The sequence below is a fragment of the Dryobates pubescens genome, chromosome 5 (genome assembly GCF_014839835.1).
Source record: "Dryobates pubescens isolate bDryPub1 chromosome 5, bDryPub1.pri, whole genome shotgun sequence".
NCBI lineage: Eukaryota > Metazoa > Chordata > Aves > Piciformes > Picidae > Dryobates > Dryobates pubescens.
In genome coordinates, this window is record NC_071616.1 from 15249925 (window position 1) to 15390028 (window position 140104).

At 48.0% G+C, this 140104-nt stretch overlaps 5 protein-coding genes across 5 annotated transcripts; 3 read left to right on the forward strand and 2 right to left on the reverse strand.

Moving 5' to 3' along the window:
• Positions 1 to 514: 514 nt before the first annotated feature.
• Positions 515 to 44622, reverse strand: TXNDC16 (thioredoxin domain containing 16). The gene is made up of 20 exons (XM_054161658.1): positions 44591 to 44622; positions 43603 to 43806; positions 42255 to 42337; positions 40497 to 40570; positions 39390 to 39464; positions 38920 to 39041; positions 37501 to 37591; positions 35673 to 35823; positions 34047 to 34213; positions 32445 to 32505; positions 30797 to 30941; positions 29527 to 29673; positions 28454 to 28513; positions 21121 to 21289; positions 19993 to 20129; positions 14110 to 14194; positions 7621 to 7759; positions 6310 to 6470; positions 3562 to 3752; positions 515 to 2218 (listed from the first exon to the last, which is right to left on the reverse strand). Exons 2-20 carry the CDS (start codon positions 43769 to 43771, stop codon positions 1941 to 1943), a joined length of 2505 nt encoding a protein of 834 aa, XP_054017633.1. The 5' UTR covers positions 43772 to 43806; positions 44591 to 44622; the 3' UTR covers positions 515 to 1940.
• Positions 44623 to 48168: 3546 nt separating this feature from the next.
• Positions 48169 to 64994, forward strand: GPR137C (G protein-coupled receptor 137C). Its single transcript, XM_009899540.2, has 7 exons — positions 48169 to 48622; positions 56638 to 56681; positions 57398 to 57626; positions 61319 to 61468; positions 61997 to 62119; positions 62225 to 62340; positions 63729 to 64994. The coding sequence occupies exons 1-7, from the start codon at positions 48257 to 48259 to the stop codon at positions 63898 to 63900; spliced, it is 1200 nt and encodes a 399-aa protein (XP_009897842.2). The 5' UTR covers positions 48169 to 48256; the 3' UTR covers positions 63901 to 64994.
• Positions 64995 to 68022: 3028 nt separating this feature from the next.
• Positions 68023 to 92520, reverse strand: ERO1A (endoplasmic reticulum oxidoreductase 1 alpha). The gene is made up of 16 exons (XM_009899541.2): positions 92193 to 92520; positions 83487 to 83606; positions 82419 to 82502; positions 79474 to 79512; positions 78760 to 78836; positions 78597 to 78670; positions 77326 to 77446; positions 75941 to 75978; positions 74750 to 74761; positions 73729 to 73755; positions 73479 to 73571; positions 72547 to 72793; positions 71989 to 72058; positions 71210 to 71296; positions 70182 to 70315; positions 68023 to 68275 (listed from the first exon to the last, which is right to left on the reverse strand). Exons 1-16 carry the CDS (start codon positions 92301 to 92303, stop codon positions 68215 to 68217), a joined length of 1395 nt encoding a protein of 464 aa, XP_009897843.2. The 5' UTR covers positions 92304 to 92520; the 3' UTR covers positions 68023 to 68214.
• A 1639-nt stretch (positions 92521 to 94159) lies between these two features.
• Positions 94160 to 106091, forward strand: PSMC6 (proteasome 26S subunit, ATPase 6). Its single transcript, XM_009899542.2, has 14 exons — positions 94160 to 94290; positions 95005 to 95084; positions 95389 to 95428; positions 95623 to 95675; positions 98492 to 98559; positions 99036 to 99150; positions 100050 to 100137; positions 100287 to 100348; positions 100436 to 100559; positions 101335 to 101396; positions 102471 to 102591; positions 102682 to 102762; positions 104600 to 104671; positions 105631 to 106091. Exons 1-14 carry the CDS (start codon positions 94164 to 94166, stop codon positions 105747 to 105749), a joined length of 1212 nt encoding a protein of 403 aa, XP_009897844.2. The 5' UTR covers positions 94160 to 94163; the 3' UTR covers positions 105750 to 106091.
• Positions 106092 to 110168: 4077 nt separating this feature from the next.
• On the forward strand, positions 110169 to 136039 carry STYX (serine/threonine/tyrosine interacting protein). Its single transcript, XM_009899518.2, has 11 exons — positions 110169 to 110455; positions 125493 to 125525; positions 126327 to 126380; positions 129543 to 129640; positions 131030 to 131090; positions 132332 to 132368; positions 132889 to 132928; positions 133022 to 133072; positions 133697 to 133769; positions 135137 to 135230; positions 135895 to 136039. The coding sequence occupies exons 1-11, from the start codon at positions 110399 to 110401 to the stop codon at positions 135966 to 135968; spliced, it is 672 nt and encodes a 223-aa protein (XP_009897820.2). The 5' UTR covers positions 110169 to 110398; the 3' UTR covers positions 135969 to 136039.
• Positions 136040 to 140104: the final 4065 nt, after the last annotated feature.

Genomic DNA, 140104 nt, shown 5'->3' on the forward strand with positions numbered 1-140104 from the left:
TCCCAGCACCATCCCCAGCTCAGTAGGCACCAACCTGGCTGCTGTCACTGAAGGCAGAGAAAAAATGAGGCTGCAAATAACCCCCTGGGCTTGTAACCAAGAAAATGCCAGCACTGAGCAAAGCCATCTCCTAACCTGCCTGCCCTTGGGATTTGCTGGCAGGATTCTAGTCCCAGCTATTCATGGCTGCTGTGATGACTTGAGCTCTGGATTCACAATAGAATGGCTTTAACCACACACTTCTCTTACCCCTGCAACAGTACAGGTGAGGGGTTGACCTCCTGAAAACCAGCTCCATGGGGAGGGACCTGGGAGTCCTGGTGGACAACAAGTTCACCATGAGCCAGCAATGTGACCTGATGGCCAAGAAGGCCAGTGGTCTCCTGGGGTGCATTAAACAGTGTGGCAAGCAGGTCAAGGGAGGTTCTTCTCTACCTCTGCTCTGCCCTAGGAAGGCCATATCTGGAGTACTGAGCCCAGAATTGGGCTGCCCAGGTCAAAAGAGACAGGGAACTACTGGAGAGAGTCCAGTGGAAGCTCCAAAGATGCTGAGGGGCTTGGAGCATCTCTGTGACGAGGACAGGCTGAGAGACCTGGAGCTGTTTAGCCTGGGGAAGAGCAGCCTGAGAGGCAATCTGATCAATGCTCAGCAAGAGCTAAAGGATAGGAGGGCAAGAGATTGGGGTGAGACTCTTTCCAGTGGTGGCCTGTGACAGAACAAGGGTCAGTGGGCACAAACTGGAACCCAGAAGGTTCCATCTGAAGATGAGGAGAACTTTCTTTGATGTGAGGTGCTGGACCCTGGAGCAGGCTGCCCAGAGGGGTTGTGGAGTCCTCTTCTGTGGAAAGATTCCAAACCTCCCTAAACATTGTGATCCTGTGCAACCTGCTGGGGATAACCCTGCTTCAGCAGGGGGGTTGGACTGGATGATCTCCAACCCCTATCATGCTGGGATTCTGTAAGCACAAATGGGTGCCAGTTTAAGCAGCCCTGGTGTAGAGGCCACACTTGCCCTGCCAGCTACACAATGCAGGTGCCGTGGCTTTTGGAGAGCAGTGTCTGCTGACACGCCATGGTAGAGTTGCTGCTGCACCCATGGAGGGAGAGAAATGTGTTTTCTCTCCTGACATCACTCACCCCTTCCTGCTTGGGGGCCAACCAAAGCGCCTATGTGAGACAAACAGAAACTAGAGGCCCAGGCTGTGCTGATTTGACTCTTCCAGCGCAGCTTGTGGTGTGGCTGAGCCTCTGGTGCGTGCTGAGCTCTCTCCAGCTCTGGGCTGCACTGGGCTCCTTCCAGCAGCAGATCTGCTCTCACACACATGAGCAACAAATGTGCTCTTGTGGCCAAGAAGGCCAGTGGTCCCCTGGGTTGCATTAAAAGGTCTGGCCAGAAGGTCAAGGGGGGTGGTTCTCAACCACATCTACTCTGCCTTAGTGAGGCCACCTCTGGACAGCAGCTGGGAGGCCCAAGGTGTGGGGTGTATGAACACATTTGTGTCATCAGAAATTACAGCTGCTGCAGAACAACCAAGGCACTGCAGCAGGGAACTCACAGGGAGACTTAGGGGCTGCTTTATCTCTTTTCTGTGAATTTACAGCTATGAGGACTTCTCTCCTTGGTGTAAAGGCTCATGGAGAGATGAGAAAGGGAGAGGGTTTCCACCCCTGAACATGGTTTAATGGCCACGGTGGTGGTTAGGTTGATGGTTGGACTCAATGACCCTAGAGATTTTGTCCAACCCAAACAATTCTATGAGTCTATGATTCCAAGCCAGGTTGTTTGGGGCTCTGAGCAACCTCCTCTAGTTGCAGATGTCCCTGCCGACTGCAGAGAAGCTGGACTGGATGACCTTGAAAGGTCCCTTCCAACCCAACCCATCCTGTGATTCTAGGGTCCCTCATCTTTCCTTGCCCCAGGCAGGAGGATGCCCAGCTCTCAGAGCTCACTGTGCCTCTTGCCCTGCTTCTCCCTTGCTGCCAGTCTTGGGGCTGTTCCCCGCAGGTCCCTCCCGGGGGATCCAACTTTCTCTGCCTTGGTCTCCTGGGATGGCTCCTCCTGGATGGTGCTGTCCCCTCTCAGGCTTTCTGGCGAGCTCTGTGATGGTGTGTCTCCATGCTGGTGGGAGTTGTGGAGGGAAGGCTCAGCTGTATCCATCATCTGAAGGAAGTCATAAGCAGGGAGAGGTGGCTTCCAGTCTTCTTCAGACAAGGTACCTGAGAAGCAGATACAGCCCCATGTTAATGAGGTATGCAGCCCCACTGCAGGGACAGTTTCCTTGCAAAAGAATTAAGGCTTTTTTCTGCCCTTCCAGTGCATACAAAGATCATTCACTTAAAGATCACCTTCTTTCCTCTCAAACTAACCACCACCCAAATTAAACCACCCAGGAGTCCATGAGCATTTACTGGAGCTGGCCAAGGCTGTGTGGGTCCCTGTGTCTTCAGACATTCCCACTGGTGAAGCTCACACTCCCCCCTGTCTGCCAGGGGGTGGATGTTTCACTGGGGTCCCAAATAACTGCTAATGACAATGCATTGCTGAGATGCTGTAAGGAGTGAGGGGAGGAGGAAGTGATCCCATTTCCTGAAGATGCTCTTTAATTCCTCCTTTTAAGACTGGTCACAGAGTCTGTAGCACTTCAAAGCATGAGGAAGGAGGTTGTGATGGCTGGCACAGCCTTTGGCCATGCTCAACCACCAGCTCATCCCTCTGACACCCCTGAAAACTAAGGTCCCTACTAAGGACCTACATGCCAGCCAGATGCCTTCAGCAGTGGTGAGGGAAAGAGGTGTGGAAGAATGGCAGTCTCAGAGGGTTCTCCCAGTGATGATTGTGTCAGAAATGGTGTCTTCAGCTCTGGTGAGAGCTTACATATCCTACCTCACCATGCTTTTGGAAACACTTCCTTTGAAAGGCTTTTTAAAATTCAGAAGGATCAAGTGGTGTCACCTCATGGCATTTCCAGAGCCTGGATGAGGCTGGCAACCATCAGTTCCCAAGATCCCTGTAGCACCCCGTGGCTAAGATGGATAACTTACATAAGACTCAGGGAAGGAACATCTGTGCACCCTTCTCCCAAAGTGCAGCAGCCGATGAAGGCAGAAGGGATGCCGTGAGAAATGTCATGGTACAAGCGAACCCTCATGTCTCAAAGATCACAGCAAAGCACCAGCTTCCTCTCCCATCCAAGAAAATGCTGGAAGGTGCCTCAAGAGAAGTTCTTCCTTATGCTAACAGCTGGGAGGCTGAAGATGATTTACGAGCAAGCTGTGCTCCAGAAGGTCCAGAGAACACAGCCAGCCATCAGGAGAAGAGATGTCGATACAGAACTATTCAATGCTTGGCTCTGAACATCAAACAGCCCTGAAGCAAACTCACGAGCATGGTTATTCTCTTCTGGCTGGACTATTTGTACTTCTCTAGCTCAAACTTGCAGAGCTACTTTTTCCATCATTAAGTTCCAGGGCAGACAATTTATTGCACGTTGCATCTTCTCATAAACAGAGCAGAGCTAACAGTGTGTGCTTAGGAACATTACAAACCCACATCCACTTACTGCTGGGAATCTCCAGTCCTGCTTTTAGTTTCTCCAGCCAAGATAAGATGTTCATTTCAGTGATGGACTGCTCTGGTGGGAACTTGAATACCTGACCTCCAGCATGAAGGTTGACCCAGATGAGGACAGGCAGAGTAGGTATGGTGGCAAAGTAGGCCTTCAGGATCCCGCGTCCCACTGGAGTTTTCTTCCTGTGGGGAAGAGCAGATTCAACTTGTTCACCAATGGTTTGGCAACACAACAGGACTGAGAGCCAAGCAAGCACCAAGGCCTGGGGGGCACATCCAGCAAAGCACATGGTTTGGTCTATGGCACAGCTGTAGAAGCTCACCACATTATTTATATGCTCAAACATTACTTATAAGCTCATCCCGTCACTACAAGAAGGACACTGAGATTCTGGAGCATGTCCAAAGAAGGGCAACTGAAGCTAGTGAGGAGTCTAGAGAACAAGTCTTATGAAGAGCAGCTGAGGGAACTGGGGTTGTTCCATCTGGAGAAAAAGAGACTGAGAGCAGACCTTCTGGCTCCCCACAACTCCCTGAAAGGAGGCTGAAGCCTTCTCGCAAGGAACAAGTGATAGGACAAGAGGAAATGGCCTCAAGTTGCACCAAGGGAGGTTTAGGTTGGATGTTAAGGACAATTTCTTTCCCCAAAGGGTTGGCAAGCCCTGAAACAGGCTGGCCAGGGCAGTGGTGGAATCTCCATCCCTGAAGGGGTTTCAAATCCTTGTAGGTGTGTTGCTGAGGGACCATGGTTTAGTGATGGACCTGGCAGTTGTGGGTTAATGGTTGGACTCCATGACCTTAAAGTTCTCCTCCAACCAAAATGATTCTACGACTCAATGCCTTAAGCAAGGCTTTAAGGTCCAATGGAGAGGGATTGGACAACAGATTAGATATGTAAAGAAATCCTTGAGCAGAAGGAGCTGGGGCACAATTTGTAGGAGGGTGTGAAATGTTCTTTTTAAGAACAGGTGAAAGAGGAGTTGGACAGGTCCTGCGGCTCCTCATGGTTAGCCCCTCCTTGAAGGGAGTGCCACCTGCTCACTCCAGCTCCAAGGCTGCACCAAGTCCACAGGAGGTGAACAGGCAGGTGCTGGTGCAGAGGGCTGTGCTCAGGTGGCCCAGCCTCTGGGCAGCTGCTGAGTGCTTTCCCACAGCCTGAGGAGACGGGAGGGCAACTTCCCCAAGTGACATGGAGAGAGTCAAGAGGACACTGAGATGGAGGAATAGCAAGCCCATGAAGATGCAGAGTCTTTCCAGCACTATTTTCAGGCTGAGAGTGATGCTTGAGATCCAAGCTGCCTCTCACAATGAGAATGAAGTTCTCCTTTTAGCACAATGTTACTTGCTGCCCAGGGCAGTAGTGGAGCCCCCATCCCTGGAGGGATGTGTGTATGTGCTGCTGAGGGACATGGTTTAGTGGTGGACTTGGCAGAGCTGGGCTAATGGGCAGATGTGATGACCTTAAGGGTCTTTTCAAACCAAAACCATTCTGTGATTCTTTCTGAGCCATATTCTTCTCTCCTTTGTGACAAAGTCCTTTTGCTCTGCCAAAGGTCAGCTCTTTCCTTCCGAGGAAAGGAGAGCACAGGCTGATGTGTAGGTGGGGAAGTTCCAGGGGCTCTTGTTCCTGGCAAGCAGATGTGCACTCCCCCTCAGCTCAACTCCAGCGTATGCTGCATGGTGCTTCCCAGACTTCAGTCAGTGAGGTATCCCTGGCCTTGGGCAAAACAAACAGAGGCCAAAAATTGAAAACACAGTTTGGGAGGAGTTAAAGCCAAAATTTCTTAGCTCCTGGATTTGTTTCTTGACTATTTTTCAAGCCTGCCTTAAGGGTCCAGCTCTGGTGTCCCCATCCTAAGAAGGACATAGAACTGTTGAAGCAAGTCCAGAGGAGGGCCACAAAGAAGATCCAGGGGCTGGAGCATGAGGACAGACTGAGGGAGCCTGGAGAAGTGAAGACTCCAGGGGAACCTTACAGCTGCCTTCCAATTCCTGAAGGGAGCCTACAGGAAATCTGTAGAGGGACTTTCCATAAGGGTTGTCTAGCAACAGGATAAGAGGGGGTTGATTTTAACCTGAGGGAGAGTAGGTTCAGACTGGATCTTAGGAGAAGTTCTTCAGTACAAGAGTGATGTGACTCTGGAATAGGTTGCCCAGAGAGGTTGTGGATGCCCCCTTCCTGGAGGTATTTAAGGCCAGACTGCATGAGGCCTTGAGCAACAAAGTCTACTTGAGAGGCATCCCTGCCCATGGCAGGGAGGTTGGAGTAGATGATCTCTAAAGTCCCTTCCAACCTAAAACATTCTATGATTCTATTGCTAATTCTTCTGGCTTCTCAGAATGTTCTCCCAGACAACAATCAGTAGTTTTCCTGCTGAAAAAAAATCACTTCCAGGAGGGCAAATGTTTCCTCCCACACGTGGCAAAAGTGAAAATAACATCAAAGGCAGGGTCAAGCCACCATTTGATATCTTTGAGAACATTTTACTCCACTGATAAATCTTTCTGCCATTAATTAAGCATTTCCTAATTTCAACTTTGCTGTGCAGTTTTGCAGCTGCCCAGAAAAAAACTCTGAATCACTGCTAAATGATTTGACCTCTCAACTCATGATGACTCCAGAGCAAGCAGTCCCATTACCAGCTAGACAGCAATTGCAGAAGCAGGTTGGTTTTTTTCCTTGCCCTGAAACGCTAAAAGCCAGCTAATGGAAAGAAGAAAAAGGTTTTCACACACTCACAAGCTCAACCAGCAAGCCACAAATGCTTGCTGGGCTCTGCCTTTTGCCAGCTTCAGCATTTCCTCACTTTCCATTTGATCGATGCCACCGTCGCTGAACAGGATGAGGAAGGGCTTCCTGAGTTGCAAGTAGTGGGGTAGATTCTGCACGGTGATTTCTGGCTGCAGAACAGCAAAACACGAAGTTGGGGGTTTGAGGGAGGAGAAAGCAGGATGAAATTAGGCTTTCTGTTCTTACATGAGGCGTTCAGAGGCTAAGCAAGGCTGTAGGGTCCACATCAAATGCAAGCATGTCAAAAACACAGCATGAGTGCTGGGATCTTGGTGCATGCTGGAGATGTCTACACCCAACCATGTCCTGGGCTGATCCCCAGCAGCGTGGGCAGCAGGTGGAGGGAGGGGATTTTGCCCCTCTGCTCTGCTGAGATACCACCTGCAGTGCTGGGGCCAGCTCTGGAGTCCTCAGCACAGCAGAGAAATGGACCTGTTGGAGCAGGGCCAGAGGAGGCCACAGCAATGACACAAGGGCTGGAAGCCCTCTGCTGTGAGGACAGGCTGGAGAGTTGGGGTTGTTCAGTCTGGAGAAGTGAAGGTTACCTCCTGGTGACCTTTCAGTGGTTAAAGGGGCTGATCAGAAAGCTGGGGACAGACTTTTGAGCAGGGCCTGTTGTGACTGAACAAGGGGTGATGGGGTTAAACTAAAAGAGGGTGATTCAGACTACAGGAAAGAAAGACATTTTTGATGCTGAAGGTGGTGACACCCTGGCCCAGGTTGCCCAGAGAGGTGGTAGAAGTATTCCAGGGCTCTATTCTTGCTCTTGTTGAAATGTCCCTGCTGACTGCAGGGAGGGGTTGGACTAAATGACATTTAAAGGTCCCTTCCAACCCAAACCATTCTATGAACCTATCACATCATAAACCAAGTCTGCAGGAGCACCAGTGTGCTGTGAAGGCAGAAGCATGGCTAGCTCAGACTGGTTCAGCACAGCCCCACGTCTTACTGCTCTACCCAGGCTCTGACAGGCATATGCAAGAGGCAGGGAAAAGACACTGCAAGAAGCTAAGCCACCTCAGCAGCAGTGAGCACAAGCCAGGCAGAAGCCAAGGACTCCCAGGGTCTCCTCCCATGGGACCACACAAGGAAGAGCAGATTTCTGTCCAGACTGCCTGATCCAAGCCATAAAATTTAAAGCCAAGTGTAACTCAGCATGAGAAAAATAACAAATAAACATCTTCACTCTGTGCAGCTCCAAACTACCATCAGCGCCTCTGCAAACAAACACAGTGGAAAAAGCCAACTTTGCTTACTTACAAAAGCATCCAGCAATTCATATCTGATCATCTGCACCATCTCCTGCGTCTTCTCTTTGGCCAAAGCGATGCCTTCCACGCTCTGACCTCCACTCCTGGCAAGGAGGATGGCTGGCGGGGACACTGCGTACTTGTGGGATCTGGAAAAGAGAGCCAGTAACCAGGACTGGTCAAGAGACTTGACACAGCCCAAGTCTGCTGCTTCCAGAGCTGGCAGCTCCGTGGTGAAACAGTGAGGACCAGCACGTGGCAGCACCTGCAACAGGAATAGGCCATGCTCCCCGTCACCAATGCTCCAGCCCCTGCACAGTCCTGGTTTGATGGGAAGAGATGGCTCCCTCATCCTCTTCTGAAACAAGCGTGCACCCAGCTTGCACCAGACCCTAAATATATACCTATACACCCAGAAGGGTCTTCTCCACTGAGACATCAGCAGCTAAACAATGGGAAAAGCCCCCAACCCTACCATCCAAACTATTTCATTCTCATACCTAACGTTAGGTGGAGCAAATCCCATCCAGTGTTTTCTTCTTGGTGCAAATACCCACCCAGTGCTTTCCTCTGCCTCCCATGGCAAACAGAAAGCCTTTGACTCCATCTGAGCAACACCAACCTACACAAAATAAGCTTCAGGAGATGTGAATTTTGGCTTGGTGAACATGGGTAATGTCAGTAAAGTCCAGCCCTGTGTTAGAGCTGCACACACAGCCTGCACATGCATATTTTTGGTGGAGAAACCAGCCCATCTTTTGTTCCCCAGTGTTGTTCTGTCTAAGAATCATAGAATGGTTTGGGCTGGAAGGGACCTTAAAGATCATCCCTTTCCAACTTCCCTGTCATAGGCAGGGACACCTTCCACTAGATCAGTTTGCTCAAGGCCTCATCCAACCTGGCCTTGAACAATTCCACAGATGGGGCATCCATACTTTCTCTGGGCAACCTGTTCCAGTGTCTCACCACCCTCATGGTGAAGAATTTCTTCCTAACATCTAGTCTAAACCTCTCCTCTTCCAGTTTGAAGCCATTATCCAATGTCTTATTTCTACATGCCCTTGTAAAAAGGCCACCCCTGTATTTCCTGTAGGCCCCCTTTAAGTATTGGAGTTCAAGGGTATCTAAACAAAAGCTGAGAAGGTGGAAAGACCAAAAATAGGAGAAGTCTGAGCAATGAAAGGGCAGTACCCCACACCAAGACAAGAGAGCAATTTTCTGGAAGTCTGAGGAACTTCAGCCCTGAAGGTTCCAGATGTCAGTGGCCAGAGGAAGGGTGTGAGAGAGAAAGTCAGCTGCCTCACCACTTTTTTGAGGGGGGAGTGGGGGGTGGTCAGGGGTGGTGTCAGGAGTTTATTTTTCAAGGGCTGCTGGTAATTTTTCAAAGGCTGTGACACCAGGACTGCTGGGGAAGTGAGCAAGGGGCATCCATATTTTGAGGTGGGGAGGTGGACAGCCTTTGATTTCCTTCTCAAAAGCAATCTGGTCCATCTTTTTGTTGTTCTCCATATGAGAAGGAATCAACATGGACTCAGCCCATGGCAAAGGCAGCTCCTGGAAAAATCACATTGCAATCACTTGCACTTCCCTCCATGGTTTGCCCAGGCAAATTCAGTTCTGAATGGGATAGAGCTTTGTTCACATGGGCTTTGAACATTTCAGGGTTTGGTGGTTTAGGTCACCACTGACAAAGCAAGCAGAGAGAACTGCAGTTCAGCTCAGATGTAGGCCTTTCACTTCTTCTATCACAGCACTTAACTGCCTGGAAATAACACACCCACTGCACACGTCTAAGGGGCACCCCAGATCTGCACAGATGCCTTGATAGAGAGTAATGAATGGCCATGGACTTTCCCTGAGGCCTTCAAATGTTGTGAATCTGTGGCTAAACCATTCGTAGATTTATCTGAGCCTTTTCAGTTCCATTTTGCAGTATGCCCTGCTTCATTTTCATTTATCTTCATAGACCCAGCCCTGACCTCATCTTTCCCCTTTCTGTCCACATTCCTGAGTGACACCAGTCATGGAAGGTTGAGTTTTGTACTCCTGGTCATGACTGGGAATCCTCTGATCTGTCAGGAAGGTCCTTAACTTGCTGCTGTTGTTCAAACTACCCTGCATTTGCCATTGGTTAAGAATGGTAAAACCCTAGAAAATGCTTAAATTCAGGGATTTTTAACTTCTCAAACTTTCACAGCTCTGAGAAAGACTTCTCACAGCAGGTAAGGACCCTTGCTCCCCATGGCTAAATACATCAACTTAGACACTGATTTTGTCCTTCCTCCTCCACTTCCCCAGGCCCCAAAAAAGTAAGATTCAGAGATCAAATATGCACCAGCAAGGATGCACTTAAGAGATTTGCTCTATGTTAGGCAAATCAATGGATAAAAAGCACAAATACCAGAGAAGCACCCAAAAATGGGGTGATGCAAGGCAGCAGCAGAACAGAATCTTACAAAAATTACATGAGCTGTAGCTTTATGTTCTTAAAGTCCTCAGGTTCTTAAATCTTTCTTTAATCAGTCTTGAAAACTCACAAAACACCAAAAGCTTGATTTATTTACTTCAAGATCTTCACATGTGCCCAGTTAGTAGAGTCTTAAAGAGTAATGCAATGTTTCTTCACAGAAAAAGTTTCTTCACAGCAAGGGCTCTCAGGCATTGGAACAGGTTGCCCAGGGAGGTGGTGGAGTCACCATCCCTGGAGTGACTTAAAAGACATGGATGTGGTGCTGAGGGACATGGTTTAGTTGTAGTAGCTTAGCAGTAGTGGTGGTATTGTGAGTTCTAGGTGAGTGGTTGGACTTGATGAACAAAAAGGTCTCTTCCAGCATTTCTATGATTCTATGACTGTGAGGATGCTGAGACACTGGAGCACATTGGCCAGAGAAGTTGCAGACACCCCATCCCTGTTCAAGGTCAGGCTGGACAGGGCTTTGAGCAAACTGATCTGGTTGAAGATGTCCCAGTTGGAACTGGATATCTTTAAGGTCTTTTCCTTAAGTAGGTCTCTTCCTTAAGAAAGGGAATGGAACACTTATGAGGAAAGGCTGAGGGGAGATCTTATTAATGTTTGCAAATATCTAAATGTGAGTATCAGGAAGATGGGGCCAGACTCTTCTCAGTGGTCCCCAGTGACAGGACAAGAGGCAATGGGCATAAACTCAAATATAGGAAGTTCCATCTAAACATCTCTGAAGAGATGTTTACCCGTTTGGATGTTGTGATCCTGGGCAACATGCTGTGGATGACCCTGCTTCATCAGGAGGGTTGGATTCAGACGGCCTCCAGGAGTCCCTTCCAACCCCCAAACCCAACCCCCCACCATTCTGTAATTCATGTGATCAGCAGCTTTTGATAAGGAAGTTTCTCAACCAGTGCCAGAAGATGACCCAATTCCCCATCTAATAGCTGGAATCTGCCATGAAATCACCTCTTATCTTACTTTGACCCAGTGCATTGCTGCTAATGACAGCTTTCTGTTTGTCCAGCAACTGGGTAATCTGAGACGTGCATTCGAATCAAAACCATCTGCAAACAAATACTTGGCAGCAATCTGTGGCATCTGAGTGTGTCAGAAATAAAGAATGGCTCCATTCTAAGCCTTTCTTCCTGAACACTTCTGTTTCTTTGCATTAGTGACCAACCAAGCAGGTGCCTGCTGAGCAAACAGTTCTGCTGACAACCTCCTTTGTGTATCCTGAACAACTTCTTCTTTAAGAAGAGGGGATCTGGCATTTAGCAGCCCAGGAGCCACAAACAGTTCCTCCTCGAGGGCTGTGCAGAAGAATAGCTTTTCTTTGCTTAAGAAGGGAAGTGAGCCTGGCTCTTGCATCAGGGATTCCTGTAAGTGTTTACTTTTACTTTCTCAACTTACAGTTGAGAAGATGACCAGCTACAGTAGCTTCACTCACAAATCACAGCCAAAATCCAAACTTGGCAGAACCAGTATCAATATAAACTGTATTAACTACCCCAACTCAGCTGGATCATGCTGCAGACCGTGCAGGAGCAGCAGGATGGAGGTGTGCTCTGGCATGTGTCACTGCTGAGGGAACAACAGGCTGCTTCTGCTGGTACCTTGTTTTCTATGCTCACCATGCTCTTTATTTTTTTTTGCCTTCTGTGAACTGCTAAGTTCTTTGGGGGGAGAAAAGTCTTCTAGCTTAGGTGGGGTCAGGTTTTTCATCCTGAGGCTGCTGGTTGTGACTTCTGTACCAGTGGTCTCCCACCCCAACACTGGCCAAGCCTGGCACTGCCTCATTTCTGTGACCCATCCATGGCTGGTGCTTTGAATCATAGAATCACTAAGGTTGGAAAAGACCTCTGAGATCATCAAGTCCAAAGTCCAACCACAACTGGGTTAAAAGAGATGTGCTACCAAGAGATTTGCATTTTTATTCCCCATGCATAATACAAAAACACCCACACAGTATCATAAAAATCACAGAATGTTCTGAATGGGAAGGGACCTTTAAAGAGCATCTAGTCCAACACCCCTGCGGCCACAGCAGGGACATCTGCAACGAGAGCAGGTTGCACGGAGCCCAAAACAATAATCTGGAATGATTACAGGGATGGGGCATCTCTAGGAAACCTGGAACAGGGTCTCACCACCTTCAGCATCAAAAATGTCTTCCTTCTCTCCAGTCTGAATCTCCCTCTTCTATTTTAAGCCATTACTCCTTGTCCTGTCACCACAGGGCCTGCTCAAAAGGCTGTGCCCAGCTTTCTGATCAGCCCCTTTAAGCACTGAAAGACCATAAGATGATCTCCCTGAAGCCTTCTCTTCTCCAGGCTGAACAACCCCAGCTCTCTCAGCCTGGCCGCACAGCAGTGGGCTTCCAGCCCTTGGATCACTGTTGTGGCCTCTATATCTCAGCAGACACTGTATAGATGTGTCACCTCTCTAAGGAACTGATGATGATAATTGACTGTTGCATTACTGGTCATTAAACCCATACCCAGATAACAGGCCAAGGACCTTGTGGGATTTTGAACCCTGCCTTAATAGCTAATTCCTGATAGAAATGAGATGTGAGGACAAGCTGAAGGTTCACCCTGGGTCTAGCTGCATGTACAGGCACTGAAACATCTCCCACAGTCTATCCCAAAGCAATCTGCCCATTTCTGGAGTGAGTCATAATGACAGGGTTAAGTGCCTGGACTGACACATGCTCAGATCCCATTAGCTCCCATTACTGTCCTTGGAGACACCAAGGAACTCGCCAAAAAGGCCTTGGCTTTGCCTTCACCATGTGTGCAGGAGGATGGCTACTATATTTTTCTAGAACTCTTCCTCCATTATCATGGAACCATTTAGGTTGGAACAGACCTTTAAGATCATTGAATCCAACCATTAACTCATCACTGCCAAGGCAGGGGATGCACCTCTCCAAAAGTCTGGAGATGATGGCTCTTGCCAAGGGGAGGAAAATGGGTGGACACATCTTTCCAGAAGAAAAGATCCACAGTAAGATTAACCATTGAAAAGATGGAATTAGGGTTTTTTTCCCCATCCTTGTCAGTTGAAAGCATCTCACAGCCAGATGTGAGTGCTCAAGCTGGATGAGACCAAAGTGGTTTAACACCTTTCCCAGTGCTGCAGGAAGCCCATCTGCTGCACACCAAGGTAGCTCCATGGAAAGACAGCATGTGTCAAAAGAAAGCCTGCAAGCAGTCACAAGCAGCCTCTCTTTTGGCTGCTCTTGGCCAGCTGGAAGCAACCATTAGAGAAAGACTCACATTTATAGCCCTGGCTGTGCAGTAATCCCCTTGTGCTATCCTACCCCATCCCCACCTCAGCAGGGACTTTCCCAGCATCATGGCAGGGAAGAGGAGACAAAAAGGTGAAGGGACTGTGGAAAGAGGAAGACCATCACTTCCTGATAGAAAGAGAAGGGTAGAAGTGTTTTTTTCTTCCCCACACACTGATCCTAGCTGGAGGGCATCATTTTTCCAGCCTGGTTTTTTACCTTCATAAAAAGCTTGGACTTTTTTGTATGAGGAACTCAAAGGATGGGAGGAGGACTGAAAATATCCAGAGTGAACTTCAACAGCAGGAATGAAATTCTTTACAGTAAGGGTGGTGAGACACTGGAACAGGTTGCCCAAGGAAGTCATGGATGCCCCCTTCCTGGAGGGGAGGGGGCAGGTTAGATAAGGCTTTGAGCAACCTGATCTAGTGGAAGGTGTCCCTGCCCATAGCAGGGGAATTTGAAACCCTTTCCAACCCAACCCAATCTGTGAATCTGTGAAAAGAGATGACTGTTCGTTTCAGTAGGGCTAAATGAGTTGCCCATGGACAGGTTGTACAGCAGCAGTAGAACAAGGACTATATATCCCTTTGGCTTGAGTCCTGCCTGGACTAAGACATTTGTAGCTCCTCAGAGCTGCTGCTAAACCCTCAGCAGGGCCAGTGAAGCTTCCTCTAGGCATCTGATTTCACAATACATAGATCATCTTGAGCTCTCTTCAAAGAACAAGAGAAACGACTCACAAAGCCAAGGCATCATCTTCTAAATACATCCCCATCGTTACGTGGCCACTTAGGATGTTTCCTGCCTCTTCAAAAGCTTCCCTGGCTGTAAGGCAAAAAAAAAAAAGGAAAAAAACAGAGGTTAAAATAAACAGTAGAAAGAGAAGCATCAGCTTCCTCCTGGAAACCACTGTCAGCACACACAACACCCTCCTACAGTGAACTGTCAGCTGAGAGCAGAGCTACCAGGAGAAGCTCATAAGAACTGGATGTGTCTCCTGGCCACAGGGAGGAGGAGTTGGCAGCAGCCAAGAGGATCAGAGGGAAAGTTCCTATTATGAGAACTGTAGCTGCTCTTCAGCCACCAGCGTGGAGCTTCCAGGAGGGGCATGACAAAGGCACTGATGGAAAATAAAATGTCTGTAAGGACTTAAGAGCCCATAAGTGTACTTAGAAAGAGGAGACCAAATGTAAGTCTAAACAGAAACCTTGTAAATCCCAGTGACCTTTTGGAAATGATTGATGATGACTTATGTGGAGTGGTGCTAAGTGCCCAGTAGATAAACCAACCTCTCCCCCTAGTGCCTTTGGGTTTTACTTAGCTTCTCACAGCAGGCAGAGTCTGAGGAGCATCCAGCTAGGACAGCAGAGGTCAAAAACCTAAATGCATTGCAGACCCAGTGCTCCACCACTTTGTACAGCTGCAAAGAGAGGGCAGCACCTCCATCAGCACAACTCAGCTCCAGCCCCGAACCTGGAAGTGATCAAGGCCAGGTTGGATGAGGCCTTGAGCAGACTGGTCTAGTGGAAGGTGTCCCTGCCCATGACAGGGGGGTCGGAACTAAATGATCTTTAAGGTTCCTTCCAACACAAACCATTCTATGATTCTATGAAATCCACATGCAGCAGCTGCTGGGGTCTACCACTCACCTTATGGAGATGGCCACCTTATGGAGATGACAAGATCAGGTAGAGAGGATAGGCAGGAAAGAACTAGGCTGGGGATTTCTTGAATCTACCCATGCTCACAGGTTGAGAGCAAAGCCCCCAAATGAAACTGATTCCAGAACTAGTTTCTGACATGATGAAACCCTCACTTTGAGGCAGCTGGATCCATGGGAGGAACAAGCTTTGTGAGAACATGCAAGCCACAGTGCATGAACTTGTAGAATACAGTAATAGATCAGAGATCAAAACCACTGCTGCCAAAGGTGGGGTGGTAACAGGACAGATTTCAACACCGCTACCCCTCCTCCTCTGTATTGAGCAACTGAAAGCAACAAAAAAGGCACTTCCCACAACACAGGAGGCTTCACTTGAATTTAAGGAGAAACTCATTTACTTTGAGGGTGCCAGAGCACTGGAATAGGCTGCCCAGAGAAGTTGTTTCTCTCCCTGCCTGGAGACTTTCAAAACCTGCCTGGATGCGCTGCTGTGTGCCCTGCCCTAGGTGACCCTGCTTTGGCAGGGGGGTGTGGACTCGATGACCTCCTGAGGTCCCTTCCAACCCCCACCATTCTATTATTCTATGGCTTAAGGAGAGTGAAAAATCACACTTCTTGGAGAAAGTCAGGTTCTTCCAAGAATTAAGGTTTCATCTCAGATACAGCCATGATAGATGAGGCTTAAGAACTTTAATAAGAGCTCATCCAGATACTTTTCAGTGTTCCTCATAACATTCACCAACATATCGCAACTGACCAACCCAAGCTCCTGGGACTGGTGACACAGACTTCAACAGACTGAGGCTGGCTCACAGTTGGTCACTTTGTGGTTCTTTGCCTCCTTTTTTTTTCAGCTAAACTCAAAGCAGATTTCCCCCATCAAGCAATGCTGGGACCGCAGGGACCAGAAACTTCCCTTTACACTATTTTCCTTTCCAAATGGAAGTGTAGATCACAGAGGGTTCAGAAATTGAAGGGAACAACACACAGACAACAAAAGGGATGACAAAGTTTGGCCTGTTTATCTTGTGGCACAGAAAAACCACCACTGGAAGATGTTGGTTTCAAGCATCTTGGTCTTTGGTCAACTGACTTAATCAATACTGAGAGAAGAGCAACCCATTGGACCAGCTGAGAAGGACCACTGAGATCTTCACCAGCAAACCATCTGTGAACTTGTCTGTGTCCTAGCAACTGGAGAAGATCAGGAATTCTGTCCTGTATCAGGACAACCTTCAGCGGAGCGCAGGCTTCCTCCTTTCATCAGGGTCATTCCTGAGGAGATCTTTCCTCCCGACCCAATTTTTTCCATGTTTTGGGGATTGTGTCAGACTCATTTGCCTTCCATGAGAGCTGCCATAGATCACACATGCCCAGCTTCACTGCTGGATTTGGGAACAAAATCCATCAGATGAAAAAGGGTCTGTGGCTCCTGTCATTTTTGGACCAGGATTTGAGCATCACCCCTTATCCCTCTAGCAGAAGATGTTGTGTGAAACCATGGTCTCCAGCAGCAGCAGAGCCCTGCAGAGCACAAGGGTATTTTTAAACACTTGCTGCAGAGTCTTACTTCCAAGTATGCTTCCAGTTTTTCTCCTCTAAGTACTCCAGGTTTCCAGGAAAATGCTTGGTCATTGTCCTTGTGATACTGTTTAGAAATGTTAATTATGATTTTTCTGATGAGCCTTTTTTAGCTCAGACCCACTGCAGGGCTTATGGAATGACAGAATCACAGAATGGTTTGGGTTGGAAGGTACCTTCAAAGGTCATCTAGTCCAACCCCCCTGCAGTTAACAGAACATCTGCAACTAGAGCAGGTTGCTCAGATTCCAAAAAGAGCCTGACCTGGAATGGTTCCATAGATGGGGCACTTACCACCTCTCTGGGCAACTTGGGCCAGTGTCTCATCATCCTCAGCATCAAAAATGTCTTTCTTCTCTCCAGTCTGAATCCTCCTCTTTCAGTTTAAAACCATCACCCCTTGGCCTGTCACAACAGGCTCTGCACAAAGGTCGCTCCAGCTTTCTTCTAGGCCCCTTTAAGCACTGAGAAGCCACCAGATCTCCCTGGAGCCTTCTCTTCTCCAGGCTGAAGAACCCCAACTCTCTCAGCCTGTCCCCACAGCAGAGGGCTTCCAGCCCTTGGATCATTGCTGTGGCCTCTTCTGGCCCTGCTCCAACAGGTCCATGTCTCTGCTGTGCTGAGGACTCCAGAGCTGGCCCCAGCACTGCAGGTGGGGTCTCAGCAGAGAGAAGCAGAGGGGCAGAATCCCCTCCCTCCACCTGCTGCCCATGCTGCTGGGGATCTAGCCCTGGACATGGCTGGCTCTGAGCTGCGAGTGCACAGTGCCAGCTCATGTATGGCCTTTCACCCATGAATAAACTGAGATAGTTCTGATGCTAAGCACTGAATAAAATCCAGGATTTGATTTATTTGACATCTGGTTGCTCTGTTCACCAGAACTGGCCATGACGCAGCACGCTGGTTCAGGATGGAGCAGGAATTGTTGCTGCAAGAAAGTCACTGCAAATTCCAGCTAAGTCTGCAGGCTGATAAGAGCAGCAGTGTGGTTGCCCTGACTCTGGCCTGGGTTTGGTGCCAGAAGAGCTGGCTCCAGTTTTCTGCTCCCTCAGGCCATTCTGCATGACGTTAGAACAGCCCACAGGTCACAGGTGGTGAAAGCATCACAGATTTAATCTTCCCTGGCATCTGTGGCTGAGCCATCCCAGACTGCAGATGCCATTCCAGACTGCAGACTCTGTGTGCCCCAAGGGAAGAGGCAATCTTGTGGCCTCCACAGAGAACCGTCAGGAAACCCCCAAAATTCTTGTTTGCACAGAAGGAAACCAACAGCTTCTAGACAGGAATGAGTCTGAGCTCAGGCATCCTTCCACACCCCAGCAGGTTCCTTCCATGAACCCCTCTAACCATCCCATTGTTCACCAAGAGCTAGCAACATGCCCTCATGGCCAAGAAGATCAACAGCCTCCTGGGGTCCATTAAGAAGGCTGTGGCAAGCAGGTCGAGGAAGGTTCTCCTCCCTCTCTGCACTGCCCTAGGGAGGCCACAGATGGAGTTGAGAGTCCCAGTTCAAGAGACATAGGGAACTACTGGAGAGAGTCCAGTGGAAGCTCCAAAGATGCTGAGGGGCCTGGAGCACCTCTGTGAAGAGGAAAGGCTAAGAGACCTGGGGCTGTTGAGCCTGGCAAAGAGCAGACACAGAGGGAATCTTAGCAATGCTCAGCAAGATCTAAAGGATGGGAGGACAAGAGGTTGGGGCCAGACTGTTTTAAGTGGTGTCATGTGACAGGACAAGGGACAATGAGCACAAACTGAAACCCAGGAGGTTCCATCTGAGGATGCATCTTTGCTGTGAGGGTGCTGGAGCCCTGAAGCAGGCTAATCAGAGAGGTTGTGGAGTCTCCTTCTCTGGAGAGATTCCAAACCCACATGAACATTTGAGATCCTGTGCAACCTGCTGTGGGTGACCCTGCTGTAGGAGGGGGATTGGACTGGATGATCTCCAGAGGTCCCTTCCAACTCCTACCAGTCTGGGATTCTGCAATATACAATTCTCACACAAAAAAATCACCATAGCTCTCAGGTCCATTTCCTTGTCTTTCAGGAAGGCTGTGAAAACCCAATGGATCCTGGACCAAAGCCATGGCATGATACAAATTCTCCTGGAATTTGCTGGAGCAGCATCCTACAAAGCAGGCAGGGGTAGGAGAACACAACTGCTCCAAGGTCCACCCACTGACCAGGACTACACTGACCAAGACTACAAAGTGAGACAAATTCAGACAAGTTCAGAACACTCCTTCCAGCAACTTTGATTGACATTTCCAGATGACGTCCACCATTCTGGGGTTGTGCCTACCTCTTGCAAAGTCCACAAGTTGAATTATTGACATTTCACTCTATTTGATGGAAGAAATTCCTATTTTATCCTATTGCTGCTTTATTTTTTAAAACAAAGGGTTTGGATTGTGTGTTGGTTGCAGGGCCTGGGACTAGCACATTTGCAGAAGGAATAGTCATCAAGATGACCATCAATCCAATAGTGGAAAGGGCTTTCTTGAAGAAAGAATATGCTGTGACATGTTGTCCATGGACTACATGAAGAGGGTGATCATAGAATCATGGAACAGTTTGGGACAGAAGGGATATTGAAAGGTGGATCTGGGCTTGTTCAGAATCTGAGGGGATTTAATTGCATCCCACAGCTACTGTGAAGGGGACTCATAAAGAGACCAGCAAACTCCTCACGGTAAGGGGCTGGAGATACAACAGGCACAAGCTATGGCTTGGTAAGTTCAGGTCACCTCCAAAATTCTCCTTGCTGAGAAAGGTCACTAAAGGCAGTGCTGTTTTGTACTGCACCAAGCATCCTGTCTGGATCCTTGTCAGGGTTGGTAGGTCCCACCACACTGGGTGTAATAAACAAGCCTGACAGCTGAATGTCCTCTGAGCCAGGGTATGGACCTTAAGTGCCACAACTGGAATCACCTGCTATCTTCTTCTGGCAAAAACAAAAAAAAGGGTGGTGCCAGGCAGGCTGAGGTGTGAGGAAACACATGTAGAGAGAATGATGCATGGAAGAACTTCCAAGCACCTAGAATCATCTCTCACCCTTCAGTTATGAAGCTGAGCAACAGGACAAGAGGAAATCACAGAAATGTAGAACTGATTCTATGATTGGCCTAAGTTGGCCCAGGGGAGGCATAAGTTGGACATGAGGAACAATCTCTTCCCCAAAAGGGTTGTAAAGCCCTGAACCAGACTGCCCAGGGAAGAGGAGTCACTGTCCCTGGAAGGATTTAAAAGCCACGTAGATGTGTGCTGAGGGACATGGATTAGTGGTGACCTGGCAGTCCTGGGTTAATGGCTGGAGTTCACAACCTTAAAGGTATCTTCCAAGCAAAACCAGTCTATGATTCTATATAAATAGCACACTAACCTTCACTCGTGGCTGTGCTAAATACTCCTAGAATGGAAGTGTGGTGATAGGATGACAGCTCAGAGGGAAATTCTCCTCTTAAATATCTTTCTGCTTCATCAATCGTGGCCAGCTTCAAAGGGCAGGAAACTTGGCTCCTATGGAAAAGCAGAGAAACAGAATGGGCTGTCACCTTCTTCACTTTTGATAGCAAGAGAAAAAAGTGTAACCTCAGTCTAACAATGTCCCAACCCAATGTCACAACTAGAGACAAAAAACAGTTTCCTGGTAAGAAAGGACAACACATAGTCATAGAAAGGTACTAGAGCTGGTGACTACAGAATCACAGGAGGAATTGATAGGGATCTCTGGGGATTATCCAGTCCAATTCCCCTCCTAAAGCAGAGGCACCCACAGCATGTTGCACTGCATCACAATGTTCAAGTGGGTTTGGACCTCTCCAGAGAAGGATACTCCACAGCCTCTCTGGGCAGCCTGCTCCAGGGCTCCAGCATCCTCATAGCAAAGATGATTTTCCTCATCCTCAGATGGAACCTCCTGGGTTTCAGTTTGTGCTCATTGTCCCTTGGGGCACCACTGAAAAGAGTCTGGCCCCATTCCCTTTCCCCCCACACACACACACTAGCTCTTGCTGAGCATTGCAAGATTCCCTCTGTGTCTGCTCTTCCCCAGGCTCAACAGCCCCAGGTCTCTCAGCCTTTCCTCTTCACAGAGATGTTCCAGGCCCCTCAGCATCTTTGGAGCTTCCACTGGACTCTGTCCAGTAGTTCCACATGTCTTGAACTGGGGAGCCCAGAACTGGACTCTGGACTCCAGCTGTGGCCTCCCTAGGGCAGAGCAGAGAGGGAGGAGAAACACCCCTATCATCCTGGCCACACCCTTCTTAATGCATCCATTATGTTACGAGGAAGAGAGAACAGCCCTGAGCCAAAACGGTTGCTCTGAGATCCTTGGGAATCCAGAGAAGGAATTCCAGCAAAGAGACAACAGATGGATGCCCTGTCCAAGAAAGGATGTTCCCTGACACTGAGAAGCACAAAAACATCTCTGAGTTCCCTTCCAAGCCAAACCATTCTATACATCTACGTGCCAGTCTCACTGGGTGGGGACTCACTACCAGGCACTTACAGCATGATGAAGCTGGTCAACTGTTCAGTCCCCCACATGCCATTGTACACCACTGACCGCTCTCCCTTCTCATAGATCTTGATGGTAGGAAACTGTGTGACGTTCTCCATCCTGCAAACACCAGGCCAGTCCCAGCAGTTGACTGCAGAGAGCAAAAGCCCCTCAGTTCCTAGAGAGGAAAACAAGTAAGTCTAAAAATAAGGCAAAAATAACAGAGAAAGGGTTGAACAAGAGCTTTTTTGTGAAATTATCACATACATTTGCTGCCAGGTCTCCTATTTGCTTTGGCATGCATCCTAACAGAGCATTCAGAATGAGCCCAGCTGGGCTACCACCGAGAAGCTGCTGGGCCATTCCTATCGTCAGATGTTGCTTTGTATGAGCAGGATGTCCAAATCCAGCCCTGAATACACAATTCCTTTGAGTTTTCTCCTGAAATCATGGACATTCACATACCTTTCAGCACAACAGTCACTATCTCCAGCCTGAAAATGGATTGAGTGCTCCAGCAGGGCTGGACCGATCCAAACGGCAGTCCATGGAGAGACAAAAATACTCAGAGAAGTGATAAGTTGCACTTCTCAGATGGAAATACCAAGAGACATTCAGAACTGGCTGGTTACACAAAATGACACCATGAAACCCTGAGGCAACTGTCCAGGAGCAGAAAAAATAGTAAGGAAAGGTACTGGAAATACCTTAGGAATCAAGCCAAGACAAAGAAACAGTGCAGACACTGACTTACAGTAAAGACAGAAGATAAAGTTTGGCATGAAGGAGGCTGATGCATCCAAGGCTTCTTCATTTATTATGGTGCCAAGTGTTGAAAAGTGTCTGTTCTACCTAAATTATGGAGCCCAGTATGCAAGCTGAAGGTCCCATAAATTTGATAGATGTAATAGAGGCTGGCAATCACCCAAGCTGCTCCATCACAAAGCCTCTAACAGGCACCATTAGGACCTGTGAACCTGGGGTCTCACAGGTAAGGGAGAGAGAAAAGCAGAATACTTGGGACTTAGTCCAACTTAGGTTCCTGATACCAAAAATGCTTTTTATGGGTCTCACCAAAACTCAAGGGATTCATAAGCAGCGTAACAAATGCAGGTTGGTTCCCTGCACGGTCTCCATGACACAGTGCCTGCAGCTCCAGCATGTCCTTACCAGTCTTCCTTCCATCTGCACATTGGGTGATGAGCAGCATGTTGCTTGCTTGTCCACAGCTAAGCCTGTGCTAACCATCTGGCAGGTGAACCACCACCAGGGGTAGTGATCCCTTCGTTGCCAGCCTCACCTAAGCTGCCTCCTATCTACTTAAGAGTCATAGAATTGTTTCACAGACTCGCAGACTGCATTGGGTCAGAAATGACCCTCAAAGGTCATATTGTCCAATCCCCCTGCAGTAAGCAGGGACACTTCTGACTAGATCAGGCTGCCCAGGGCCACATCAAGTCTGATCTTGAGTGTCTCCAGGGATGAGGCATCTACCACATCCCTGAGCAGCCTGTTCCAGTGTTTCACCACTCTCACTGTAAAGAATTTACTCACGATGTCCAACCTAAATCTACCCTGCTATTGTTTCAAACCATTGCCTCTCATCCTATCAGTACAAGCCCTTCTAATCAATCCCTCCCCAGCCTTCCTGTAGGTCCCTCTCAGATACTGAAATATAGCTATAACATCTCCCCAGAGCCTTCTCTTCTCTAGGCTGAACAGCCCAAGCTCCCTCTTTCAGCTGGAAAAGACCTCTAAAATCATCAAGTCCAACCACCAACCTAAGACCACCATGGCCGTTATACCAGGTCAACATGCAGGCTTGTCCAAGGACAGCACGGCTGCTTACAGTCCCCAAGCCATATGCTGTCCATGCCCACTGCAGGAATGCCACATCTCAGGAATCTTCAGGCCACCCCTACATTTGTTTGAACAGGAGTCAAGGGAAAGATGGGATGAAACCTAGAGACAAGTACACACATGGAGGCAGACCATTACAAAGTGTCCTTCAGAAACCAGGGTTAGGGCAGGTGATGAGGATTTCTCAAGAGCGTGGCACACCAAAACAGCCAAGCTTTCTTCTCTGTCTGGCCTGGGTTTGATTCTGATCACTATTTTCATTAAAGGTCTGGTGGAATAAACCAGACACATGCAACCTGCAAATGATCCCAAGCCCAGAGGGGCAGAAACCAATTTGAAGGGCAAAGTCTAACAACAGCAGCATTCCATAAGGAGAAGGAGGATGCAGATATCATCAGTGCTGCAGAAAAGGGCAAAGCTCATTCTGGGATGAACTCTCAACATCATCTGCAAGATATGGGAGGAAAATTATGCTCTCTGTGCTGGTGAGACCACTGCAGAGCCCAGCAAGTTAGGCTGGGAAAAGCTTTTAGAAAAGCTTTTTAGAAAAGCTTAGAGCAGATGAGAATGAATCTGGAGAAGTTTGGATGATGTGCCTCCTGAGGAAAAACCCAAAGAATTGTAGGGCTTGGGGACTGAAAATTGCTTGGAAGAACAACACAGTAAAATCTAACAATCTCTAAAGTCTGCTCTGGAGACAACAGTGAGGTCACCCAAGAACAAGTGACAACCCATTCCCAGGGAGGGAGGTTTGACCAGATATTAAACCAATTTGAGAAGCAAGCACAGCTGAGTTAAGCTGAGCTTAAGTGAGAAATTTTTGATGCTGAGAGCACTGAAACCCCAGCCCAGGTTGCTCAGATTGGTAGTAGATGCCCCATCCCTGGAACTGTTCCAGGTCAGGTTGTCTGGAGCTCTGAGCTATCTGTTGTAGTTGCAGATGTCTCTGCTGGGGGGTTGGACTAGATGACCTTGAAAGGACCCTTCCAAGTGAAAGCACTCTGTGATTCTGTGATTCTTTTTGACAGAGAAGCTGTGGAAGAGTTTTAGTCACAGGTTAGAAAGGTAAAGGCAGAGGAGACCTTAGCCTGTATTCCTGTCTTCTATCCCTAATATCTTTGGCATCCCACTAGACCATTTTCTGCAAACCCGTTTTTAGGTTCTGCTTTGCAGCTCCCATGAGCAGTTTGCTGCTGTTCTGCCTTGTGTCAAATTCAGCTACAGAAGCAGCCAGTGGCAGCATGAAGCTAAGGGTCTGCAATTCCACTCAGTCAGGAAATGCCAAAACATCCCACGAGAGCAGAAATGGTTTGTGTCCTTCTCCAGGCTCTTGAAATACCATCTCACATTAAAAGCTTGCCCCTGGATTTATTTCACACCTCTGATCCTGCAGAGCTGGTTCTCATCATCTCTTACCACATCATTCTGTGTCTTGCCCAACCCTGAAACATACAGACATGGAAACAGGGCTTTGATGTCTTGGTAAAATGGAACTGCAAAGCTACTCTGAGGTACCTCAAATATGAGTTTTGATATTTGGATACTACCTTGGGGGATTTTGAACCCAAAGTGCTCTTCTGAGGTCTTGAACAACCTGGTCTAGTGGGAGGTACCCCTGCCCATGGCAGGGGGGTTGGAACTAGATGATCTTTAAGGTCCCTTCCAACCCAAACCATTCTATGATTTGGTGATTTCCTGTCTGGCCTGAGAAACACCTTGTAGAGGCTGGTCACACCATTTTCAGCAGTTTGAGGAGTTCAGTCAGCAGCAGCTCCTTCAGCCCTATGCTCACTGCTGAGCTGCTGAATGTGAAGAAAGGTGAAAGAGGAAGACAAGATCTTCCTCTTCTTCTATTTTAGGTGCTACTAAAACAAGTAACAGTGAGAACCTCTGTCCTAGGGGGCTTATAAAACCAGGACAAGACAAATCAGCAATGAACAGGGAACAAAAGAAAATAATATCCTTTAAACTTCTAATCCTTTGGAGGACAGGACTGGCATTAGAAAGATGACTTGAAGAGCTGTCCAAATGCTACAACATGAAAGAGCAGCTCTGTATGAAGTGCTGCACTTCAAGAGGAGGAACCCAGCATGGAACCAAAATGACCACCTGGACAGTATCATATAATGGACTCCTCCATCCTTACTTCAGATTTAAATTCCATGAATATAGATTGCTAACCTACACAAGCTATTTTCACACCCTTGAAATGCAACTTCAGATCTCCATCAGTGGGAGTCATTAGACAAAAAGACTCCACGAGCACAGAAGAAAGAATCACAGAACCATGGAATGCTTTGGATTGGAAGGGACCCTTAGGGGTCATCTAGTCCAAACCCCTACAGTCAGCAGGGACATCTGCAACTAGAGCTCATAGCCCCACACAACTGACCTGGAATGGTTCCAGGGATGGAGCATCTCTGGGCAACCTGGGACAGTGTCTCACCAACTTCAACATAACACACTTCTTTCTCTCTAGTCTGAATCTTCTTTTTTTTCAGTTTAACACCATCACCCCTTGTTCTGTCACAACAGGCTCTGCTAAAAATTATGTCCCCATCTTTATTATGGGCCCCTAAGTACTGAAAGGCCATCAGAAGGTCTCCCTTCTGAGCCTTCTCTTCTCCAGGCTGAACAACCCCAACTCCCTCATCCTGTCCTCACAGCAGAGGGGTTCCAGTCCTCTGACAGAACTGTTCCCATCACAGTACATTGCTCTTCTTAGACACTGTTTCCTCTCCTCTTTGCCAAAAAAGGCCAGTGATGCACCCAAGAAATGCTCTGCACCCACATCCTCTTCTCCCGCCCCTGAGGTGCTACTTCCAGAAGCCCACACCTTGCAAAGGCAGACAAGAGCTGCAGGAGTTAGCCCCAGCAGCACTCTGTGCTGCAAGAGCAGAAAACGTGCTCAGCTCAGCAAGACAGCAATGCTTCTCCTCATCTCTTCCTGGATTCTTAGAATCATTAAGGTTGAAAAAGACCTCTGAGATCAACAGGTCCAACCCCAACACAACCATGGCCACTAAACCATGTCCCATGTGCCATGTCTATGTGTTGTTGAACATCTCTAGGGATGATGACTCCACCACCTCCCTGGGGAGCCTGTTCCAGGGCTTGACCACTCTTTCAGTAAGTAAATTTTTCCTAATGTTTAACCTGAAACTCCCCTGGTGCAACTTGAGGCCATTTCCTCTCATTGTCTCATCAACTGGATCTCTCAACAAGGGGAAAACATTTGGGGGGCCATAAACTTCATGTTGTAAACATCTGTTACTGGATGATCCACAGCCTCCAACCCCCACCATTCCTTTGGCATCAAAAGTAGCACCTTGTTCTGCAGCTCAAAATGTGCCTCTAGAGTAGGTGATTCATGCCTCCACAGCTGGCCTGGGCTTCTCAGCCCTTAGAAGAAAGCTCCACTCCAGAGAGCAGACAGGAATACTAGGGTTTCTGGGGGAGCTGAGAGAGTGCCCCAAAGCCATACCCTGGATTTCAGCCTCCATACTGCAAAACACAGTATCTTCTTCCTGGTCCAGGTTTTTCACCCTTGCACTGCTGTGTTCTCACTCATCCTGGCCATAACTGAGAGGCCAGGGACTTCCATCCTTTTAGGTCTAGGTCCTCGGGTAGCCCACCTGTGACCAAAGCTCCCTCAGCAGCAGACAAAGGTTCTCCAGATCCACTAATGTAGCTGTTCTCTGACCTCTCTGAGGTTGCAGCAGGGGAAGCAGACTGGAGTCATTCCACAAGTTCCATCAGGCTGGAGATTCTCACAGATCACAAAGGAAAGGCTTTGGCCCAAGCCAGTTGATAATGTTCTGAGATAGTTATCAAATGATTCAAAAAACACACAGTGAAGGCCTGACAGAAAGCAACACAGAAGCAGCCAAGGCTTGGCCACCAGCTCAGGAAGGGGCAGGGTTGCACCCACTAACTCTCCCAGCTTGCTCCTTCAGCTTGGGGAGTCTAAAAGAAACCCCAAACCATCAACAACCATAACATCTGCATCAACAACAACCCTCCCTGAGCTTTCCTGTTTATTCCTGGGATTGCAGTCCAGATCAAAGCTGCTGGTGACTTTCCCTTCGTGCAGACTCTGACTGCAGAACAGCTTTCAGCCAAACCACAGCCCTGGGCCACAGTGTTCCCAGGAGGGCTTCTTGTAAGCAACACCCACTGCATCTGCTTCCCAGAAAGCTGCCTTGGTCTTCTGCAGATGCTGTATGTGTCCTCAGCACCGAGAACTCAGCCTGAATCCTGCTTGCACGCCACAAGACATGGTGGCCAGACACAGGGAAGGGTCATCACTAGAAGAAATGGGTCTTGATGAAGAAGAAAAAACAAGAGAAAGCATTATCCAGCTTCAGGGGTGACCAAACAGCTCTGGCCCAGACCACAGAATCATAGAATCACAGATGGTAGAGGTTGGAAGGGACCTCCAGGGATCAATTCCAACCACCCTGCCAAAGCAAGGTCACCTACGCAAGTCACACAGGAATGCATCCAGATGGGTCTTGAAAGTCTCCAGAGAAGACTCCACAACCTCTCTGGGCAGCCTGCTTCAGGGCTCTGCCACCCTTACAGTAAAGAAGTTTTCCCAGGTCCACGTGACTTCTCCACTGTGCTGTGATGATTTGGGGATGAAGACACCTGAGTGTCCCCTGCAGCCAGGGGGAGAAAGAGGCATCTCTGGAAGAGCTTCAGCACATGTAGTGATGGATGTGCAGAAGAACCCACCTCTCTCTGCTAACCACAGAGAGGGATGGGGTTGAAGACCTGAATGAAGCTCACACTGCTCAGGAACTGCTCAGGCCCTCTTGAAGGATCAGTCTCCTACCCTTACTACCTGATGTGTGCTGTCTTGAAGTGTTGCTGATTCTTCACCATCACTTGTTATTTACGGAGCTCTGTGGCTGCCTGTCAGCCTTCCCACGTAATTTAACCACTCTCCAGGCCCCGAAGGCACCATCATTGTAAATTCTTCCTCTGACACCATCCTCCTCCAGTGGATCTGGGCCTGCCTACACCTGTCTGTCACACTTTCCACCAAAGCCAGGGCCAATTACAGCTCCTTCAGATCAAGTACTGTCTAAGGCAGGAGGTCTGATGTATCACCCAGCAGAACAATTTGCTGTGCATCTCCTTGGTATGTGCAGGACTTAGCACTGAGGGCCACACAGAAGAACTCTTTTCACAATGTACACTACAGTACTTCCTGATTGCTCCTCTTCAAAGCCTGCCCTGTGTCATCCACAGCCACTAGTGCTCTACCCTGGCCTTCTTCATGCTCTTGGGCATTCATCACATGGTCACTGTGCCCAGCAACATAACTATTGTCAGACAGGTGAGGGAAGAGGGGTGGAAGTGTTGTCACCTATGTCAAGAAAGGGATGGAGTGAGAAGAATTCTGCCAGTCTTCTGGTTCCCACTGCTAGGGCAGGTATCTGCTAGCTGTAGAGCCCTCAGCCCCATGGTCCCTTACCTTTCAGGTGATCAGCCACCTCAGTGTAAGACTGCAGCACTGCCAGGGACACTGCCTCCCCTGAAACACAGCAGAGACACAAGCCCTGAGGTGATGGACAGGCCAGCCCTTGCTCCTTGACAATGTCACATAATGATTCTCTGCATCCTAAGGTGCTTCAAGCTCTGAAAGACTTGAAGGAATTAAGGAAAAGTACTGGGTTTCTGTGCAGCAGACAGCAATGGTGTCGTTCATCCTATCCCATAGAATCATAGGATGGTTTGGGTTGGAAAGGACTTTTAAAGGTCATCTAGTCTAACCCATGAGCCCATGCTACCACAATTTCCCCTCTTGTCCTATACCTAGTCCCTGTAAGATGAAGATTAAAACCCTATGAATGTTGGTATCTTCTACACTGAGAAATGAGGTCTTCACACAATTCCAATCAGTGAGAAGAACTGATTGCCAGAGGTCCATGGGGCCATGTATTTATCATGGAATCATAGAATGGTAGGGGTTGGAAGGAACCTCCAGAGATCATAAAGTCCAAGCCCCCTACCAAAGCAGGATCATATAGGGCAGGTCACACAGGAACACATCCAGATGGGTCTTGAAAGCCTCCAGAGAAGGAGACTCCACAACCACTCTGGGCAGCCTGCCCCAGGGCTCCAGCACCCTTACAATAAAGAAGTTTTCCCTCATGTCAAGATGGAACTTCCTGTGTTCCGGTTTGTGTCTGTTGCCCCTTGTCCTATCACAGGACACCACTGAAAAGAGACTGGCCCCTTCTTCTTGACACCCATCTTACAGATGTTTACAAGCATTAACAAGATCCCCTCTCAGTCTTTGCTTCTCCAGGCTAAACAGCCCCAGGTCTCTCACCCTTTCCTCATCAGAGAAATGTTCCACTCCCTTCATTGTCCTCACAGCCTCCACTGGACTCTCTCCAAGGTACTTCTCCATGGAGCTGCTATTTATCATTTAAACTTATCTGCAGGACCACTGTATTATGGAAAGTGTGGCGAGTAGCACCATGCTGATGCTTATCAAGGAAAGCTCAAAGAAGGGGCAGCCAGGCCACATGTCATACTCACAGCTGGCATAAAACAGGACAACAGTCCGGGTGGTCTCCAGGAGGGCAGAGCTGAAGTTCTCCTCTGTCAGGACTTGGATCTTCTCCAGAGGCAGCTCTCGCTTCTTGTCCCTGGAAACTGCTTCCACCACCTGATCATCTTGGATGTCTGCAAGGGACCCACAGCTGTGCATGAGTACAGAGCAGTGGCAACCGCAGCACCCCCAAGCCACCCCAACAGCACATTTCTGGAAGCCAGCACCCCTGATCTAAGACCCAGTGACTGTCGGCAGGGAGTAACTGCCTTGAATGGGGGAGTAGAGGTACAGACACAAACTCATCAACAGGGCTCCAACCCTGGGAAGTGTTCAAAGCCACATTAGATGGAACCTTGAGCAATGTAGGCTAGTAGGAGGTGTCCCTGCCCATAGCAAGGGGGGGGAACATGATGGTCTTCAAGGTCCTGTTCAACCCAGACCATTCAGTGATTCTATGAAATGCTCTTGACCAGCTGTGCCCTTGGATGTGAACATCATTTTTCAAGCACAATGGCTCCTCTGGAATCTTGCACCAATTTGTTTTGAAAACAAACCAAACTTTGCATGGAAAACAAATGCACCTTCAGCAGGGACCTCTGCTTTCTCCCTGTGGAAGTTTGGAACAGCTCCTGCAAAAACATCTCAAACCCTCCCAGAACGACTGACAATTCTAAGGCTCGTCATCTGATGCTTGGAGAAGAGACAGCATTGGGTGAACTTTAAACCTCTCATGCCCTTGAATCACAGAATGGTTCAGGTTGGAAGGGACCTTAAATATCATCCAGTTCCAACCTCCCAGTCATGGCCAAGGATACCTTCCAGCTTGCTCAAAGCCCCATCCAACTTGGCTTTGAACATTTCCAGGGATGGGGCATCCACAACTCTGGGTAACCTGAAGCTGGATGCATTCAAGCAGCACTTGTGTCTCATGAGCACCTCTGCATCTGTTCCTCTAACAGCTCCTCCTTTTCTTCTTCTGTCTCCTCCAAAAATCATGCCTGTGTGTCACTGAACTCCAGTGATCTGCAGAGAATAAGTGAGCTACTCTGCACAGCCATGATATGACTGATGGGTGGCTTCAGATTTGCAAAATACCAGGTTGGAAGGGCCCTCAAGGACCATCTGCTTCAACCTTCTTTGGGAAAAGCACACAAGTGTCCTCTAATGCTTTAGTGACAACCTGCATGTCTCTAGCAGATGCTGATGGCATGCTCCATCTGATAACAGTCAGCTTTTCACTGCTGAGTTGCACACCTTGATTGCTACTCTCTTTAATATCCTCCTCCTCCTCTTCTTCCTCCTCCTCCTCCTCCTGGATTTGCTCAATTTTGTTCGTATCTTCAACCAGGGTTATAACTTCATCAGTGTCTTCCAAGACTAGGTATTTGATAGGCACTCCCTAAAGAGAACAGAACAAAGCAGAGGGAGCAAAACATCACCCTGTGTCCATTTTGTTCACCAACTGAACTCAAGGCTGAAGGGGCACCTTTGCCCAAATCCTTACTTTGGATTATGTCAACAGATTCCTCAAGCTGCCAAATAGGAGAGCATCTTTTGGTCAGGCATTGGAACTGGCTGCCAAGGGACGTGGTGGAGTTACTGCCCCTGGAGGTGTTCAAGAAACAGACCTGGCACTGTGGGACCAGGTTTAATGGTCATGGTGGTCTTTGGTTGAAGGTTGGACTTGGTGATCTTAGAGCTGAAACAACTCTCTGATTCTATGATCTGGGGTGTGGCTTTTGTCCCAATTTCATCTGCACATGAATTTTTCTCACTCTAGAATGACTTTTCCTTGTGGGGAAGTAATTGTGGGATCCTGTGCCTGGAGTGCTGAAAGTGAACACCTGTTCCACCTCCCAGCATCTTCACTTCGATCTGCCACTGCAAGGAAAAGCTCCGTGGCCAAACAGCGAAGGAGACTGGGGAGATAAAAGGTCCATTCATTTGTCTTATCACCTAATATGTTCTGGCTGGGTCTGGGTAGCCCACCACAGCCTGGGAAACTGGCATATAAAATCCTTTATCTCATGGAGCTCAACCAAGAAGAGTTTTCCCAAGCGTGCAGGGGCTGCCAACCCATGGAAAGAGCAAAATGGATTTCTCAGAAATGGCAACTTGTGGACTTAAAACCAGTTCTGGCACCACCCCAGCAAAAGGCACTTCAGAGAAAACAAATTTTATAAGCAACTGAGAGAAATGACAAATTGCTGGCACCTCCCCTTGGCTCTAGGAGGAGAAATACAACATGCACGTCTCTCAGCAGGGCATGGGAAGCCCTCAGGGGACGCTCAGGTTCAGGCCTGATCCTGTAGCTTTGCATTCACAAGTGTGGAAGTTCAGGTAATCTGGGGCAAGGTGTGCTGCCTGCCTTGGTCGGCACCAAATTCCATCTTGCCTCACAAGCTAGGTCAGGTCCCTCCAGAGTTTAGCTCATCTCCACCCTACCCTCTTCCCAGACCGCTGCCAGAGAGGGTTGCTTACATCAGTTCAGCACAGACCTGTGGCTGTTTGCTCTTAGTCTGACACTCACTTCTTCCTCTCCTATCTTCTGAATGTCTTTCCTAACAGGCAAAGGCCGACAGAAATCCGACCCTTGGGGGAATTCACACTTAAGACTGTCACAACCTTGTGTTGCCTGGAGGTGTACTGGGGATGTCACCCTACATATTGAATCCCAAACAAACTCACTGCTTTGTCTTTACCAGCAGGCACAACTGCTCTGCAGAACCAAACTCAGGCAGTTCCAAACAGAATGGCGCGTCTAGGGGAAAGTACTTCCCCTTCAGCTTCTGGGAAGGCTGTCAAACAACAACAGAGCCAAGCAACACTCCAGCACTTCTAAAGAGCACCATGCCCAGAGAGCAAAATAAGAGTTGTGCAATAAAGAAATCCAGCATCTAACCTCCTCTGGTGTCTTGAGAGCGACTTTGGACCGGAGCAGAATGTTCAAATCTAGGAGGTCCCTTCCGAAATAGAAAGTGAACATTAGATGTTGAGATGTGCAAAATCAGGTCCTCTACTCAGCCTGCCTAGCTGGCAAGTCCACCTTTCCTCATGCACCATGTCCTCACAGAGTCATGCTTTAGAACCCCACAGAACTTGCAGGAGCTCAGAATCAATGCCAGCGGCAGATAAATAGGGCCCAAGCGACCTCCTGGTGGGACTGCATTGCATAACATGCCTCTTTCACAGAGGGCCTGGATTTCCTTTCTGTGATTTCAGCCCTGGGGTCCTCAGTGTAAGAAGGACATGGATCTGTTGGAGTGGGTCCAGAGGAGGCCACAACAATGATGGGGGGGCTGGAAGCCCTCTGCTGTGAGGCCAAGCTGAGAGAGTTGGGGTTGTTCAGCCTGGAGAAGGCTCCAGGGAGACCTTCTGGTGGTCTTTCAGTGCTTAAAAGAAAGATGGGGAGGGAGTTTTTACAAGGGCTTGTACTGATAGGTCAAGGGGTGATGGTTTTAAACTGAAAGAGGGGAGATTTAGACTGAATATTAGGAAGAAATATTTTACAGTGAGGTGAGACACTGGAACAGGTTGCTCAAAGAGTTTGTGGATGCTCCATCCCTTGAAGTGTTCAAGGCCAGGTTGGATGGAGCTTCGGGCAGCCTTTTCTAGAGGAAAGTGTCCCTGTCCATGGCAGGGGAGTTGGAACTCGATGATCTTTAAGGTCTCTTCCAACCCAAACCATTCTGTGATTCTTTATGATTCAGGTCTTTGCTCATGCACTGGTAGCCACAGCCTAGTGCAGCTGCTCTGCTGGTGAACTCCAGCTCCTGAGCAAATGTAGCCACATAGTGCCTCCATAGTGGGTGGCACCACTGTGACAGAAAGCTGAGGACAGCCCACACCCATCTTTCCTCCATCTCCTCCCAATTGCACAGCTGCCAGCCAGACATCCCCAAAGGCCCTGAAGCCAAGCCTACACCTTCTTTAGCAAGTCACCATGGAAGTGTTTGCAAACAGAAGTCACTGTTGTACACAAGGCTGCTCCTGAGCCTGTGAAGCAGAGATAAGTAACTGGTGGTCAACAGCCAAAGAAGAAGCCAAACCTCCATATCACAAGAGTATCTCCTTTCTTCCTGGGGAACATGTGCTGGTCTAACTCAGAGAGCTCTACTCACTGACCAAGGAAGCATCACTTACTGAGTGGAGACCTCCACGATTGCAGTGGTTGCAGGACTCAGCAACCGCTGTCCACCTCCTTGACTTCTGTCCTAAATTTGATGGCAACCTTCCAGCTGTGAAAAGTTTCCCTCCCAAAAGCTCTCAGTCTGACTGGTTCTCCACTTCTAAGTCAACAAGAGACTCACAGGTTTCTACAGTTCCAGCCAATCTGAAACCAAATGAATGTGATCCTGGACAAGTCCTCAAATGGGACATCTTCTTGTGTACTGCCTTTCACCCAGGTGTGAGTAACCCCATGGGCTGTCATGCTGGTGGCGGGACCATCAAGCTCAGAAACACCACAAAAAGCAAGAATCCCAAACCACCTGAAAGCAAATACCTGGACAAAAGGGCAACTCCTGCTTTCCCCAGGAGCCTCCAGGCCACAAATTCTGCTGTCCTCCTGTCAGCCTCATAAGTCTCTTTCTGGCTGAGGATGAAGACGAGTGGTAGTCCAAGCTGTAAGTGAACGGTGGAAACCTTCTCTGGGTCCTCAGCCACCTCTGTCTGAAGAAAAGACACAGTTATATTGCAGCACTTCTCCACACCACTGAAGGGACATCAGCTCTTCTGCACAGCCCAAGCCATCACATGCTCCCCAGCCACAGGAAAAAGGAGACCCTTGAGAAAAAGCCTCCAACCCTCATTCTAAAGCATCCATCAAAGTAGAACCCACACAACCCTGGTTAAATTGTTCCAACCTGTCATGACTCTCCCTGGTTAAAACCTGGGTTTTATTGTGCATGTTCTTTGTGACTTAGCAACTCCACAAGTCAAATCCCCATTCAGTTTTATTTATCTGGTATCCATTCCCCAGGGCAGTTTGAAAACCCTGGTTCCAACATGCAAGAGTTGGCATCTTCTCCCTTTCTGCCTTGGACATGCTGCTTCATGACAACATGGAGCAGCTTAACAAAGGCCTCCATGGACCTAACCCAGGAGGCTGGCTGAACAAGGCCCTTCCCAGCTCAGCTACCCATCCTTTCAGCTGGGCAGAGATGATGGACTGCTGGACTAGATAATATTTGTAAGTATCTTCCAAATGAAATAGTTCTCTCCTCTTCCACTGAAGTCCAAGGGGCATCTCCACCCTCTTTCTACTCATGGTGCTTACACCAGTGGAAACTGGAAGCCTGCTGATGTTCACTGCTGTGTGGGACAAGGACATAGGAGGAAGCCTCCTGCCCCTTGTGCTCAACAAGGCATGAACGGCAGATGCTGGCATTCCCCAGGCTGCTAAGCCTTCTGTGGGGAGGCCAGTGGAGCAGCTAACTTTGGGGTTATCTGGTTTGGAGAAAAGGAGGATGAGGAGTGACCTCATTGATCTTCACAGCTCCCTGAGAAGGGGACATGGAAAGGGAGGTGCTGAGCTCTTCTCCCTGGTATCCAGGTATAGGATGTGTGGGAATTGTTCAAAGCTGCACCAGGGGAGGTTTAGACTGGACATTAGGAAGCATTTATTTACTGAGAGGGTGGTCAAACACTACAACTGGTTTCCTAGAGAGGTGGTTGATGTCCTAAGCCTGTCAGTGCTTAAGAAGCATTTGGCCAATGCCCTTAATAACATGCTTTAACTTTTGGTCAGCCCTGAAGTGGTCAGGCAGTTGGACTAGATGACCCTTGTAGGTCCCTCCCAAATGAAATAGTTCTCTCTCTTCTCCCATGTTCCAGTGAAGTCCAAGGGTAATCTCATGATGCTTACAGATAACTAGAGGAGCACACACTGGTGCCAGGGCTCCATGGAAAGGTCCAGGCAAGCTAAGCAGCACAATGGAGTATCACTCTCACCCAGCCCCATGCCTCTTCCTTGCTTGGACCCAGCCTGGGATCTTTGCCATAAAGTTCATAGGGAAGAGGCAGATTGCCATGCCCAGTCTTGCCCTCTGCTCATACTTCCCTCATGCTCCCATCCACCCCAGCTGCCCTCACGGTCTCAGCCCATACAGCTCCTTGTCCCCAGTCCTACCACCAGAGGAGCCCCCATGAGCTTGAGGTGCCTGTGGATGTTGAGCAATGTCAGAGTCTGCTCCATGGGTGTCCTCCTGCAGGGCTCTGACAGGTCTGTGACCAGCTGGCAGTGGCAGAACAACATCTTGGCAGATGACACATCATCATTTCTAGGAGAGAGAAAACAAACCCCATGCTGAGCTGAGCATCCACCACAGGGGTTTAAAATGCCCCAACAGATTGATCATGTTTGCTGACATGCCTTATAGGGCTGATGATATTAAGTTCAGGGTTTGGTAGGCTTTTGGGACCTCTTCAAGAGCCCTACTGCTAACAGGTACAATTGTGTCCAGCTGCTTTTCAGAATTGTGCTGAACATCTAATGAAGACCCTGGCTCAGCAGGTGTAAATTACTCCAATCCCAGAACAGCTGGCCCAGCTCAAGAAAGACACAAATTAAGCCTTTCTCAGTGGGACCAGTCATGCCCCTGAGGTGAACACCTTGGCAGGAGGAAGGCTGAAGTCTACAGCTTTGCTCATGTCATTTACTTCACTGATGACATCTCACAGACTATAAAAGGAGTATTCCACCGTTTGAGCAGCAGTGGGTTTGGCTGTGCCAAAGGAATCAGTGAGATCAAGTTCTCTAGACGGTTCCCTAGGTGATCATTCCTGCTTTCATGCCATCACTGGTGTTGGCTTGTGGGTTAACTTCGGGATTGTCAGGTTCCTTTTCCTACACATCTCACTTCTAAAACAGGGATCATCGTCTTTGTAAAAGGTTTATGATCTCTCTGTGGGAGAGTAGACCTCAGAGCTGCTGCCCAAGTTGAGTCACGTTGGCGGAGCTACCACCATTTCATCAGCTAGGGAGGCTGATGTCCTCTCGGCTTTAAACAGAACGAAGCAAATTCCTGTCCAAATGGCAATGGTGCCATCTAGTGGCAGCCACTGGGATCCCTCATCGTGATCCTGGAAGGATGGGATGGCACCCAGGGGAACTTCCACTTTAGTGTCTGCCCTAGTGTCACCTGTGAAAGCAGGCAAATACTTATGCAAATGCTTTGCCGAAGATACAACATGCTGTGGGATATTCCCACTTTCTCTCTATTTCTGGGCTGCAGTAGGTCACATCAACAGCTGCATTGAAGGATCTGCTTTTCTAACACATCTCCTCCAGGATGGGAAGGGTATGGCTTGAGCTGGCCAGCTCCAGTGAAACCATCAGGTGAGAAAAGGCAAACAGAACCATAGAATGGTTTGGGTTGGAATGTACCTTAAAGATCATCTAGATTCAACCCACCTGCTATGACCAAGAGAAGCCTTCCACTAGATTAGGTTGCTCAATGCCCCATCCAATTTGACATTTCCACAAATGGAGCATCCACAACTTCTCTGGGCAACATATTCCAGTACCTCACCTCCCTAACAGTGAGGAACTTCATGTCCAATCTAAATCTACCCTCTTTCAGTTTAAAACCATTGCCACTCACCCAATTACTAGATGCCCTTGTAAAAAGGGATGAGTATTCTAAGAATATTGGTGCTATCAGTGCTCCTGAAAACCCATGGCTCAGGTTTGCTCAGTCAGTGGTGGAAAGGAGACAGAAGGCTCTTCTGTAAATTCCCATTCACTGAAGAGTCACAAATGTCATGGCTAGTCCAAGTCCAGGAACACAGCACCAACCAGTTTTGGAAAAGAAACCAGATCTGACTGTCCACTCTTGACTTAACATCCTAACACAATCACAGATTCAACCTGGGCATCTGAGGAACCAAGAGCAGACACAAGAGTCCAGGGAAGCAGCTCTGCTTGATGGGTGGGTGGGCTGGCTTTGGACACATACCCAGAGTCCTTCAACAGCATTGCCTCAGTTGTCAGAACAAACTGGTGGACAGTCCCATAGACAAAAGCTGCCTCCATCACAGCTCTGTGCTCTGGAAAGAGAAAGATAAGATGAACTCATCTCAGCAACCTCCAGATCACCATCCTCATCCTTTCCAGTTGGAAATACCACAGACTCATAGAATGGTTTGAGTTGGAAGGGACCTTAAAGATCATCTAGTTCCAACCCCCCTGCCATGGGCAGGGACACCTTCCACTAGACCAGGCTGCTCAAGGCCTCATCCAATCTGGCCTTGAACACCTCCAGGGAGGGGGCATCCACAACCTCCCTGGGCAACCTGTTCCAGTGTCTCACCACCCTCACTGGAAAGAATTTCTTCCTAATCTCCAGTCTAAATCTGCCCTCTGCCAGCTTCAATCCAATCCCTCTCATCCTATCACTACAAGCCCTTGTAAAAAGTCCCTCCCCAGCTTTCCTGTAGCCCACATCAGATACTGGAAGGCCACTCTAAGGTCTCCCTGGAACCTTTTCTTCTGCAAGCTGAACAGCCCCAGCTCTCTCAGTCTGTCCCCACAGTGGAGGTGCTCCAGCCCTCTGATCATCTTCATGGCCTCCTCTGGACCCACTCCAGCAGTCTGATGCCCAGGCTTTCAGGAATTCTCAGTAACAAGCCACAGCTGGGTGAAGACACACTATGAAGGTGAGCTGGACCCAGCTGCTGATCCCCAGTAAACTGCAGAACCACAGATCTACCTATGATTTTACTTTTCAAGACAGCAACCACTGAAGTGGTTTTCCCTCTCAAAGTCCATCTCTGAGAGTTTATGCTCCCAGCAAAACCTTTCAGGTGTAACTGATCCCATTGGAAACACAGCAAGACATACAGAGGAGAACATGTATCACAGAGTCACAGACTGGTGGTGGTTGGAAGGGACCTCTAGAGGTCATCTCCTCGAGCCCCCTGCTAAAGCAGAGTCACCCACAGCAGATTGCCAGGATCACAACGTCCAGAGAAGGAGACTCCATAACCTCTCTGGGCAGCCTGCTCCAGAGCTGCAGTACCCTCACAGCAAAGAAATTTTTACTCCTGTTCAGATGGAACCTCCTGGGTTCCAGTTTGTGCCTATTGCCCTTTGTCCTGACACCGGGCACCACTGAGAAGAGTGTGCCACTACCCTCTTGGCCCCACACTTTAGATATTGAGGAGATTTCCCCCTGCCTGCTCTTCTCCAGGCTAAATGGCCCCAGGTCTGTTAGCCTTTCCTCCTCACAGAGAGGCTCCAGTTGTATCTGGGTGGCCCTTTCAGGTTTCCTTGTCCCTCCATTTGCAGGATTTGAAGTCAGAAATGCATCTCCCTTTGCCCCTTAGTAGGAAAGGCTCTGGGAGAAGAGCAAAGATGAAGCTCTGAGCACTGATACCTGCTGTCCCAGTTGCTGGTACGTAGGTGAAGACCATGTTTGACTTTCCCTTCAGTGTGTTCTCAATGTTCTGAAGATCTGCCAGGGTTTCAACGTATTTCACTTCATTAAAGAGCAGGGCACTGGAAAGACAGAAAGAAAGTAGTTAACAACTTTTAAGAGGGAATTTGCAGCCACATAACCATGATGGGAAAACCAAGGTGGCATTCCAGCTTCTTGAGTGCAGGTTGAAGATTCACAGCCAAATACAGCTGCCCTGATGCCATCTCAAGGGCATAGACGTAATGTCTCAAGCTGTACATCATCCCAAGGGTCAAACCATACCCAAGAACCTTCTGCTTGGCTGAGAGCAGTCTCTGGAATATGGAGGAGGGAAGGGGCAGGGGGACATTTATTGATGCAAAACTTTCTCTCAACAAGTGAAAATGGAAATAAAGGACTTCAGCAAGGTGCACCTGGTCTGTACTTACAAGAGGACGTTAGCAACGATGGAGTTCACGTCAAACAAAGCATCAGTAGGGAACTCTCTGATCAGCACATTAGCTCTAGGGAGGGAAGAAATAGTATCACCAAAGAGACCATGGAAGATCAGCTACACCTACACACTGAACTGTCACTCTGCTGATTACTCCCAACTGTCTGCTGGCAGGGATGGTTGGAAGGAATATGTCAGGAGTGAAGTTTGGGATTTTGTAGCACCATTGTCCAGGTAATGCTGTTTGAGTGGTCATCTCTGTCATTGCTCTTCACTCAGCTTCTAGCACAGACTGACAGAGGGTCTCTAAGTACACAGCATTGCCTTGTAGACCTTCACTGCCTGGGGAAATGTACAATGGTCATTGAGAACTGAGCTGATACATGGAGAACCTTCCAGCTGACAACCCACGGAGAGACCAAGAGCTAGACCTTTGTGTGCAGATGACCTGACTATGCCAACAGGAATAAAATCATAGAACCACAGAATCATAGAATCACAAAATGGTTTGGGATGGAAGGGACCTTAAAGATCACCTAGTTCAAACTCCCATGCCATAGGCAGGGACACCTTCCAGTAGGCCAGGCTGCTCAAAGCCCTGTCCAACCTGCCTCTGAACACTTCCAGAGACAGGGCATCCACAGCTTCTCTGGGCAACCTGCTTCAGTGTCTTACCACCCTTACAGTGAACAACTTCTTTCTAGTATCTAATTTAAATCCCCCCTGCTGTAGTCTGAAGAGCACTAGTGTTTCTTTCTAGGACTAAGCCCAAAACCTCCTGGTCTAAGTCTCAAGGACCTGGTGGTGGGAGGCAACAAGGACAGAGCAACGCTGATGGAGGATTCCTCTCATGGTTTCACATCACAGCACAACCCTCTGCAGCTCAAAGGAACATGGGGCAGGAGAGGAGGTTTCACATTAAGGACAAAGCACCTACTTTGCCTCTGTGGGTCCTTTTGTGGAATCTTCTCACTAAACTCTGTCTGTCACTGCTGTCCTTGTGGCTCTTCCTCCACAGACATCCCCAATCACGGATAGTGATTCCTTCAAACACTTGCACTGGAAGGCAACCACAATGTGGTGCCTAGCAAGGCCTCCTCACCTGAACAGGTAGGCTTTTCTTAATGCATTTTCTTTTCCACAGTATCTTGAGGCATCCTCTTTGGGACAATGAACCTAGACATTGAAAGCATCTCATTAGACATTCAGCTCCATGAACAACTACAAACACCCAGCACTGATGGTTTATTTCCATCCAAGAGGTGTAAACACAGCCTTTCCAGACCTGCTGGGAGAGAAATACAATAAAATGGAATCCAAAGGTAGGGACTGGTGTTTGTACTTCAGCTCTCCAGCTCACTCTGCCTTGATTTGAGTCAGAATTGACTGAGTTTGGATCAAAAGATCTAATGATCTGCCCAGCATAGTCAGTGGTGGGTCTCAGAATCAACATTGCTGCTTGCTGATTAAATTCAGCCTGTGTCTGGAGGAAACTACATGCACACACCCCAATATCATCAGCACTTCTTGTAATCTACTGACACTTGCCTGAATTTCTAACTGCCCCACCTAAACCTGTGTGAAGTTTCAGCTAAACACACCTTTTTTAGCAAATATTTATTGAACTGAACTGAAAAGATGTGAACTGACCCCCATCCATCATTCTCTGCAGTTTGAGCTGGCAGGAGGGAGCTATGGAGGGAGTTGGCTAAGTCCTACCAGAGGGAAATGAGTGGTGGCACAGCATGCTGAAGATTCTGGTCTTCTCCATGCCATGCCCATGGGTGCAGAGCAATGACCAGGCAATTCCGTACACCCCATGGAGGTGTTGTTAGGCCAGACCAGATCATAGAATCACAGAACAGTTTGGGTTGGAAGGGACCTCTAAAGGTCATCTATTCCATTCCCCAGCAGTCAGCAGGGACATCTGCAGCTAGAGCAGGTTGCTCACAGCCCCAGCCAACCTGACCTGCAATGGTTCCAGGGATGGGACAGCTACCACCTCTCTGGGAAACCTGGGACAGGGTCTCATCACCCTCAGTGTAAAAAAACTCTCCTTCTCTCTAGTCTGAATCTCCCTCTTTTAGTTTAACTTCATCAACAGGCCCTGCTCAAAAGTCTGTCTCCAGCTTTCTGATTGGCCCTTTTAAGTACTGAAAGGCCACCAGAAGGTCTCCCTGGAGCCTTCTCTTCTCCAGGCTGAACTCCAACTACCTCAGTCTGGTCTCACAGCAGAGTGCTTCCAGACTTCCCATCACTGCTGTGGCTTTCTCTGGCCTTGCTCCAACAGGTCCATGTCTCTTCTGTGCTGAGGACTCCAGAGCTGGCCCCAGCACTGCAGGGTGGGTCTCACCACAGCAGAACAGAAAGGCAGAATCCTCTCCCTTGCCTGTTGGCCACGTTCCTTTTGATGCAGCCCAGGATCAGCCAGCTAAGCCTGGTATGGGGGATGCCCTTGGAAAAGACCAGTCTGTGGGGAAAATGTGAATACCTACTCTTCTCCTCAACCCACAAATGCAAATCAAAGTGCACAGGTTCATCTACTGAAACTCAGCTGGGAGACCAGGAACAGCTTAGGGCTGCCCTTGCCTGACCTACATGAATGTTCAGTCTTCTGCTTCACTGTCTGGTGACACAGGCACAACATGGAGCCTCTGTGGGACAGAGGATCCTCCCTGTATCCTGGCACAGAAGGCGTGATGCAACCCACAAGAAGCAGATATAAGACTGGGGCAAGGGATGAAATGGGATGCCCTCATCTGCTAGCATCTGCTTCCTCATGGGGCCCCACTTCTGTCAATCCCCAAGGAGGGCATGTACCCTGCAGAAACATTCTGCCCGACTCCTCATGCCCATTTACCTTCACCACCGAAATGCCATAGTCCTGGAGGGCCTCGGCCGAGTTCTCAATCTGCTCCAAGAAGGGCTGAGCACCAGGAGAAACTGGAACACAAAAACACACTGTGGTTTCCATCCCTTCCCTGTATGGATGAGGCAGATGAGAGCACCTCCAGAGCAAGCCCTGTGCTAAGGTCCCAATGCAAACATCCCCTCTAACAGCTGACAAGACTCTGAGTAGGGCAAACAGGGAGACATGGCTCGCTGCCAGCAGAGGTGTCTGTGGGGATACGGCTGGAAGAGACAAGGGGATTGGCATGGGATTCATCAGAAAGGTGCTGCTGGGATGGGCTACAAATCTTCAAAGTTAAAAGAGTCCTCCTGCCATGTACTGAGACAGTACCTGGCACAATATAGTCTTGCTCTTACTCCAAGAGTAAGGTGTTTATTGAAACAGAATTCCTTACAGGCATCAACAGTAATGTCAGCAGTCTCCCCCCACAGAATCACAGAATCCCAGCATGGTTGGAGTTGAAAGGAACCTCTGGAGACCATCTAGTCCAAGCCCCCTGCTAAAGCATTTCACCCACAGCAAGTTGCCCAGAACCACAATGTCCAGGCAGGTTTGGAATCTCTCCACAGCAGACTTCACAACCTCTCTGGGCAGCCTGCTCCAGGGCTCCAGCACCCTCAGAGTGAAAATTATCTTTATGTTTAGGTGGAATTTCTTGTATTTAAGTTTGTGTCCATTGCCCCTTGTCCTGTCACAGCCCCAGGTCTGTCAGCCTTTTCTCCTCACAGATGTGCTCCAGGCCTCTCAGCATCTCCGTAACTTCTGATGGACTCTCTCCAGTAGTTCCCTGTCTCTCTTGAACTGGGGAGTCCACAGCTGGATGCAGTACTCCAGCTATGGCCTCACTAGGGCCAAGTAGAGGGGGAAGAGAACCTCCCAGAATTCTGAGCAGGGCGTGTTGTGACAGAAGCAGGGGTGATGGCTCTCAACTAAAAGAGGAAGATTCAGACTAGAGAGAAGGAGGAGATTTTTTGTGCTGAGGATGGTGAGACAGTGGCCCAGGTTGCCCAGAGGTGGTAGATGCCCCATCCCTGGAACCATTCCAGGTCAGGTTGTCTGGAGCTCTGAGCAACCTGCTCTAGTTGCAGATGTTCCTGCTGACTGCAAGGGGATTGGACTAGATGGACTTTAAAGGTCCTTTCCACCCCAAACCTTTCTGTGATTCTATGATTCCAAAGGGCATTGGGTTTAGAAATCTCAAGAACTGCCTCTTCATTGTTCTGCTTCCACACACACCCACACAGGAGCCTCTGCTGAAGATCCAGGCTGATGTAGACACATACTGTGAAATACCTACCCTTAGGGCTGAAATAAGCCAGGGATGCTCTACCAGCTTGCAAGCTACTGAAATACTCCTTAGGGCTCAGCTCCTGCAGCAGCCTTGTACCTTCCTGTGTTGGGCTGGAGGAAGCACAGAAGAGCAGGAAAGAGAAGAAAGAGATCCATCTGTGGTTTTGTGCTTGCATGGCTGCTATCAGCTACAGGCACAGGAGAGTCACAACTGGAAAAAAAAAACATAGGAAGAAAAATTGAATATATACACACACACACAAACCTACCAGTGAGTGCCTGTTTGTTTAGGTAGGTGCATAACTGTAATGTCCAGATGTGACACAAAGATCTTGAGGACATCAAGTATTAGTCACTAGAACAACAGTTGATTCAGACAACTATAAAGATGACAATAAAGGCCACCCTCTTTCCCCTGTGTGTTATCTGCAAGTGGAAAGATGTGGATTTGATGGATGGACCACTTGGAGGATAAGGAATGAGCTGGATGGTTGTACTCAAAGAGTACATCAAGCAGAACTAGAAAACTATCATCCCTCAACAGGTCCTGCCAAAATGTCTGACCCCATTTAAGTACTGGCCCCTCTAAGTGCTGAAAGGCCACCAGCAAATCTTCCTGGAGCCTCCTCCAGGCTGAACAACTCAAAACTCTCTCAGCCTGGCCTCACAGCAGAGGGGTTCCAGCCCTCCCATCATTGTTGTAGCCTCCTCTGCCCCTGCTCCAACAGGTTCATGTCCCTGTTGTGCTGAGTACTCCAGAGCTGGCCCCCAGCAGATGGGGTGACAGCAGAGTGGAGCAGAGGGGCAGAATCCCTTCCTTCCAGCTGCTGCCCACGCTGCTGGGGATCAGCCCAGGACACGGCTAGGTCTGGGCTGTGAGCATGCAGTGCTGGCTCATTCCCAGCTTTTCACCCACCAGCACCCCCAAGTCCTTCTCAGACATGGGGCAAACACAAAGTGCTTCTCCACTACAGGATGAGAAAACACCTTCTTACCACTTCACTCCCCTGTTTCATACCAGCCTACTCTTCTTTACAGCCTACTCTTCAGGTGTTGGTCTTTGCTGCTGAGTGTGCTGGAGCATGGTCCCTGGTCAACAAAGAGACAAAGCTGGAATTGAAGACCTGTACAAGCTGTTCACTTTGTATAGTGAGCTGCAGCTGTTTTGGTTAACAAATGCCCCTGTGTCCACGGGCTATCATTCCCTCCAACACCCTGTCAGATGCTGTCAGCTTACTGGTGCTGCTCCGTGATGAACTCAAACTCAAATGCTCAAAAACAATCAGGCAAAGTCATAGAATAATCAAATAGTTTAGGTTGGAAGAGATCTTGAGGATCAAGTCCAACCATCAACCCAGCACTGCCAAGCCCACCACTAAACCATGTTCCTTAGCACCACATCTACGCAGCTTTCAAATCCTTTCAGGAATGGTGAACCCATCCCTTCCTGGGCAGCCTATTCCAGGGCTTTACCACCCTTTGGGGGGAAGAAAGTTTTCTTAATGTCCAACCTAAACCTTCCCTGGTGCAACTTGGAGTGATTTTCCTCTTGTCCTATTTCCTGTTCCTTGAGAGAAGGAACCAACCCCCACCTAAATCAAACCTAAACTCCCTGGTTTGTTCCAAAAGCAAGGAGTTAGTGATGGTCAGTCATCCTCCACCTTCACAGGCACCCTCTCATGTAGGTGAGGTGATTGGATCAGGCCTGAACAACACAAAGGAACAAAGACAGAGCTGAGAAAGGCAGGAAATTTTATCTTTTCATCTGAAAATCTCCAGTTCTGTCCTTTCCAGGTTTGGGAGTTGACAGACTTTTCTGGTCCTTTGCCCTCCCATCTGTTCCTCTGGCTTATAGAAGTAGGGACAGAGATGAGGGTGGGGTGATATTTATTAAGTTAAAAACTTGGCCGCAGTGGGATGGAAAAACAAACTCCATCCTGGCATTTGGGAACCAGCCTGTGTCAAACAGCAAAGCTTACTGTCAAGGAGGCAAGAGGAGCAGCCTCCAGTGACTCAAAGACTTCAAGGCATAGAACCCAGAGAAAGGTACCAACAGCTTAAGACACAACTCCAGCCTGATCCATCTTCATATCACCTCTGGTTCTTGTAGTTTTTCTAGCATCCACCTTCTGCCTTCTCTACATCTTTGTGTGACTGTTGTTTTGATCCTTGCACCTCTTCTGAAGCCAGCCCTGCCTGCCCCACCATGATCCCTCCCTCTGTCCCACCACCCTTGACCCAGCTCCTGATGTAGATTGAGAGGAGATCTTCTTGCTCTCTACAACCACCTGAAAGGAGGCTGGAGCCAGGTAGGGGTTGGTCTCTTCTTTCAAGCAACAAAGAATAAGACAAAAGGAAATGGCCTTGAGTTGTGCCTTGGAAGGTTAGGTTGGACCCAGAAGTGTTGCCAAACCCTGAAATAAGCTGTCCAGGGCAGTGATGGAGTCCTCATCCCTGGAGGGATTGAAAACCCACATACATGTGGTGCTGAGTGACACAGTTTAGGGGTGGATTTGGCAGTGCTAGGTTAATGGTTGGATTTGATGATCTTCAAAATGGTTTCCAGCCTAAACTATTCTATGATTCTACTTAGGAGCATCCCAAATACTCATTCTTTAGGAGCATCTATGGAGGGTGTTAAAACTTGCCAGCTGAGGACTCTGAAGGCTGCAAGACACTGATATGATGAGAGAAAAGAAAGGGGAAGCAGCAGTGTGTAACAGATCTACCTCAACAAGCCTCCCAGCCAGGCTATGATGTTGGGACCCACAGCAGACCCATGCACTGCTTCCAGCAGAAAACCAGAACCTTGACGCCGAGATGTTTATCCTGCATTTCTCCATCAATGCTGTTCCAAGCCAGAGCACTGCCAGGCCTTTTGTGCACAAGCTGGCACAGCATGTTCCACCAGTAGTGTTTTAAGGACATTGAAGATCACTGTGTAATCAGCCTGCAGCACAAATCCCTGCTGGAGCAGTTCACGAGACAGGAGGAACATCTGGCACACCATGTCGGATGATAACGGAGCTTCTTGTCACACCACCGCCTCTCCCCCAGGCTGGTGCCTGATTTTTGAGTGTAAATGCAAGATAGGGACCTGCAGTCAGGGGACAAGGATGTCTTTAGAGGTGGCTGTGCTGAGCATCTGGCAGAGATCCTTCTCCAGGACCATCAGGAGAGGTGGGAAACACATCCATATTGAAGTGCATCTCTCCCTGCTTTGCCTTGGAACGCTTTTTCTTGAGATGCTCCCGTGCTGCCTCATCTCCCATCACTCTCCAGGGAGTTTTACTAGGTATTTCTCTTCCAGCTCCCACTTCCCAGCACACTGTAGCACACTGGACCTCTCTTCCTAGCCAAGGCTGCAGGAGGGACATGCTGTGGCCTTGCCCTTTGCCCAAACTATGAAAGAAGCATTTTGATGCTCATGCACAACAGGTGGCCCACAGCATCACCCACCTCTACCCCCATTTAGTCTGTCCCTGGGGATCAGCCCCACTGAAGTCCCTGGAAAGCAGCTGGGCACTGGGCGTTGCTGAACTGCCTCCAGGAGGGGCTAGTTGAAGGTGTTCCTGTCCATGGCCGGGGGAATGGAATAGATGATCTCTAAAGCACCTTTCCAAGCCGAATTATTCTACAATACTATGATTCTACAGCACCTACCTAGGCGTCCTGGGCTGAGCTCCCTTTTTCTCCACCGTGGCTGCTAGGAGAGCATCATGCATCCAGGTCTCCCCTTGATATCTGCAGTCTCTTGCGGTCGGTGATCCGAATGTACAGCTGGAGAATCCGGGATGCCAGAAGTCAAGTGGAGCGGGTCTGCGCCAGCCCTTCCAGCGGTGGCATCTCCGGGATCTCAGCCGAGATCTCTTGGTGGTGGATCTCTCAGCTGCTACGATCCTGTGTACAGAGCGGGCAGTTTCTGAGCTACATTTACATATCCCCACACCACCAGCCACCCAACCTGCACCTACCACAGTGGGGCTTCCACCAACACACCCATCCAGGGGGTGCCCAACCCCCCCACACTCCCCGACACTTCTCCAGGGACCCTTTTAGGAAACCTCTCTGCTTCCCACAGAACCCCAGCGCTAGAGCCGGGCCAGAGCCGCCCCCACAAGGCCGAAGCGCTGCACCTATTGCTGTACGTACCCACGGAGCAGCCCCGACCCCGCTCCCACCGCGCACCCCACAGCGCAAGCTCCTGCCCCGGGGGCGCGGTTTGAGGGGCGGAGGCGGGAGGCTGTGAGGAGAAGTAGGCGGGACGAGAAAGAGCGCGGGCGGCAGCGTCAACCTAAGAAGCAAAGAGGCGAGCCGGCGGGGGAGGCGGTTGAGTGACAGGCGACTAAACCAATGGTCGGGGCTGCCGGGCGCTGTGGGGGGCAGGGCGGCGGGCAGCCAATGGGAAGCGCTGCGCTGTCAGGAGCGAGAGCCTCAAATAATCGGGCTCAGCTGATTGTCCCCGGCAGAGAGTTGTTTGGCGGCGGGCGGGCGGGCGGCGCAGCCAGGAGGGCGGGCGAGAAGGCGGAGGAGGAGGATTGGAGGGGTGTGGGGGGAAGCTCCCCTTTGTTGCATGGGGGTGTCGAGTCGGGGCTGAGGGGAGGAAGGGGAAGGGGAGGGCGCGGCGACCGTTTGTCGGGCCGTTGCCTTCCCGCTGCCCCATGAGCCCGACGGCAGCGGCCCTCGCTGAGGGGGCGGCCCTGGCTGAGGGGGCCGCCGTGCCCTACGCGGTGGAGCTGGGTCTGACCGTGCTCCACACGGCTCTTTACGCCGCGCTCTTCCTCTTCGCCTACCTGCAGCTCTGGCTGCTCCTCTACTACCGGGAGCGGCGGCTGAGCTATCACACGCTCTGCCTCTTCCTTTGCCTGCTCTGGGCAGCCCTCAGGACCACCCTCTTCTCCTTCTACCTGCAGAACTCTCTGCAGGCCCTCCGCCTCCAGCAGCCCTTTGCCCACTGGCTTCTCTACTGCCTGCCCGGCTGCCTGCTCTTCTCTAGCCTCTGCCTCCTCAACCTCTATTTCGCTGAGGTAAGTTGTTTTTTTTTCTTGGGGGGGAGGGGGAAGGGGCACACCAAACCCTCACCATGCAGGGCAGTGGGGTTAAAGGCTGCTCTTCGGCCACCCCACCTAAACTTGGCTGTGCCCTGAAGTCAAGGCTTTGAGGCGGGATGAATGGGGGGTGGAGGTGTGCCCCAGTCAGGCTCAGTGGGTGCTCAGAGGTCTGCCCTCAATGAAGGCTTTAGGGCAGGTTGGGAAGATGCAGGATGTGCCCTGAATCCAAGCTTGGAGTGGGGGAACCCAGGGATTATGCTTTGAATCCAGGCTTGGGGGTGGGGAGGGATGGAGGCGGGGAGGGGAGTGAGCAAAAAGTGTGCCCTGAATCCTTGCATCAGGGTGGTGGGGTGCAGGGGGCAGTTCCAGGAATGCAGCCCCCTGTGGGGTGGCATGGAGGGGTAACAAGCCCATGCCCTGAATTTGGGGTAGGGGGGGGTGCAGAGATGTGCCTTGCTCCCGGGTGGGGCTTTACCCTTTGCAGCCCTCTGAGAGGTGACAACACCGTGGGGCTCTCTTGGGGAGGACTGTTTAGCATCTTTTGGTAATTGATTCCTCCTCTCTAAAGGGGACCAGAAAGTCGCAGCAGCAGGGGCTGCTCTGGCCTGGAGTGATGCCAACCATTACGTCACCAGCTAGAGCCTCTTCTGCTATTGTTGCTGCGCTCCCTCCTTCTCTCCATCTCTCTGCTCCGCTGCGAACTAGGCTTGTTGTTCTGCAGCTTGTTGTCAGATATACAGGAAAAAAAACCCTGAGATCCCTCTGCTTCCCCAAATAACAGCCTGGGGTTGGAGAGGTGGGCCCCTTCCCAGCACCGTTATCGCTACTGGGACAGCGGAGCTGCTTGTTATTGTTGCCAAGCTATATTCCTCCTCTTCTAGGTTTTCCATCACTTGTTTGGTTATTTAATGCCTCTTTCTCTATTCCTTTCACTTGTCTTTATGGCTTTAAATCTGTGGCTTTCTCTTCCCTGTCCTCCTCCAAATATATTCTTTCTGCTCCAGTTTCTCCTGAGCAGCCCTTTGCTTGCCTGCCTTCCAGTTTGGTGACTTGTTTCATAAATAGGCAGCACTTTCCCTCCAGCTTTGTTGTTGTTGTTCAGATTCTTTGCTCTGCAGCTCTCAGCTGTTCACCAACCTCACAAAGGAATCGCTAACACACAGCGAAATCGCTCCATCGCTCCGATGTGTCACCCGTAGGGAGTTATGATTTCATTTTCCTGAGGACATCAGTGTTCACATGATAATGTGAGACTTGGAGCAATGGGGTTTTTTCAGCTGTTTTGGTTCTTCCCCAACCCCTGCCCTGTCTTCTCCGATGTAAACACCTGGGAACTGGGGGTAAAAAAGCTGTCGGGTGTTAGATATCGAGTGGCAGCAAAATAACAAATGGTGCATAGTGTGCGTAATCTTGTCTGTTAAAGGGAGCCTGACCTACCAATTGCTCTAACCAGGAGGTGTTTGTGTCTCCTCGAAGTCAAGCTGAGGAAGGGATCCTATGTTCTGGTGCCACAAAGTGCCTGGATTTCTGTTTTCCTCTAAGTCACTGGACTTGACAGCAGCTTTGCCTCTTTGCTGGCTGGTTAAAAGAGCTCCTTTAAAGAGCAGCAAAGTAGATTCAGATGGATTCTCAGGCTTCCTTTCCTCCCATGATGTGTTTTTCAGTGGACTCTGGCTGATTATACCCCATTTCTTTCTCCTTGAAGACCTAGAGTCAAGGGAGATCTTGTCTGAGGAAATAAGAGCACAGAATCTAAAGTGGGAAAGGATAAAATGATTTATTAAACTGGGTGTGCATAGTTACAGAGAGGGTCTGACATTGAGCAGAATGGGTGTCCAGCACTCTATGGTATTCATGGGTGATCTCATGCTGGTGGTGGGTAGTGAAGCCTGCAGATCCAGAGATTTAGAGGAGTGCAACAATATGGACCAAAAGCCTTTGGTGTTTTTCCGGCTTTTATTTCAACAGCAGAAATGATGCTGAGTGGTGATATTTGGCCTCCTCTGCTTGGACAACAGGCTGATAAAATTAGTCCATCCTTCTCTAGACAAATGTGCTGGCAGATAACTGGGATGTGCCTGACTTGGCTGTGTTCAGTGCTTCCCTTATCATAGGAGGAATTGTGTTAGGGGGGTCTTAGGGTGTAATTATTACTCCCTGGATGAAGGAGAGAAGCTATGGTGCAACCACAGCAGTTGAGGTGAAGTGGATCAAGATCTAGGGATGTCTGATAAGTGTGAGTGTAACTTGTCATGTAAACAGTGTGATGCAGAAACTTTAATTTCCCTCCTCCCTGGAGGTATTCAAGGCCAGGCTGGATGAGGCCTTGAGCAACCTTGGTCTAGTGAAAGGTGTCCCCATTTATGGCAGCAGGGTTGGAACTAGGTGATCTTGAAGGTCCTTTCCAACCCAAACCATTCTGATTCAAGCAGAACCTGCTGTGGAGGGCCCATCCATTCCTAATTTTTAAGGGCCAAGTGGTAACAACCTGTAGAAGGTCATTTGTCTTCAGCTCTGAGGGTGTCATCCTGGTCTGGTTTGTCCTCGGATAAAAGCACAGGCTGTTTCTGTGTTGATGGCCTGGCTGATTGTCTTTGAGCACAGTGACTTCTTTGTGGGGATGCTGGAGAAATGGCATCTGTCTAAGCAGTGGAAGAAAACATGGCCTGTGCTGTGGTATTTGAGCTAATCTTGCTTGATTTATGGATCTCCTCAGGCTATGGACAAGCTGAGGATGAAATGGTGCTGGGTGGGGGAAGGACTCCAGGGAACAACAGATGCCCATGGAGAGCTTGTGCTGTTTTGCACTCCAGGTTGTTGCGGGGCTGAAACTGGAACTCATGAAGTGGTCTGGTGTTCCTTTTTCTGTGGGAAGCAGCTCTCCTCTGCCTATCCCTTCCTGACTTTTGAGGTTCCTAGGGGGATGTGGAGGCTTGACAAGATTCAGTCTTTGGTGGTGAAACTTTCTGTTACCTAGAAATCAGAAGTTGTAATAATGTCTGTGCTCGGGACCAGCTCTTCCTCTCTGCTCTGGCTTGTAACAGAATGAGTTCCTGTGAAGGAGATGAGTTCACAGGACATCAGGTCAGAATTCCTCAGATCTGTTCCAAATCTTGCCTCAAACTGGCAGACCCATGGCCCAGATATCCAGGTTTTGGAATAGCTCCTCTGCTATCACCTAGACATCTACTTGAGTAATGCTACCTCTCCAAAGAGGAGTCTGCCAGTTCCTGCTTTCCCCCAGGACATGCTCAGGAGCACAGAACATGTGGAAATGTAGTCACAACAGTGCATTAAGAATGTGGCCAGCAGATTAAGGGAATTTCTCCTTTCCTTCTGCTCTGCCCTAGTGATGCCAAAACTGGAAGACTGTGGCCAGTTTTGGGGTTCCTAGTACAGGAGATACCAGGAACTAGTGCAGAGAGTCTAGCAGAGGCAGTGAAAATACTGGGGTGGGGGGAAGGTGTGAGGGACCTGGGGCTGTTTCAGGCTGGAGAAGAGCAGCCTGAGAGGGGATCTGATCAATGCCAATCAAGAGCTAAAGGGCAGGGGCCAAAAGGATGGGGCCAGACTCTTCAGTGGTGCCCAGTGACAGGACAGTGGGCACAAACTGGAACCCAGGAGGCTCTATCTGAAGAGCAGCACAATATTTGGTGTGAGGGTGCTGAAGCCCTGGAGCAGGCTGTTCAGAGAGGTGGTGGAGTCTCCTCTGGAGAGATTCCAAATGCAGCTGGACATTGTGGACCCTGGGCAACTTGCTGTGGGTGCTTTAGCAGGGGGTTTGGACTAGATGATCTCCAGATGCCCCTTACAACATCCACCAGTCTGGGATTCTGTAATGGCCTCCATCTTGACCATTTCAAAGACCTTCTTGAGCCTTGGCATCCTTGCCTCATTTGGGAGTCACTAACTGTGCCATAATGAGTAAGGCCTTCTGCTGGTGTGGTGAGGCTTTGGCAGGCTGCTCTGCCAGACTGGTGTGGCCATAACCCTTAACCTGTCTGGGTTTCTTTAAGTGCTCCATCTGATGAGATGACATCAGCCTCTTTCATCCCTCCCTGCTCTAATTGCACTGGAGCAGCCAGCCATGGAAGGAGCATCCAGCTTGGGAGCTGTTTGTCCTTGGTGTCCTCTCTATTCATCCCTTCTCTGATGGAAAAGTGGGGAACCCTCCACCCATTCTTTCTCTTTTCCACTTTTCTTGTCTAGCAGAGACCTAGCCTGTGCTCTTTGCCTCAGAGGGACAGCTGGGAAGGGGTCACTTAAATTCAAAACTGCTCCATCCCATAGCTGATGATTCCCATGGGCTCCAGGGTTCCTGACTGAACAGGTGGCCATGCCAGGGCCCAGCTATTCTAGGAAATCAGGGTACATGCAAGTTGCACCCTGTGTTCAGGATGGCATGGGATGATCTCGGTATTAGTGAGGATGGTGAGAGCTCCTCCTCACAGATTGTTCCAGCTCTCCCTGCAGGGTGGGGGGGGGGTGTGGGGGGCTGAGCTGGAACACTTGTTCTGGGGTGTAGTCCCAAAATAGTCCCTGCTCTGCTCCAATGTTTGCTGCTGAATGACTGTGATGAGAGAAGGAATCTGGCTGTGGATGCTCCTGCAACTGCGAGCTGCGCTTGTGTCAAGGCAGGGCATGGCTATGTCTTGTCTTGAGCTCAAACTCATGATTTCTTCATGGAGCAAAGAGGCTTTGATTCCATCAGACAACAAGAAGTTTCTGGCTCTTCTGGATCTTTCAGATCTGTTGTGAGTGGCTGTACCAAAACCACACTGAAGTGTTAGGGCTAAGGTTCTGGTTTGTACAGGTGTTGAAAGTGATCCTCAGAGCCATTTGTGGGATATGGTGTCTGTCACTTTCATCATCTTTTAGCAGCTGTGACACCTCCAGTACACCTTTTAAGGAGGAGTGTGTTTCTACATGCTCCAGGAACTTCTCTTTCTGGGTGATGTGAGCCAAGTGTTCACTTTGAAAAACATCCACTCTCATCACAAAAACAAAAGCCTCCAGCATCACAGGGAATGTTGAGGTCTGTAGGTCTTCTCAGCCTCACCTTTTTCCTAAGTCTGTGGCTCATGTGAGCTGCTCCAAGGACTTGTGGCACCAGAAAGACAATGAAGTGTTGCATCACTGCTATAAAAGGCTTGCTTAAATGTTCTTAGTCCTGCTTCTCTGGGTGAGCAGAGACCTCTTCCTTGTTTTCAGCAGGCAACTGTGTGACTTCTGGGGCTGTTCTCAGCTAGGGCCTGAAGGAACTGCTCAGGTTGCAAGGGTTGCTTCTAGAAATGTGGTACCTGTCTGAGGGCAGGGGTCTGTATTTCTTATTTTGGTGAAGAATGGACTGCTCCTGAGCTCTGCACTGGCTCCTTCACAGCAGAAACCTCTACATTAGCAGTCTTTGGATTTTGAAGGCAGCAGAGGTAATCCAGTGTGAAAGCCCTGTGAGATTGAGGATAAGAACTCAGAGGTGTGTTTAGAGCCCTGCTGGTGTCACCTACTGACCCTACAAAGAGAAAGCAACCTTCAGGTGAATCATGGCTTAACTAAAGCCAGTGTAAAGTGGGTGATGGCCTGAAGTAACAGGACTAAAGAGCTGGGGGCTGAGACATGTGAGGTTGGTGCTGTGGTCTCCTGCTTTTTGTGGCAGCAAGCCAAGCACGAATCTCAGGTTTCCATTGCACTCTTAACCCTGAGACAGCTTTGTGGGCCTTAGTCCTCAGGCTCAGAGGAGGGTTGTGGGAGACTCGTAGGGATTTTTCTCTTTTGAAGTCACCACATAGTCCTTCCAAGGTCCAGGTTTCCTGTATCTCAGATGAGCTTTGGAGCTCAAGGTGCTTCTGTACTTCTGGGCTGGTATGGACCACGACAACAATGCAGAAGACTTCAAAGACTGCTTATTGTACTGTGCCCCTCACCTGTGAGGGCTGGATCCCTCCTCTGCTGAACTACTGTGTCTTGTTCCTCACCAAGTGCTGCTTGAGTTCATCCACCCTCAGAGTCGGGGAGAGGAGCCAGACAGTGAAACTGGCTCTCTGAAGAGGGTTGCTGGAGCTGTCTGCTGCCCTGTAGGAGGGCTTTCAAATGCTTGAAGTTACTGCCATGGATCAGACAACCCTCAAACCCAGAAATGCCTCTGGAAATCCTGTTGGCAGGATTTCCTGAAGTTTGAGTGCCATTGCTACCTTGCTGTTGACTGGGAGTTAGGAATCAAGAGATCACATCAGAAGAAAAGCTGACTGAGGGCGTCTTTCACAAGATGTGTTGTCCTTCTCCACAGCCATAGGCTGGAAGCTGAGAGGGGAGGACTCCTTGCAGATGCAATGAAACTAAAGCTCCACATATGGGCAGTGATCCTACAGCAGGCTTGTGCTGATCCCACATCTGCTAGGTCTGCGTGGATGGTTCCCCACCACTTCCCAAGTTCCTTCAATGTCTCTAGACACAAGCTTTGTCTGAGAGAGAATGTGACCTCAGCTTTAGGATCATTCCTGGTAGGGTCTGTCCCAGGAGCTGCATTTTTTAATGGAATCACAGAATTGATCTGGTTGGGAAAGACCAATCATTATCTAACTCTATCAAGTCAGCACCACATCTCTGCCACTTGGAAACACCTCCAGGACAAAAACCAGTTCCTGGCATGGCTGTGCTGAATCACTGTGACAAACAAGCTCCATGTAGCTCTGCCACTACACTGCTTGTCCTGACCATGTCTGAACACCAGTTCAAACCTGTCGACTTCTAGCAGGACCGCTGTGCTCACATCTGAGCTGTCAGGTTCTTAAACTGTCTGGCTTCCCTTAAGCTAGAAGTCCTGCTCCTGTTGCCTTTAGCAGGAGGCACCTGCTCCACCATCTCTGTCAAGTGTGCTGTGCAACTTGGCAGGTTGGATCTTCCAGCTCTGGAGGACTTCTTACCATTGCAGAGTTAGTTTTCAGATGTATCTGGCCAACAAACACCTTCAGGGTGAAGATGTGAGCTCCAAGTGCTTGTTTTAGTCTGCAGGTCCATAATCTAATCCCAGAGGGCTTTTTTATATCAGCTGTTGGTCTTGCTGAAGCATAGCAGCTGAAACAGCCTTCTCCAACAGCAGAATCAAGTGTGATGGAGGTCCTAAGATACGCAGCACACAACACTGGGCAAAGCAGATGCATTTAGAATGATCTTAGTGACTCCTGAGTGCTGTCTGCTCTTTGTGGAGTGTGGTTTTAAAGGTCCTTGTCATGTGTGGGACATTAAATATTTCTGTGCTTGTTGGGCACCTGCATTTGGGACTGGCTCTGGCAAAATGTTCCAGTCTGTGAGTCCAGTACAAGACTTGGTGCTAATAATCTTGAATCCTCCAAGATCATAGAATCATTTTGGTTGGAAAAGACTTTTAAGATTGAGTCCAAACATTGTCTGACTCTACAAGATGTTCAGCTGGAAGCAGGGTTCCCTACTGTATCTCCTCACTTCAAGGACAATGAAAAGCTGGGATGTGTCCAGAGGGGCAATGAATTTGATGAAGGGTCTAGAGCACAAGTTCTGTGAAGAGCAGCTGAGGGAGCTGGGGTAGTTTAGCCTGGAGAAAAGGAGGCTGAAGGGAGACCTTTTGGGTTTTTACAACTTCACGAAAGGACACTGGAGTGAGGTGGTGGTTGGTCTGTTCTCCCAAGGAACAAGTGATAGGCCAAAAGAAAATGGCCTCAAGCCATGTCAGGGGAGGTTGGAGATTAGGAACAATTTCTTCCCCATAAGGTTTGTCAAGCCCTGGAACAGGCTGCCCAGGGAAGTGGTGGAGTCTCCATCCATGGAGGGACTGAACATCAGTGTAGGTGTGGTGCTGAGGGACATGGTTTATTGGTGACCTGGTAGTGCTGGGTTAATGAATGGACTTGATCTTGGAGGTTTCTTCCAACATTAATGATTCTCTGATTCTGTCTTCACAAAGTTTGAAGGAGAGATGTAGGCCATGCTCAATAATGCTCTTCAAATCTTTCCCCTAGGTCATATTCAAAGTCAAATGTGCAGCTGAATTCAACAAGTACAAGTAAGTGACACTTCTCTAATTTTACCTTCAAAGCTGGTGTGAGGTGAGCTCCTGCTGCAGTGTTAGGAGTGTGAGCTTCAGACCCAAAACCAGAGTTTGATGCCATACGTGGTTGTGCTCCGAAGTGTTGTGCCTTAGGGCAGGACTGTGAGCTTCAAGGCTACCAAGGAAGCAAAATTCCATGCTGAATGTCTCTGTGTCCTCAGCATCTCAGCACCAGTGCTGGTAGCAAACTAGATGAATTTGTGAGGTCTTCCTGAGCTGTCCCACATAAAAGCTCTGCAGGCTCAGGTGATCCCTGTATTGGTGCAGGCTGGGTGCTTCCCAGCCATTTCCAGGGAAACCCACAAAGGAAAATGGGAGCTCCAGTGGCTCTCAGTAAAGTCACAGTGATCGTGATGACTCAGAGCTTATTGACTGAAGTTAATGCAGAGCTGGAGTGACACTTAAAATCTGCAAGATAAGAACCTGACTGTCAGAAGATGACTCTTGCAGCTCATGACTGCTTCCACTGTTTGGGTTAGTGGCTCAAATACTCTGCAGACCTGGGCTGTCAGTACAACTGCTGAAACTTGCTGAGCCGTCTGAACTTCATAGCAAGCACAGCACTGGGTACACTGGGGGGTTCCCTTGCCTGATGAGCCAGGAAGGTGGTGCAGAATGAGCCTGGAAATGACTATCTCCATTTTTACTTTTTCCCTCCTCCATCTCTCCAGGGTGGTGTTGTACCTGGGCTCCATATTTACCAGCCTCCTCTTCTTAGTTGTGAACTTAACTTGTGCAATGTTAATCCATGGTGAGGTCCCAGAGAGCCAGCTGAAGTGGACAGTCCTTGCCCGTGCCCTGGTCAACGATAGCCTCTTCATCCTCTGTGCCATCTCACTGGCTTGCTGCATGTGCAAACTGGGAAAGATGTCTTCAGCGAATGTCTACCTCGAGTCTAAGGTGGGTGAATGCCTCTTGTCATCTGCACAAACTGCACAGCCATCACCAGGGTTCTCAGCTGCATCTGGGTGTGCTTACTTGGGGTGATTCTCACCTGGTAGCACCTGAGCTGCTCTTGCTTGAAGACATGCTCCAGTGTGGAGGTGGCAGCTCTTAGATTCCCCCTCCAGAAAGCACTTGCTTCTGCTGTAGGAATGAAGTGCCCTCCACATTTCAGGGGGAGTGTGTTGTCTGTAGCTTTGCTGGCACAGCAGAAGGTCACAAAATCCTAGCATGGGGGGATTGGGTTGGTCCTCAGTTGGGCTGGATGATCTCCAGCTCTGCTAAAGCAGGATCACCCAGAGCAGGTTGCCCAGGATCACAATGTCCAGGTGAGTTTTGAGCTCCAGAAAAGGAAATTAATCCATCTCTATACAGCTTGTTCCAGTTCTCCATCACCCTCAGATGTATGAGCTACTTAATCTTTTCAAGCTTAGAGGTATAACTTAGGGTTGACAGGAGAGGGTTCTCCAAGAGCAGCAAATGCCACTTCTGCAGTATCTTATCACTAAGAACAGAGGCATAATAGTCCTCTGCAGAGGGAGAGCTTCAGCTATTTGAGGCATTGCTTAATTGTCCTGGATGAGATCAGCACCTTAGAAAGGGAGGGGAGGCTGCTTTAGGTCCTTCCCCAAGGTAGGAGTACAGCTGAGAGTCTGAGCATACACAGCTCTTCCCAAGGAGATAGGGAAGCTGAGTAACCAGCCAGTCTCATCTTAGTGTGGCAGTAGGCTGCAATGAAGTGTGCACTTGACCTGCCTCTTCCTCTGGGAAGCCATATGACTGCTGTCAAGAGCAGTGGTCCATGGTGGGGCGGAGGTGGGGTCTTTTGAAGAACCTGGAAACATCTACAGGGATACTTTAGCACCTGAGCATGGGTGGACTCGGGGAAGCCAGGTGCCTGGCTCTGGCTCTTCTGAGCTACTGTGACTCTGTATGGGTTTAAATCACTGCCATGCCTGGCTCTGGTGAGAGGCTGCTCTCGGTGTAGAACTCCTGGAAGCTTCTACAAAGACATTTGGAGCCACACAACTGCCTTGCATCGGCTGGAGGTGTCTTCTTGATCATTGGAGGCCATTTGCATGACCATTCAAAATGGCTGTGGTGTTTAGAGTGACATCTGAGTGGGTGGCCAGAGCTGTGCTGTCAAGGTTGAAGCTGAAGCTTTCTGTAGAATTCTGTCTCACTTAAGCAGCAGAGAACATTGGTTCCTGCCCAGAATCCAGGGTGTGTAGGCTGGGAGTGTTTTCCTATCTGGTTCTAGTGACAGCTGTCCACCAGGTGATCTGAAGCAGGAACTGTGACTAAGCTGAGAAGTTGCTCACATCTCAGCTTGCCTGGGCCAGGTATCCAGCTCTGACTGGCTCTGGACACTAATTAACTTATCAAGTTCACCCAGCAGTGGCTCACCAATGCAGCAACTTCCTCTAGTTACATTCCTGGGGTTGCCTGTGGGGCCTTGCTCAGGTAGGACATGCTTTAGAGAAGCCTGCTCTGGTCTTGAACACTGAACCTGACTGTCTGGTAAAGGTCTCTTGAATGCAAATGTTGTCTCCCTTCCCTGCCTTGGGGGCATCCCCTGACTTTGTCTTGTGTAGGAGCTGTAAAAATAGGGTGGGATGAGCAGAAGTGTTACACAAATGCCCAAAGAGGTTGTCCTGCCTCAACTCCAGCTGTGAACCTGCTGACACAAGACAATACAGCAAGGCTGGAGGGGCCCCTCAGGCTGCTTCCACTGAAGGTAGGAAGATTTGAGCCACTTGAGAAAGAAGGTTGTGCTTTTGGACTGCTGCCACATTCTGTTCTGTGGTCCTTCTCAGGTGGAGACAGGGAATCACAGGATGGTTTGGGTTGGAACAGAGCTTTAAAGGTCACCTAATACAACCCCTCTGCAATCAGCAGGAATATCTACGACTAGAGCAGATTGTGCAGAGCTGTGGACAAGCTGACCTGGAATGGTTCCAGGGATAGGGCATCAACCACCTCTGGGAAACCTGGACCAATGTATCACCACTCTGAGCATCAAATATTTCTTCCTTCTCTCCTGTCTGAATCTACCCTGTTTTAGTTCAAACCTTCACCCCTTGTCCTGTCACAACAGGCCCTGATTGAAAGTCTCTCCATAGCTTTCTGATCAGTCCCTTTAAACAGTGAAAGGCCATGAGAAGGTCTCCCTAGAGCCTTCTCTTCTCCAGGCTGGACAACCCCAACTCTCTCAGCCTGGCCTCACAGCAGAAGGCTTCTAGCTCTCCCATTATTGCTGTGGCTTCCTCTGGCCCTGCTCCAACAGGTCCATGTGTGTCCTGTGCTGAGGACTCCAGAGCTGGCCCCAGCACTGCAGACAGGGTCTTAGCAGAGCAGAAGGGCAGAATCCCTTCCTTCTAACTACTGCCCATGCTGCTGGGGATCAGCCCAGGAAATGGCTGGGTCTGAGCTGTAAACACACAGTGCTGGGTCATATCCACCAGCACCCCCAAGTTCTTCTCCATAGGGCTGCTCTCCAGCCCTTCATCCCCCAGCCTGTAATGACACTGGGGTTTGCCCCAAACCAGGTACAGGACCTTGTGCTTGACTTCATTGAGGCTGTGCCAGATATGCAGCCAGATCCTACCCTGTGGTCCTTGTTACCTTTCCCAGCTGCTTCCTCTCATTCTGCTGGCCTTAACCCCAAGAGCTCAGCTACCAGACTAGAAGAGACTTTGCTCTTGTCCTTCACTGGTGTCACAGGGACTTTGCCAGCAGCACTCTTCCAAGACACTGTTTGGAGCAAGAGCTATAAAGCTGGGAGAACAGAGCTGGCATCTCCATAGCCTGCATGTGGAGCAAGTCAATGAGGTGAGCTCCCAGAGCAGATTGTCTGCTTAAACAACAAAGGCAAGTCAGCTGCTGTGATGTTTGCCTGCCCATTTACTGCCTTGGTGGCTACCAGCAGCTATTAAAAAGCTTCATGGGTGTATTTAGCACAGGAAAGGAGACTTACAGATCTTCAGGTGGCTTCCTGTCCCATGGATAGCCATGCAGGAAAGGTAGGTACTGTAACCTTCAGGTACCTCCTGCAGTTATCCCTCTTCACTGGGGCAAGCTACCAGGAGGCAAGGCTCTGGAACACCTGGCCACCCTTTAGTGTGCTGCTCTGTGTACAGCAGTGCCTGGTTTGACACACAGCAAAGCTGGGCTTCAGCTGCTAGGTCATCCTGCTGCTTCTCAGTTGTTCACCCCAACTGTTTGGGCTTCTTTCCTAGACAAACACATTCAATGTCAGGGGTGCCAGACTGCTGCAGAATGAGGGACATCTCTGCTGCAGAGTCTGATCTGCATGTAGGAGAAGCAGCAAGCTCATGGCTGTCGGTTGGTCTTCTGGAGACTGCCACAGTGGGTAGAAGAGCTTCTCTATGGACCATCAGTTTGAAGCTGACAAGATCCTGGGAATGGTACTCCTGTGCCTCAAGTCTTTCCTGCTCCCAGGTGACCTGGGCTGTATTATTCAGCTTCTGCAGTGAACTCATCACATGAGGAAGCTCTTAACCAGCTCTGAATATTTTTGCAACACCATGCAAATACTCTAGATCCTTCTCAGGTACTTAAGATGGTGGTGGTAAATCAGAGGTCCGTAGGAAGGTCTATGTTAAACCAATTTCTTCTTCCTGTTCTAGGGAACATCTGTCTGCCAGGCTATTCTTGTGGGATCTGTAGTGGCTCTTCTGTATTCCTCAAGGGCTTGCTATAACCTGGTAGCTGTGGCCATATCTCCAGACAGTGTTCCTGGTCCTTTTAACTATGGCTGGGACAACCTTTCAGACAAGGTAAGCATCTGTGACCCCCAGTTCAGAGGTGGTGAAGTGGAAGGCCATTCTTGTTTCCTCCTTGTGTGTGTGGGGGGCGTCTGTTCAGCTGAATCCCTACACAAACTGGCTTTCTGCCTCAGAAGCTCTGCCTGATGTCTCTACTGCAGCAAACCCAAATCTTCCTCAATCTGTCTGCCTCTCCAGGAGGGATTCCCTGCTGTGCTCTTCAATCTTAGCCTGCCCACTCTTCTTTGTGGGGAAGAGGACCAAGTCAACTAGAGCAGAAAAGCAATGCTTAATCAGGCATGGCTGCATGTGAGAGAGAGTTGGTCTGGGGAGGGAGCTAACAGCACTTTGGCATGCTGAGGAGAACCATCTCCCTAAAACCAGTAGCAGGACCTGGATAAGGGTTGTTATTCTGTTGTAGGGCTTCCTGCCTCTGAGTTCCCCAAGTTCCCAGTTTGTATGCTGTGTTCAGCTTTGGAAGCAATGTGGCTCTGCTGATGGCTGGGTATTAGAAAAAGACCTCTTAACTTCTTCCCACAGATGCACATGGAAGTGAGCAGTGAGGAGTATGTGGTGTTTGGAGTGGTCCTCTTCCTCTGGGAGCTGGTGCCAACCACTTTTGTGGTGCTCTTCTTCCGGGCTCAGAGGCTGAGTCAGAACCTGGTAAGCCTCAAGCTGGAGCTTGAGGAGCTCCAAAGTGCCTGGGGTGGTGAAGGTTGGAAAGCTGTCAGAAATACCTCACTTCTGGCCTAACTTTCTCTCTGACAGACTCCAGCAGGGATGGTCAACAGTCACAGTTACAGCTCCAGAGCTTACTTCTTTGACAATCCAAGGCGCTATGACAGTGATGATGACTTGTCACGGCTTGGGGCTAGAGAAGGAGGGTGAGTTCTCCTGCTGCCTGGTGTAGAGACAACTGAGCTCTTGGCTTCTGCTCTGAGGAGGAAAATTTAAGTGTAAGACAGCAAGGAGGCTTCTGACAAAGGTTGAGTTTGGTCCCTTCAACTCACAAGCAGCTTCCTCTTGGCCAACTTGGAGAGGTGGATTTCACACTGCATCTCCACATATACGTTGACTTCACACAGGAGGCCTCAACCCAGAGGGCTGATCTTGCTAGGGTCCTCAGCTGTAGGGTCAGATTGCTCTTCAGTCACCTTGTCCAGAGAGGTTTCTCCACTAGAAAGAGATGGTGAAGTCCTGAGAGGGCTCTGGGAGCCAACTGGGACAAAGCTCTGCAGGAACACCTGCTGTGGAGCAGAACGGTCAGGTATCCCTGACCAAAACTCCAAGGGAAACACATGGCAGCCCTTCATTTGCTGCTCAGGGGACTTAACTTCACCTGCCTAGGAGTGTAGTGAGGGGCTCAGAGGTTCTGGCTCTTCTTGACTAGTGTTGTAGGGCCTGGTTCTCCTCCTTATATCCATTCCTTGGAGATATTGTGCCTGTATGCCATAGGTGCTTCCACGGGTTTGGATGCCCTGATCAGTCATAGCAACCCATGAATGCTTCAGGCTTGGAGCAGGGTACCTGGAAACTGCACAGCAGAAAAAAGACCTGGGGGGTGTTGGTCAGCAGCTGGCTGAAGATGAGCCACTGCATGCTCAGGTGGCCAGGAAGGCTGATAGCATTCTGGCCTGGATCAAAAATAGTGTGGCCAACAGGACCAGGGCAGTGATTGTCCCCATGTACTGGGCACTGCTGAGGCCACACCTCAAATACCAAGTTCAGTTTTGGGCTCTGGACTCCAGGAAGGACATTGAGGTGCTGGAGCATGTCCAGAGAAAGGCAATGAAGCTGGTGAGTGGGCTGGAGCACAGGACTTGGGAGGAGTGGCTTAGACTGGAGAAAAGGAGTCTGAGGGGAGACCTTGCTCTACAACTCCCTGAAAGGAGGTTGGAGTCAGGTGGAGGTTAGTCCCCCAGCCAGTAAGTTATAGGACAAGAGGAAATGGCCTCAAGTTTCACCAGGGGAGGTTTAGGTTGGACATAAGGAACATTTTCTCTACCAAAAGGATTCTCAGGCCCTGGAGCAGGTGCCCAGAGCAGTGGTGGAGTCCCCATCCCTGGAGGTGTTTAAAAACCATGTAGAGACGGCACTTTGAGTCGTGGTTGTGCGGTGGGGGCTTGACAGTTGGACTTGATGAGCTTAGAGGCCTTTTCCAACTTAATGAGCTTACAATTCTATGATCAGTGCTGGGAGCAACATCTATTCTAGCTGCAGCCAAAGTTCTGCTTTCTAAGAGTCCACATCTCCCTGTTCTCTCTCCCTACAGCTTGGCCACCCCTCAGTGCTCTGGCTGCTACGGGTCCCTGGCTGGGAATGACAGCATCGTGGTGGGTGCCCATCTGGGCTCAACCGCTCCGGACAGCGCTCCCTTGCTCTTTGCCGCAGGCGGCTCAGAGATGAATAACCACCATAGCTCATACCCTCCCCCACAGAACTAAAGAGGCTGCCAGGTCCTTCTCCCAGAAGTGGCATTCATGTATAGGACTGTGACCTGTTTGTTTTTCTTCCCACCTTCCCCAAAGCATCTAACCTGTCAACACAAACATTCCACTACCTGCTGTGGCCGTTAGCAGGACCCTGAGCCTACGGCTGCCGGCGGTGAGCAAGAGAACTGTGACTTTAAGGTACCATGTAGCAAAGTGAAGCTGAACTTTCTCTGGAAGCTTTTTTTTTTTTCCTTTTTGGTGGTTTTAAGTTCTTCTTGGTCTGGTCTTCAAGATGTTGGCAGCTAAAATTGCACCAGAGCTTCCTCACTAGAAAAGAAAACATCAAAAAAATGCGTATTTGCACTTTTTATCTGCACACTTGGAAGGAACGGATCTTGCTCAGGCCATGCTTGGTCTGAGACTGTTCTAATTAATTACTCCTTTTTAATTGCACATCTGTGGCTAGGAGAGGCACTGTCCTCCCTGCAAAGACCTGTTCCTGAAGTCCTCTGCATCCTGACTCATTTGGGAGTGTGAAGCTGTGTGGGCCTCCTGCAGGGAACCTTGACATGCGCTATGCCATGCTGACACCTGGCAGGGCTAAGCCTGGGCTTGTTCTGGCTGCTGGTCCTGGTTTCACCTCGTGGCCAAGCTCCCCTACCTAGGGCTGTGGGGTGGAAGCTGAGCTCAGAGCATATCCTAGCAGAAGCCTCAGCGTGATATCAAGTGCTCCTACTGGCATTAAGGTAGTCACCAACCCCCACTGGCTTATGGTGAAGGAGGAGGGCTGGCACGGATGGAAGCTGATGGCAGGTGATGTGGGACAAGAAGCTGCTGCCTTCAGGGAGAGCTTCAAGCTGGAGTGGCCCAAAGCACATGTAATACCAGGGCTGCTGCAAGTGGTGGGGGGTGGCCAGTGGTCCTGCTCCCCCCTCCTCTTCACCCATGGTGGGGCTCCCCTTTCCCCTCTCAGTATTAAACTGCTTTGAGCAAATAACCAAGAGTTTTAACCCTGAAGTGAATGTGAACTGGTGGGGTCCCCTCTGAGATGCAGGAGGTGGCTCTTGTGGTGGAAGTGGGAGCTGAGGGAAGGGCTCTGTGTTTTCCCTTTTTGTGGGGCAGTGCTGTGGGTCTGGAGTCCTCCTGCTGCCCTAGTAGCTGTTGACAGTGTGGGATGGTGTCCACAGGGTTTGGGTCTGCAGGGTCAGCCTGACAGGAGGTCTCTCTGTAACCAAAATAGTCAAGTTTGGCCTGGCCTGTAGCTCCATCAGGCTCTTGCAGATGAAGCTTGGTGTTATTCCTGTGTTGTCCCTGGCCTTGACATGGGGATGAGCAAAGCAGCTTTGATCACAGGCTTGGCTGGAGGCACTGGTCTGGGTAGGGCAGTTGCTCTGACTTCTGGACAACCTGAACTGGAACTGCTTGTAACCCACTTTGAGCTGCCCTTGCCTCTTGAACCCAGGACTGACAATGGAGCACTTCCCTGTGCATGGAGCAGGATGGTGCTGCCCAGCTCTGGCTGGGGGACACTGAGTCAGACTTTGGTGCCTCAGTGTCCACAGCTGAGTGTGAGAGAAACCCCCAAGCACTGGGCCCGACCCAGCTTCTCCTTGCTTGCCCTGTGCTTGCTAGTATGGCTTGGTCACCCTGTCACCCACCTTGTCATGCTGAGACACTTGTCACACCTTGTCCCTCTCTTCTGGCTTGTGGGGCCCTCCTTGCTAACCTGCTTCGTTCTTGTGGGCCCAAAACCAAGAGCAACCCCAGCTGCTTCTTGGAGAAGGCTCTGAGATGACAACAGCCCCTCCCTCTTGCTCTAGTACTTGAACTGGAGAGGCCCACCCTGACTACTTTGGCTCTCCTGGCTGCTCCACCTCATGTGCGGGGAGGGACCTGCCTCCTTCCCTCAACTGGGCCACAAAAGCAGGTTGCTCCATCTCAATCACTGCTTGACTTATGACAAAGCTCCTGAAGGAGCTGGGCTCCCTGCCCTTGCCCTTCTTTCTTCTCCCATAAGTCGCCAAAGACGGTTAAGTGATGTTGGTGGCCCCTGTTTCTTGCTTAAATTCCAAAGCACTAGGAGCACTTTAAGTTTTTCTTCTGGAGGGAAAAGAGTGTAGTGCAAAAAACCCACAACCCTACTTAAACCTAAACTCAAGGGCTACAGGCTCATTGTTCATGTTGCACTGAAGCACACACCACCACCAAGACGATCTTCCTGGCGGGAGGGGGCCGTGATTCTCGTTGCTGATGAGTGACTGGCAAAGTGTTTTGGGTTTGACTCGTTTCAGAACTCTTTGACCACTCCTGGGGGGGGTTGGTCCTGTGTTTTACTGAAGTAATTTATAGCTGAGAAGTACAATGACTTTTTTAATGCATAGTTGCCTTTTCATTAAACATTTTTCTTTCCTTAATTTCTTTTTTTTTGGGGGGGTGGGAGGGGTCTGGTTTAACAGTGTTTTGGCTTTGGCAGTTTGGGCAGCAGCTGGCTGCACCAGGAAGCTGTGGCCAATGAATGTACCTATTTGTTCTTCACTAAACTGTAACCAAGCACTACTCTGTTGAAATAAAAAAAAAAAAAAAAAGAAAAAAAAATTGGTTAAAAAAAAAGAGGAGAAAAGCCTTTTCTGTGCTGGGTTGCTGTGGCCAGCCCAGCCAGCTCCAGACCTGCTTCTGGCCAGGGGCTTGGTAGCTGTGCCAGCATGAGAACCCAAATATTATAAAATCAGAGTGGTAGGGAGTGGAAGGGACCTCTGGAGATCCTCCAGGCCAACCCCCCTGCTAGAGCATGGTCACCCACAGCAGCTTGCCCAGGATCACAATGTCCAGGTGGCTTTGGAATCTCTCCACAGAAGGAGAAGCCACAACTTCTCTGGGCAGCCTGCTCCAGGGCTCTGGCACCCTCACAGCAAAAGTTTCTCTTGGTCAGATGAAACCTTCTGGGTTCCAGTTTGGGCCCAATGCCCCTTGTCCTGTCATTGGGCACCACAGAGTCTGGCACCACCCTCTTGCCCCCACCCTTTAGCTGTTGATCAGCCCCCACTCTCAGGCTGCTCTGCTCCAGGCTAAACAGACCCAAAGTGAAGGCTGCTGGGTCTGGTGACTTGGTGAAGCTGCTTTCTGAGCAGGACAGAGTGTAGCTCAGTCCTAGCCAGTCAGATACCAGTATGTGGTACTTGACTCTAGAGTAACTGCAGGCAGCATCCCTGTGAGTCCCTCCTGGGCTTCAGTGTGGTTGGGTGCAGAGCACCTGCAAGTGGATTTTTTTATAGATCACAAAATGGTTTGGGTGGGAAGGGACCCTTAAAGGTCAGCTAGTTCACCCCCCACCACCCATCCTGTAGGCATATCTACAACAGGTTCCTCACAGCTTCAAACAACCTCACCTGGAATGGTTCCAGCAATGGGGCCTCTACCACCTCTTTGGGGAACCTGGGCCCACCACCCTCAGCATCAGAACTTTCTCCCTTCTCTCTAGTCTGAAATTCCCCTCTTTTAGTTTAAACTTAAACCATGATCCCTTGTCCTGTCACAACAGGCCCACACAGATCTCAAGGCATGTGCCCCTCTGCCATCCCTCCACAGAGCTGTGGAGAAGCTGCAAAGCTCAGCTCCCTGCTTTCTTTCTGTCTATGCACAGGTTTTATCTACATGGCCTTGAGCTGACTGAAAACAGCAGCTCCAGAAGCTCAGCTGGAACATACTCCCAACATCTTCCTGCACAGGAGCACCTGCCCCCTGAGCCTGTTTTGGGGTAAAAAGCAGCATGGCTGCTCTGGCCAGCACCTGGGGAGATGCTGGAAGTGTTCTTTGGCAGCACTGACCCCCCACAAACCTGTCCTTTGTCCCTGCTGCAAAGGAATTCCTCAAGCCCCTTACTGTTTATTTGATGTCCAGAGACAGGGTAAGTGAGGGGCTGCTTGGAATCATGGAGCAGACACAGTTTTCCCCACACTTTATTCAATGGCATGGTTCTTGCCCTAGCTCCAGCTTCTGAAGGCAAAGAGATAGGTCTAGTCCACCCTCAGAGTACAGCAGGAGTTAGAGACCTTACTCAGAATGATCCTCCAATATATAAAATAAACTTTTCATATAGTCCCCCTTTTCATACAAAATAAAAAGTAGCTTTTTTAAAATTTCCTCTTCTTTGTCTTGTACAAAATATTTCTCATCAGCAGGTCACAAAGGAGCAGCAGGGAAGAGGAGGTCCAGCAAGTGGTCTTCACCCTGTGGTGTTGGGAGTGTGATGAAAGGATGGGGTTTGCTCAGTTTCAGTCCAGAACAGCCAAGCAGGAAGAACTTCTAAGGTCTCTTTCCCCAGTGACTTCATCTCATATTTCTTAAGATATTTCTGAAGTTTTCCAATTCTCTTACACTTGTTGAGATCCTGCATACAGGAGGAAAAAAGCAAAGCTCAGAGCAATGTGTTAGATAATGGTTGGACTTGAATCTATGAATCGACATCAACTGGTTTGCGTGGGAAGGGACTTTAAAGATCACCTAGTTCCGACCCCCCTGCCATGGGCTGAAGCACCCTCCACTAGACCAGGTTGCTCAAGGCCTCATTGAACCTGGCCTTGAGCACCTTCAGGGAGGGAGCATCCACAACCTCCCTGGGCAACCTGTTCCAGTGTCTCACCACCCTCCCTGTAAAGAATTTCCTCCTAGTACCCAATCTAAATCTACCCTCTTCCAGCTTCATCCATTCCCTCTCATCCTATCACAAGAAGCCCTTGTAAAAAGTCCCTCCCCAGCTTTCTTGTAGGTCCCCTTCAGGTACTTAGAGGACCTTGCAAGTCTTTTCCAACCATGCTGATTCTGTGTGCATGGAACCTTGTTTAAAATTCAGGAGACAGGAACTGCCTTCAAGGAGCTCTTGGGAAGAGACAATTCAGTTTGCAGCTAAAGTAGGTTCTGGTTACAATCAGGCTCTTACTTCTTTTCACTCTTTTTAAAGCAAGCAGTGAGAAGCTGAGTGGAACAGGATGTTACAAACCTATCAACTAGAGATCAAGAAACAGACCATAATATTACCACAGCAGAGTCTCCTTGTGATAGAAGTGTGTTTCTACTTGAGGGTTTTTGAATTACCCACCTCATTTTTTGTACCCCTGGAGCATCAGCGAGGATGCCTGATGGCACTCTGAGGATAGTAGAGCTTATCAAGGAGGGCTCTGTCCTTCCCAACCAGGACAAAGCTCTATTGTGAGGAGGTTCTGAGCAACCCACATGACTTGTGAACAACAAGCAGAAGATGGAGGTTCAAATTAAAACCTGCACTTGGGTCATAACAACCCCACGAACACTCCAGGCTTGGGGTTCAGTGGCTGGAAAATGCCCAGTGGAAAAGGACCTGGAGGTGCTGGATGACAGCTGCCTGCAGATGAGCCAATGTGTGCCCAGGTGGCCAAGAAGGCCTTCAGCATCCTGGTCTGGATCAGCAATAGTGTGGCTAGCAGGGAAGTGTTTGAGTCCCTGTACTGGGAAGGCCACACTGAGCACTGGGTTCAGTTTTGGGCCCATCACTCCAAGAAGGATATTGAGGTGCTGGAGTGGGTCCAGAGAAGGGCAATGAAGCTGGTGAAGGGTCAAGAGAATGGATCTGTGAAGAGCAGCTGAGGGAACTGGGGTTGTTTAACCTGGAGAAAAGGAAACCACATTGCTCTCTACAACTTCCTGAAAGGAGGCTGGAACCACATCTGGGTCAGTCTCCTTAGTAGGAAGTGACAGGACAAGGGCAAATGGCCTCAGGTTGTATCAGGGGAAGTTTAGGTTGAACATCAGGAAAAAACTCTTCACAGAAAGGGTTACTAAGCCATGAACAGACTGTCCAGGAAAGTGGTAGAGCCACCATCCTTGGGGGTGCAGAGCAGGGCAATGAAACTCATTGAAAGGTTATGGAGCAGTTCATTTTGTGTGCTGTTACAAAGCACATGCAGGGCAAGCAGGTGAGCCCTCTCAGCTCTGAAGTGAGCGCAGAACCAGAACCTTGTCTGGAGACTATGTGGTCAGAGTGGCTCATTATCCTAAACCCCAGGAGATGCCCTGTATCTTCACAGGAACACTTCCTTCAATATCTCATGGAAATGCTGAGTATGAAGTTGTTCTACATGGTTCCAGCTGTTGCACGTGACATTAACACCATCTAACATCTGAAAGCCTCTTTATGAGGCAACGTGACTGGAGCAGGAGTTCACACCCAGGCTGCTGACAAGAACCGACTGTTTAAGCTGAAATGGGATGTACCACAGCAGCTCATGTGAAAGCAGAGGAGAAAAAAATCACAAACTGACCTTCCAAAAGCATTAAATAAGGCCACAATTTCTTGTCTGCTCAGCTGGAATCCATGGGAAGGGCCACTCTCGGGTATCTTCTCTATCAGGTTTTCAGAGAAGAGGATCTTCAGTACTGTTCCCAGGCCCTGTGTCTGTGCACAACAAACAAGAGCAGTTAACAGCAGGGAGACACCCAGAGATTCACAAAATTAACTTGACTTCCATCCTCCATCTTTGCAAGGATTCCTCTTGACATCCTCTCAACATAGCAAGACTTGGATCTCACTTGGCACGACTCAGACTGGGAAGCATAACAGAACCTGGATGCTCTGAGAACTGGGGTACTACAGTCTGGAGAAGAGGAGGCTGAGGGGAGACCTCATTGCTCTCTACAACTCCCTGAAAGGTGGCTGGAGTGAGATGGGGGTCAGTCTCTTCTCCCTAGTATCAGGTGACAGAACAAGAGAAAATGGCCTGAAGTTGCACCAGGGGAGGGTCAGATTTCTTTCCTGAAAGCATGGTCAGGCTTTTGAACAGGCTGCCCAGGGAGGTGGTGGAGTCACTATCCCTGGAGGTGTTCAAGAAACATGTGGACATGGGACTCTGGGACATGGTTTAGTGGCCATGGTGGTGTTAGGTCAATGGTTGGACTTGATCTTAGAGGTCTTTTCCAACCCAAGCAATTCTATGATTCTATGCTTTATTTAGTGTTGCTATGTCCATTGTGTAAAGTCCAGTGCAGACCTCACCAAACCCCCACAGCAGCCTCTGCCTCCCTTGCTGGAGGATCTGTGCCCCATGTCTCCTCTCCCAGGCAGTGACTCTAGCAGGGTAACTCAGTTTTCAGGTGTAGAGACAAGAAGCAGTTATTGCCAAGCCCTGCAAGCAGGAATCAGCACCCTGCTTCCTGCTGACTGGATGAGGAGATGATCCAAACAGCCCCAAATCTGGGAGCTGACCAGCTTAGCTAAGAACTTAGTATGGATGCAGAGACCCCATCAGATGAGGTGCTTACAGACACATCCCCAGCTCCTGACAAAGCTTACCTGCAGCTTCCCCCACAGGCGACATTTGAAGCAGCCAACACAATCCATAATCTTAGAAATATTCTTGAAGTGCAGCCTGAACTCCTCCTTGGGGGGTGAGGGGGGAAGACAAAAAAGGCATTCAGGTTGGTCATGGTTATGCACTAATTAGGATTCCTTCCATCTGTTAATCCTGGACAAAAATGATGGGATGGCTGGAAGCCCTCTGCTGTGAAGCCAGGCTGAGAGAGTTGGGGTTGTTCAGCCTGGAGAACAGTAGGCTCCAAGGAGACCTTCTGGTGGCCTTTCAGGGCTTAAAAGGGACAAACAGAAAGCATTTAAGCAGGGCCTGTTATGACAGGACAAGGGGTGAGGGTTTAAACTAAAAGAAGGAGATTCAGATGGAAGAGAAGGGAGAAAAATTTTGACAAGGGTGTTGAGACCCTGCCCCAGGTTGCCCAGAGAGGTGGTAGATCCCCATCCCCACCAGGATCCCAAACCATTCCACGTCAGGTTGATTTAGGCTCTGAGCAAGCTGCTCTAGTTGCAGATGTCCCTGCTAACTGCAGGGGGGTTGGACTAGACCTTTAAATGTCCCTTCCCCCTCAAACCATTCTGTGAGTCTATGATTCTGTGACTCCAGGCTAAATTCAGCAAGACTGAGGGAAATGCCTCCTGAAGTGGGCTCCCCACCCCACACTACCCACAAGCATCCAAACCATTCAGAAAGCAAAATGAATTGGAAATACCCAACCCAGTAACTCCTTCTGGTACTCCAAAGGGTAGGGCTGGCCAGTTACCTTGAGTTTTGCAGCTTCCTTTGGATTCCCTGCAAAGAAGGAGTTCTCATCGAAGTGCAGTGGGAAAGACCTGAAAGAGAAGAAGAATTTTATCTCCACAGGCTGGTTGTGTGGCTGAAGCCTCTGGTTAGGTGTGGGGATTAAACTGATAGGTGTTGGACACTGGACGTTTCACGATGCATTTTAAATGCAAGCTGATTGCTTCTTGCATCTCTGGATGCCTTCCCTTTTAGCTTGCATCTCACCATCTGGTTCTGGCATTTTCCAGTCCTTACTCCAAACTCTGCCTAACAGCCTGGACTGTTAAACCCTGGGGTTAACTGCTGTGGTGTGCAGTTTGAATGGAGATGCAGATGTTCAAGGCCAAGTGCTGGGGCCAGCACGTGGTCACAAGAACCCCACAAATGCTTGGGGCAGAGTGGCTGGAAACTGCACACATCACACTGTCCCACTAGACAGGCAAACTCAGGACCTAGCTTTCTAGGTGCAAAAGGTTAAATGTGCTCAGAGATGCCAGGATGGACAGAGCCACTCTCCCCAGGTACCAAATCTAATTACTTGGCCAGATGGAGGATTTCCAGCAACTGGTTCTTCATTTCCTCATCGTGACTTTGATTCCCTGTGTAGAGCTGGAATCCCGGGCGCTCAAAGAAGGGCAGCACTTTGGAGAGGGCCCTCAGCTCTATCAGGTACAGAAAGTACAGGTTCTTCAGTCTTCTGGGACCTTCCCCTCTGGTGATGACTTCATCAAATCTCTGCTGGAACTCTGTAACATTGGGGCCCCATTTCTTCTCTGACCATGTATCTGAGAAAGCAAAAGAAACAAAGATATGAGGCAGGAGGATGCAGACCTGGTTCACCTCCTCCCACCAGACCAAGCTAAACAGTGAGATAGAACTCAAGCCAAGCTTTACAGTAGTCACAGCCCCCTCACCGACCACAAATAGTTCAAGAGCCAAGAGAGAAATGTTCTTAACCAAACTCCCAGCCAAACAAATGCACAGTTCCTGCAGGGTTTTGTCAGCTGGGTTAAAACATCACCCTGGCTTACAGGCAAAAGCTGCAAACAGAGTGCCTGTTTTAAAGCATTTCTGAAGAGAATAAACTGATGAAAAACTTTCTCAGAGCAGTTTGATGTCAGCTGGTGATAACTTCACATCTGCTGGCAAGTGAGGAGGGTCAGGTAGATGTACCAGGGTGGTTCAATCTGGAGAAAAGGAGGCTGAGAGGAGACCTCTTCACACTCTACAGCTCATGAAAGGAGGCTGGAGCTGGGCTGGAAGTGTTGGGTGAGCGCACAGTCCAGCCATGTTCAGACCTAAGGATATGGTAACTGCACTCCTGACTCTGTTAGACAACCTCTGTGCTGAGGGAAGTAAGAAGAGAGCACAAAAGGAGGCCTGAACCCTGCCAGAATGGGCTCCTGCTAGCATTTAGCAGAGCCACAGACGTGTCACTTTAGGTCTGATGCAAGACAAAGCAGCATTTACCTTGCAAAAGGTACCTGGCACTCAGATGGATGTTGATGCTGGCATGGAGACCAGAAATGAGTCTGTAGAAAGCTCGTTTCTCTACACAGACACCTGAAAATAAACAAACACTTTAAGACACTGAAAGCAAGGTTGAATTTTCTTGTCCTTGCTGTCAGAGCTAATCCCACCTGTGTGTGGCAAGTAACTCCCACCCTCCCCATTTCATCTTCATTCCAGGAAGAGGAACTAGGTTCAGAAGATGGATTACCTTTCAGCCACTTGTAAAATGCATGCCCTGGAAAAAAACAAGGAAAACAAGCATGTCACTTTGAGGGCACTGCCCAAGCCTGAGTCCTGAAACCACCTCCAAGGCCAGCCCCCAGAGGAACTCTGCCTACTTCAGTTTGTAGAAGCAGGGAGAAGAATGTTAGAAGAGCAGGAAAATAGTTTCTCCCCCACCCTTCTGACTGATGATTCTACAAGACAGCATGGCAGCAGCTAAACATACCATGTGGTCTTTCCCACCATCTCACTGAGGGCTGGTGTGGGGCAGAAGTACTGCAGATTGGCAGAACACAGGGCAAAACAACAACTGTGAGGCCCTTTTATTTCTGGACAGGATGGGAGACAGGCAGTTGTATAAAATACAAGATAAAACAGTGCAGCTAAGCAGGTACAATCACACAAAACAGTGTTTCACACTACTCCTGCTACAGACAACCATAGAATTGCTTTGGTTGGAAGAGACCTTTAAGATCAAGTCCCACTTTCCACCTACATGCTTGAAAGGTATCTGGAGAACAAAGTGATTTGGAGATAAAAAAGAGACATAGGACATGCATAGGCCCAGAGGATGATGAGCTTCAGGGCACAGCCTTTCCCAGGCCTGAGCCTAGCAGGGCACCCAGCTCCTACTAGCTCTCAGAGGGTGTTGGGACTAAGTCTCCTCAATGTTCCTGCCCAAAAAGGGCTAAGTTTCCTCAAAGCTCAGCAAAAACAAGCACTGAAAAAACACAGGTCCTGAAGGCTTAGGACACTCTGCTGATTTGATCTTCAAATGGGCCTTCACTCCTAACTGCTGGTGCTTTCTAAGGCCTTCACACAAGGATGGGCTGGCCTCAGGGACAGGGAGCTCAAGGAGATCTCTCACAGAGTCCTCAGCACAGCAGAATTTCCAGACAACTTCTGACTTTGCTGGCCAGGTGCATTATCTACTGGTACAGCTCGTGACAGCATGATAATGGCACCACATGTCTGTTATCAGTAAAACCAAACAAAGTGCCACTCACCTCCATCATCTCCTGACGGGGGAAAAAAGAGCCCGGGGTGGTGGAGGGAGAGAAAAGAGGAGATAAAAGTTACATGTGACCAAAATTAAACTCCAAAGCACAAGCATTAAGATCTCTGTTTGTCTGCTCTGACAAGAGAATGAGCTTCTCCAGGGAGGTTTAGAAGTGTTCTGAACAAAGAGTATCATCTCAAACTGCAGCAGTGGGCACATCAGATGAGCAAAGCTCCTGAATAACCTGACCAGCACAGGAGAGATCAGTATTTGCAGGGGAAATAAAAGCACCATGTGTCTGGATCAGAGACCAGAAAACAAGGGACAAAAATGTCTACTGCTGACAGATCTCCTGAAAGGCCCCTGACAGGATACTGAAAGATCCCATCCCTGCTTCCTGCAGTTTGTTAGACACTTGCAGCAACTCTGGCAGGTTTCAGGTGAGACCCTCTGCTGTCATGTCCTCTTACTTCCTCACCTCAACAGTCCTCCACTCTCCCTTCAACATACCTGTGGTATTTCATTCTGATCTTGCCCTAAACAGGGCAAGAGGTGATGTAGGGAAGGACAGATATTTTGAAGGACATTGTCAATTTCCTTCACCAGTGCTGCTCCTGAAGTGCCACCCCTTTGCACAAGGGCCTACAGGGGGGAAAGAAAGGACCTACATGGCTTAGGGAAAATCCCACAATCACCCCAGAGGGTACTGCTGGAGCAGTGGTCAGGTCAAACCAACAGGGAGCAAGATTGATTCTAGATGTCTGGGCAGGAGGAGGCATCAGGAGACATGGGTTCTCAGCAGCCTTGGGCAAGGAGCTATGATGCTTCTGAAATCCTTCCCTACTGTCATGTACGCTGTCTGGCCTTCACCTCTGGGACACAGTTTCTCTTACTGGGTGGTTTCCAGCTAGGTTCTCATTTCAGTCCACCACAGATGGTTTGGCATTGCCAAGTGCAGAAATCAGGCTCCCAGTCCCACCAAAGCTCACAAGGCTTCCAAGAGTGAAGGATCAGACTTCCTTTCCCAGTGAGGAATGCTAGAAAGCCACTCTTCCAGGTGCCCTTCCATAAAATTCTACTCTTGATCAAGAGCTACAACATATTTCTCATTCAGCCAAATTAGCTTAGAGAATTTGCTCTTCCTGGAGCAGGATCAGTAGACTACTAAAGCATTCAGTGAGATGAATAAATGACTCACCTCTACCAGATGCCAAAGGTCTTTTTACATTCTGAGGCCTAAGAGGGAAATAAAAATAATATGGAGATAAGTGACTGTGTCCCTTCTGTGCAGAAGCACAGCAGAAGTAGTTACTTCTCTGCAGTCAAAAGGTAGTTACAAAGAAGATGGAGACTCCCTTTTACAAGGAGTCCCATGGAACAGATGAAGGGCGATGCGTACAAGTTACTCCTGGGGTGATTCCAGTGGGACACAAGAGGGAAACTGCCCACAACAAGGACAATCAGCTGTTGTGATGATCTACCCAGGGAAGCGGTGGAGTTCCCAGCACTGGAAACTTAAGATTCACTGGGCAGAGTGCTGGGCCATCTTGTAAAGATCACGTTTTTCCCAAGAGAGGTTGGGCCAGGTGATCCTTGAGGTGCTTTCAATCTCATATTCTGTGTTTCTATGAAACAGGTGAAGTAACTCTTGGATCTCCTTATGTGTTTTAAGCCTTGCTCAGACAGGAAAGTGCCAGAGCAAAACATGGCTCTCTTCTTTTCATCTTTCTTTAGAAAATAGCTAGGAAAACACAAATGTTTACAGAGGAGCTGTTGGACATTATCCCACAGCCTGGTGTAACATGATACACCAGCACAAACAGGGAGGAAATGCCTAGAGGGAGCCCCAGGGAGCTCAAACTGGTACATGGAATGGGGAGAGAGCTCCCTGCTATGGCCAAGGGAGGACAGGACTGTGTGCTAGGACCATGCACATGAGACATGCACAGCACCTGCCAGGCTGTACTGGAAGCCTGCAGCATGATAAGCTGTGGTCCAAAAGACAGCCAAGAGAGCTCATGAGGCAGCCACATGGGTTGTCCTCTCCTGCACAGCCTGTACTGCACAAATACTGCAGCAAACCCAGGAGGATCACAGAATCCCAGACTGGTGGGTGGTGGAAGGCACCTCTAGAGGTCATCTAGCCCAACCCCCCTGATAAAGCAGGGGTACCCACAACAGCTTGCCCAGGATCACAATGTCCAGGTGGCTTTGGAATCTCTCCAGAGAAGCAGACTCAACCTCTCTGGGTAGCCTGCTCCAGTGCTCCAGCACCTTCACACCAAAGGCGTCTCTCCTCATGTTCAATGGAACTGCTTGGGTTCCAGTTTGTTCCTGTTGCCCCTTGTCTTGTCACTGGGCACCACTGGAAAGAGTCTGGCCACATCCTCTTGCCCCGTGCACCCTTTACCTCTTGCCGAGCACTGAGAAGATCCCCTCTCAGGCTGCTCTTCTCCAGGCTAAACAGCCCCACGTCTCCCAGCCCTTTCTTGTGTAGGGACTCATGGAACAGTTAAGCCCATGCAGCCTCTCTGCAAAACCCAGCACGTGCAGGGTGTGGTATATATCTCCTAAAGCACCTACTTGAAGCAGTTTTCTTCATAAATACTGTTCCAGATCTTCCAGGCATCAGGTCCTTTGTAGCCAGTGTAGCGCTCAGGATTCAGGAGCAGATCCACATACTCAGCGTCAGGGGAATAGATGTCTGTGAAGCACAGTGCTGGGTCAGTGATCAAAATATCTGAACAAAGAATGACATCTTCCAAGGCTGACCCAGCCACCCTTCTACATTCAGAATGATCTTCCCAGCACAGAGACCAGCTCATCCCTGCCCAGAGAGCCAGGGGCATATTATTTGATACACATCAACCCACAGCAGGGTCAAGATCTCTGGCCTTCAGAGCTATCAGAACATGAGGCCACTGATGGCAAAGCAAACCCTGAGCATGCTCCAGCCAAGCTACTCACTTGCTGATCATGGCAAGACCTTGACCAGCAGCAAAACTTTGTCAGATATTTGCATCATATTATTTTCAAAGCACAATCATAGAAACCTAGCATGTTAGAGGTTGGAAAGGACCTCCAGAGATCATTGAGTCCAATGCCCCTGCCAAAGCAGGATTACCTAGGGCAGGCCACCATCCAGGTGGGTTTTGAAAGTCTCCAATGAGGGAAACAACACAGCCTCTGTGGGCAGTCTGCTCCAGGGCTCTGTCACCCTCACAGTAAAGAAATTTCTCCTCACGTTGAAATGTTGCATTCTAGCTTGTACCTGTTGTTCCTTGTCCTATTCCTGGGCACCACTGAAAAGAGACTGGCACCACCTTCTTGACACACACCCCTCAGGTCTTTGTAGACATTAAGACTCTCTCTCAGCCTTGTCTTCAAGACTAAACAGCCCCAGGTCTCTTAGTCTTCCTCCACAGGAGAGATGTTTAAGTCCCTTAATCATCCTCATAGCTCTCCATTGGACTCACTCCAACAGATCCCTGTCTCTTCTGAACTGGGGAGCCCAATACTGGACACAGTGTTCCATGTGTGGTCTCACCAGGGCAGAGCAGATGGGAAGGAGAACCTCTCTAGGCCTGCTGGACACACTTTTCTTGATGCACCCCAGGATGCCATTGGCCCTCTTGGCCACCAGGGCATATTGCTGTCCCATGGACAACTTGCTATCCACTAGGACTCCAAGGTCTTTCTTCCTAAGGAGAAAGTACTAAGGGTCAGGGGTGTGGAAAAGAAGAAATACTCTATATCCTCCAGGCCTGCTAAAATATTACACCTTGGCTTGAAAGTTCTCCAGAGGAGCTTAAAATCCCATGGCAAGACTTGTCAGATCTAAGAGGTCTCCATACCATCAGCTTCGCAGAAGCTGTCTGAAGAGTCATCATGCTGTGTCCACTGCAGCACTGCCTCCTGGGTTTCCTTGCTGAAAAGAGTGGGAAAAGCCTATCAGAAAGAGCACTGATAGTAGTTTGCCTTCAGTGGAAGTAAGGATTGTGGAAAAAGAAGTCCAACCTCAAAGAGCCATCAACAGCTCCAAGTCTCTTGGCCTCTTCACATTCTTCAGCAAGGTTGTTGGCTTCTTCTGAATACTGGGTTGAAAAGCAAAGGGGTGGGGAGGGAGGAGGATTAGAAAGCAGTTTTTAAACTCACTAAACAGTTCAGCACCAGGAACACTTCTATGATTCATCCCATCCTGTATTTCCACAGGATGCCTAGATAGCCAGAGGCTTATGCAATCATGGTGACTGTTGCAGGGACTCCCAGCAGCCCCTGGCACTGCCACAGGGGCATTTTAGAATAGAATTAACCAGTTGGAAGAGTCCAACCTATCATCCAACACCATCTAATCAACTAAACCATGACACCAAGCAGCCCATCCAGTCTCTTCCTAAACACCTCCAGTGATGGTGATTCCACCACCTCCCTGGGCAGCCCATTCCAAAGGCCAATCACTCTTTCTGTGAAGAACTTCTTCCTAACATCTATTTTGTGCCTGATGAGACCTGCTCTTGAAGAAGCTCTGGGTTAGTGGAGTGGAGTGGAAGACCTGACCTCAGGATAGCTGCCTTCAAGGCTCCAAATCAAACACTTGAAGAGGGCAAAAATGCAGCCACAAAGTGCATCCCAAAGGATACTGCCCATCTGACTAAGGCAGCCTTCACTGGCTGCAGTGACACAAACGTGGTCCTCCACATTGTGTCATTTTGTGCAGATGGACACACCTACCTTGTAACTTCCAGATCTGATTCCATCAGGAACTTCCTCCTGAAAAGCAAAGCAGAGCATGTGCTACTGATCTTTAAGAGATTAGGAGTTTGTAGAAGTTGAAAAAGGAAAGAGGTTGTAGTGAGGTGGGTGTTGGTCTCTTCTACCAAAGCACAAGTGACAGGATGAGAGGAAATGGCTTCATGTTGTGCAAGGGAAGGTTTCAGTTGGACATTAGAAGCAGCTTTTTTTACTGACAGGGTTCTCAAACCCTGGAACAGGCTCCCCAGGGAGGTGGTTGAATCCCTGTCCCTGGAGGTGTTTCAAAGATGCAGAGATGTGGTGCTGAGGGACATGGCTTAGCAGCAGACTCGGCAGAGTTAGAGAATGGTCTTTTGCAACTAAAACAATTCTATGATTGTAAGCTGGAGGCAATCAAAGCACTCAGCTCAGCTTACAACACATTCGATTTCTGGCTCCTTCACACACCAAGGTTAAGCAATGCTCTTGGTGCTTTGCCTTTTTGCAAGACTCCTCTTCTCACAAGCTCAGCAGCCTTCCCCAGCTGCTGCATCACGTTCTGTTTTGCTTACACAAGTGTGAAGTTGGTGAAGCCAATTTAAACCTTAGAGGAGATGGAGTTGCCCCTGGTCAGCTGATATCTGCCATCCTGTCTCCCAGTGATGCTGGTGCTCCTGGCAGGAGCTCAGGTGCCTCCTAAGACACTGCATCTCCCAGCCCCTGACACATGTCATTCAAAGACAATACTTCTACCACTCCATCACCTAATGTCAGGCTTGCCAGCCTAGCACAACACCAGCAGATTACACACATTCTCCTCAACTTCACAGAATCACAGCACAGTGGGGTCTGGAGATCATCCAGGCAAACGCCTCTGCTAAACCAGAGTCACCCACAGCGGCCTGCCCAGGATCACAATGTTCAAGTGGATTTGGAACCTCTCCAGAGACTCCACAATCCCTCTGGGCAGCCTGCTCCAGGGCTCCAACACCCTCATACCAAATTTTCTGTTCAGATAGATCCTCCTGGGTTTCACTGTGCCCATTGCTCCTTGCCTTGTCACTGGGCAATCACTGACAAGAGTCTGGCCCCATCCTCTTTCCACCACCACCCCACACACACTTTAGCTCTTGCTGAGCATTAAGAAGATCCTCTCTGAGGATACCCTTCTCCAGGCTAAACATCCCCAGCTCTCTCAGCCTTTCCTCCTCACAGTGATACTCCAGGCCCCTCAGCATCTTTGCAGCCTTCACTAGATTCTCTCCAGTAGTTTCATGTCTCTCTTGAACTGGGGAGCCCAGAAATAGACCCAGGACTCCAGCTGCAACTCCATTAAGGCATAGTAGAGAGAGGGAAAACCTCCCTAGACATGCTGGCCACAGTATTCTTGAGCCCTAGGAAAGCATTGGCTTTCTTGTCCACAATGGTACCTTGCTGGCTCATGGTGAACTTCTTGTCCACCAGCACTCCAGGCCCTTCTCCACAGAGCTGCTTTCCAGCAGGTCACCCCTCACCTGTGCTGCTGCAGGGAGTTATTCCTCCCCAGGTGGAGGGCCCTACACTTGTCCTTGTCAAACTTCATAAGGTTCCTCTCTGCCCAACTCTCCAGCCTGGCCAGGTCTCACTGACTGGCAACCACTCCTTCCAGCTTTGTATCATCCACAAGCAATCCATTTCCTCCATCAGTAGGAAGTCAAGAAAGCCACTAGGCATTACAATGGCTGGCAGCACAGGAAAAGAAAAATCAATCCATGAATAAGCACTGGTTTTGATGCTTTCAGAATAAAAGGGACCCAAATAAAAATAATTAAAGCCAGAAGTGACACAGCTCTTAAACCTTCTACTAATTGTAATGGTATTCCATCACACTGGTAATACTTATTACCAAAACCATCACTTTAAGGGGGGGAAAAAAAAGTATTTAAATAAAAATTGAGAGCTCATTTGAGGGACAAAAGTATTAAAAAGAAATAACAATTCCATTTCTGGGGTTCCTAACAGGTGCTTTTTAAAGACTAAGAAAGCAAAGGACACCTGTTTGAGGTGCAGGGTAGCTGCTGAGATGACAAATCACATTTCTCATAGACACCTTATTGTTTCAAGGTGCCACAGAATTGTTTTGGTTGGAAAAGACCTTTAGCATCAAGCCCAGCCATTACCTAACTCTCCCAAGGCTAGGGCATTGCTGGTCCATGGTGAACTTGAGCACCAGGCTCCGGATAAGGATGCAGGACAAGTTTTGACCACTTCACAGTATCACACAGTATCACAGTAACTAAGGTTGGAAGAGACCCCAAGGATCATCAAGTCCAACCTGTTCCAACAGACCTCACAACTAGACCATGGCACCAAGTGCCACGTTCAATCTCCCCTTGAACACCTCCAGGGACGGCGACTCCACCACCTCCCTGGGCAGCCCATTCCAAGGACGAATGACTCGCTCAGTGAAGAACTTTTTCCTCACCTCGAGTCTAAACCTCCCCTGGCACAGCTTGAGACTGTGTCCCCTTGTTCTGGTGCTGGTTGCCTGGGAGAAGAGACCAACGCCCTCCTGTCTACAGCCACCTTTCAGGTAGTTGTAGAGGGCAATGAGGTCACCTCTGATCCTTCTCTTCTCCAGGCTAAACAATCCCAGCTCCCTCAGCCTCTCCTCACAGGGCTGTGCTCAAGGCCTCTCCCCAGCCTTGTTGCCCTTCTCTGGACACGTTCAAGTGTCTCGATGTCCTTCTTAAACTGAGGGGCCCAGAACTGGACACAGTACTCAAATCCATCATTTTGGCCTCTCTCACAGACACTAGTGTTACTGCACCTAGGAAAGCTCTATCAGAGGCAAATTTCTTCCACAGCTACAGTAACAAGATGACCCAGGCATTTATCTGCTGCTGCTTCTTGATGTCCAAAAGCCAAACAGAGAACAAAGGCAAAGAAATGGATTTGGTACTTACAGAAGGGCAGGGTTGTACAGCACAGTCTCTTATTCCACAGTGACTGCTGTCACTCCAAAAAGGGCATGGCTTCTTTAGGTTTACCTGCAAACAACACATCATCCTGTTAGACATTTTCTCCAGGCAACAAAGACAAACTTCAGCCCCACAGTTTGCCACACACATCTTCAGTGCCTTGGTTGCAAGGCTTCAGATCACAAAACCTGGAGTAGAAATAAATGATGTTATTAATCTTCAGGTTGATCACACTCTACTTGTCACTCACATGAGATTTCTAAATTGGAAATACAGCAATTTGATGGGTAGACCACTTGGTGGATAAGGAATTGGCCTGATGATCACACTCAGAGCAATGGTCAACATCTAAGTGGAAACAAGTGATGAGCAGGTCTTGGTGCTGTTTAACACCAAGGATTACAGCACTGTCCCATAACCCAACCACACTCAAACATCTAGCCACAGACACACAGCCTCACTGAAAGGGAGCAGAATCCACCCAATGATGACAGCCTGGCAGCAACACCCATCAACTCCCCAGATGTCTGCTACCTAAACCAGGTTTTCCCTGCTGATGGGGAAACATTATGCGTACTTCCATTATGCAATGTACATCCCAAAATGTCATCAACATTTTTGAGTCCCAGCTCAATCAAATCAGTCATTTCATTGGTCTGTTGCCTAAGTCCTCAAGAGAGAAAAAAGTCTAAGAAAATAATAGGAAATTGAGTATTTCTTTACCAAGAGATGCAGTCAAACACTGGAACAGGCTTCCTGGAGAGGTGGCCAGTGCCTGACAGTGTTTAAGAGGCATTTGGACAATGCTCTTAATGACAAGCTTTAACTTTTGGTCAGCCCTAAGGTGATCAGTCTGGATGCTCACTGTAGGTCCCTTCCCACTGGAAGTTTTCCAGTCTCTATCTTTAAAGCTATGCCATTTGTTTTAGAAGTGTGTTTTAGCACATTGAGAGTCTCCTGACAACAGAAGAGCCCCACTTACTGATTTGTCAGAAATTAAGCAGCAGCAGACAGAATGGATGCAGTAACATGGTTCTTGGATGAGAAAATTACCTTGTAGTATCTAAAGTAGTCACTTTCCAGGAGTTCATTCAGCCTAGGAAAAAGTTTGTAGTTGTTGAATGCATCAATGGTTTCTACATCACATGTGCAGTCATCTAAGTGACCAGTAACCTGTGGGATAAACAAACCCAAACAATGAATGTTAATGACTTACCCTGGACTTTTAAACACTTCAGACAACAAACTCCATTATTTTTTTTACCAGCAAGTCACAGAATAGTTTTGGTTGGAAGAGACTTTTAAAGATCATCTAGCCCAACCTCCTTACAATGACCAGGAACATCTGCAACTAGATGAGGTTGTGCAGAGCCCCAGACAACCTGACCTAGGATGGTTCCAGGGATGAGGAATCTACCACCTCTCTGAGCAACCTGGGACAGGGTCTCACCACCCTCAGTGTAAAAAACTTCACCTTTCTAGTCCAGATCTCCCTCTTTCAGTTCAAACCATCACCCCATGTCCTGTCACCAGAGGCACTGGTAAAAAGGCTGTCCCCAGCTATCTGATCAGCCCCTTTAAACATTGAAAGGCCACCAAAAGGTCTTCCCAGAGCCGTCTCTTCTTCAGTCTGAACAACCCCAACTTTCTCAGCCTGGCCTCAGAGCAGAGGTGTTCAAGCCACTGCTGTGACCTCCTCTGGCCCTGCTTCAGCAGGTCCATGAGCTAAGGGCTCCAGAGCTGGCCCCAGACAGCAGGCAGGGTCTCACCAGAGACGAGAGATTTGAAGAGACTGTGCATACACAAAACCACAGAGCCCTTTTGTCGACACATCAGACAGTTAAACAGATGACTGATGTTTCTGTCAGGGTCAAATCCAGCAAGACACTGGATATGGGCTGCTGGAACATTGGACACTTACACGCTGCCAGTCAGCTCAGGATCCCATCTGAGACAAGCTCCCATATGTCACTCCTGGAAGATGACATGGAGGTGAGAACTGGTGTTTGCATAAAGGACCAGTTAGGCAACACAGACAAAGGGACCAATTAGGCAACAAAAATGTCACCAAGGATTACAGCGCTCTGAGAAAGTCCTTGTTGTTAAATCAGCTATGCTGAGGCCATTTGTTTGATTTCATCACAGAATGGTATGGGTTGGAACGGACCTCTGGAGACCATCCAGTCCAACCCCCTGCCAAAGCAGGGTCACCTGGAGAAAGTCACACTGGAACACGTCCAGATGGACTCCAGTAATGGAGACTCCACCACCTCTCTGGGTAGACTATTCCAGTACTCCATCACTCTTAAACTAAAGAAGTTCCTCCTCATGTTTAGATGGAACTTATGTTCAAGTCTGTGCCTGTTATCACTTGTCCTGTCACTGGGCACCACTGAAAAAAATGGTCCCATCCTCCTGACACCCACCCTTTAAGTATTTATAAGCATTTATGAGATGCCCCCCTCCCCCCAGTCTTCTCCTCTCCAGACTCAATTCTCTGTCTTTCCTCATAAGAAGGATGTTCCAGTCCCCTCAGCATCTTCTTAGCCTGTTTCAGTGCCCTCTCCAGCAAACCCACAACTGCAAGCCTTTCTCTCCTCACTTCAGACAGCCATTGGCAAGAAAACATCTGATGCAAATCTGATGTAGAAAAAGCCAATCCTTCTTGCATCATCCTGAACAAGTCAGCAAGCTGTGTGCAAGCCCTGAACAAAACAAAAAACCACCACCACCACCACAAAAATAAATCCCACAAACACCACAAAAAAAAGTCCCACCCCCCCCAGTCACCACCAAAATAAAGCAGCATGGATTCAGCTCCAGCTTTCTGAGACATAGGTTACAGCATGGGTGACAAAGTTGCACAACACAGAAGTAGTTTTATCCCCCCCTACACTTCCTGGTGAGTTCTTGGGGAACTCACCCCAGCCAAAATCAAGGCTTACAACTCATCTGCTCTTGACAGAGCACCAGGGAATTTCCCTGGATGTGGATGTAGCAATCCCACACATGACAAGCTGCCTACGAAATCCTGGTGGCAGACAGCCACCAAATGTGCCCTATGCTGCTGCTCTAGGGGGTTAGGTTCATTCTCTGCCCTCTCTGTGCATAAAACAAGCTGGAAGCAGAGACAAGCAAGGGAAGCCAGAAAACACTGGCACAGAATCACAGAACTGGAGAATTGTTTCAGTTGGAAAAGACCTCTAAGATCACCAAGTCCAACTGTCAAGACAACACCACCACGGCCACTAAACCATGTCCCAGAGTGCCATGGCCACTCATTTCTTGAACACCTCCAGGGATGGTGACTCCACCACCTCCCTGGGCAGCCTGTTCCAACGCCTGACCACTCTTCCAGGAAAGACATTGTTCCTAATGTCCAACCTAAACCTCTCCTGGTGCAACTTGAGGCCATTTCCTCTTATTCTATCACCTGATACTAGGGAGAAGAAACCAACCCCCACTTGTCTCCATCCTCCACACTAAACAAGCCCAGTTCCCTTAGCATGGGCAGTTTCTGTGAAGAGTGACAGTGGTGGCACAGAAGGTCCATGGGCAGACCACGACCGAGCAGAGATGGTGAACACACAAGACGGTGGTGGGTTGTATTTAAGGTGCTCCTTCTTTTCTTACTTTTAAAGCACTCAACCAGCCTAAGGGCTGTAAAAAGCTGTGGGGCAACAAATAGAGGCAAGTCAGAAAAGGCAACAGGTGACCAAAGCCACCATCACAGCAGCCAGACCCAAGAAAGGAGTAAAATCCTGTAAGCCTGAAGAAGCAGCCTCCCTTAATCCAAAGCAACTCGACAAGTTTCTGAAGCAAGGCTGGAGAGAGGAGGGCATCAGCCTCTTTGATGACAAGCCACAGGACTAGAGGAAATGGTTTCAAGCTGTGCCAGGGGAGGTTTAGGCTGGATGTTAGGAAATACCTCTTCTCTGAAAGGGTTCTCATGGGAATGGTCTGCCCAGGGCAGTGGTGGAGTCACCATCCCTGGGGCTGTTCAAGCTGCATGTGGACCCAGCACATAGAATCATAAAATTGTTAGGGTTGGAAGGGACCTCAAGGATCATCTAGTTCCAACCCCCCTGCCATGGGCAGGGACATCTCACGCTAGAGGAACATGGCTTAGTGTTGACTCTTCAGTGCTGGGTCAAAAGCTGGACTGGATGATCTTGCAGGTCTCTTTCAACCAGGCATATTCTGTGTGATTGTGTGCTCCTCCAGCCTTCACAATTACAGAAGAACACACATGTGGCTGGCACCATCAGGCTGTGCTGCCCTTCAGTGAGACCTGGGCAGGCTGGAGGGGAACCTCATGAAGTTCAAAGGCAACTGTACCTGAGGAGGAATAACCCCAGAGAGAAGAGAGGGGCACATGAGAAGCATGAGCCACCTGCCTTGACGCATTTCCGCGGTGTCCTCAGATCACTCAGCAAGAGCTACACATCAGCTTCAATAAATTCATGGTAATTATTGCTGTGGAGAGGAAGCTCCCTGCCCTCCTTCTGAGAGGGAAGTCTGAAATGGAGCACAACATCACATGAAATGGGGAAGGAGTAGGGGGGGAAATAGCTTGGATCAGGCATAGGGCACCATAAAGGTACCTGCAGGTTCTTCCTGCCACTCCAGACAGAGGGAAGGAATCTATTAGGAGTAGACAGCATGGATTCACTAAGGGGAAATCATGCTGGACCAGAGGTGACATCAGAGCACTTGGCCACTCCTCAACTGAATAAGGGCACACCATTTTTGCCACCAAGAACATGCCTGTGAGGGCTGTAGGGGTAAAGGGAAGACACTGAAGAAAACTCAAGCTCCGCTCAAAAGGGAAAACCTTCTTCCTCCAAGGATTTCAGTAAGATTGTGCAGAAATGGGCAATGTCCCTGGCCACAACATGGCCAGTGAGGTATCATTGACCTGCTGACCTTCTCTGCCTCCCAGCCACCAGGCTGCTGAGAAAGAATCATAGAATCAATTAGGGTGAAAAAGAGAAAGCTCAGCCTGGTGACACCACCTGTATGTGCCCAACCTACCAAAGCTAACAAGCAAAGGAGCAGAGAAGACAGCACCAAGAGACCAGGATGAAAGCCCCAGTGATGCCACCACCAAACAGCAGTGACACAGGGCAATGAGCAGTACCAGACCACTTAGAAGGGCATGGTCTTCCTCTTAGAAGCTCCCTCTTGTTCTATGACCACCTGCTACCCCAAAACCTGTTTCTTCCAGCCCACTTTGTTTCTTCCCACTCCTTTGGAACTTCAGCTCCTGCTGTCAGAGTGGCTGAGCTACAGCATGTGTCAACCTTGTCCTGCAATGGGTGGTGCCTCAAAACGCTTTCCCCCTGCCACCTCCCTAAAACATTTATCTCCATCTTCAACCTGTAATAATCAGAACAGTAGTTTAAGATGAAGCACAAATTGACCCAGTCTCAAACATGTGCCATGTGCTTGCTGGCACCAGTGAACCACCAAGAGGAGCAGCAGCAATGGGTTTTGCTCCACACCCACCCACCCAGCTGGGGTGTGAGACACTGAGGGGCAGGGCTGGGTTTGCCCGGTGAGAAGGGATGCAATGGAGCTGCTGGGACAGACGCCACACAAGAGGCTCCAAATGCTGAGTAAACACTCAGGAAGGTGTTTGGCTGAGCTTCCATAAGAGCCACTCTCAATCCCTCAACACCAATATACCCGCCTCGTGCACATGACATAGGTTGGAACACCACCACTGCACGTGGACTCAACATACTCCTTGGATTTGGCCCTTGCTTCATCTTCCTTTACCTCCATCCCACACTCCTGCCAGCCTGCTCTCCCTGGCACTGCTGATCTGTCTCTCTCTACCTCTTTCTGCTTCCCTCAGTGTCATGAAATGTCCCTTAAGCAGTGGGCTTGTGGCTACGGGCTCCATCCCAGATCCACACACCACCAGCTAACATAGAGTTGGGCAGGAGAGAAGGCAAACTTCCCTTCTGCATCTCCCACCTGCAGTTACAAAATGGCACAGGGAAGGGAACACTACAGCGGCTGAGGAGTCACTTTTGGTCTGCATCACCTTCAGTGGTAGCTGCCTGCTCTTGCAGACAAGCCACATCAGCCCAGGCTGACAGCAAGCAGATGCTTTTCCTGCTGCCCTAGCACTGGGGCTTACAGAGTGAACACAGAACTAAAGCTCACATGGAAGCCTCAAGAAGAGGTTAAGCCACAGAATCACAGACTGGTGAGGGTTGATACAGAACTCTGGAGACCATCCAGTCCAACCCTCCTGATAATGCAGGGTCACCCACAGCAGCCTGCCCAGGATCACTATGTCCAGGTAGGTTTAGAATCCCTCCATAGAAGGGGACTTCACAACCTCTCTGGGCAGCCTGCTCCAGGGCTCCAGCACCCTCACACCAAAAAAGTTTCTCCTCATGTTCAGACAGAACCTTCTGGGTTCCATTTTGTGCATGTTGCCCCTTGTCCTGTCACTGAGCACCACTGAAAAGTCTGGCCCAATCCTCTTGCCCCTACCCCCTTTAGCTATTGATCAGCATTCATCAGATCCCTTCTGAGGCTGCTCTTCTCCAGGCTAAACAGCTGCAGGTCTCTTGCCTTTCCTCCTCACAGAGATGCTCCAGGCCCCTCATAATCATCTTTGCAGCTTCTACTGGACTCTCTCCGGTCATTCCCTGTGTCTCTTGAACTGGGAAGCTCAGAACTGGACCCAGATGTGGCCCCACTAGGGCACAGTAGAGGGCAAGAAGATCCTCCCTCAACCTGGTGGCCTCTCTCCTTCATGCATCCCCAGGATGCCATTTGCCTTCTGAATCACAAGGATACATGGCTGGCTCATGGTGACCTTGTTGTCCACCAGCACTCCCAGGTCCTTCTCCACAGAGCTGCTTTCCAGCAGGTTAGCCCCTTATTCTGTACTGATGCAGGGGATTATTCCTCCCCAGGTGCAGGACTCTACACTTGCCCTTGTTGAAGTTCTGCCCAGCTCCCCAGCCTGTCCAGGTCTCACTGAATGCCAGCAAAGTCTGCTCATATCAGCCGCTCTTCCCAGTTTTGTATCATCAGCAAACTTGCTAAGACTGACAAGCTGTCAGGTGGCACCTCCAAGCATCCTCCAGCAAAGATGGCCCTGCAGCTGCTCCACACTTGGAAGCTACCTCTCCAGCCACCCCAGAGAGATCAGGAACTGTGCTAGGCATGAATTCCTGCCCTGAAGGCTGTTGGGTGAACATCAATTCATCAAGAATGTAAGAGTGGCTTGAAAGTCTGTTTAGGTAACAAGGAGGTAACTCTCAGTGCCTGGACAGTGGCACTAATGATGGCATACTGGCCACAGAAACACCCCTGAAGGAAGGCAGCCTGCTGCCAGACTGGAAACCTAGCCAAAAATCCCAGTCTGCCCAGCACCTGCAGCACATCCTTAATGCAGCTACATCAGCCTGTAAACAGCAGGTGAGTAATAATTACAAGGAATATGGAGAATTGGTTCATAGCTGACTAAAGCATGAATGCAAACAGGAATATCTGGGTGGGGAAAAGAGCTGTCTGCAAAGCTGGAGAGAACTCCAATACCAAAATGTTATTTGGGGCTCAGGAGAGAGATTGGGAAGGAGAAACAGGCTGTGAAACTTCAGTGGTTTTAGTAACAAAATCACAGCATGGTAGGGGCTGCAAGGGACCTGTGAAGATCGAGTCCAGCCCCCCTGCTGCTTCTACTAGAAGATTCAGGACTGGTTAGTAACCTTCTTAAGTAAATGAAGAGTTAAAATAACTGCCAAAGAAGCAGGTGAAAGATTGCTCTCCATGGTACAGACAGACAAGAGCACAACACCAGAATTACAGCCTGCTTCAGTTAGCATCATAAGTATTGCTAGAGCAGTTGTCAGCTACCCCATCACAGGCTGATGGACAAGCCAAAGCTCTTGCATTCACCTTACCTCAAGGTTTCTTCATCTGACAAATTCATGAGACAGAATGATATGGTTCATGGGTGGAAGCCAAAAGCTATACCCAGGCATTCAAGTATATAAGCAACAGAAGGTAAGACACACCAAGGCTTACCTTGCATTCAGTTTAGGAGTAAATCAAACCCACCAGGTCAGTTCTGCACAAGATGATGGGCAGATTCTATTTTACAAGGAGATGAGGCAGCCCACAAGTGTGTCTTTGAGAGGTTGAGTGGTTACTAAAGCTGAGAACTGCTGCCCTACACAGTATACTTTCCCAGAGGCAACAAAGTCTGGAAAAATCTTGAACCTGAGCACTTGTGTTGAAAACTAAATCAAAGTATAAGCTATTCCATAAACAAGATGTGCATTGCCGCAAGAAGACAGCAGTGTACAAAGCACAAGACAGGTTCCTCCTACCCAAGGTAAAATGCCTGTGAGCCATTACAGTGCCAGGATGCTGGATTATTTCAGGTATAGGGCTCCTTATCCCATAGCAAACACCCAACCCAGACTGCAATCCTTTGTAGACAAACCTCACTACTAAGCAGAAAGCGTACAAGCAAAAACCATATGGAGATATTGAAAGACTAAGAGACCTGGGACGGTTTATCCTAGAAGAGAGTAGATGGAGGGAATGTTCTCAAAGCTGATCATAGCTAAAGTGTGGAAGGGCATGTGGATGGGGTCAGACTCTTGCCGATAGCACCCAGAGATAGGACACTGAGTAACATGCACAACCTGGAACCTTGGAGGTTCTATCTGAACAAGAGAGGGGGAAAAAATTCTTTGCTGTAAGGATGCAGGAGCCCTGGGAAAGGCTGCCCAGAGAGGTTGTGGAGTCTCTTTCTCTGAAGAGATTCCACACCCACCCAGACATTGTGATCCTGGGCAACCTGTTATGGGTGATGGTGCTTTAGCACTACATGGTCCCTTCCAAACTCCACCAATCTGTTATTCTGAGATACAGAATCAAACTGCATGATTTTCAATTTTTTATCAGCATGGCTTGTATTTTCCACCTCCACATGAAACCGAAGCATCAAGAGTCACCCAGAAGGCAAAGGCAAGTGCACGCTTCTGTTTGTTTTCTTTCTTCTCTCCCAATTTCCAACACACATTTAAGCACTACAATTTGAATATAGCAAGAAGGGGCTTTACAATAGCTTCCTTTTAAATAAAAAAAAAAGGCAACAGAAATAAAGCACCAAGTACACTGCACCACCTTCACTCCTTAACTTTGCACAAGCACATTTGCAACATCAGTCTGCCCAGTGATCGATCTCCCCAGTCCAGCTGCTTGGCTTCATCTCTTGGTTGATTGTCCTCAGTTCTCTTATTCCTGTACATCAACAGAAGATGCACCAAGCACACCGGGTAACATCCCTGACAAATCAACAAGCTCACCCCCAGCCATGGCAGGGTAGGAGTAGCCCAGCTCACTCCTGGGTTGGGTAGGGTACAAGGTGGCTGCTGCAGCCACACTCATTCCTGGTCTGCAGAACTGAGAGGAAAAGCAAGGAAGATCTTTAGGAAGGGGGAGGAGGCAGCTCCCTGTAGTAATACACATCCCTAAAACATCCGAGCAGAGACACCTGGGTAGCTACGGAAGAAGTGAGCTAAAACTCTACCCTTCAGGCTGCAGGCTGCAAGAGAACACAGCTAAGAAGACAAGGAAAACGGTACCCTCCCAGCCCTTTCCTCTAGCCACCTCCGATACTCGGAGAAGGGCCGAGCCACTGAAGCACTCTCATGGTAGGGTCCCCAGCCCCTGCGCCCACCCTGTCCCGTCCCGTCCTGCTCCCCCGGCAGAACCCACCTGGCAAAAGCAACGTCGCTCCGCATCGCCGTGGGGCACCGCCACCGGCGGCAGCAGCAGCAGCAGCAAAGCGGCGAACCCCAACACCCGCAGCCCGCTGCGCGCCGCCATCTCACAGCGCCGGCCCGGCCTCGGCCGGCTGAAGAAGCCGCGCCGCGCCGTGCACCGCCCCTTGCTCGGGGGCGCGGCCGCCGCCGGCTACGCGCTGAGCCGCACGCAGCCGGGCCCGGCCCGGCCTCGGGGGCTACCCGGCAGCGGAAGGGCGTCCGGGCCCGGCGAGGTGGCGAAGCGTCCCGTCTTCAGTGCCACGGTGACTCACCCGTGCCGGGACGGGGCGGCGCAGGCGGGACGCGTGTGATAAGCCCGGGGCCCACGCCCGCAAAGGTGCCGGTGACCGTCGGTGGGAGGCTGAGGCCCTGGGCGCCGGGACGGGTTCTGCCTCCTGTGCCAGCACGGGGATCCCCAGAGAGAGTCGTGCCAGGGCCGGCCTTCCCCTCGCAGTGCCTCAGATGGCTGAGTGTGCCTCCGCTGAAGGAAAGACTTGGTCGGGGCCGGTCATCTGGCAGTGTTCCCTGGCCCCTATGGAACGAGGGGTGGCAGCTGACCCTGCTCCGAGGCAGATGCTGGTGCAGATGCGCTCCCACTGAGCAGGAGCACAGCAGAACAGGGAATGCCCCCGGCCTGCTGCAGCCCACGCTGCCCCCTCCGTGTCCTCACAGACCCACAGGGCTTTGGGCCTGGCTCTGGCTGTGCAAGATGTGTCCGAGGTCCGCTGCACCCACAGGCCGTGGCTGCTGCTGAATCCATGAGCTGTCACCAGTCAATGCTGATGATGAATCCTCCCTAGTTCAGGTAATGGAGTGTGTAACTCAGTTGTAGTTTTGTGACTTGTCTTCTTTCTTGACCTCTGCAAAGGTCCTGAGTGGCTTAAGCACAGGAAAAGCCACATCTGAAGGAACCCTGTCACAGTGACTGAGGAGGGGAGCTGTGAGAGACTGCTGAAGAAGCCTGGTCTGGCTGTCACTCATGGCAGGCACTGTGGTGCATGGCTGTGTGCACATGTCAAAAAAAACTGGAATCGTTTTGGTTAGAAGAGACCTTTAGTACCATCAAAGCCAACTGTTAACCCAGCATTGCCAAGTCCACCGCTATCCCTCAGTACCACATCTACATGATAGTTTTAAATTCCTCCAGGGATGGGGATTTCATCACCACCTTGGTCAGCCTGTTCCAGGGCACACAATCACAGAATGCTAGAAGTTGGAAGCGACCTCTAGAGATCATCCAGTCCAGTTCCCCTGCCTGAGCAGGTGTACCTAGAGCAGGTTGTGCAGGACAGCATGCAGTTAAATTTTGAATGCCTGCAGAGATGGAGACTCCACCACCTCTCTGGGCAGCCTGTTCCAGTGCTTTACCACCTTAAAAGTAAAGTTAGTTCCTCCTCATGTTTAGATGGAACTTTGTATGTTGTACCTGCTACGTCTTGTCCTGTTAGGGAAACAATTTTACCTTATATCCAACCTAAGCCCCTTCTGGGGTAGCTTGAGGTCATTTCTTCTCACTGTATAACTTGTTCCTTGGGAGAAGAAACCAACCACCACCTCACTTAAACCCTTCTGGGAACTATACAGTGAGAAGGTCTCTGCTCAGCCTCCTTTTCTCCAGGCTAAACACTCCCAGTTCCCTCAGCTGCTTCTCACAAGACGTGCTCTACATCTTTCACCAGCTTCGCCACCCTTTCCAGCACACCTATACACACCTATAGGTAAACAGGGGCAGGTATTTTGCGCACGTACGTGCGGGGAGTGTGTGTGTGACCGGCCGGATCTGCCTGCCAGTCTCAATGCGCATGCGTTTTCCCCCTCTCGCCTTTCCCTCCGTGTCGTTAGGGGGCGCCGCGACGCGCGGCCAGAGCGGCGGGCGGGCACGCGCAGGGGGCGTGCCGCGCGCGCGGCCCTGCCCCCGGCGGCCATGGCCCTTCCCGGCATTCCCTATGAGCGGCGGCTGCTCATCATGGCGGACCCGAGAGACAAGGCGCTGCAGGACTACCGCAAGAAGCTGCTGGAGCACAAGGAGATCGACGGACGCCTCAAGGAGTGTGAGCACTAGCCCGGGGGGAAGGCCGCAACCCTAAGGAAAACCGCCGCTGAGCGCCGTAGGAAGCTTTTGAGGGAAACCGACCGCTGCCGCCGCTGCCCGCGCTTCGTCATGGGCCTGGTTGGGCCCCGTGGGGCAGTGCCGGTGTCTTGGCTGAGGGGTGGGCAGCCGGGCCTGAGCGCTGCTGGTCGCAGATCCTCTTACCAGCGCCTTGGCTCCTCTCCATTATAACCTGAAAAAGCTCGGTGGGGCAGCCCGAGCCTTGGGGTCCCCTTGGTTGTGGACGAGCAGGATGGTCAGGCCCTGTTCCCCTCCCCTTCGAGCTGCGCGGTTCTTTTTCCTCATCTAGTTCCCATGTAGAGTTTTTCAGTTGGCGTTGTATTATTCTGTTGCAAACGTTCTCTGTTACATAGTTCTGGCAGTAGTGTCTCCCACTCCGGTAATGTCAGTGCCATACAGAAGCACACATAGTTTTGAATTTGAGCTTTTTAAACTCACGATTTGTTTTTTAAATGCCATCTACAGAGTGTTCATGCTAATAAGAAACACTGTTATGTTCAGGGTGTGCAGTTCCTGGAGCATGTGCTTGCAGTAGGGTGACTTAATAGGTGTGCAGATTCCCTATGACCTGCCTCTACCTGCTGGTAAAGGGCCTGGTCCTGAGTTGCTGTTGAATTAAATCTTACCAAAATCCTTTGTTTGCTTCCTCTTCTAGTAAGAGAACAGCTGAAAGAGCTCACCAAGCAGTATGAAAAGTCAGAAAATGATCTGAAGGCCTTGCAGAGTGTTGGGCAGGTATGTAAGAAAAATGAGGTCACAGCAGCCTGTGGTGGTGAATGGCAGTGAACTGGCCTGGAAGTCATATTTAAGCCTGGTTTTGGGAACAGGAACAGATAGCCCAAGTGGATGGGCTAAAGGAAGTTTTCTGTGTCCTGATGACAGAGGTGTGTTAAACAAATAAAAGCGCTGGCAAGTGGCATGAAGCAGGAGAAAAAAAAATCACACCCGACAGTCATCTTCCATGCTCAAAACACACATCAAATGCTCTTTTGCACTGATCACTTTTCTGTAGGCTAATACTGTATTTATGCTTTTGCAGATTGTTGGTGAGGTTCTTAAACAACTAACGGAAGAGAAATGTAAGTGTTGGACTGTTGCATTCTTTGAGGTGCTCAAAATAAGCTTTTGTAGTGAAAATCTGGCTAAAGATTTGGGAAATAATGAGAGTATTTGCAGGAAAAGACATTAATCTGAGTATTTCAGCAGCATGGTTAAGAGTGAACCAAGTCAATTTGATTGGTTTTTGGTTTTTTCTTTCATCTTCTCTCCTCAGTCATTGTGAAGGCTACAAATGGACCAAGATACGTGGTTGGCTGCCGTCGTCAGGTAGCTGTTTTATGTGAACATTCATTAGAAGTTTGATTTGGTCTCAGATATTAGCATTGCTTTTCATAAGCTAGGTCCCTACTGGGTTGAAGTATTTTCTTCTTTAATGTGTGCATGGCTTTTTATAAAGGTATTTGCTTGCCCTTCACAGCTGGTACCAGTGTCATTTCCTAGTGAAGACAGAGCAGTCCACAGCATACCTGTAATCTTGCATGTGTTTTATCCTTTTCATTGAGTTCAAGCACTCTGTTTCTGCCTGATTCTGAACTCTCTGAAAATTAGTCATCACTATGATAGTTAGTCAACTGGGTAAGGTCTTCCATGCTGTGCTGTGAATGCAGCACGTGACCAATTTTAATCTTCCATAACTACGTGTCATGGAATTGCAGAATGGATAGGTTGGAAGGGACCTTAAAGATCATCTAGTTCTAACCCCTCTGGAAGACATCTCCCACTAGACCAGGTTGCTGAAGGCCCCATCCAACTTGGCTTTGAACACTTCCAGGCTTGGAGCCTCCACAGCTTCTCTGTGCCCAGTTCAGTGCCTCATCACCCTTATGGGGAAGAATTTCATCCTAATGTCTAATCTCAATTTGCCTTCTTCCAATTTGAAGCCATCAGCCCTCAGCCTGGCACTCCATGCCTTTGTGAAAAATCCTTCTCCACGTGCATCTGTACATCTCTTTATGTTTTTCTAATGCTTTTATACTCCAATAAATACTGCAGGCAGTGCCCCTGGTCTGGGAGGCTCACAATTAGCAATACTTCGCAGTAAGCAGGGAGGAAAACTTTTGTCGATAGAGTATGTATTTTTCAGAGAGGATGGACCTTTTCTCCTCCTTGTGGAGAGAAAGTGTCTGAGAAATGTGGGTACCTTTAGGTATGTTGGTCTGTGTAGGACGTACACCGATACCCATGGCTTTTCCCAAGCATGCTGTTATAGAATCATGGAATATATAATCATTTTGGTTGGAAAAGACCTTTAAGATCATTGAGTCCAACCATCATCTAACTCTTCCAAGGCTGCTGCTAAACCATGTCCCTCAGCACCACATCTCTGCATCTTTTAAACACCTCCTGGGATACGTTTTTGCTTGCACAAAACATATGCAAGAGTTGCTGGTATTGAAATGCTCTAAAGACTTAATGTTAAGCTTCATCCCAAGAGGGTGTAGTGCAAACTCACTGTTTTCTTTCACTAGATAGAAGAAAATATTTTCCTGGAGTATAATTGTGTACTTAATTCCACTGCTTCACATGTGAAGTAGTCTTGATGCTCTGTGTTGGAACAGATAAATTCTGGGGAATAAATTGTCCTTGCATGAGCCAGGCAGTAGAGTACATACTTCCTGTAATAAAAACACTCTGATCTTAAAAGGTCCTTAATGTGTACCAGAGACTAAAAAAAACCCAAACCGTATCTATGGTGGTTTTCAGGATGTCAGAATATCAAGGCAAGTCACTTCCTGTGGAATGTTTCACAGTTGATAAGAATCATAGAATGGTTTGGATTGGAAGGGACCTCTAAAGGTCATCTAGTCCAAACCCCCTGCAGTGATGAGGTTGGTCAAAGCATTTTCAAGGCTGACCTGGAGTATCTCCAGGGATGGGACATCAGCTACTCTGGGCAACCAGTCCTACCACTCTCATGGTAAAGAACTTGTTCCTAACATTCAATCTGAATCTATTCTTTTCTAATTTAAAACCATTGCCCCTCATCCTATCTCTGCAGGCCTTTGTGATCAGTCCCTCTCCGTCCTTGTAGGCCCCCTTCAGGTACTGGAAAGCTGCTATTAAATCTCCCTGGAGCCTTCTGTTCTCTAAACTGAGGAACCTCAGCTCCCTCAACTCAGCCTGTCCTCACAGGAGAGGTGTTCCAGCCCCCTGATCATTTTCACGGTCTTCCTGTAGAGCCACTCCAGGTCCATGTCCTTCCTGTGTTGAGTGTTTGATCCAAGGCCTTGTGGCTTGGCTGCTGAGGAAGGGGAACAAGGCTTTTTATACTGAAACAAAATTACTTCCCTATCTAAAATGTATTTTTGAAGGAACTCAAGGTCAAGGTTGTTTGTTTTGTGTGTTTGTTTTCTTCCTACTGCAGAATAGCATGAATCTATCAGGCAATGCTAAATCTGATGCAGTTTCAACCTTTTACAGGTTGTCCCAAAGAACAAGTGATAGGATGAGAGGAAAAGGCCTCAAGTTACCAGGGTAGATTTAAATTGAACACAAGGAACAGTTTCTTCCCTGAAAGAGTTGTCAAGACCTGGAAGAGGCTACTCAGGGAAATGGTGGAGACCTCATCAATGGAGGGTTTAGAGGACATGTAAATGTGGTATTGAGGGGCATGGTTTAGTGGTGGCCTGGCAGTGATGGGTTTAAGGGTTGTTCTCAATGATCTTAAAGGTCTTTTCTAACCCAAATAATTCTGTGATTCTAACAGGTTCATTGGTCTAGGTCAGCTTCTGGATCATAGAATCATAGAACTGGTTTGGTTGGAAGACCCATTTAAATTCATTGGAGTCCAGCCTTCAACATAAGACTACCATGACTATTAAATCATGTCCCAAAGTGCCATGTCTGCATGCTTCTCGATCATCTCTAGGGATAGTGACTTGCTTCTCCCAAAGGTCGTGTTCCCACAAAGCTTATGGGAACTTATTCCCATTTTAAGCATTCCCAAGAATTGTGGTGGTGGGAACACAGGGTTGACCTGTACCTTGGTAGCCTTGTCTTATATGTGATGCAGTTACAGAAAACACTTTGGCTAGAAGCAGATGTTGTTGAGGTTCTAATCAAAATGCCTTCTTTGTGTCTAGCTTGACAAAAGTAAGCTGAAGCCAGGGACAAGAGTTGCTCTGGATATGACCACTCTGACTATCATGAGGTAGGTTTTTGCTCCACAGCTAGTCTTCTGCTCATATAAAAGGGGAAAAGTGATCTGAGTAGGTTACACAAGAGGTTGGAATGATCAGCAATCACAGAATGTATCAGGTTGGAAGGGTCTCTCAAATGTCATCTTGTCCAACCCTCCTGTGGTGAGCAGGGGTATCTCCAACTAGATCAGGTTGCTCAGGACCCTATCAAGTTTGACCTTGAGTGTCACCAGGGATGGGGCCCAAACACATACCATGTTTTCTGCCAAGAAGTGCTGAAGTAAGGATGAAAGATTTAAGTGGCTAATATATATGGTTCAGGATAAAATGGGCTGCTCTTGGCTGCTCAAAATAATTGACTTAACTCTACATTTCAGCAGGTTTTTAAGCATTAAGAAGGAATAATTTTCATACTTGCCATAAAATTTTCATACTTATGAATGTCTTTGCACAGTGACAGATGTCTGCTCTTAACTCTTCATTCCAGGTATTTGCCAAGGGAAGTGGATCCATTGGTTTATAACATGTCTCATGAAGATCCAGGAGATGTTTCATATTCAGAGATTGGAGGCTTGTCAGAACAAATCAGAGAGCTGCGGGAGGTATCCAGTATCTCAAACAAACTTCTGATGTGTTCTGAGTCACCTTTTTCAGTGTAGAAATGTGGGGTATTTTCAGCTTTGCAGTTCCTTTTGTGGCAAACAGCAGTGTGATTATGAGCCAACTGACTGTGACAGATCATTTGTGTGCTGCTCACACACCTTGCAGAAGCAAAAAAAAGGTTGTTCTGAGCACCAAAACCCCAGTTCTCAAACTGGTTATGTCTTCTCTCTGCTTTTACAGAAGTTCAGATCAGGATTAAAATGAAGAAAATCCTCTAAAGAGGAGGATTTGAAGGGTCCTTTAGACTAAGGGAGTTCCATAAAGATGAGTAGGAGGGCATAGAATTGAGAACCTGCAAAGCAAATTGAATTTTGTACAAACACTGCTAGGGTGGTGGTATTACTAGATATTAAAAAGGCATTCTTTACAGTGAAGGTGATGAGACACTAAGCGGTTGACCAGGGAGGTCATGGATGCCCCTTCCCTGGAGGTGTTCAAGGCCAGATTGGATAAGGCCTTGAGCTATCTGGTCTAATGGGGGTGTCCCTGGTCAGTGCAAGGGGGTTGGAACTAAATGAATTTTGAAGTCCCTTCCACCCCCAATCATTCTGGAATTCCATGAATTGTGACAGCAGCAAAATATGGTTCAAGCAAAGGCCATTAAGAGAAACAAGCTGTTGTAGAGCTGAGGTCTGAACAACAAAAGCAGAACTGTGGATTGAGCCATTAAATCAGTCAAACATTTTCTATCTTAAGTGGTTCTCACAGCAAATACGGTGCAGAGAGGAATAAGAACACAGGTACCTGGCAAACAGGCTGTCAAATACCATTAGCTTCTTGGGATTGCTGATCTAGTTTAATACACAGAGTCTCAGTTTGTTTATCTGTCTCTTCACAGGTAATAGAACTGCCACTTACAAACCCAGAATTATTCCAGCGTGTGGGAATAATACCTCCAAAAGGCTGCCTGCTCTATGGCCCCCCTGGTGAGTCTCATGAAAGGATAATGAACATTGAGTTGTCACACTCAGACTGTAGCAATGGCCTTGTTTTGTTGCTTTTTTCCCTTGTTGCTTTTTTCAAATCCCCAGTGTGCAGCATTGATTTAAACAGCTTCAATCTCTTTGCTGTCCAGGTACAGGGAAAACACTTCTGGCCAGAGCTGTTGCTAGCCAGCTTGACTGCAACTTCCTAAAGGTAGGGTGAGTTTACTTCTGACCTCACACTCCCCCTCAACCTGTTTTCACTCCAGTCTCTTCACTTACATCTTTTGTTCCTGAATAGGTGGTGTCGAGTTCCATAGTGGACAAGTACATTGGTGAAAGTGCTCGACTGATCAGAGAGATGTTCAATTATGCCCGAGATCATCAGCCATGTATCATTTTCATGGATGAGATAGATGCTATTGGTAAGGCTGGTGGCTTGAGGGGCGGCCTGAGTCTTCTTCAAATGCTAAAATTAGCTAAAGCCATTCTCAGCCTGCATTCTCAAAAGACTGCAGGTGTGCTGGTCCCAGAGAAGGGACATTGAGGTAATGAGCATGTCCAGAGGAGGGCTACAAATCTGGTGAAGGTTCTGGAGAACAGGTCTTGAGAGGAGGAGATGAGAGAACTGGAGTTGTTCAGCCTGGAGTGAAGGAGGCTGCTCTTTACAGCTCCCTGAAAGGAGCCAGGTTCAGTCTCTTCTCTCAGGTAACAAGTGATAGGACAGGAAATGGTCTCAAAGTGTGCCAGGGTTGGTTTAGGTTGGACATTAGGAAAAATCTCTTTGCTGAAAGAGTGGTGAAGGCCTGGAAGGGAAGTGGCAAAAGCCCTGTGCCTGGAAGTATTCAAAAAATGTGTAGATGTGGCACTTAGGGACACCTTAGTGATGGACATGGCAGCGCTGGCTTAATGGTTGGACTTGATGATCTTGGAGGTCTTTTCCTATCTTAGCAGTTCTACAATAATGGGACAAATGTTTCAGCTTCCTCCTGGAGCTGTTCCAGCCAGCTCAGAACCACAGCTCTGCCTTGGCTATTTTTTTACTATATTAAAAAACATTTTTTAAAAGATGTGTGTTTAACCTTTTAAATACCACCCTGGTTCCCCCCCAGTTCAAAAGGGAAACCTATCTGTCTTCAGAATTCTATTCTGTGGAGGCAAACATCAAGTGCTGTCACTGATGGGTTTGATGTGCTGCAGGTGGTCGCCGTTTTTCTGAAGGCACTTCAGCTGACAGAGAAATTCAGAGGACTCTGATGGAGGTGAGTGTCTCATCCCTGGCTACTTATTGTAAGGTCCAGATATGGATTGTTCCACTGGGATCTCGCCTGGTAGAAGCTTTTCTGAGTTAATTAACTAAAAGTGAACTATGTGCTGCTTTCACCAAGGGGAGCTGCACATCCTGGTAACTCAGCCACGAGCTCTATTTGGAGAGTAATGGAAAGGAGCTTTAAAAGTGCTAAAAATGTTTGAGAGATTTCCTTTTCTGGATGCAACTTGACTTTGCTGCTGCTTACAGTATCTTAAAAATTAGGAGGGCTTCTCTTTCTTAAAGAGGGGAAAATGAGCTTGTCTCTTTCATCCCAAGACCACTTACTCTACAAAATGTTAGAACTGTTTGATTTTTTTCAAAACTGAAGGGAGTGAACCTTGGTTTAGGGGTGAACCTTGTAGAGTAGGGTTATCAGTTGGATGTGGTGATCCTGAGGGTCTTTTCCAACCTGAACATTTCTGTGATTCTGAGAAGTAGTTGTATTACTTGTCCTGTGCTGATTGCTGTGGTGAACTGGGTGGTGTGAACAGAATGTTAAAACCACTGCTGACAAACACTGGAGCTAATGAGAACCTTCTTTGGCCTGTGTTTGCAAACAGTTTGCCCGATTCAAAAGAATGTCCCTGCCTTACAGAGAGCATTAAATGTCTGTGATCAAAGAGCAAGTACTTTGAATCCTCACAATGAAATGTCTCCCTGTGTGTGGCTTAGTATTCAAGAGGCTGCTCTCCAAGTCTGATTTGAATGTCCTGGGCTTGCTGCAATACACTCAGGCTGTGTCAGCCAACCATTGGCTCCTTGTGTTGTTTTCATTGCCTTATTGTTTTAACCAAGCCTTTCACGTTTCAGCTCTGTTTTGCTCAAGATCTTTCTCTCTGGGCAAAGCATTTTCAGTGTCTCTCTTAAGCTCTTGAGTATGCAGGGAGATGGTAACCTGTCATTAGCTTGTAGCATTTGTTGGTGATTTATCACTTGGTGTAAATATTTATGCGGAAGGCAAGCGCGGTAGATCACATTAAGAAAGACTTAGGTTGTTTAAAACCAAACTTCTGTTTACTGTTAGCTATTGAATCAGATGGATGGATTTGATACTCTGCACAGAGTTAAAATGATCATGGCTACAAACAGACCGGACACTCTGGACCCCGCACTCTTGAGGCCTGGAAGACTGGATAGGAAAATACGTGAGTTACTGCTTTGGTGTGGCTGGGAGGAGGATGTTCTCCATACCAGCTGTGGGCTTCTGTTCTTACTAAAGCTGCGATTCTTTCTAGATATTGATCTGCCAAATGAGCAAGCCAGATTAGACATTCTGAAGATTCATGCAGGTCCTATCACGAAACATGGTGAAATAGGTAAGTAGGAAGTTACCTTAGATATTCCTCCTACTTCTCTTTGTAAAACTGTGATGAAGGTGGGTTGTGACAATGACTCTGCTCTTCTACACCGGCCACACAACTTCTCCTCTCTCATAATTCTAAATTTTTACTGCATCCTGATTGAAGTGTTGCTAACTCTTCTTTTGCACCCCTCAGAGCATGGTTGTAAACTGGAAAATCAATGTGGTTCTCATCAGGTAGTTTCCCGTTTCTAGAGGAGTGAACAATACAAGTAAATCCAGTATTTTCATTTTCCCTCACAAAGAAAGAAAATGTCTCTCTGCAGAAATCAGAAAACAATCTTTAAAAGTCATGGAGAAAATCAGTTGGGGTTTGGAGATGGTGTGATGAAAGTCTTGTTGTCTGAAACAAAGCTTGTCTTTGGGTAGCGGTGTAAATTTCCAGAGCATGAAGACCAGGATCTGTCAGATAGACCAAGGAAGGTTTATTTCATGACTGTATTACTTTCAGCTGGCCAGAGCCTTACTTTAGCACTGACACCTCAGAGCTTTCTTGTATGAAACCTGTAATTACGATTTGCCTTTGAAACTGCTGCCTTTTATTTCAGTAACGCCCCCCCAGCCCCATCTCTGCTGACACAAGCTATTCAGACAGCAGGGGCCGGGCAGTGCAACTGAGCTCCTTCACCATCTGGCTGCACAAACAGCTGCAGCACAGCAGTGGAGGCTGGGGGAGGGTGAAAGGGATAAGGGGTGATTTTTCTGAGGAGCAGTGTTGGCTTTAATGTGCATGTCTGAGAGAAGAAGCTCCAAAACTAATCATGAACCTGGGGTGAAGTAGTTCATCCTTTCTATTCATAAATGGCTACAAAGATGCTGAGGGGCCTGGAACACCTCTGTGAGGAGGAAGGTTGGGAGACCTGGGGCTGTTGAACCTGGAGAAGAGCAGACACAGAGGGGATCTTCTCAATGCTCAGCAAGAGCTAAAGGGCATGTAGGGGGCCAGAGGATGGGGTCAGATTCATTCCACTGGTGCCCAGTGACAGGACAAAGGGACAAACTGGAACCCAGGAAGTTCTATCTGACCAAGAGGATAAACTTCTTTGGTATAAGGGTGCTAGAGCCCTGGAGCAGGCTGCCCAGATAGTCTTCTCTGGAGAGATTCCAAACCTATCTGGACACTGTGATCCTGGGCAATCTGCTGTGGAAGACTTTGCTTTAACCAGGGGGTTGGACTCTTAATGCGCCACAAGAGACCGATGGTTGCGTCGTCCAAGAGAGCACATTGTGTCCACCAGCACTCCCAAGTCCTTCTCTGCAGAGCTGCTTTCCAGCAGATCAATCCTTGCCTGTACTGGTGTAGGGGGTTATTCTCCAGGTGCAGGACTCTACAGTTGCCTTTGCTGAACTCCTGACCTCTCCATCCTGCCTATATCTTACTGAATGGCAGCACATACTGAGATATTAAATGCTTTTAAGTAGATGCAGTTGTTATAAGCAGAAAGGGACTGAGTTCCCATCACTGGGAGACGTTTTCTGCTTTTGCATCATTTAAATGATGAGAACATTGTCTTGATGTTGCTTTTCTCCCATTTCATGTTGATGGTTGTAACCACAAGTGAGTCACTTTGGGATTTAATGATAAAATGTGAGTTTTTGGCTGCAGCACATTTCAGTTTTAATGAAAAGGGTGATGGAGCTGATGACTTCAGTTAATTTTGTTTAGTGGGTAGCCATCTATTGGCACTGAAATCAAAGTCAAGTGATTCTTTGTTAGCTGGACATGTATTTTGTTGGCATCCCTAACAAAGTGTAAATTTTTTTCCTAATCAGCATTTGTGTTTCATTAATAGATTATGAAGCAATTGTGAAGCTTTCAGATGGCTTTAATGGAGCAGACTTGAGAAACGTCTGTACTGAAGCAGGTATTTTCTTAACTCTTAATTTTGATGTGCTAATTCTTGGTTAATGCTAAAAGGGCTTAATATTTTTGCTGCTAAATGATATTTTCTCTAACTGCTTGTTGGCTGAGTGCTGTGACACAGAATCATTAAAGCTGGAAAAGTTCTCTGAGATGGAGTCCAACTGTGAACTTGGCACTGCCAGGTCACCACTCAGCCACGTCCCTCAGTGCCACATCTACATGGGTTTTAAATCTCTTCAGGGACAGAGACTCCACCACTGTCCTGGGCAGCCTGATCCAGGGTTTGACAACCACAGAATCACAGAATGTTAGGTGTTGGAGGGGACTTCTGGAGAACAGCTAGTTCAAATCCCCATGCTGTAGCAGGTTCACCTAGAGCAGGTTGTTCCTCAGCATCCACATCCATTTTTCTCCTCTTTGTGGAGAATTCAAGTTTATTAGTACCTGGGTTACTGGAGAGTTAATACTGTCATGTTTTTTCCACCATGTAAGCTCATTGTATGCTTAGGGTTTGCCTACATGGGAAGGCTGAGTTACACAGTAAATACACCTTGTAGTTTAAAATGAGTTACAATTGATCACCTACTCATGAAGGTGACTTCATTGAAGTTCACTCCTCTTTCCATCACCCAAGACCTGTAACTCGGTTCTGTTTTTACCTCAATCTGAGTGAATCTCTAGATTTGATACTAGGAACAATGTCTTTCCTGCAAGAGTGGTCAGGCATTGGAACAGGCTGCCCAGGGAAGTGGTGGAGTCTCCGTCCATGGAGATGTTCAAGAAGTGTGTGGACATGGCACTTGGGGACGTGGGTTAATGGCCATGGTGGCGTTAGGCTGATGGTTGGATCTCAACTGTTTTGGTTGGAAAAGACCATTCTGTGATTCTATGTGGTGTCCTCTCCGCACTGTTGCTGCAAGGAGCACCCACTTACTCACGCTGTTAAATTGCTCCTCACAGGGATGTTTGCTATCCGTGCTGATCATGACTTCGTGGTTCAGGAAGACTTCATGAAGGCTGTTAGAAAAGTGGCTGATTCTAAGAAGCTGGAGTCCAAGCTTGACTACAAACCTGTTTAACTGTGTCACGTGTGATTGACTGCACGCATCCTACCAGATTCATGTATACACAGAGGAGTGACCTCCCTCTTGATCATTGTAAGGTGCTTGTGTAATGTGTAGCTAGGAATTTGGTTGCAAGATGGCTACAGAAGTGTTTTCTGTACAGTTCTGAAATGAACCATTCATTACAGCCCAGGGTAAGTAAAATTTTTCTTAGCAGTTATGGTCTGGATTTATAAAGCTGCCTAGATGGGTTGACAGTAAGAAAGTAATTTCATTTCTTGCCTCTTTTTATATCAGTAAATTTCCTTTCCCCCAAACAATTTATGAATAAAATCTGTTTATCCCTGTGCGCTTTCCCTGTAACTTGAGGAGCATTGAGTTGTGTATCTCTGAATTTAAAGAGCATCTTTTCTCTGACATGGGGATTATTGCAGTGGAGTCCTGTGCCTTGCATAGCCTTGAGCAAATCTTGCTCAGCCAGGGGAGGGCAAGTGGTAGTCACTCCTCCACTGCTTAAGTCCAGGAAGAGGCTTTAGCTGAGCTGGCATTTAATTATTGCAAGGAGTAAATGAGGTTTAAAATGTTTACTGTCACAGAATCATGGAATGGTTTTGATGGGAAGGGACCTTTAAAGGTGATCTAGTCCAACCCCTCTGCAATCAGTAGGGATGTGTGCCACTGGAGTAGGTGGTTCAGAACCCCATCAAACCTGACCTGGAATGGTTCCAGGTGTGGGGAATCTACCACCTCTCTGGGCAGCCTGGACCACATTTTCACCACTCTCAGCATCAAAAATGTGTAGAGCCACAAGCCTTGTGAGGAGCAGCTGAAGAAATTGGGGTTGTTAAGTCTCAAGAAGAGACAGAGGGGAGACCTCCTCGATCTCTGCGACTCCCTGAAGGGAGGTTGATGCCAGGTGGGGGTTGGTCTCTTCTCCCAAGGAACAAGTGACAGGAGAAGGTGAAACATCCTCAAGTTGTGCCAGGGGCGGTGTAGGTTTGGTATTAGAAGAAGCTTCACTGAAAGGGTTGTCAAGCCCTGGAATAAGCTGGCCGGGGATGTAGTGGAGTAGCCGTCCCTGGAGGCATTTGAAAGATGCATAGGTGGGACATGGTTTAGCAACAGACTTGGTAGCATTAGGTAATGTTTGACCTTTATGATCTTAAAGGTCCTTTCAAACCAGAACAACTCTACGTTTTGAGCCTGTGTTTCTTTAGACGTGCAGAGTGGTGTAGCCAATACTTGCAGATCGATGCTGTGTACCTTATGATACTGGAATTTGGCAGTGTGTGTTGCCTTTGTGCTCCCTAGGAGCTGACTGCTGCAGCTGTTGGGAGTAAACAGAATTAAAATGTAGAGGCTGAGCTGTTGCTGCTCTGAAGGGCATCTGGCACTCCACCTCATTTTTATTTTTTATTTCCAGTTTCCCTCCAAGAGGTGTGCCTGTGGGTTGACTGAACCACTGTGCAGCTTACCTAAATGTTGAGCTGGAACAGAACTGTACCAGACTCTACTTCTGGCTGCTCCTTGTTATCCTAATTGGATTAGTCCGGGCATGTTCAGCTGACAGACAAATACATTAGATTAACTCTAGATTTGCCAGGAAACAAACCCCTTAAAAGCATCTCCCTGGCAGCTTTGACAGCCATTTTAGATCTTTCCCCGTCACTCTGAGACAAAACAGGTGGCATAAGGTGTAGTTCAACCGGAGAGGCAACAAGAGTTTCATGTTTCTGTGGATGTAAGGGTTGTTGATTTGTTTTCTGATTAGTATGAAAATTTCCTCTTGTCTTTGTGTCAGGAGTGTGAAGATGCAAATCTCTGGTTCAGTTGAGTGTGACAACCATTTGAATGCAGCTCATACAGGTCTGAGTGCTTCAGCCAAGTGTACTTGGAACAAGAAAATTCAGTAAAAGTCCATTTCTGAGCACTGTGGTGATGTAAGCAGTGAGCTGTAAGCAGAGCATTATCCTGGAGGAGGATGAAAGGTGGCAAACTGTTCCCTGAAGCCCTGGCAGTAGTTATAGCTCATTCTTGAAGTTCAAACTGTAAGCTAAGGCTAGCAACACCCATCCCTCTTCCAGACACCAGCTGGAGGTGGGAACTGATTTTTCACTGTTGCTTTCCCTTTGCCATTTCATTTTTCATCTTTCTCTGAAAGGGAATTGGAGTGCTGAAGGAATGGTCACTGAAACAGGAGGATTGTTGGAAGTTTCTCAATGGGGAAATAAGCAAATGAGCTAAGTGTTTAAGTAGTTTGGGATAATACAGAATCTTAGAATGGTTTGGGTTGTGAGGGAACTCAGGGATCATAAGGTTCTAACCCCCTTGCTGTGGGCAGGGACACCTTCCACTAGACCAGGTTGCTCAAAGTTTCATCCCATCTGCTCTTGAACACCTTCAGGGATGGAGCATTCACATATCCTCTGGGCAACCTGTTCCAGTATCTCACCACCCTCACAGGTAAGAATTTCTTCCTACTACCTAATCTAAATCTCCCCTCTTAAAGTTTAGTCTGTTACCCCTTGTCCTATCATTGCAGTCATAGAGTGCCTCCTCTACTGTTGGCCCCTTTAAGTACTGAAAAGCCACAAGTTTTACCTGCCTGTCTTCACCTCGTTGTGGTCTCCTCTGCCCCTGCTCCAACAGGTTCATGTCTCTGCTGTGCTGAGGACTCCAGAGCTGGTCCCATCACTTCAGATGGAGGCCTCATCAGAGTAGAAGGGCAGAATCCCCTTCTACTGCTGCTCATGATGCTGGAGATGTAGTCCAGGATGTGACTGACTTTCTGGGTTGCAAGCACACACTGATGGCTGCTGTTCAGTTTTTCCTTCACCAACACTCTCCTGTTCTCCTTGGCTGTTCTCAATCCCTTCATCCCCCAGCCTGTACTTGTGTTTGGGATTGCTTCAACCCAGGTGCAGGACCTTGCACTTTGCCTTGTTGAATTTCAAGAGGTTTGCATACACCTATTTCTCAAGCCTGTCCAGGTCCCTGTGGCTGGCATCCCTTTCATCCAGCATGGACCACACCACTCAGCTTGGTGTTGTCAGTGAGGGGGGCTTGATCCCAGTGTTCGTGTCACCAGCAAAGGTGTTAAACAGCACTGGTCCCAGTACTGACCCTTGAAGAACACTAATTGTCACTGCTCTCCACTTGGACATCGAGCTGTTAATGAGTCTGTTTGACCATCAGGCCCGTTCTTTAACCCACCAAGTGCTTCATCCATCGCATCCATATCCAATTTAGGGACAAAGTTACCTTAAAGTCCAGGAGAGCATGGGACCAGGGAACCTCAAAAAGCAGAGAGAGATTCCTGCACTAGGACAGTTGTCAGAGGATGTCTCCCATGCGTAAAGAGGAGCTGTTTGAAAATTATCCCAGTGGCATCAGCTAAAAGTGGAGGCAGACAGCCCCTTTTTATGGCAGCTAAATTGACCAAATGGAAGCAGTTAGATGATGATGAGGCAGCAGTTTGCACAGGTAGCAAAGAAGGCCAACAACAGGCCTGGATCAACAATGGTATGGCCAAAAGGATTAGGGAAGTGGTTGTGCTCTTGGGTTCAGTTTGGCACCCTTTGCTACAAGGATGGTGAGCTGCTGGAGCGTGTCCAAGAGTACAACAAAACTGGTGAAGGGTCTGGAGGACAAGTCCAGTGAGGGGTAGCTGAGGGAACTTGGGGTTGTTTAGTCTGGAGAAAAGGAAAGTGGAAAGACATTGCCCTCTACAACTCCCTGAGAGAAGGTTGGAGCCAGGTGGGGGGTGGACTCTTGCCCAAGTAACAACCAATAAAACAAGAGGAAGCACCCTCAGGTTGCACCAGGGGAGGTTTATACTGGACATTAAGAAAACTTTCTTCACCAAAAGGGCTGTCCAGGCAAGTGGTGAAGTCACCATGCAGGGAAGTATTTGAAAGATGTGTAGATGCAGCACTTAGGGACATGGTTTAGTGGTTGACTTGGTAGTATTAGGTTAATGTTTGGACTTGATCTCAAGGATCTCGTGCAACCTAAATGATGCTATGGGAAAGCGGCAGGGTGAGGGGACAGCAACAAGAACACGTTTGGATGTGTTGATGGCCACAATACAGCGGGCTATGTGTGAGGTGCCTCGGGCCTGTGCTTGGAGCCAGAGATGCTGGACTTTGATCTTTGTGCTCCTGGGGGTGCTACAGGGCCTGCTGAAGTTCCGATCCGGGTTGTGAGGAGTTACTTAACGCCTGTTAATGAACGAGTTGGGGGCGCTGCGGGCGCCTGCCCGGGCCCCCGGCCGGGGGAAGGCCCTTGCGGAGACGGAAGAGCAGAGCGCGGGGGCGCCGCTGGCGCGCGGGCCGCGGGAGCGCTCCGGCGGCCGCTGGGGGAGGAGCGGTGGCGGGGCGGGGGTGGAGGCGGTGCCGCTGCCGCTGGAGCGGAGCCTGCCGGGGGCGGGCGGAAGGGCTGGGGAGAGGCGGTGGCGGGAGGAGGAGGAGGGAAGAGGCACAAGCAGCAGCAACAGCAGCATGGCGGCCGGGCGCGAGCGGCTGAGCGCGTCGCCGCCTCCTCCTCCACCGCCTCCTCCTGCCGCCGCTGCCGCCGTTGCTGCTGCTCCCGAGCCGGAGCCTGCGGGCCCGCTGCCCAAATAGCCGCCCTGTCCGGTCCTGCCCCGCTCGGAGAACGTCCCGGTCATGGAGCTCGCCAAGCCGGCCTTCCCCGCGCTGCCGCAGGCCAAAGAGGACTCTGAGGTGAGAGGCAGGGAGGAGGACTGGGGGGCCGCCGCTCCGGGCCCGCCTGAGGAGAACCGCTGCCGACCCGGCTCCTGCGCCCCGGCCTCCCCATCCCTTGTCCCGACCCGGGCTGGGGGCCCCTGTCCCCCACGGGTGGGGTATATTCTGTCCCCTTTGCCTCACAACCCGCTTCCCCTGGCCGCGGGGACCCCGATGAGCCCGCAACGCAGGCCTCGCTGGCTGCCCCCCGGGTCCCCACCGAAGCGCAGCTCTGTCTCCTCCCCCCTGTATCGGTGACACCCCCGTTCTCAGGCACCACTGCCGGGGCTGTGCTACTCCCCCAGGACCACCGACCACATTCTCCGGTGCTGCCTGTTGTCCTCTGTTCCCTGCCGTCTCCATGGCTCCCTCTCAGACCCCCTGCCCTCCTGCACCTCCCTTTGGGGTGCCTCCGGTCTCTCCCCGTCTGCTTCCAGGGCTTTTAGCCAGCCCTGCTTGCTTTCACAGAACCCTCTCCAGTTCATCTCCCTTGTCTTTTGCCTTCTGCCAGTGCCCTCCCCTTAGCTTCTTGTCTCCGGTGTCCCCTGTTCTGTGCCTCAGTGTGTTATGGCCTGCCTGTTAGCCGCCCTTTTGCTTTCACTGCGTGTTCCCTCTCCCTTTGTATGGTCACTAGTCCTCCATCTACTGTTGGCTGCCTGCTTGCCCTCTTTTTTTGTCCGTGCAGAAAGGGAATATTGCTACTAGCAGTGAGTACCTGCTTGTCCTCTTCCTAACAGTTGGTGCCTACTAACTCTTTAGATACTCCAGAAACAATTGGTGAGTCTATTGGTGAGGCATTTTTACAGCGTTCCAGAGCCAAGACTTGCAAACTAAGACAGGTGGCAATATCTGCCAAGACTAAACTGCACCCTGTGTGGTGTCAGAGGAGTCGGGTTAGCTCAGTGTCTGATTTCTGAACTTGGCTTAGCTTCTCAGGCCTGACCCTAGAGACTGGTGGGGTGTTTTCATGTGTCAACAAGCAGCCCGAAGTATCCTGCTTTGAGAGCTGTTGGTTAATGAAAAATGTCACAGCATTCACGTGGGAAGTTGATAGTATCAGAGCTTTACAGATTGTTGTATGTTTCATAAACATCAGCATTTGTTCCTGCTTCAATGGTGTTATTGTTGAATGCTGTTGTGGTGAGTTACCTGAAATACAGAAGTTACTATGTCTCCTTTTTGTTGTCAAGGTTTAATACCTTCCTCATCTCAAAGCCAGGAAGGTGTGTTTACAGATCGTCTCAACTGTCTTCAGAAAGTTGTAAGCAGTTTGTATCTGAGCACAAATTATTTATTTTGAAGTTCAGAATTTGTTTGTTTTACAATATCTTTTCTTTCTGGAGAAACCAAACATTATCTGCAGTTAGTTCTGAAAAGGATTAATTAAATTAACCTGGATGCCCTGGTTTTTTTAAGCTGTTCAGAATGAACTGTGTGGTTAAAATGATTTTAAAGGCAGGGGTTGCTTCCAGTCTTAACAACTCTTAGCTGATGAAAACTGAAATTATAATGATGTCCTTCACAAGGGACTTTACTTTTTGCTTTCTGTGTGCTCCATCTCAGTAGTATAATGTATGGAACGTTAGAACTTCACATGCTGTTAGACCATTAGTGGAGGAATTAAATAAATATGATTTAGAAACTCCAAGTAATTTGTCCCCCCCAGCACCTTACATTTGTGTCTGACTCAAACTAAGTGAACTGTAGTTAGGAGTATTCAGGGGAAACAGAAAATTTAAAGCCAGTGTGAGACTGTCAAAGTTCTTGTGAAGCTAACTTGAGCAAAACACAAGAGACTTCATTCAGCCTTGGGCCTTCAGACCAGTCCTTAAGGAAATGCTTTGGAAAATCAAATTAAGGAGCTAAAATAATTCTGCCCACACACTGTAGTTATTCGTGGAAAGCTAAAGATCATCTCCTGTGTATTGCAGTGAGGAGGCCCTTTAAGGAGAAGTCCGCTGTAATATTATTTCAGGAAGCTGGTAGTGCTTGGTTTAGTGCTGTCTCAGTAGCTGTGATTTCAAGATATTGGGAGGAGGAAGGGGAGGAGAGATAACTTGGGGAACCCCTGGTTTACTTTCTGAAGTGCACGTTTGTGGTAATTTCAAGGCAGTCTAACTGCAGCCTCCCAATTCCCTTCTCCTGATTGACACAAGTAACCATGTGACAGCTCAAATAATAATAATAATTGGAAAAAGAAGCCAAACAAATGAGCTGATCTGGTTAACTGCACAGCTTCACACTCAAGTGTTGGCACAAGAAGTCGAAGAGCAGGCAGGGCTATCTGTTGAGGGGATGACAGCAGGCAGTGGATGGATTGACTTAGGCAGGCTGCAGGAATGCACTCTAGATAAATAGGTCAGTGTTCTGGCCTGTAGATTGTTTGCAATGTCCCTAATCCATACCTAGTGTTGCACATTGCTGGAATTTTAAACTATTTGGCTATTGGTCATTTTTGGAGCTCGGGAAATGCCACATTAAGAAATGTTGGTGGTATTTACCTGTTGGAGAGGGTTGTGCCTTCCTCTGCATTCCTCATCAGATACCATCTCTGGAATTGATGGATCAGAAACTGTTTCTTCTAAGTAGTTAGTGATGTGTGTCCCTTTTGGTTTTTTCCTTGGCAGTTTGTGTGTACTTAAGGTTCATTCAGGTGGTGTAACCCTGTTTGTTGTAGATTAAGCACAGATAGGTATTTGCCAGCACTTGCCGAGCTTTGGTACCACCATGTGTCAGTGGTGTCTTGTGCTGCTTCCTCTGGTCTGCTTTCATGCGCTGGCTGTGGTTCAGGTGAGTTATCCAGTCCTGCAAGATTAGCTAATGAAGTCTGGGGTAAACCAGCTTCTGACTTTCACTGGTGAATCCATGGCAGTTAAAAGCTGAACTCTTTTTACAGGTCCTTATGTCATCTGAGTGTCTTCTAATTTTTGGATACTTGTGGAATCACAGGATGGTTTGGGTTGGAAATGACCTTTAAAGGTCACCTAGTCCAATTTGCCTGTAATGAGCAGGGACATCAACTAGATCAAGTTGCTCAGAGCCTCAAACAACCTGACCTGGAATGTTTCCAGGGCCAGGGCATCTACCACTGCTCTAGGCAACCTGGCACAGTCTCTCACCAGCCTCAACATGCACCTCACCATTCTTATAAAGCTTTTCTGGTATATGCCATCAACGTCTGTAAACCATACATGTGCCTATTCAGGGTGGCAACAGTGAATATGTCAAAGTCTGATGAGTAATACTGATTGTGCACAGCACAGAAATAATTTCCAAGCTTAGGTTTAATTTTATTTTTCTAAAATTGGTGCATTTTTCAAGATGAAGTCTCAAACTTTCTCAAATCTGAGAAGTTCTGACTGGTTGGTTGGTTTGGGGTTTCTTTCATGTGTGGCTAAAGACTTGTTACAAGGGGATCAGCTTGTTAGTTGTATGCTGGCATGTTAGAATAATAGAATAATAATGGTTAGAAGGGACCTCTACAGATCACTGAGTCCAAACTCCCTGCCAAAGCAGGATCACATAGGGTAGGTCATACAGGAATGCATTCAGGTGGGTTTTGAAAGTCTCCAGAGAAGGAGGCTCCCCAACCTCTCTGGGCAGCTTGCTCCAGTGCTCTGTCACCTGTACAGTAAAGATGTTTTTTCCTCGTATTGAGGTGGAACTTCCTGGGTTCTAGTTTGTATCCATTGCCCTTTGTCCTATTACAAGACAAGAACTGGGACACCTTATCATTTCTGGAAAGATGTTAAATTAAGACTGGAATGATATGAAAGAATTTCATGTGAATTATTCTCCTATTAAATTTTGACCAACAAAAATAAAGAGTTAAAACTAGAATGCCTGTAATGGGAACTCAGCAGTATCTACCAGTCAATTTCCTTGTTAAACCATTAGCATATCTGCTTGGAAGCAGGCTGAGCAAACTAATAATTGTGATGTGTTTAGAGGTGGCTGTATTTTTTTGTAGGACTCTCCATGGTTTTTGTAATGGAATTATCAGCTTATTGACTGAGTGGTCACGTTTGCCTTTTTGTTATGCATACAAGCTGAGCTCTCTCTTTAGCACATGATTTTTTGGAAGGAATTTGCATTTCTTGACAGCTATATTTAGTCTGAAATGCTAATGGATTTCTGACTGCCTTTTTAGCTGTGCAACAGTGCAGTCCATCTAAAGGTGGAACACATCTCTTCAAGTATTTTTTACTCTTACTTGTAATAGGGAACACAAGCAACCCCCCTTAAACACAGTGATTCCCCTCCTCTGCAGGGGGGGAAATCCTAAAATAAGTAGGAAGCCTGGAGTATAATACTTATTTTACCTGCCCACAGAATTAAGAGCAGAAGAAATTTAAAACAAATGCCATGTTATGCTGGGAAATGTAAATCAGGTGACAGATTTTGATCATAACTCTGTGGGATACTCGCAGACGACTTTGCATACATCAGAAGCAGCGCTCTGTGGCAGCTGGAGTTGAGCAATGTTGTCAGTCGTGATTAACTCGCGCCCTGTCAGCCCTGATTACCTTGCGCCTTGCCTCTGCGGGCAGCCTGTTGAGTGCAAAGGAATCCACACAGATGTGAAGGTGGCTCACAACTAGAGCTGTTTGTAAGACCAGGGACCTGTGGCCAAGAGAGCCACTGATATCCCTCTACCCTGCCCTGCTGAGACCACCCCTGCAATACTGTATCCAGTTCAAGAGAGACGGAGAACTAATGGAGAGAGTTCAACAAAGAGCTGCAAGGATGACTGGGGGATGTGAACGTCTCTCCTGTGAAGAAAAGACTGAGGGAACTGGGGCTGTTTAATCTTGAGAAGAGAAGGCTGAGAGGAGATCTTATCAATGCCTATAAATATCTGAGGGGTAGGCGTCAAGATGAAGGTGCCAGTCTCTTTTTGGTGGTGCCCAGTAATAGGACAAGGAACAACAGGTATAAACTGGAACACAAGAAGTTCCACTTCAGCACGAGAAGAAACATCTTTGCCACGAGGGTGACAGTGCCCTGGAGCAGGCTGCCAAAAGAGGTTGTGCAGTCTCCTTTATTGGAGACTTTCAAAACCCACCTGGATGCATTCCTGTGTGGTCTGCCTTAAGCGATCCTGCTCTGGCAGGGGGATTAGATTCTATGATTTCTGGAGGGCCCAACTCCTAACTTTCTCTGATTCTATGACTTAAAGGATGTTTGGTTTTGTTTTGTTTTTTTGTGGTTGGTGGTGGGGGTTTTTTGGGTGTTTGTTTGTTTTTTCCCTTTAAGTTGCTCTATTTTTCTTCCCTGTGAGGGTGGTGAGGCACTGGAACAGGTTACCCAGGGAAGCTGTGGAGGCTCCACGCCTGAAAGTGCTCAAAATCAAGTTGGATGGGGTCTTGAGCAATCTGGTCCAGAGCAATCTGCTTATGACTGGGGGTTGGAACTAGATGATCTTCAACTTCCATTGCAACCCAAACTATTCTGTAACTTTTTGTGATATTGATCTGAATGAGCATTGTAAAGTGACTTGGCTGTGTCTATATAGCCTAGCTCACTAAGTTGCAGATAAGAGTATGAAAAATGACATTTTTACCATTGTAAATAGTAGTGATAATCTGAATTCCATTTTTCTTTTCTGGTAAAACTTCATCAGTGCTTATTCTACAAATTCATCATAAAGTGAATCAAGGCCTTTTATTGTAGTGGGTAGAAATGCCATGGGGTGAGTGGGGGAGAAATACTACTAGAAGAAATTTAGATGAGTCTTAGCTTCTATGCAAGTCTATCCCTCACTACAAAAAAGACAATGAGGTACTGGAGTGATTCCAGAGAAGGGCATCAAAGCTGGTGAGAGGTCTGGAGAACAAGTCCTGAGGAGTGGCAGAAGAAAGTGGGGTTGTTCAGCCTGGATAAAAGGAGGCTGAGGGGAGACCTTCTCTCTACAAATCCCTGAAAGGAATTTGGAGCCAGGTGGGGGGATGGTCTGCTCTCCCAAGTAACAAGGAATAGGATGAGAGGTTGCACAAGTTAGGTTTAGGTTGGACCTGAGAAGAAACTTCTTTACTGAAAGGATTCTCAAACACATGGACAGGCTCCCCAAGGAAGTGGTTGAATCTTCATCCGTGGAGTTGTTGAAATGACTCAGAGATGTGGTGCTGAGGAACATGAGGGCCTTGGTAGAGTTTGAGAATGGTTGGACTTGGTGATCTTAAATGTCTCTTCCAACCAAACATTTCTGTCAAAAAATGTACTGGTCCTGTCACGTGGTTCTGTGCTTCATACAAGCTGAGGAATTCTGCCTTCCCTGCTTGATTGGGCTTTCATCAGCCAGGTCTGCTGATCCTGTGTGCTAATGGGTATTTAACAAGCTACTGGGGTATCTTTTGGACCAATGTTATGGAATGGGACAAGTAAGAAACATTTTTCTTATCTGTAGTCTATCCTTTTCCATGGTTTGTTTCTCTTTGCTAAAACAACTTTTGTTTTCCTGTTGAATTCTTCTTCCTTTCTCTGTGTGCTCTGTAGTTCCCACCTGCTTTGTTTTCCCTCTCCAACTTCCTGCTTTTGTATTCCTCTGTGTTTTCAGAAGCCAAAAGGATGAGGACATCCCACTGTCCCAATATTCTACAAACAGAACACACTGTTCAGCTGCTTCCCGGCCCATGTTTATCAGTGTTGAGGCTCACCAAACTGGGAATCTGTGTCTGAGCCCATCTAATAGCTGGCTTTGCTAAAAAGGGGCTTTACCCATCCTGCCAACCACCCAGCGTTGTCACTGGTTTTGTCCCCGTGCTTATCTGGCCTGGGGTGACCTGGGGCAGGGAGCTTACAACTGGCTTTGCTAAAAAGACTGTTGGTTGGGGCCATTATAGTTTCCTGAGTGTAGTGATTAAGCAGCAGCACTAAAGGTGGGAGTGGAACGTCACCCTTTAGTGAGCCACTGCTTTGGTTTGAGCTAGCAGTGCTGTCAAAGCCTTCCTTCACTTCCTTATACAGATCTATTCTTGTCCCTGGCATGGCCACTTCTTGAGGGAACAAAAATACTGAACTTCATTTTTTAGTATCTTCTGTATCTGCACTAGAACTTCCACTTGAAAACAAACCGAAGATGCTTAGCCCTGAAGTGCTCAGGCAGTTGGACTAAATGATCATTGGCCTCAGAATAATAATAGATCACAGAATCCCAGCATGGTGGGGACTGGAAAGGACCTCTGGAGATCATCTAGTCCAACCTACCTGCTAAAGCAGGGTCACCCACAGCAGGTTGCCCAGAATCACAATGTCTGACTCCATCAGCTGGATGCAGTCACTTCCAATTGAAATAATGCTATAAATACACATAAAAAAATACATATATGTAAAAAAAAAAAGGTCGAGAAAGCTTCTGGCTGGACTAGCTGTCCAAGAACATGAATCCTGACTGAAACCACAGACAGCCTTTAGTGTCACTCTTGTTTGTGGCTCATTTTGAGGCCCTTCACGTAGCAGAGTGTCAAGACACGACAGGTCTCAGTAATATTCAAATATTTCACTTGATTATTTCTTCAGTGCTTCATTTAATTTATCTGGTTGCTTACTAAAAGATGGCAAGTGAGGATGCTCTGTTACTGCTTTGGTATTTCATGATTTCTCTTTGACAGTTGTTTGGAATAGGTTGCCCAAGGAGGTGGTGGAGTTACTGTCCCTGGAGGCATGCAAGAAACGTGCAGGCATGGCACTTTGGGACATGTTTTAATAGATGTGATGGTCTCAGGTTAAACTCAGTACTCTTAGAGGCCTCTCCCAACCAAAACAATTCTATGATTCCATTTTGCCAAGGCTGTTGGTGTCACAAGGTTTATTTTTGTGCAAGTCTTTAATGATAACGTCCTTCCTACTGCCCTTTTGTGGGCTGTATCTGCTGGGACTTCTTTCCAGGCTAAAATACTTTGAAAAATAAGATGCCATCTCATTAACTGCCTCAGAATTAAGCATAAAGCTTTTATGTTAAGGTAATCACTCAGGGATCAGGAACCATCCGCAATCCAAGCTGTAGCCAGCTCAGAGAGGTGATAGTGTTGGCAGGTAATGATGCCCTGACTGTTCTGATCCTACACTCTCTAGCTGTAATTTTAATTTCCTGCACAGAGCAATACAAAGGTACAGCCAAGAGATCACTTGGCCAGAGCAGATGAAGGAGTTGAAGCAGGTCAGCAGAATTTGTGGCTGTCATAGTCCTCACAGTTGTTTTCAGCTTTGGTTTCACAACTTGTGGTTGTGAGGTTTGGAGGAGAGACTGAGTCTTACAGCTTCTATGAATATTCCACTAGACAGGGAAAGAATTTTAGGCAGGAGGATTATGACAGCCCCAGATTTTTGAGGTATGCAAGGAACAATGAATCACACAGAAGTCTTGCTGTGATGAGCTCTGATAGGATGAAAAATCAGTAGAGAGAAGTGAGTGATGCTATTAATCAAGAGCAAAAGAGCTGTTGCAAAATGTCAGAAACCTGAAGTAGCCAGGGAGTTACTGGGAGTGTTGCGCAGCTTTCAGAAGGATCTGAGGCTTTGAAAGCAGGGAGACCCACTGCAGATGGTGGGTGATGCTGAGCAGATAAAGGACAGCACCTGAAATCTAGAAATATATTTATTGGTGTTGGATTCTCCTCCTTAAACCTGTTGATTCTGATTTATTTTACTGGTGGGTTTTTTCAGCACCTTTCAGAGCTTCTTCCTTCAATGTAAGGCAGTTTGCAGTCTCTACTAATTAGGCAGCAGGAGTTTAACCGTAACAAAGTGCAGTACTGCAGGTTGCCTTTCAACCAAGCTGGGCTTTAGCAAAGACCAACTGGGATGCACCTTTTATATGTGAAAATTAGGTGGGTCTTCAGATTTAAACTGTCTGTTAGGGATCGTTTAAGTGTTGCCACTTATCTCTGTTTCACCACATTCCTTTTGGTGAGGCACACTAATTGCATCAGATGTGTTGTGGTGCTGTGTTTAAGAACCACAGCCTTTGCTTTTGTGCAGATTTTGAACATAGACAAGTCTCAGTGTCAGGGCTTTTAATATAAAATTGATATTATGAATTTTTTAATCAGTTTTAAGTCCTTGCCAAGGTTGCTCTGGCAGGATAAAGTCCATGTGCATTTGCATGTCACTGTGAGGTGTCATGGTTTCTGGCCATTAAACTGTTCTTCAAGAGAAGAGCAAGTGTAGCTATGGCAAAATATTGGCAGAACTATTGGCAAAGTGATTCAATGTAGTTTGGATATTAGTTGCCAAGAAGCCATGTAGACGCCTCTCACCTGTTCATTGCTACCTTCAATTTATCTCAGCTACTGAGACTGGCTGTAGATGGGAAAGGGAGGGATTTGAATGTGCCATATTCCTTTTTTGTCTTGCTAAACCCTCTATTCTGGGGCAGCAGTTGAAGTGCTTTAGATGGACTTGTAGAATCACAGAATGGTTTGGTTCAGAATAGAACTTAGAGATCATCTAGTTCCACCCCTCCTGCCTGGATCATCTTCCACCAGACCATGTTGCTCTAGGCCCCATCCATATGGGTTTTGAACACTTCCAGGCTTGGAGCCTCCATAGCTTCTCTGGATAACCAGTTCCAATGCCTCACAACCCTCATGGGGAAGAATTTCTTCCTAATGTCTAGTCTCAGTTGAGCTACTTCCAGATAGTCCCTTGCACTTCATTTGTGCAAATACCAAATACAGCAGACACGTGCTGTGAACACCCTTAGCAAAACAGTCACCAAACCACGTCCCTCAGCACCACATCCACATGGCTTTTAAATCCCTCCAGGGATTATTCAACCATTTCCCTGGGCAGCCTGTTCCAGGGCCTTATAAACCTTTCAGTGAAGATTTTCCAACCTAAATCTCCGTTGGTGCATTCTGAGGCTATTTCCCCTTATCCTGTCTCATTAGTCTTTGAAGATAGTGTCTTGCACTGAGTTGCCAATCAATCCAATACTCAGTGGCAAGGAGTGCTGCTATTCTTTACAGCTCTGGCATCTGCAGTTGTTTTCTTAGCAAAATTCTTGTATTTGGTCTGGTAAAAAGGGAAGCTTTCAGTTGTTTGTCTGGTGGGTGCTTCACAGTGTTTAAAGCATAGCTGATGAATGAATTCCTCAAAATGAGACACTTGCTTGGGTTCAGTCTACATTAATAGATTGGGTTTGGATGATTTTGTGTAACACTTAAACAATCATATGGTGTTAGTTGAAAAGCCTTGAGGGGCTGTCAGGAGATCACCAGAATCACTCTTCCAGCAGTTTCTGTACTGGTATAAAGAAAACATTTAATCTGGATCATGGTCTTTCAGATATTTATTTTGCAGACTAAATCCCATTGCAATCTGCCCCTCTGCCTTCTTGAAGAACAATGAAGACCTATGGGGACAGGCTATAAGAGTTGGCTGTTCAGCCAGGAGAAAAGGAGGCTCCAAGGAGACCTTAGAGCAGCCTTCCAGTACCTGAAAGGGGCTACAAGAAAGCTGGGGAGAGACTTTGTAAAAAGGCTTGCAATGATAGGATGAGAGGAAAGGAACTGAAGCTGATGGAGGGAAGATTTAGACTGGAGATTAGGAAGAAAATTTTTTATAGAGAGGATGGTGAGATACTGGAACAGGTTGCCCAGGGAAGTTGTGAATGCCCCTCCCTGGAGGTATTCAAGGCCAGGCTGGATGAGGCCCTGAGCAGCCTGGTCTAGTGGAAGATCTTCCTGTCCATGGTGGGGGGTTGGAACTAGACAACCTTGAAGGTCTCTTCCAAACCAAAGCATTCTGTGAATAATGTCTGGTGCCAAAATCGATGCCTTCTCTTTTGGAACATCTGTAGCATTTGCTCTCTTCTGGGTTTTGGTCTTCTTTGGACTGTACATTGTTAAATTCCTACCTACTTATTTTACATAGTTTACAGCTCTTGGGACTAACACAATGTCCTGCTCCTAATCACAGAATGGTGAGGGTTGGAAGGGACCTCTGTGTAATGGGTTGGGGCAGATCCCCTCCCCACCACAGGCAGAAATAACGACTCAGGCAAACGGATTGCAAAAGTGATGAAAGTTTAAATAGAAAGCGGTGAATGTTACAGAAAACCCAAAGCGCAGTGACAAAGAAAGATCCCATCCCCACCTGAGGGTGCATCCAAAACCCCCAGGGCTCCTTCTTCCCCCTCCCTCTGCTGGGCTAGTCTCAGCTGGCCAGGCCTGAGACTGCCCATCCCCCTGTGGCCTTGGGCCCAATCAGGCCCATGGCCGGGAGATCTCTCCCCCAGTTACCAAGTCTCGGAGAGGGAAGGAAAGAGGAAGTGCCAGACTCCGCACTGGATCTTATAGTGGTGCAAAGAATTATGGTAGGAAATACACAATTTCCTGTGTCCATCCCTCTGGGCTGGACTTCTGGACACAGGAAGTGAATGCACCAGGGGGGCACCCAGCTCAAACTACAACACTCTGGAGTTGGTCTTGTCCATTGCCCCTGCCAGATCAGGTTCACCTAGAGAAGCTTGCACAGGACTATTCCAGAGGGGCTTTGAACGACTCCATAGATGGAGACTCCACTACTTCGTTGGGCAGCCTGTTCCAGTGCTCCACCACCCCCTGAAAGGAATAGTTGTGATGTATTTAATCCTTGTAATCACACTAGTGATGAATTTGTGGTTTCATTTTGCTCCAGATAAAGACTCTTAAATTCTGCAAGTATACACATGGAGTAATAAACCCACTTAAACACTTTTGTGCTCTTGGAGTGTAGCTTTCAGAGTTTTTTCTCACAATATTGTTTTGTGCTTGGACAAAAGAGAGGGTTTCTTGCTTTTCGGTCTCAGCTTGCACTCAGATTTATCTTGGATATTAGAAGAAACTTCTTCACTGGAAGGGTTCTCAAACCCTGGAATGGGCTCTGCAGGGAGGTGATTGAATCCCCATCCCTGGGGGTGTTTTAAAGACACAGAGATGTGGTGCTGAGGGACATGGTTTAGCACCAGACTTGGTAGAGTTAGAGAATGGTTGGACTCTATGATGTTAAAGGCCTTTTCCAAGAAAAACAATTCCATGATTCTGATTATGCTCTCATACATTCAGTGAGACAATGAGATTATGTTAAACCTCTCTTAGGCCGAACTTCATTGGACAAAGTTCTGTAAATATCATCCTTTTGTCACAGGATTTATACTTTCTACTACCAGGAGATTTTATGCTTACAGCTGGAACACACGAGTATCTTATCTTACCTCTCTGGGTCTTTTGCAAAGACCATTTCTGTGTATTTTATCTCCCTGTTTGTCTACCATTTTAGGTAGTATTCAAAGAATTGCTTTGAGTGGCTTAATATTTGTTTGCTTTCTCAGAAATGCTGTCCCAGATTCAATTCAAGTGGTTTCCAGATTAACTTCACTGATACCAAAATCCTTTTTAATTCCACTTCCAAGAGCCAGCAAAACATCACTGAGTCACCATGTGTGTGTGTCTGAGGAAGCACTGGATTTGATTTCTCGTGTGTGCCTCAATAAAAAGGGAGGTAACAGGAAATTGATGCTGAGCTGGATAGTACTGCAGGTTAAGGTCTTGGCTCTTTCATAGATTTATTGACTGTTTTGAGTTAAAAGGGACCTTCAAGATCATCTAGTTCCAGCCCCCGCCACCATGGGCAGGGACATCTTCCACTAGACCAGGTTGCTCAAGGCCTCATCCAACCTGGCCTTGAACAGCTTCAGGGAGGAGGCATCCATGACCTCCCCAGGCAACCTGTTGCAAGGTCTCACCACGCTAAGCATCAAAATTTTTATCTTTCTCTCTAGTCTGAATCTCCCTCTTTTAATTTAAAACCATCCCCCCTTGTCCTGTCACAGCAGACTCTGGTAAAAGTCTGTCCCCATCTTTCCAATCAGCCTCTTTAAACAGTGAAAGGCTACCAGGTCTCCCTGGAGCATTCTCTAGGCTGAGCAGACCCAACTCTCTCTGCCTGTGCCCACAGGAGAGGTGCTTCAGCCCTCTGATCATCTTCGTGGCCTCCTCTGGACCCTCTCTAGTAGTTCCATGTCCTCCTTCTTCTGGGGGCACCAGAACTGGATGCAGTACTCCAGATGGGGTCTCACAAGAGTAGAGTAGAGGGGAAGACTCGCTTCTCTGGGTCCTGCTGGTCGCAGTTGTTTCGATGCAGCCTAGGACACAGTTGGCCTTCTGAGCTGCAAACGACCATTGCCGGCTCATGATGAGTTTGTCATCAACTGGCACCCCCAAGTCCTTCTCCTCCCCCAGCCTGTATTTGTGCTTGGAATTGCCCCAGCCCAGGTGTAGGACATTGAACTTGGCTTCCTTGAACTTCATGAGGGTGGGTTGGACCCACCTCTCCAGCCTGTCCAGGTCCCTCTGGGTGTCATCCCTTCCCTCCGGCGTGTCAAGCAGACCACGCAGCTTGGCGTCATACACAAACGTGCTGAGGGTGAGCTCAATCCCACTGTCCACAATTTCTAGTTGTAACTCTGATCTCCTTTCAGAGGTGGAATATTTAGAGTTGTAATTTTCTCAGAGTTTAGAGGATTTTTGGAACCCAACAAGAACGGCATATGGCAAAGGGTTTTTTTTTAGCTGCCTGTGTGTGCAGAGCACCCAGCAAAGTTACATAAAGAAATGGATGCAGTCTATTTGCTTTGGTGTGTTTGCCTATTTCCTTTTTATTTTCTCTCCAGCTGGTAACTGTGATCTCAGATACAACTCCTTCGTGTGCCTGGGTCAAAGAATGAGTAAGAGCCTGTTAATAGAGGACAGTGGGAGTTGTAGAGAAAGACAGACAGGAATAGAGCTTGCCTGAGCATTTTGCTCTTCAGCTTTGGCAGCTCTCTTAAATTGGCTGAAGGATGAAAATGTTGATACTGGCTCTTGTTCTGGGCAGCTCTGATAGATAGAGGGATAGACTGCTGGAGTTGGGGCTGTTCAGCCTGGAGAAAAGAAGGTTCCAGGGAGACCTTATAGTGGCCTACCAGTACCTGAAGAGGGCCTACAAGAAAACTGGGGGCTTGTCGTGATAGGACAAGGGGGAATGGATTTAAGCTGGAAAAGGGCAGATTTATACTGGATATTAGGAAGAAATTCTTTAGAGTGAGGGTAGTGAGACACTGGAACAGATTGCCCAGGGAGGTTGTGGATGCCCCCTCCCTGGAGGTGTTCAATACCGATTTGGATGAGATCTTGAGCAACCTGGTCTAGTGAGAGGTGTCCCTGGTCAGTGCAGGGAGGTTGGAATGAGATGGTCTTTAAGATCCCCTCCAACCCAAAGCATTCTGTGATAGTAAGTAGGTGGGAATGTGCTGGTTCCTGAGTGGAGGGCTTTCACAAACTTGAGGATCTGAGATCTCTGGAAGGGTGTGATGTGTGGATTAACTGACGGGGAGTGTTGTGTCATTTGTGGCTGAACACAAGTGTGTGCATTTCCCATGCTTCCCGTCTTAACTGTCTAGTGGAGGTTCACATTAACAGCTTGCTGAGTTCATGGGGAACATAACTTCTGAAGATTGTTAAACATAAATTCTGAATATTCAGAAGAAAGTTATTTGGAATATGTTAGCTGGGGCAGTGTGGATTTTAAGGGAGTTACCCACTATACTTATTATCTTCTGTTTTTTCAGTGGCTGTAGGAATGTGCCAGGCAAAGGAATTCTTTTTGCTTCAGGGGCTGGTACAGAATGTCCTAATGTTCTTTTCTCCTTTTTCTTTCTTTCCCCCCTCCCTGCTTTTTCTAAACAGGAAGCTAAGGTGTGGATGTACAACATGCAGGCTTCACCTCTGATGTAGAGGTTTGAAAGCATTAGCTTTCAAAATGGTGTTACTTGCACTTGAGTGTTACTGGTCTCCACGTGGAGAGTTAGCAGTGAGCATAACCACTGTGCTGTTGCACAGCAGGTAGCTTGTACAACCTGCAGAATAGAGATTTTGATTGTTTTATATACCATACACGTGCAAATCTCTGCCTGAATGTGTTCTGTGTTGGTTTTGTTACACCCCCCACCCCGTTTGTGCCTATTGATAATTGTGAGTTTTGTTTTGTTTTTAAGGATTGGACCTATCCCATGAGGAGAGAGATGCAGGTATGACACAATTTAATGTATCATTTGAGTCAAAACCTGTAGTGTGTTCAGTTAAAGTGTCTAAAAAAGGCCTGGGATCAAAATAAGTCTTTAGGGGTAAAGTGTTAGGCAGCACCATGGGAGGGATGTGTGAGGAGTGAAGATATGCTTGGAACTCCACTGTGCAAGTACAAAGAAAAAAGCGATTTTTGTCCTTCAGAGTCCCCACCATGTTGCATTTCTGTCTTTGTTTTTAGGAGGTCATTGTTAGAAATGTATTGGAGCTTTGCTTTTTCACTTGAATTTGGTTGGAAGTAAGTGCTCTTCAGCAGGATGGACAATGACATTTTCCTACCACAATGTCACTGAGTCTAGATAAGATCAGCAGACTTGCATGTCTCTGGTGGTGGGGAGGAAAATGGCTAAAAAGTGGTATTTTCCTGCTGCTAGAACTAGAGGAGTTGCCATACATATATGTCTGTTTTCATGAGAGTGATTTTAGAATTATGGCACAATTATACACAAAGTTAACGTCCCCTTCGTGTGGTCTGGGTAAGGTGCAGTGATCAAACTGGAACTCGATCCAATTAAAGGACATGATTCCTGTTCCAAAGCCAGATCTCCTGCACAAAGATCATGTTTCTTTTAGTTTGCCAAACTGCTTTATTTTCCCCTTGTCCTGTTAGAAATGACACTTGATAACAGCTCTCTCACTGCCACGTGAATGACTTGTTCCCGTGGCCATGGTCTGAGCTGGGAGGGGGATGTATTCTCTTGGGTAATTTTGACTTGGTATTAAATGACTCTTCTTTTGCCTCCTAGGAAATTTTACCTGGGTTATTTTTAGGCCCATATTCTTCAGCTATGAAAAGCAAGGTAGGATTTTTAGAATAACATGAGGGAACTTTGCTGTGCTGTTATCATTTGTTACTGAAGATGCATTCAAACGTTAGCTTTATAGGTGCAAATCTGCTGGCAATCCTGAACTGGAACACGAAAGATGCCAGAGAAGCCATACATGCTGCATTTATGGAGTGGTCTTTTAGCCTACAGCATTCTCTGATTTGGGCTGGTGTTAATGCCTCCCCTTTCCAGAGTGGAGCCAGGAGGGGGTGATTTCTTCTCCCAAAGAACAAGTGACAGGACAAGAGGAAATGGCCTCAGGTTGCACCAGGGGAGGTTTATGTTGGAAATGAGGAACAGTTTCTTCCCTGAAAGGGTTGTCAAGCCTTGGAACAGGCTGCCCAGGGAAATGATAGAGTCCCTATCCTTGGAGGGATTTCAAAGCCATGTAAATGTGGTGCTGAGGGACATGGTTTGGTGGTGACCTGGCAGTGCTGGATTAGTGGTTGGCCTTGATGATCTTAGGTCTTTTCCAACCAAAACAATTCTATGATCCTAACTACCCCCTCAGGCACATCCTGGGGCAGTTGCACTTAAAACACTTTGTTTTCCATAACAATCTTGTGACCTAAAGGGTTGCTCCAGGAGAATAATGAAAAAAAGAACCTCAGTTAACTTTTTTTCATGTGGCTTGAAGTGCTGCATGCATTTGTACTGACACATGTACTTCTCAGTTCAGCTAGTCAGCTTTTACCTACTTCTTGCAAACCAGAGAAAAAGGCAAATTGGCAGTGACTTCCATACCAGTTGCAAAAACTGGCAGCTTTTTGTATTAAAATTGAGTCTTATAGTGAAGTTCAGATAGAGTTTTGCTTACCAATCAAGCACTTTATTTCCCTTGCTAAAGTGGTGTTCCTCAGGGGTCAGTGCTGGGTCCAATCTTACTCAATGTCATTTTCAACAATCTGGATGAGGGGACAGAGTGTTCCCTCAGCAAGTTTGTTGGGAAGATTGGCTGATAGGCTAGAAGGGTGTGCAACCATTCAGCAAGATCTGGACAAACTGGAGAGCTGGGCTAAGGGGAGCCTAAGGAGGTTCAACAATAGTAAGTGTAGAGTACTGCACCAGTGGAAGAACAACACCAGGCACCAGCACAGATTAGGAGATGACCTGTTGGAAAGCAGCTCCGTGGAGAAGCCCCATGGAGTCCTGCTGGACAGTATGTTATCTATGGGACAGCAGTGTGCCCTTGTGGCCAAGAAGTCCAATGATCTCCTGGAGTGCATTAAGAAGAGTTTGGCCAGCAAGTCAAGGGAGGTTCTCCTCCCCCTCTGCTCTGCCCTCGTGAGACCACATCTGGAGTATTGCGTCCAGTTTCAGGCTCCCCAGTTCAAGAGGGACAGGGATATACTAGGAAGTGTCCAACAGAAACTACAAGGGTGATGAAGGGACTGGAACATCTGTCTGATGAGGAAAGGGTGAGAGGCCTGGGGCTGTTTAGTCTGGAGAAGACTGAGAGGAGATCTTATTGCTTATAAGTATCTGAAGGGTGGGTGTCAAGAAGGTGCCAGTCTCTTTTCAGTGGTATCCTGTGATAGGAGAAGGGGCAATGAATATAGACAGGAAGCTCCACCTCAACATGAGGAGAAACTTCTTTACTGTGAAGGTGACAGAGCACTGGAGCAGGCTGCCCAGAAAGGTTGTGGAGTCTCCTCTGGAGATATTCCAAACCCATCTGGATGTGTTGCTGTGTGACCCACACTAGATGATCCTGCTTTGGCAGGGGGGTTGGACTTGATCTTACGAAGTCCCTTCCAACCTCTGCCATTCTATGGAAGTGTTACAATGTGAATCAGAGCTGAGAACTCGCAGGTATGCAGTAAAATAAGGTAAATTGCCTCTGCACTAAAGTCAAACACTTAAGACAAAGCATCTATCTCTGAATTACCTCAGATTAGGTGATTTTACTTTCAAGAGTTTGACTCCAGCTAGCTGAAAATTACTGCATCATGTAGGGAATTGCAGTTGGAGGCAAAGTGAAAGGTGGGCAGAGATAAGTTAGTTCACCCAACGCTGCCTTTTTTGCCTGCTCTCTGTTATTGTTAGGAATGGTTTTGGTTTGGTATTGTTTTGTTTTTTCTTGCAGCTCCTAATGACTGTGCTTTGTTTGCTCCAAAGACAAAATTGTTCATACTGTGCTTTGAATATTAGAAAAGGAGCTCTGATTTTCCTTGAGGACGTGATACAGCCATAGTGTGTATTTAAGCATAGCTTTTCTTTTTATTACTGTGTAACAGACTCTTATTTAAACAAACCAAGATTTAGTAAGATTTTAAGCAAGATTTAATCTTTTTTTTTTTTTTTTTTAAGCAACATTTAAGCAGAGATTAACACATCCAAGTGCTGGGCTCTGCACATTGGCCACAGCAACCCCATGCAGTGCTACAGGCTGGGGTCAGAGTGGCTGGAGAGCGGCCAGGCAGAGAGGGACCTGAGGCTGCTGGTTGATGGTAGGCTGAACATGAGCCTGCAGTGTGCCCAGGTGGCCAAGAGGGCCAATGGCATCCTGGCCTGCATCAAGAACAGTGTGGCCAGCAGGAGCAGGGAGGTCATTCTGCCCCTGTACACTGCACTGGTTAGGCCACACCTTGAGTCCTGTGTCTAGTTCTGGGCCCCTCAGTTTAGGAAAGATGTTGACTTGCTGGGACGTGTCCAGAGAAGGGAAACGAAGTTGGTGAGGGGTTTGGAACACAAGCCCTGTGAGGAGAGGCTGAGGGAGCTGGGGTTGCTTAGCCTGGAGAAGAGGAGGCTCAGGGGTGACCTTCTTGCTTTCTACAACTACCTGAAGGGAGGTTGTAGACAGGCAGGACCTGGTCTCTTCTCCCAGGCAACCAGCACCAGAACAAGAGGACACAGTCTCAAGCTGCACCAGGGGAGGTTCAGACTGGATGTTAGGAAGAAGTTCTTCATAGAGAGAGCGGTTGGCCATTGGAATGGGCTGCCCGGGGAGGTGGTGGAGTCACCATCACTGGAGGTGTTTAGAAGGAGACTTGATGGGGTGCTTGGTGCCATGGTTCAGTTGATTAGGTGGTGTTGGGTGACGGGTTGGACGCGATGATCTTGAAGGTCTCTTCCAACCTGGTTTATTCTGTTCTAATCAAAATGTCTTGTGTGTTTTCTCTTGTTTTTCCACAGCTACCTACCCTTCAGAAACATGGAATAACCCATGTCATATGCATACGGCAAAACATTGAAGCAAATTTTATTAAACCAAACTTCCAGCAGTTATTTAGGTGAGAAATGGTCCAGATTTGTCTCCTTTCTAAACGTTTTCATGCTGTCAAAGCTATTTGAACAATGTGCTGCGGTGCAGAAAGACTTAAATCCAAAGCATGAAGTTTATTCATCCTGCTGAACCCCAGATTTAGGCAAGTCTGCAAATGAGAACTACCCACGGAAGTTACTCTGAGGACAGTTTGTCCTGCTAATAAAACATTTGAGGTGACTTCATCAATATACCTCTGAAAAAGCTGCATAGAGTCCCAGGAAAGAACACTGCTCTGTATTTACACGCTTGATGGGAGCTGAGGAACCTGTAGCGTGTGGATGTCATCCAGAGTGACCTGGACAGGCTTGAGGTGGGCCCAGGGTAACCATGAAGTTCAATAAAGCCAAGTAGAAACTCATGCACCTGGTTTGGGGCAATCTCAAGCACAAATACAGGCTGGGTGGAGAAGGGATGGAGGGCAGTCCTGAGGAGAAGAACTTGGGGGTACTGGTGGGTGAAAAGCTGAACATGCGCTGGCACCATGTACTCGCAGCCCAGAGCCAACCCTGTCCTGGGCTGATCCCCAGCAGTGTGGGCAGCAGGTGAAGGGAGGGGATTCTGCCCCTCTGCTGAGACCCCACCTGCAGTGCTGGGGCCAGCACTGGAGTCCTCAGCACAGGAGAGACATAGATCTGTTGGAGCAGAGCCAGAGAAGGCCCCATCAATGATGGGAGGTCTGGAAGTCCTCTGCTGTGGGGCCAGCCTGACAGAGTTGGAGCTGTTCAGCCTGAAGAAGGGAGTGCTGCAGTGAGACCATAGAACAGCCTTCCAGTATTTGAAGGGGAGGCTACAGAAGACCTGGAGAGTACTTTTCTACAAAGCAATGTAGTGACAGGACAAGGGATAATGGCTTCAAACTGAATTTAGATTAGACATTAGGATTTAGATTTAAAGCAATTCTTCCCCATGAGAGTGATGAGCCACTGGAACAGATTGCCCAGAGAGAAACTGTGGAGACTCCAAGCCTGGAAGTGTTCAAAGCCAGGTTGGATGGGGCCTTGAGCAATCTGGTCGAGTGGAAGGTGTCCCTGCCCACAGCAAGGGGGATTTGAACCAGATGATTTTTAAGGTCCCTTCCAAGCCAAACTACTCTATGATACTTTAGTACCTGTGGATTCCTTCATCTCTGAGAGGGGTTTGGATCAGGGGATGTTGGAGAAGGTTATTTATTTTCTTCCTCATAAGGACAGCTCTGAAGTTTGCTTGATTGGAGAAGTTCTTGGACCAGAAAGTAAAGCCATGCTGGCTTCCATCTGTAGGTTTGGGTGTTGTAGTGGGATTGAATCAGCTGTACCTGTACTGGTGGCAGCAATGTGGTGTTACTGTCTACTGACAAGAGCTGGTTTTGTTGCAGGTATTTAGTCTTGGACATAGCAGATAATCCAGTTGAGAACATAATACGGTTTTTCCCTATGGTAAGTGTCTCTGTTGCTGTGAATGGATTGGGAGTGGAGATGACAGCAGGAGTTTTCTGAACTTAGGATATCTACCCTGAGGCACCTGGAAGGACTGCGAACTCTTAAGTGACCTTTAAGTGTAATTAACCTCTTTTTACGGGTATAGAAATTGAGGCAGTGTTGTAAGAGCTGTGTATTCTTATAGTCTCACCAAAAAGGAGGAAAAACAAAGAGGAAATTAGAAAGGACTGGTCTCAGACCAAAGAAATTGGGTTGTGGGAGAGTGCTGGAGAACTTGCCCCCTAGGAAACTATTTTTTGAGCTCAAGAGTGTTTACATCTCTGGTATCAAATACTATTCACTATGTATCCAATAAATTCAACAGTAAATAGTAACCAGTTGTTGTAAGTAAGTTTCACAGCATCTCCAAACCTTTGGTGTAGAGGAATTAAAAAGTAACTTCAAATTAAACAGTGCCTGTTACATACTGACCTTTGAAATAGATTAAACCCTTAGTTTTGAGCTATGAGTTTGTATCTTTATTTTAGGTTAGTTTGCAACAGTGAAAAAGGTTTTTCCTCCTCAAAACCAAACAAACCAGCATGAAAAAACCCAAATAAATCCCAAACCCCAGCAAAAAGATCTTCTGGCTTCCCTATCTGTGGCAGAGGTGCTCATGTCTTGGCAGAGCAAGGGGGACAAATCAGCTGGTAGCTTGCAGCCTTTTTTAAACATATGCTCTGAAGTATAAATGCTTTTGGTCAGGGGATGTTCACTTGCTTCCTCATAAGGACAGCTCCAGAGTTTGTTTGTTTGGAGAAGTTCTCAGACCAGAAAGTGAAGTCAGGGGTGTCCCTGCCCATGGCAAGGAGTCGGCACTGGATGATCTTTGAAGTTCCTTCCAGCCCAAACCATTCTGTGATGATAGTGATGCAACAGTTGTAGAGGGGACACTCGTTAGACTTTTATGCATTTTTGTTTCTGGCTTTGCAAGAGTTTTTCACTGACAGTTTTATGGGGAGTTAAATGTGTGGGGGTGGGGGGGGAAACTGAACTTTCTCTCCCTACCACAAATGCCCAGAAGAAATAGAAAGGTCCAGTTGAAGTGATTCCTAAGTCTGTATAAACAATGTGTCATTGTCACTGTGTATGAAGACTGATATTAAAATTCTACCAAACTATAGAATGTAACATCTAAAACAATCTGAAACTTTGAGCCTTGTCATTTTATTGTGTGTTTTTTTTTCTTTTCTTTTTAGACTAAAGAATTTATTGATGGAAGTTTACAAAGTGGAGGTAAAACCCTAGTCACTTTCCCCCTTTATTTACTGCTACATTGTTGTTAAAGCTTTAAAACTAGCTTAGTGGTTGAGGCTCGTGAGTATGAGGCTTTCTTGAGTTTGGGGGTTTCTTGGAGTTTACTTGAATTAGACAAGTTCAGAGCAAAGTGTTCTTCTTTCCTTCTGCCTCTGGCTGGAAAACAAATCTTTTTGCAGCTCTAGAGTATTTTTCACTTTAAACACAACTGTGTTCTCTGTACCAGTGATTTTTGTCCCCCTTTTGTGTAGGGCCTTAAACCTGTCTTGTAGTCCTAAAAATGTAGATTCTGCTACTCAAATCCTCAGAGGAGCAGGAATCCATGTATCCCAGGGCAGCAGTGGACAGAGCAGTAGGTAGTAATCTAGAGTGTGGTAAGACACTATTCTTAAGATATTCCTTGCTGCTGGTGTAGTTCTTCATCTATGGGGAAAAAATAGATTTTAAAGAATCTTCTTCAGTCTGTCCAAGTGTGGTTGTGGCTTTTTTGCCTTCTCAGGAAAAGTTCTTGTCCATGGAAATGCAGGGATTTCTAGAAGGTAGGAAATTATCCATGCTGCTTATTGGTTTATTTTATTATTATTTTGAGCCAATGAAAAGGCATTTTTATTAATTTATTTGTTTCCTTTCAGTGCTGCCTTAGTTATTGCATACATAATGGAAACATTTGGGGTGAAGTACAGGTAAGAACAGTTCTTACTGCCTAACTGCCAAACAGGAGCTCTTGCTACCTGACTAACAGTAGTAGTTAACAGTAGTTAACCATTTGTCTGAGAGAGTATTTCAGTACAGCTAGAAGTCTGATGCCTCTGTAGGTATTCATCTTTTCCTTCAAGTGTTGTAATTGAAGAATCAGTTTGGAGAGAACATAAACATGCATTGACCCTTAGAAGCCAGTTGTTACCTGCTGAGATTAAGTGAAGACTTTAACGTAGGGTAGATTGTCCCATCTCACTTCCCTCCAGCTTTATTTACATCCTTCCTTTAGGGAGAAATGGTTACCTTCTGCTCATGGGAGCAGGATCCCAGCCTACTCAGGTTGATGCTGTGCTGTAAAGCTATAGGAGAGGCCCTGAGAGGCTGGTTTTAAGTAGCTGACAATAGGCCAGCAAGCTGAGGAGTGGAGCTGGGGGTGGGCAAATGTTTTACAACTTCTCCTTATTTTGCTCAAACAATTCATTACACAAACCAGTTTAGAGGAGAACTTGGAGGCTGTATGTTTCCTAAGAACTGACAGGAGGAAAAGCCCCAGAGTCTTTTGTCATAACCTGTTTCCCACAAAAGTATTTTCTCCTTCTCTTTCTAAGGGATGCGTTTACTTATGTTCAAGAAAGAAGATTCTGTATTAATCCTAATGCTGGTTTTGTCCATCAACTTCAGGTGACTTCTTTTATTACTGGTCATAACTCAAAAGCTATTTGATGATTCATCTTCCTGCAAAACAGCTGTTTCTACTTAGGCTTAACATTTACTGTAAGAATGTGGTTCAAGTTAATGTCAGGAGCTATAATGGGGCTTGGGAGGGAGATGAGTGGGTATCCTGGTTCCTTAGGTGTTAGACAAAACAAAGCCAGGAATGGAGGAGAAATAAAACCCCTGGTTTGTGCAGTGATCAAGAGGCTCTGAAACAGGCTAGCTGGGGATAAGGAAACTGCAGCATAACTGTGTCACACACCAGTGACGCTTCTTGACACTTGCATTCCTAGGTGATGGAATTCACAGGTCTAGAACAGCAAACAGTGATACTGTGAAGTTGCTTTGTCACCGTCCAGGAGTCTGCTGGGTGGGCAAACATCAGAACAGTGTGTTGAAACAGACTTGCAGTGTCTCTGCTGTTACTTAGGTGGCTGGCAGCAAGATGATTCAGCATCTCTTGAGCTTGTTTGTTTATTTCTAAAGTAACTCGTGTGAGGAGTAGCCCTGGAAGTGTGGCAGGCCACTAAAACACAAGGTCAAAGCCATCTCCTTGTAACAAATTCTGAAGTGCTGTGTTCTAGGATTGGTTTGTTCCTATTGAGTTGCCTTCTGCGAGCAACAAGTTCTCTGAAGGTTCTCGCAGAACTGTTTAAATGGAAGTTTACTTTTCCTTAATGCCATTTTTTGTCACCCTTTAAGTTCTCTTCATGTCAGAGCAACAAAGAACTCTCTTCCTCTAAAATTTCTGCCCTCCTCGAAGGCACTCTCTGAGCAGTCTTAGGGAAGTCTGAATTAGTCTTCAACTTCACCTTGAGGGATGGTAGCGTAATAGAACTACTGAGGTTGGAAGAGACCTTTGAGACCATGTCCAGCTGCTCATCTAGAAGTCACAATCCCAACACTACTGCTAAGCTCCTACCACTAAACCACATCCCTAAGCACACGTGCCCCTGAGGGATGGTGACTCCGCCACCTCCATGGGCATCCTGTTCCAGTGCCTGATAACCCTTTCTGTGAAGAAATTTTTCCTGGTATCCAACCTGAACCTCCTCTGAGGCTGTTTCCTCCTGTCCTGAGGTACTTGGAACAGGTTGCCTAGAGAAGTTGTGGATGCCTTAACCCTGGAAATGTTAAGACAGGTTGGATGGGGCCTTGAGCAACCTGTTCTAGTGGGAGCTGTCCCTGCCTGTGGCAAGGGGGATTGGAACCAGGGGGGATTGGAACTAGATGATCTTGAAGGTCCTCCAACCCAAACCATTCTATGATGTGATTCTATGATCCTTACACAGCAGCATGCCAAATTAATGGCAATATATATTAAACTTTTTCAGGAATATGAAGCCATCTATCTAGCAAAATTAACCATCCAGATGATGTCACCACTGCAGCTGGAGAGATCCCTTTCGGTTCCACCTGGTACTACAGGTCAGAAGCCTTTCCTGTTGTGTGTGATGCTACCTGTCTCACTGGGTGTAGTGAAGGGACTTTTGCACTCCCTAAGTAAACCTCTAGCTGTGACTTTCAGACTTCTGAGAAGGAGATGGCTGCAAATGGTGTTCAAACTCCAGTGTGCAGTACCTAAGTATTCTGTTCTCTGGCTAAACTTCCCTGTGGTGTCCTTCTCCCTGTCCTTCAAAACCCACAAATTCCCCAGAGGCATCAAGAAGAGCAGGGTGAAAGCAGTCAATGTTCATGACATTGCTGCTGCCCTTAAAATTAAGGTGGTTGCCTAGGAAAAAAAGTGTTGCTGCATCTTTAAACAGGTAACAGGAGATCAGGGCACATAAAAGATGTTACCTTGGTCATATAGGTGTGGGCCAGTAGCAACTCCAGCTAAAGGTCAGTGAAAATGGAGTTTGGGAGGAGATGCAGAAGGGAAGTGCAAAAAATGGTGGGTTCTAGGGAACTGCTTTTCCATGTGGAGAACTGAGGGAAGAAAAGTGCTGCCACCAACTGGCTATCCAAAACCTGAATGTCTTCAGAAGGTAGAGTCCTGTTACTGACCCTTCTCGCAAAGAGATAATAACAACTGCCCTGTAGCCCTGCTCACAGCTGACCTTGTTCATCTGAATCCTCCTTTCTCTTGTAGGAAGCTTGAAGCGAATGCATGAGGAGGATGAAGAACTTGGAACCATGCAAGTGGCAGCAGCACAGAATGGATGATGCCTGAGGACAAGCATTAGTGGTACTGCAAATTCCTGCCAAGAAAGGTGAAGAAAAATAGGGGGAAAAACCCAAACAAACAAAATTAGAGCAAAATGATGAACTCTCTCTCACACACACACAGAGCTTCTTTTCAATTACATGTTGCTTTCAGATGTAAATCTGCCTCTGCAACACACTAAGCATCATTTTTACGATGTTGGACTTCTTGAATGACTAGATGGCACTGATTGTTTTACTCCTTTTTTACACTTTACAGTTTTATTCTAAACCAAGATTTTTTGGACTTGCAAAGAGGTATTATTGCAATAATGCACTTTTCATACTTGAAATTTCTTTATTTGTATGATATAAAGTTATTACTTTAAACAAAAATGCAAGCTGGGGGGGGGATTTGTTTATAAAGTTATTTGTGTAATTTATAACAAGAGACTTTAGTAAAGAAAAAGTTTGCTAAAACTCATCTTGTTCTCAGTATGTATCGTGGTGGTGCTTGTGGAAATGTGCTGCTGCTGACAGCTGAGCAACAGCAGTGACCTCATCAGTACTGAAGTCTTTACCTTGTCTTAAAGCCTCATTATCCACTGAATTCTTTTGATACTGACACTGAGTCAGGATCATTTTGGCTGCAAAAAGACCTTTAACATTATTCAGTCCAACCATTAGCTGAACCAAGTCTGGTGCTAAACCATGTCCCTCAGCACCACAACTCTGACTCTTAAACACCTCCAGGGACTGAGACTACCACTTCCCTGGACAGCCTGTTCCAGGGCTTGACAACCCTTTCAGGGAAGAAATTTTTCCTCATGTCCAAACTAAACCTCCCTTGGCACAATTTAAGGCCATTTCCTCTTGTCCTATCACTTGTTCCTTGGAAGAAGAGACCAACCCCTACCTGGCTCCAACCTCCTTTCAGGGAGTCAGAGAGAACAAAAAGGTCTCCTCTCAGCCTCCTTTACTCCGGGCTAAACAACCCCAGTTCTCTTAGCTGCTCTTCACAATGCCTGTGCTGTAGACCTTCTGAGACCCCTTTAAGACAAAATACTGATCTAAAAACCTCACTTTGTTTTATACAAGTTAAAACCTAAGAGTCCTGATTAATTACTTAATTAAATAGTTATGTGCTGAACTAATAGAGCAGCTACCAGTTTTACATACATCAAAGCTGAATCAGCATTAAAAAGCTGCTTGTTAAATTGGTCAGAGGCTGATTGCAGTTGAGGAGACCAGTATGGCACATCTGTCTGCTAGCCTAGTGCAGCTGCAAACTGGTATTGAAGGAGTTGTTGCCCTTAAGACAATGGTTTGCATCATCTCAGGTGAAAATTGGGTTGGTGTTTGAAAACTGAGGCCTTAAGTGCCAGCTTAAGTGTAGAATCATAGAATGTTAGGGGTTAGAATGGACCTCTAGAAATCATCCAGTCTCAGCTCCTTGCCAAAGCAGGCTCATCTAGGGCATGCCACACAGGAATGCATCCAGGTGGGTTCAAAATCTCTCTAGAGAAGGAGACTCCACAGCCTCTCTGGGCATCCTACTCCGGGGCTCTGTCATCCTCACAGTAAAGAAGTTTCTCTCTTGCTGAGGTGAAACTTCCTTTGTTCCATCTTACACCCATTGTAGAGACCTAAATGATCCACCTCAGCTCTTCTAAAACATTAGAGTCAATTAAGATCACACTAAAGTTTTCTAGCTGGGAATTCTCCAGGCAGTTTGTGCAGGTTTAATTCTTGTTCCTTCTCAGCAGCCTCAGTGATAACCAGTGGTTGTGCAAGTACAGCCTCAGCTCTTCATCTCAGGTTTGTTTGCCAGCTCAGCCTGCTGCATCAGAGTGAAATGATAGCTCCTCTAGAGCTTGCAGGTGAGTGAGTGAATGATAAAGCTGTGAGAAGAGCTTGTCTTTGGGAAATCTGTGCTTGTAGTTAGGAGTGTTTTAACAGGGGACAGACAGGTGGGCTCAAGAGATCAGAGTCCAGCTCTGTCCTGTACTTTGATCTCATAGAATCTCAGAATGGGTTGTGTTGGAAAAGAACTTAAAGCTCATCTAGTTCCAACCCCCTGCCGTGGGACACTAGATTGCTCAAAGCCCCATTCAACCTGGCTTTGAACACTTCCAGGCTTAGAGCCTCCACAGTTTCTAGCACTTCACCATGCTTGTGGGGAAGAATTTCCTCCTAATGTCTAATCTCAGTTGAGCTTCTTCCAGTTTGAAGCCATCAACCCTTGTATTGTCACTCCATGCTTTTGTAAAAAGTCCTTCAGCTCTCCTGCAGCCCTCTTCAGGTACTGGAAGGCTGCTCTAAGGTCTCCATGGAGCCTTCTCTTCTCCAGGCTGAACAGCTCCAACTCTCTGACTATCTTCATAGGAGAGATGCTCCAGCCCTCTGATCATCTTCATGGCCCTCCTCTAGACCTGCTCTAACAGTTCCATGTCCTTATTTTGTTGGGGCCCCCAGAGCTGGATGCAGCACTGCAAGTGGTGTCTCACCAGAGCAGAGCAGGAGGCTGTGTGAGTGGCCGCTGGCTTCTGTCATCCTCAAAATGGGCAACCTGTGCTGAGAGGGACCCTCTGAGGGCAAATATTTTGATTTTTACAGGCACAGATCTAAACAGTGCAGCCATTTATGTTCTGAGAATCTCTTTTGATGCTGCCTTTTGTTGGAGGATGATCCAGAAGCTTGTTTACCTTGTAGGAGTTTCTGCCTCACTCTGTGTATTCAAGGCAAGTTGACCACGCCTGTGACTTGCTGATCTTTGCTTAGGCATTGATCCAGTCTTTGCTTAGTTGCTGATCCTCTGCCCTATATCCTCTGAAGCCTCTCACAGTTTGCTGAGGGGAAGTCTCTCAGCTATGAGCTCTTGGCCTTAAGTCAGGAAACCTGGGTAAGGCTATATAGCCTCACAATCCTTTCAGTCATAGACTGTGAAGGTCCCAGAGTGCTGTATGAAGGCAGAGATCACAGCTTCAGTGGAGCTTAACAAGAGTTCAGCAGCACTTTGCTGCTGTCACTCTTCTGCTGCCTACATCAGTGCTGGAGCAGTGAAAATTCTTTTCTTTTGAGATACACAGGATCATGGAATTAGTTCAGTTGGAAAATACCTTTTACGTTGTTGAGTCCAACCATTATCTAACTCTATGAAGTCTGCTGCTAACCCATGTCCCTCAGCACATCTCTTAAACACCTCCAAGGATGGTGATTCAGCCACCTTTCTGGGGAGCCTATTCTAGGCCTTGACAGTCCTTTGGGGAAGAAAGTTTTTGTCATGCCCAACCAAAACTAAACCCAGTATTTTGAGGTGTGGCCTCACCAGTGCTGACTTCAGGGAGACAATCACCACCCTGGTCCTGCTGGCCACCCTCTTGCTAATCCAGGCCAGGATGCTGGTGGCCTTCTTGGGCACCTGGGCGTGCTGCTGGCTCATGTTCAGCCCAATGTCAGTGAACACCCCCAGGTCCTTTTCCACTGGGCAGTTTCCAGCCACTCTACCTGGAGTGTTCTTGGGGGTGACCCAACTGCATATGGCTCTGTTGATCCTCAACCCACTGGCCTTGATCCATCAGAGGAACCTGTCCAGGTCCCTCTGTAGAGCCTCCCTACCCTCAAGCAGATCGATGCTCCCTCCCAGCTTAGTGTCATCTGCACACTGACTGAGTGTGCCTCGATTCCCTCATCCAGATCATCAGTGCTTTAGTTGGAAGACTTTCAGTTCAAGGAAAAGATGTGTGACTGTTCCCTCCTTCAGAACTCCAGCTCATCGAGGTTCAGCTGACTAGCTCAGCGTGCTGTGCTGGTTTCATGGTTGCAGGCTCTATTAGCTGACTCTCTTTAGAAGAATGCTTCTGGAGTTCTTGGGAAATACAGTCTGGGATGTCTCACAGCTTACCCACGAAGCTACCACAGGGCTGCAGTGGGGTCTGTGGATGTTTGTCTCTCTTGCAATGTTCACCAAATGCTCACAGCTACAAGCTGCTGCTGAAACAAGGGTGGGAACCAGAGGAAAAAAGTGCACTAAATGGCTTTGTTTCAGCTCCCTTGGGAAGGGGGAATAGATGAAACAGATGGAAGAACACTCTTGATTCATCTAACTATCCCCTGCAAGAGAGGCTTGTTCATGTCTAGTCTGGTTCTGTTATCTC

Coding starts and splice junctions, on each gene's coding strand:
- GPR137C (XM_009899540.2), top strand. CDS start 48,257: ATGAGCCCGACGGCAGCGGCCCTCGCTGAGGGGGCGGCCCTGGCTGAG. Junction 48,623..56,637: donor TCAACCTCTATTTCGCTGAG/GTAAGTTGTTTT, acceptor TCTTTCCCCTAG/GTCATATTCAAAGTCAAATG. Junction 57,627..61,318: donor ATGTCTACCTCGAGTCTAAG/GTGGGTGAATGC, acceptor TTCCTGTTCTAG/GGAACATCTGTCTGCCAGGC.
- STYX (XM_009899518.2), top strand. CDS start 110,399: ATGGAGCTCGCCAAGCCGGCCTTCCCCGCGCTGCCGCAGGCCAAAGAG. Junction 110,456..125,492: donor AGGCCAAAGAGGACTCTGAG/GTGAGAGGCAGG, acceptor TTTGTTTTTAAG/GATTGGACCTATCCCATGAG. Junction 126,381..129,542: donor CTTCAGCTATGAAAAGCAAG/GTAGGATTTTTA, acceptor GTTTTTCCACAG/CTACCTACCCTTCAGAAACA.
- PSMC6 (XM_009899542.2), top strand. CDS start 94,164: ATGGCCCTTCCCGGCATTCCCTATGAGCGGCGGCTGCTCATCATGGCG. Junction 98,560..99,035: donor ACCACTCTGACTATCATGAG/GTAGGTTTTTGC, acceptor TCTTCATTCCAG/GTATTTGCCAAGGGAAGTGG. Junction 102,763..104,599: donor CACGAAACATGGTGAAATAG/GTAAGTAGGAAG, acceptor TTTCATTAATAG/ATTATGAAGCAATTGTGAAG.
- ERO1A (XM_009899541.2), bottom strand. CDS start 92,303: ATGGCGGCGCGCAGCGGGCTGCGGGTGTTGGGGTTCGCCGCTTTGCTG. Junction 78,837..79,473: donor TCAGATCTGGAAGTTACAAG/GTAGGTGTGTCC, acceptor TTTTCAACCCAG/TATTCAGAAGAAGCCAACAA. Junction 78,671..78,759: donor GCTGTTGATGGCTCTTTGAG/GTTGGACTTCTT, acceptor CACTCTTTTCAG/CAAGGAAACCCAGGAGGCAG.
- TXNDC16 (XM_054161658.1), bottom strand. CDS start 43,771: ATGCAAGCACAAAACCACAGATGGATCTCTTTCTTCTCTTTCCTGCTC. Junction 39,465..40,496: donor AGAAAAGCCTACCTGTTCAG/GTGAGGAGGCCT, acceptor TTCCCTCCCTAG/AGCTAATGTGCTGATCAGAG. Junction 3,753..6,309: donor GTGGCTTGCTGGTTGAGCTT/GTGAGTGTGTGA, acceptor TCTTCCCCACAG/GAAGAAAACTCCAGTGGGAC.